We start from the raw sequence: 144,179 nt of genomic DNA on the forward strand, positions 1-144,179 counted from the left end.
GTAGCATCCTCTGTGGTCTGTTTCAATTTTCTCCTCAGGTCCCTGCTTTGACTTCCTTCACTGACAAACTCTCACCTGGAAATATAAGATGATGTAAACTATATTCCCCCCACAACTTGCTTTCAATCGGCATTCATCACAGTAACTGAAATAATAGAACATTATTTTAAAGTAACAGTGGGATATTTTAGTGACACACTAGTGTGTATATGTATGTATATATGTATATGCATGTATAATGTATAATGTATATGTATACATGTGGTTTAGCGTTTATCTCACGAGCAGAAGATTTGGTGCCTAAGCAATTACAACTTACAGCTTCTTGATGAGTCATCATCATCTTCCTATGGCAAGATCTTTCCTAACTCTTCTGAGTAGTTCCCATTTGAAGCCCATTTTAAGAGTCATAAGTGACACTGCCAGCTTGTTTATCACGTCTGTTGCTTTCGTCCATTGCTTTCATCTGTTTTAGGATTTAGTTTGAGATATCTTTCCCAATGAGACGTGTTTCTGCAAAAAAAATGTGATAGTTGGTTCTTGTTTCTATAATCAAGTCAATTAGTTTGCATCATTTAGTTGGTGAGTCGGAGGCATTTTCGTCCAAGTTTGTAATTGACAGGATGTCTTTTCTATTTCCATAGCTTTCTTTGTTGTCTTGGATCTTTGGATCTTTGATAGTTCTTAACTTCCTCCCTGATCTGTATTAAAACTATGTTGTTTTGCTCTGTTGGACAGGAAAGATTCCTTCCTGAGTCTCCTCTATTCATTTATTCTTCTCAGTACATATATTCATTCCCTCCTGTGTTCTGGATGAGACTGTCTTCATGTAGTATTCCTTTCTGTAATTTCTAGTTCTGACTTCTCTCTCTCTCTCTCTCTCTCTCTCTCTCTCTCTCTCTCTCTGTCACAAATTGTTTGTTTGTACTTGTCTTGAATGTTCTGTTTTCTCAACAATATTAAGAAATAACTTTGCTGACTATAGCAATCTTAATAGTTATTTACTTTCAGGTCATGAATTAATTCAATCCACGTTTGTCTATCTTTTGATATTACCTTTTTATTTGTTTGAGATTATGATACATTACATAATTTTCCCACTCTGGTTCCTCCTTCTGACCCCTCTAATATACTCTTCTTTGTTCTCTTCAAATTTTGTGGCTATTTATTCATTGCTGTAACATGCATATTTGTATATGTATATTTGTTGTATATATAGGAATATCTATATATATTATTAAACCTAGTCATTTGGTATCATATTACTATTAAGCATATTTGCAAGGCTGGTTGTATAGGATTGGTTGCTTGTTTATTGTTCCTAATAAGAGATTTAAAATTGTCCTGATGTTTCTAAGTCTGAATGTGAGTAAACCTTTTTCTCTCATAGGTTTTACTATTGTTTCTTTGTTTTCTGATCCTTCATTTGTGTGTTTCATTGTTTCAATATTGACTATTATGGTGTAGAAAGGTCCTATTTGTTATTTGGGATTTTAATTGCTTTTGTGATTTCATGTCTGTTTCTTTCTTTAGGTCTAAGACATTTTTGCTATAATTTCATATTTTTACTTTGGATTTTTTTTATCTAATGGTTCTTATACGTAACTTATTGAATATATTCCAAAAATCCTCTGAAATTTTGGTTGGGTTATTTTTCTTTGTTGTTCTTGTTTTTTTCTTTTGTTTTATGTGTATGCATATTTTCTTGTCCTCAAATTCATTGTTCTGTTTGGTTTTATTTATCGATGATATTTATTCTTTCTTTCTTCTTTTATTTCTTGTGTGTTTTTATTTGATTGGTTGATGAATGAATCCATTCTTTCCCTTCATAGTTTCCTTTTGGTTCTTTTTCAGACTTAATTTTCTCCCTGAATTCCTCCATATTTTAACCTTTCTCTCATATTTTAACCTTTCTGGCTTTCTTGTCTCCTTTGGTAAGTTTGTCGTCTAGCTTCTGCCTTACTTTCTCTACCTCACTTATTGTCATCAGTGTGGTGGTAGACTCCTTTAAAATTTCACTCTGGAATTTTCGTTAACACTTTAGCAACCCCATTTCCTCAGCTTTCTGACATTGAGAATTTGTGAGACCATAGAGGTGTTATAGTCATTTCTTGGCTGATAGTTTGTATGTAGTTACTGTTTTGTATTTGGGAATGGGTGTGTCTTCCAGTTTCATTTTCTCCCTCTCTTTTTGTTTGTTTGTTTTTTATTTTTCTTATATAATCCTGGTGAGTTAACTTCACATGAAATTATACTTTTTACTGCTCTGTAGAGGAAGGTGGCTCCATGTCCTTCTAATAGTTTGCAAACCAGCTTAGTGTTGACTTACAGTGGTACAAACAGTTGCATGCCTCAACTGTGTCCATAAGTCTTTTCAGAGACAGTGTCATTATGTGAGAAAATGCGGTGTATTTTGTAAGAGACAAAAATATCAAAATTTAAGTAGTGAAATGAGGATGGATTGGGAATTTTTGGGAAAAGGGCAAAATCAGAGTGTGAAATAAGGTACACCAGTGTACTGGCTGGTTTTGTGTGTCATCTGAACACAAGTCATCAGAGAGGAAGAAGGTTCACTTGAGAAAATGCCTCCATGCGACCCAGCTGAAAGACATTTTCTCAATTAGTGATCAAGGAGGGAGGGCCAAGCCCATTGTGGGTGATACCATCCCTGGGCTGTGGGTACTGAGTTCTTTAAGATAGCAAGCTGAGCAAGGCAGGGGCAAGCAATCCAGTAAACAGCATTCCTCCATGGCCTCTGCAACAGCCCCTGCCTTCTGATTCCTATCCTGTTTGAATTCCTGTCCTGAGTTCCTTCAGTAGAAGAGTAAGTCAAGCAAATCCCTTTCTCCCCAGTTTGCCTTCAGTCACAATGTTTTTGTCAGCAAGAAAAACCCTGAGTAACACAAAGAGTTACAGATGTGAGAGGTGTTACACAGGCCAATGTACATATAGAAATGAAGGGGAAAGTCATAGATATCTTTTCCAGTGAAATGCAAGTAAAGCCCAATATCTTATCAATTTCAGTACAAAAATTGTGAATAATAATGCAATCTAAATAAAATTTAAAGTAAATATGTAGCAATAAAATAAAGTAGTAATATGAAATAAAAGTTCTTGTGCTCCTTCTGCACCACTCAGATGGGGTGGTCTTTCTTTTCTCTTGAACTGTGAGTCCTAACAATCTCCATAGGTCAGGGCAGAGAGTCTCCTCATCTCAATATCCATGAGTGCTAAGAGCAGTGGGGTTGGTTATTAATGAACACTGACAAGAGACAGCCTTGTGTCTTTCTAACACATCTCACCACTCTCATTCCACATGGGCAGAGAATATGAGGAAAGAAAAGAGAAATGTGAGACTTAAGACTTAAGAGTATTTAGAGTGGACTTAGGAAAGTAGATAGATAGTACACACACACACACACACACACACACACACACACACACACACACACGGAGCTTAGAGCCTTGAGAAGAGTTAGGCAAAGCAAAAGAGAATTTTAATTTGATAGGCGAAATAATTTCCATGGATCTAGTGTGAAAAACACAATTTGCGTGACAACATATTAATTGGCTCAACCTAGGCATTTAATAATCAGCATATATCAAAATAGCATGTTATACACAATTTATGAAAGTAGCTAATTAAACTTTAAAGAGAATGGTCAGGGGTATGTTTGTTTTGTCTAGGCTTAGAGAAACACAGAATATTTGGAGCAATATCAGGATAACTACCTGGAGAATGATAAATATTGCAACCAAGTTGGCAGATGCAGCTCTCCTGTTCGAGGGCTCCTGATCTAAGTATCAGTAGACCTGCCTTGGCATATATTGGCAAAGTTATCCTGCAATATGGGGACTTATGTGATATCAGCAAGTGGTACTTTACTATTATTAGAGATTTCTAAACAGTCAGAAATATTCATATAGTGGTATCACCAAGGTAAAAATAAAGAACCATAGAATATTGTACTCAGAGCAGTGAAGGTCACAGCCCTTCAAGTACTCTCAAACTATTAAAAGATATGTAAGAGAACTTTCTTTTTTTCCATGGTTGCATTATGGCGGAGTGGGTAGGGCTGCAGTAGGTACTGTGGGTTCCGACTGAGAGGCTGGTCCTGGCAGGAACCTAGAGGGTTTTGGGTGGTTCGTGGCATGAAGACAGTATACTGAGCTATGATTGCTTCAGATTAACAGTGGTTCCATATCTTGGCCACACTTTAACACATACCCCAGAGCTTTTCTGTTAATTGATCTTGGGAAAGAGTCTAAGCACCATAGTCTCTAAGAACCAGTAGATGAAAGGGCATAGTTAAACACAATTTCAATGGGAAATCTGAAGCCAAGAGGGATAGGTTGACTCATAATGAGAATCAAGGACTGACAACCACATACAGTCCTCTCTTCAAGGCAAATCTTGTCATTGCTTCTAACTGTCTCCTAACTCTAAAAGGCCTGATATCTGGACCCACAAAAACCAGGAAGAGAAACAGTGGCACAATGTTCCCACCAGTAGAGACCAAACATTTAAGAAGTAAAATTGACAAATGAGTTCTGTGATTAGCAGTAGATGCTGTTACTGGATGCTTAGAGGAGGTCAGTAGAATCACATTGAATGTAGGGAGTGGAGAAAATTAAAGTCGTGTCATATTAGTAATCATTCCCGTTACTGCTTTCCTCTTGTTACACCGCACACCGCAGCCTAAAACTGCAGCCCCTTAAAAATGCGGAAGGTCTTGGAGGGTGAATTATTCAGTTTGAGAACTTGGTTATTCTTCCTCCTGAGGCTATAAACAGCTGTTTCATGCTGTTTATCCTATGAGTGTATAGGAGGGTTTACAATGCTTTACCTACTTCCCATCATTAGGAACCGTTAGCTTTCCTAGGTAGGGCTTCTGCAGGCTGGTATCTAAGGGTAAGCAGAGAGCTTTCATGGCACTTGAGAGTTTGCACAGACAACTGGAGATAGGTCTAGATGCAGTGTATCATGAAGCTTACAGTATGGGATCTCCTGGTATGAGCCAGTGGGTCTTGGTTAAGTATGATATTTGGTTGTTTGTGCTGCCAATGCCTGGTCTTACCTTACACTGAAGTAACAAATGTCAGAACTTGTAACTACTGTGTATGGAAAGGATCTGAGGCAGTCTATGCTGAGTTGTTCACAGAGTAGAAAAGAATCCTCAGCAATGTATATAAGCACTCAAAATAAAGCAGCTAAGAGAGCAACAATGCTGGGCAGGTCTTCTAGACATAAATATGTTCTCATGTCGTTAATGAGACACGGGTAGGCGTCTTTTGTGAATCCAGTGCACAGACTGGCTCCTAGTGGGTTGGCAGCTGCAAATCCAGAATTGCTGTTCCTTCTTCCTAACTGTTTCTGGAATGTTGGCTAAATGCATAACTTACTCCATTGATACATCAGGCACAGTAACAATATCTGAGCTCCTGTGCTTATTTCTCCCATGTGCCCAAATGCATAAAGGTGAGGCACCACTACCCAATCCAGCCCCTGGGTAACAACATTCAGGAGGAGAGCTGGAGGAATTTCCAACTGTTTCTTGGGAAAATATAAGAAAAAAAAACCATACTTTAAAGGTCCTCTTGGGATGGCATTAATAATTTAAGTATTGGGGTGATGTTCAATAACTTTTTTCTCTGTAATTCATATCATGTCAGGAAAAGGAAATAAAAGTTGGAGTGTCACTTGAGTGCCTGATTGATTTGATCATAAACAGAGAGGCAAAAAAGTTTGTTACAGAAAAATAACCACAGTTGAAGCCATGAAAGAATGGGGATAAAAGTGGTAAATACCTTACCTCTGAGACTTCAAAGGTGTTATTGTCCAAATGGCACAGCTGACTTAGAGATCAATGGATGGGCTGAGGTGTGCAAAGACAACATGTCGGGGTGCGGTCTGGGTATGGCACCAATCAAAACATCTCATGGAGAGAGGAGAATGTCACACACCTGCCACAAATGGGACACCAGAGAGCTGTGGATGCTTTATAGTTGATATTTAGGTGTGGGATCTGGGGACAGGGGAGGGCATGGAGACAGCATCAACAGCACAGGTTCACAGGGTAGGGCACACAGGAAGTGCTGCTCGCTAGGAGCAGTCTCGACATCTGGCGTCGAGCATGGTGAGACAGTAGAAAAATGTATGCTCCTCTTTCAGGTCTCCTGATAGAAGAGACAAGCCACTGATGTCATAGGATCCAAAATAACCTCGGAGAGCAGGGCTGTCTCTGAATGCTTAAACGCACAGTAATTTGGGTGTTGGAAAGAAATTCAGCTGTCAGTTCAAAAACCGATACTTCACTTCAGCGTGACTGACTTTTTTTTTTTTTCATGCTGAGAAGCTTTAAATTTATTTTAAGTCAATTAGTAAAAGTTATCACTTATCATATGACAACGAATTCACTCCCCTTCCGTACTGCTAGGAACATCCAGCCGTGGGTGTGCCACAGGAGATGAGATGTGTTGTCCACATGAAGCCGAGCAGCTGGCTCCTGGACGGCCCATTAGCTCCAACACAGTTCTGTGGCCTTCCTCACTCTCCAATTACCATTCCTCTGAGAAGTTATTATCTCTAATGCTACTTTAATTAAAAAAATTTCCCCTAACCCATACAGAAGCCGTCTTGGCATCAATATCCTGACTTTTATCTGTAACCTCTCCTGTATAGTGGGCTGATTACAATGTAAATTATTCATGACGTAGGGTTGTTTACCAGCAACTTCTTTTAACACCCTGATTTCTACAAAGTTACTTTGGCCCTTGAAACTGACAATTTCCCCTTTTAATTAATGCTTGTTCATTTTATGAATTCGATGCTATTATATTCCATGAAGAGGCTTCACTTAGTCACGAATAAAATGTGATGAACAAGAGCCCATCCTGTTCCTAAAACAATCTTCATACAGAAAACAAACAAACAAAACAGAACCAACCAAGTAGAAGACTGAGCTTCTGGAGGCTTTATCGTCAGTTAAATGTATCTTAAGTAAACTGAATCCCTATGGGTGAATAATCCCAAATAAAAAATGCTAAATAATTAAAATGTAAGGGAAAAACATATAGAGAACATTTTTAAATTATAATAATCCCCGACAGAGGTTATCTTTGTAGACTTTAATACATGACTTTTTATCTTGGGTTCTCTCTTCCCTCTTTCTGCATAGGAGTAAAACACCTGGGTCACAGAACTAAGAAAACCTGTGCAATTTTTCCAGTGGGGCTGTTCAGGATGCCTCGTGTATGTATGTGGTGGGAGGATAGGACTTTCCTTTACATGTAGACCTCGAGGGAAGTGGGAATGCAGTGTGTGAGATTCAAGTACAGACCATTTGGGCTCAGGAGATGCACATGTGAATTATGGTTATAAGGACTTAGAGATGACTTACATGGAAAATTTACAATCAGATATCGCCTCACTCAGGGTGTACAAAGTTTAATTTTTGGTGAGACAGTAGAATTGAAGCCTTATCTAAAAAAATACTTTCTTCTGAGCAAGTAATTGTCACCTATAAAGAAGCATTCTTCAAGGAAGAACATTTGTTTTCATTTTCTGTTTACCTAATCAGGCTCTCAAAGTTTGGAGTTTTAGTACAATGAGGAGAGCAATACAGTAACAAAATACGTAAAATATAAATGCAGTTTGGAAACAATTTTGAAAGTAGCATTTCCACAAGACTTCAAAAGAAATAATTCAGAATATTTCTGTAAACATTATCTCTTTATAAATTTGCAAGACTTGTATAAATTAGTGTCATGACTGCTTGGAATCTACACTGTCTATCAACTTCCAAAACTCATCCAACTTTTAGAAAATTTAAATCCAAGAAGATAACTTACAATAAAGCTAAATGGTATAAACATTTATTTTTGTATTACAACAGCTTATATCTTGCAATAATAAATTGTTTTAATCAAGTGTGTAACTGACTATAAATTTGGATTTTCTCCAGTTTGGTTGATTGCTATACATTTATTTTTCAAATTTGTAAGCTCTTGTAAATCTCAGTAGAAAGCTATATGGTTCCACATAACTGTGTAATATTATTGCTAAACTGGGAAAGAGAGTGATGTTACACAAAATGGTCCAGAACTTTTAGATATCACAGTAATGGCTACTAATTAATTTTCAAAATAAATAACTTTAAAATCTGTATCTGCTATTTAGTTCTATTCTTAATTGTTAACTAATCGAGTATCTATTGAATAGATAATATATTGAAAGGAAGCAATCATTTCTGAAGCCTCTCCCAGTGGAAATCTGCCAAAGGCAAATATGACCTTGGGTTTTCTCCATACACTATGCTGCCAGGACTCTATCACTGGAAATGTTCCCTCCACCCACACAGCATCCTCATCCAAGTTCTACAGAGAGATCCAAGTCTAAGGAAAAGCCACCTGCTCCTGTGTGGTGGGAGGCTCCTTCAGGGAAGCCTGGGTGCTCTTGGCATTTGTGTTTCTCACACTCCAGTCGCCATCCACACATCTCTACCAGGGCTCTCTTCATTTTCCTGCAAGTGCTCTTTTCTTTATGACGTCCAACGGACACATGCCAACACCGTTGAAAACTCCGAGTGTTCTTGAAAATGGATGTGTTGTAAATGGAGTCAGAGACAGAAGCAGTAACTGAGTTTTGTTTTTCCCAAGAGAAATGCTTCTCAATTTGTGGTCTTCTGTTGATGCACACCAGAATTCACCAGGAGTGGAACAAGAGTCTTTCTTCTTAACAAAGTCACCTTGTGCACACCAAACTTTGAACATCAGTAGTATAGAACATTCATAAATATTTTAATATGTTTCTTTTGAATTATGCACTTACCCACATATACAAATATTCTACGTGTAGGCATATATCACTGTAGCTAGCCGGAAAAGAACAGAAGGCCTTTGTAGATAACAATATGAGGATTTGCAAATGTGGTAATCGTCACTTAGGCTTTGTAGAGGGTCCTCCTTATGCTCAATGTGGTAATAGGATGATGCCAACAGTCATAAAGTATTACTAGCTTACAGTTTCTTAGACACTGTAGTTCTAACCCTTCTAACCCTGCTAATAATGTTGAATGCTAACCTTATTTCTATAAGTGGCACTAATTAGTTGCTTGACACTTTTTTTTAATAATAGAGATCAGCACATCCTTGTAAAACAGATAGAAATTCCCATTAAATGCCTTGGATCAGTCCTGATACTTCTATGTTCTAACTCTAAACATCAGAAAGGTGGGTGAGTTATGAAATGGGTGTTCCTCATGAAAGCAGATGTGTTGTGAGCTGTCCCTGTGATTCCTGGTAGAATTTCAGTCCTTCCTGGCATCCGTATTTGGCTCATATGCTGCGGTCTATTTTGAAGATTCTGTTCTAATGGTTACTCACTGAGTAAGGATAAATTTGATTAATGTGGCACCATGGAGATTCTTAAATCCTTTCCAATCATCCCACTTAAACTGTGAACTTTAAAAACAACAGGCAAGTATGCACACTGAACCCATGACCTGTGTACCCTACCTTCCCTGGAGACCTCCTATACCATTGTTAACATGACATCAGTAGACAGAGGACAAGGGACCACATGGGTGAGTGTCAACCTGTGCTTAGTGATGGATGATGCCTAATTAATGTGCGCCTTAGGATTCAGGTAAAATCTGTAGAGGTTCATGGTGTCTTTCTTCTGCCTCAGTGGGTAAACTGAGCTCTCTGCACTGTGGATGGTATGTCATGTCAACCTCACTGTTTACAAATCAAAAAAATTAAGGGTGTTAGAGAAGACAGAAAGAAGCTGAAAATTTAGTCAGAATGCCAGAGAGACCTGGAGAGAGAATAGTTGAAATCACTTTAAAAAAAATGGGGGTTGGTGGTTGCAAATTCTTTTTTACTTTCAGCCACTGGAAATTCAGCATCATTTTTAGGTAGCCTAGAGCAATGACCTGACAGACGTTTAAATTAAACATCTGCAACAAGCCTGTACCTATCACACTTTTATACCTGCGTTGCTGTGTGGTTCTTATTTTTAAAAATTAAATGTGTCTCAAGCGTTGTTAAAGTAGGGAGCTATTATTTTTAAAATGAACAAGACAGATGTTTTATTAGTGCTACAAAATTTACTATAAACTCCCTTTGACTGCTGTTTCAAGTACTTTCTAGTTTCCTAGCCAGTGAACAGATTCTAAAACATTATATTCCCAAAGGAATAGTATGAGCAAGTGTGCTTAATTCATTTCTACTTTCATGGTGGCAAAAAAAACCATTCAAGTTACATCAATGGCCAAAGTGAAACACTGGCTATCTGATGACATAAAAAGTATCCATTGTAAAATGCATTGGTAACTCCATAGGAAAATATATACTTCCTTTGTGAATGATAATTTAAAAAGTACAAACCAATATTTTGGTTATAAGCTGTTTAATGATGTAAATTGTGTAATATGTATGCAGAAATTTTCTAGTCTCAAATTGGATGTTTAAAGAACTGGTTACTTTTTTTTCTTTTTACCTTTGATACATCTAATGTTACCATTATAAAATAGATTCTAATTTCTATTCAAAGCAATTTTATGTTAATTATCATTTTTTCATTCTTTCAATATGCATATATTAGCACAGTAAGTGGGTGTATATCTCTAAGCTCTATGTGAAAATATTTTAAAGGTTAGAATATCCAGCCACCATTCTAGCATGAGGGGAAAAGGGCTCCTGAGCCCTCACATACAACCAAAGAGTTAGGGGGCATTGATGCCTTCTGGGAGAGAGTCAGTTTTCTGATAGGTTGTAGACCCTGGGAGGCTAATTATGCTTCAGTGGGTAATCCACACTCAGTCTAGTCACACAAAGAATTGCACTCAGTCAGTTATAAAAAATTTAAAAAAAAGATATAAAATAGGTGTGGGTGGATGTGTAAGCAGCTGGCAGAGGAGTGTAGGGTGAATATGATCAAATGGCATTTTATGTAATTCTCAAATTTACCATAAAATAAATTAAAAACTTAAAAGTTCCTAAGAGTAATACATGTTTAAAATGCCATTTTGGAGGCTGGGGATATAGTTTACCAGTAGACTGTTTGCCTACTATGAAGAAGACCTTAGTCTTCTTCATACGCCCCTACCCTCCCCCCCCCCACACCTACTTCTACAAAATTTTGTTAAATAAATAATGCTTATTCAGCTAGTGGTTCTAGTTTCTTACATATTAGTAATGGTATTTATTAACAATCTGAAGAAGTTGATTCCTTCTGTAAAATGATATACAGAGCTTTCCTTTGTGATTCAGGAAAATGTAAAGTTTATTCCCTTCTGTTTTTAAAAAGACCAAACATTTATTATCTATTTATTATCTATCTAATCTATCTATCTATCTATCTATCTATCTATCTATCTATCTATCTATCTATCTATCTATCTATCTATCTACCTATCTATCTATCATCTTTCGTACTGGAGGCTTTCCATGGAGATCTCTGGCCTGGCCAAGTGTGAGGGTTCAGGTGGAGGGGAGAGAACACAAGTGGCGGGGAGGGTGTGGGAATCGCCTCTGCTGCCTCCGCTGCTGCAGCTGCTCCACCTCCATCTCAGTCGCTGCCACTTCAGTTGCTCCAAGACCTTGGCTGGGCTGAGCTAACAGGAGACTGGATAGCCAGCGAGGGGTACAAGGGAGCTTCTGGCAGCAATTTCGGGAGAGTGGATCTCTTTCCCAATTGGCAGTGTTACAGCTCTTATGACAGAAGCTCTCAGACAAGGGAACAGTTCTCGCATACCTTTAATCCTTCTGGTTAGGATTCTTACATACAGTTTTGGCGTGGTTTAGGGTCTGACAGTAGGTACTTCCTGTTGACTTGGCATGAGAGCTTGGGAAGACCTCATCTACATGTGGGAGGGGTTGGTCAGGGTCTGACAGTAGGTACTTCCTATTGGCTTGGTCTAAGAACTTGGGAATACCTTATTTACATGTGGGAGGGGATGGTCCTGCTTCTAAGTGACTGATGGCTACTAGCCTCTCTACAGGGGGGTGGGGGAGAGGAGGTTGTAGTTATGTGAGAGGGGCCTGTTCTCCTAGGAGTTTAGGGAAATGCCTACTATCCCTTGGGGTCACTAAGGTTTAGACCTTATCTTGCCAAGGAACCAAGATACCTTCCAAAGCCCGCCGCCCTCTATCTATATCTATCTATCTATCTATCTATCTATCTATCTATCTATCTATCTATCTATCATTCTTTATGAGTATGGGAACTTCACTTGCATGTATATTTGTGTATCATGGGCATGCATGATGCATGTGGAGTCTAAAAGAGGATGATAGAATGATGGATATCCTAGAACTGGAATTATAGACAGTTGTGTACCACTAGGTAGGTGCTCGGAATCTAACTTGGATCTTCTAGAGTTTTAAACTACCAGTTCTGCATACCTGTATTTTAAGAGGAATGGAGAGGGAAGAGGGAGGCAAAGTCTAGAACAGACACAGAAGGAACACCCATTCAGAGCCTGCCCCTCATGTGGCCCATACATATACAGCCATCCAATTAGACAAGATGGATGAAGCAAAGAAGTGCAGACCAACAGGAGCCGGATATAGATCGCTCCTGAGAGACACAGCCAGAATACAGCAAATACATAGGTGAATGCCAGCAGCAAACCACTGAACTGAGAATAGGACCCCCATTGAAGGAATCAGAGAAAGAACTGGAAGAGCTTGAAGGGGCTCGAGACCCCATATGTACAACAATGCGAAGCAACCAGAGCTTCTAGGGACTAAGCCACTACCTAAAGATTATACATGGACTAACCCTGGGCTCCAACCACATAGGTAGCAATGAATAGCCTAGTAAGAGCACCCGTGGAAGGGGAAGCCCTTGGTCCTGCCAAGACTGAACCCCCAGTGAACGTGATTGTTGGGGAGAGGGCGGCAATGGGGGGAGGATGGGGAGAGGAACACCCATATAGAAGGGGAGGTGGAGAGGTTAGGGGGATGTTGGCCTGGAAACCGGGAAAGGGAATAACAATCAAAATGTAAATAAGAAATACCCAAGTTAATAAAGATGGAAAAAAAAAGAGGAAGGGAATTTGACCTGGCAGAATACATGAATATCATGGCTTAGAGATACAGAGCTTTGTGTGAAGGTGGCTCTGGTGTGCTTCAGGAATATATGTGCACCGCCATGCCCACTGACTGACATTTCCTACTGAAAGCAATATCCTTACTCTCAAGAGTGTGATTTCAACTCAGGGGCTGCTCATTCTTCTGAGGCAGATAAGCGAGGGCACCTGATAGCTCTAAGAACACAAATTAGGAGCTTGGTGGTGATGGCACCTTTAACCCCAGCTCTTGGGAGGCAGAGGTAGATCTCTGAATGTGAGTCTATCCTAGATTATAGGGCAAATTCCAGGATATCCAGGAATATACAAGGAAATCCTGTCTCCAAAAAAAAAACAAATTAACAAAACAAATTAGAAGCATGAACGGATCCTTATGGAGGTAGAGAAGTCACAGATGTGTTGTGAGAGTATCTGACTACCTATTTCCTTTGTGCGTCTGAGTGAAAGGCTTCTCCATTTAACTGATTATTACTGTATCTTGAGCAAATCCAGATTAGGATGTAGCTGCTTCTGTATCATGCTGGCTGCTCCCAGGAAACTCTCTACAGTAAGAAGGGCCAACCGTTACTTATAGAGCCATGATTATCAGGGTATTGATAGAATAATGATGTCATGATATAATCAATTTTAACAAGCTTTATATTTTAGATTTAGTGTTTTATGTACACTTTATATTGGTGTGCTTTATGTTAATATTACCCAGTTAATAGAAATGCTAGCCTTTTTCAAACCATTGGAGGTTGTGATGGATTATGTAAAGAGAGCTTTGGACATTTATTTCAACATCGAGGATCAATACCAGGTAAGAGAAGGGGACTACTAGGTTTTGATTTGGGACACAGTGCTAGGCACACTACTCTGTGTTTTTCCTTTTTACATCAGTCCTTTAAAGTAGGCTCATTTATCTCCACTATTACAGGCTAGAGGGCAAAAATACCAAAGAACAAGCACAGTAGCTAGAGAGTCTGTGAGCTGCCTGGGGTGGCAGTGCTGGGGTTTGACTTTTACTACAGGGCCTGAAAGATTTCATTATCCCCTTTAATGTACTGCTTAGGAAGTACTTGACACATTCAGAGACAATTTTACTGTATCCCAGTCATTATTTTATGAGATTTTTGTCTTGTTATAAATTTCTAAACCTGCATTTCAGTTGTCAATCTGAATTGAAGGATGCTTTCTACATACTAAAACCTGATTGCTCTTAAATGCTAGGTTGTTCTTGGTTTAGTTATTTGAGGTTCCTTATGTGTATATGTGTATGTGTATATATTCATGCATGTACACATAAATATACACGCACACACACAAACACACACATACACACATTTTATATATATATATAAATGAATATAAAATAAATGTTGGAGACATTGTGAATAACTGCATTTTTATTGTGAAACAGACCAAAAGTATAGAGGGACAAACTGCCACAATCTGACTGAGAGTTATTAGCCCTTGTTTGCTATTGTCCCATGAAGCTTCATTCTGAAATCCAATTAGGGAGGCCATGAGATGACAGACACACAAATAAATGTAGATAAATGAGGGGTCAGGGGAAAGTGTACACTTTGTTGGAGTGGCACCAACTACTGCAGAACAACCCACGTATCAGTGTCCTTATTAACTATAGCACAGAGGGAGGGTTTGTTAGTCTTGGGAGGAGGTGACTGCAGATGAACTGTCTCAGCCTAAACCTTCAAGAAGAGAAAGCTGAAATTACTAGCTTTTGCACACACACACTGGTCAACATTTTTTCACACTTGGACCAAAGGGGGTTTTTATTTTCTGAATCTGACCTTGGGGGAAAGGCTTTGCTAGTTTCCTGTAGGTCTGAGGCACGTGACTGTGGCTGTCAATGATACACACTGTGGTGTTGATCTACTCTTTGCAGAGTCACTAGCTGTCTCTTCTCTCCATACATTCACTTATGGCTTCCTCGGTGCCTCACTTTTGTTCAAGTCTCTCCCGTAACTGATACCTAAGCTGATATTTGTATATCTACCATGGACTGGGCCTCTCTCTCCAGAAGTCTCCCTCCCTTTTTGGTATCAACAAAATCAACAACGAGGTATCAACAAGGAGGCAGTGTAGAAATGTGCCAAGACTATAAATGGAAAATGTTTATGACCAAGGCTTTAATGCTAGACTTCCATTTCTGTATTCCCTACATCTGGATGAGTTTACAGCCTAGAAATGTCCTACCAACAACAAAACCTTTCATAGAAGTAATTGTAAAGAATTTGTTGCCATTTGTAATCTATCATGAAGAATAATAACTGATAATCAATGAATATTTCAATTCCAAAATTACCCAAAAGATGCCATATTTTTGGTGAGGTCCCACAATCTCCCATCACTCTACTATCTACACTTTTTGTTTTAGAATATGAGATTTCATTCAGGTAACTACCAAGAGGACTCAATTAGTATTGAGTGTTTATCTGGAGGCAGACAGGTTCCTATTTTGATGTTGAGAGTAGATGTTTTACTTCTTCCTTTTGTATAAAGAAGGCAAGTGACAGCACTTTTTTTCTGTTCAGCTTGCTACCTGATAAATAAGAAACACATTATTTATTTATATCAATACAAGGCTCATGAATCCTAGCAAGGCTTTGTTTTATGTTATTTTATATTTTGCTTAAACCAGGTAAACGAGTGATGTCTAATTTTAGATGCAGTTCCTGTGTAAACCTCACCATCAAAGAGATTATTACTCCGTATTCAGCACTTAATGCAATATGTGAAGTCTGTAGCAGAGAAGAATGGCACTGAGAAATCAATCTTCTTGCAAAGCAGCTGATCAAAAGCAAAATATTGAATTAGATGACAAAATGCTTCATGGGCACTTTTCTCTGCCCATAGGTTGTCCACACTCCAATGGATGACTGCAAATCTGTGAGTGTATGGGCAGCACAAATTGGGTTTGGAGGGTTATAAAATAAACAAATAAAAATGAAGATACAAAGTTGGAAAGGTGTAAGGGAGTAGGCATGGAATTGGGAGTCGTTGGGGTCTGAATATGATGACAATACATTGTATGAAATTCTCAAAAAGTTAAAACAATATGTTTAAGCATACCAAAGAAATGCTTTAAAGAATACCTAAAATTCTGATCTTTTTAGACAATGATATGTAATATATGGTACTTATAAAGAATATCAAGTTGTGGTTGGTGGAGAAAGTAAAATCATTCAGTCTTTGTCATAACTTGAGAGGGCATCAGGATAGGAGAAAACACTAGACACAATACAGGAAACAAAAGTTTAGTTATAATCAACATTAATTTTCCTAAGGTCTCTGAGCTTCCTGTGTGTAAACTACATGTCATAAAATGCAATTTTTGACAAAGAAGCCCCTTGATGTTAAACCGACGTTGGCAGGTTCTCCCTCTACAGAACTGTCAGTCACAATGACTGGATTCTATAAATTGACCGATACCAGATGACAATTGATCTTTTCTAAAAATAAGACACACTAGAGTTGTGTGTAACAACACCAATAGTTTCCAGGCCTTCAGCTTGAATATCCTCTTCAGCCCTTGCCCCTCCACACCAATGTCTGAAGGTGGGAATAGAAATTGTGAAGTGTGGAGTTTTCCTGAAAGCCCAGAGTTCTGCAGTCAAAGGACAGTCAGTTCATAACTCTACTTCCCCTGAGAAGAATGGATCAGTCATCACTGACTGGGGGTCCTAGTGGTTTGTAGAGTAAGTCAACTTAAATAAAAAGAGCTGAAAATAGGTCTCTGTGCAACTCCTTTATCTCTTAATCATTAAATGTTATTAATGAAATATATTGTTATATTAACATATAGATTAAATTTTACTTGTAAGCGCCAGGCATTTTAATAATTAGACACAAAAAGGAGTAGGAAGTAAAACTACATATTTTACCAAACTAAATAATTCTTCAAAGCAGATTTCAATATCTCAAAAAACACATACATATGCACATATATTATGGATATATACATGGAGAAGAGCAACTAAGCAATTAAAAGTGGATAAATAGAGCCCAGTTGAGGATTTAAAATGGAATAAATAGACCCCAGTTGAGGACTTTAAATTGTTTGCTCCACATGGAAGAACGCACTAAATGAGAACAGTCAAAACACATCCGAAAAGGAAGCTTATAGACATAAACCCCACGAAATGGAGTAATCTTATACAAGGAGCAGGGATTGTGAGACTGAATATAAATCAAAACTGAATGGCATGAATATAAGGGAATCATGCTAGATTCAAAGGTAAAAAATAGGTAATAATTTGAAGGCAGGAGATGTGCCAGGCAGTTTATGACAAGAGCGATGGAAAGCCCGACTAGCATCGATACATGCATTTTCCAGGGTGAAAATCTCACCAGACTATTTGCATTTTTCTCTTACCCCTCCTACTAAGAACAACTAAATGACATAGAATTCGTGTAACACAAAATTAATAACACTACAAAACTGGAGGGAAAATACCTGAATAGGGAGTACAAGAATCAGAAGAAGCACCCTGATAAGTTCCATCTGGCTTCCTGTACATTCCTCTTGGAGGATGTCTTAGTTCCCGTTCCATTGCTGCCAAAGCACCACGGCATAGACAACTTACAACAGGAAGCATTTAACTGGGCTTGCTTACAGTTCTGGGGTGTGGGTGGGGGTGAGTCCAATGTCATCATGGTGGGACACAGGTCATCTGGCTGGCAAGAGCAGCAGCTTAGAGAATACACGTTTAGGTAACAACCACGAGGCTAGGAAAGAGCCAACTAGAATGGCATGAGCTTTGAAATCCTAAAGTCCACTACCAGTGACACAGTTCCTTCTCATGATACTTCCTGATCCTTTCCAAACAGGTCCACCAACAGAGAAATAAGCATTCAAATATATGAGTCTATGGGGGCCATTTTCATTCAGCACCCATGCCTGATGTCTATCAAATGTGGGATACAGGAAGCATGTGCCTTGGAGATTTTAATAGGCATGATTTTAAAAAAAAACACCAAAGCCTCCTCAGGCACTGTCATAAAATAAACTAAGATGATGTGTCATAACTAGGAAGAAATCTAAACAATAGCTGTGCTTCTGTACTGTACTGAAAATGTCCCAGAAAACCTGACAGTTCCTTCTGACCCATATCAACAAATACTCAAGGAAAATCCTTGTCACTGGGTTTATAATCATTCCCTGATGCCTAATAAGGATAATTAATGCCAGGGATATACAGGAAGAATATATATACATATATATATATATATATATAATTTTTGAAGTTTTATTTTATCCAATGAAGTGTCACTGGGTATACCAACCATATTCCGGGGCAAGATCCATACCTAGTAATAGATGCACAACACAAAACAAATTCTGTTTTTTCTTTGGGGCCTTTTATTTCATTCAGTTTTGACATTTTTTCATTTGATTTGGTTTTGGATTTTGTGCAATTGATTTGGAAAGAGAGAGAGAGAGAGAGTAATGAAGTTAGTTAAGTATGGAGATGAGAAAGATCTGGGAGGATCCAGGGGAGGGAAACATAAAATATATTGTATGAAATTTTAAATAAGAGATTTTTTTCATTTTGGGGGATTATGATATAATTATTTTTCCTCTTTCCATCTTTAAAACCCTCTCATGCCCCATTCCTAGTTCTCTTTTATGGCATTTTTCTGTAATTGTTGTTATACATGTATGTGTACCCACACATTGCGCTTGCACGTGCGCACGTGCACACACACACACACACACAAACACACAAACACACATACATACACACACAATTTCTGAATAGATAAATACAACTTTTTTCATCCATCTAATGTTACCCTGTATGCATGTGTTTTCAGGGATGGTCATTGATATTAGATAATCAATTGATGCTCTTTGCCTGGGAAGAGTGTTTCTCCAACTATCAGAATATCTTAGTTGCCTATTGTACTTTGAGGCCCTGGGAGGTTTTTTTCTTTCCTCATTGGCACATATATTGGTCTCTTACCAATGCATGGTTATGTTTAGACAGCCATGTTGACAGACATTGTAGGTGTAACTTCTGACACGAATCAACCTCACAGAAAATTCCCTGATCCTCTGGCTTTTATGATCTTTTCACACCCACTTCCTCAATGATGCTTGTGCATAAGGTCTAGAAGTTGTGTTGTAGAAGTATGAAGGCTCCACGACTCTGAATTTTGTCCTGCTGTGATTTTCTGTAATGGTCTCCATTTGTTGTAATGAGAGGTTTCCTTGATGTGAGTTGAGTCCACTTTTATGTGTGTATAAAAACAAATGTTTGGAATGCAGTTAGAGATTATGCTAGTTTATTAAAGTGAGGGTTGTAGGTGCTCCTTCAATATCTCTGACATCACTACTTAAGTAGTTTGTTAGTTCCCAGCACCAGGCATAATTCCCCTCTTGTTGAATAGGTTTGAAGTCCTGTTAGAGAGCTGTTCATTACTGTGCTATACTTCGTTAGTGTCATGGCTGGTTTGAACTGCTGAGTGCTTCCCTCCCTTGGAAGCTTGCATGGTGCCTTCTGGTACCATAAAAGGTAGTATCCAGGAAGAAAGCTTCCAAATCAGCTACAACTCAGTTGCCTCTGGGCCCTGTAAGAAATGTATTGTGTCTTCAGCCATAGGGAGTCACTACACACCTTTGGGGAGAGACCAAAGACAACAGAAATTGTCTATAATGCTTGGGGACCTCTTTGACAGACTTCATCAACACTCTAAAGAGGGATTGGCATGATTAGTTTTGGGATTTTTGTTAGATGGTTTATAGCCCTTTGTGGTAGCGTCGTCAGACCAGGTGAGACATTTTCATTAAGCCATATATGTATACACAGACTGATGTATATCATGGACATTTTCAGGTATTAATAGTATGAGTCTTTATGACTTTTTGAAAGAGCATTATTATTGTTTTTACCTTCTTGCTGCTTCTTCGTGATTTATCTCTTTCCCCTTCCATAATTAAGAGCCCCTCTACTGTGCTTACTTAACTTTTCGGATCACATGTCCACTGCTATCCACACCTCTACTTCTCATTCGCATTTCTCCACAATTTCTCTTTTTGTTTTTTTTTTTTTTGGATGTGGTACATACATCTGAAGAATTAGAGTTAAGAAAGTCAGATGTAAGACAGCATGCTAGACTCCTCATTCTGTATCTGGTTACTTTACTCGATATGCCCGTTTCTAATTTCATCCACTGCAAAGCTCATGATGTCACATTTTTCTAAAAAACCTTAAATGTTATTTCATAATGTATGAGTATCACATTTTCATTATCCATTTGTATGGTGTAGGATATTTGGGGTTTCTATTTCCTAGCGATTGTTACTAGAGCAGCAGTGAACAGAGCTGAGCAAGTGTCTGTGAAGTAAGGTTACAAGTCCTTTGGGCATCTATTAAGGAGTGGTACAGCTAGCTCATATTGTAGACCTATTTTTTGCCTGTTAAGGATTCTCCACATTCATTTTCAGAGTTTCCAAACCAGTATGCAGTAGCAACAGAAGTGAATGAATGTTTTTATTCTTGATTTAGTGCAGACCCCAAAAGAACATGGACTTGATCTGGCTCTAGCAGTCAGAGTTCTTCTTTTCTCTGTTACTTTGCTCTTAGTGTAGGCAAAGGGAAATCAGAAGACAGTCCTCCAGCAGAGGAAGTCCAAGGGGTGGGAATGGGGGCCCCATGAGCTGCAGGTCCCATTCCCATCCCACCACAGCCGGCAACTTCCCCAAGTCCCTGGGATACATACCATCCAGAGTCTTCTAAATGCTTTTTTCTATCCTCTACCTGCTTTAGAAATGCAGCTTTGTGTGCATTTGCTTGTACCTTTCCAATTCTATTTTCCTCTCGTTGCTGAAAAGAAAATGTCTTACAGGACCTGAGCCTGAGTGCAGGCAGCTATGATGAGGGGTTATTCGACTGCTATTCTTGTCTTTGTATTTAACATTCTGCTTTGAATGCTTTCTTGGTGTTCCTATCTTCTAAGTGCTGGTAGTGTCTTTTATCTTTGTTCCCATCTGTCTCTGTTTATGACTTCTTCCTTCTCTTTCTGCCCCTTCTCTGTGTCTCTGTCCCCTACCTTCCGTCTTTGTCTTTGTTATGGTGTTTACATGTAATCGTTTCCTCCTATTTTACAATACTATTTGACCACCAAGTAGCCTAGGAAGAAAGATAAAATTAACTGTGGGGGAATTGAATTCTTTTCCTTCAGGCTCCATTTCTTTACCTTCTGGCCTACTTAACTGTCTGAAAGAATAAAGTCCCTTTATTCCCATCACTTGGGAGTCCGAGACAGGTGGATTTCTGTTAATTTGAAACCAACCTGTCCCATGACAAGGGACCCATACCCAGCAGTGCTAGGGTTACCAAGAACAAGAGATTAGATAACTCAGAGCCCTGGAGTAAAACTAAATAATGCTAGTATCTTTACATTCTTAAAGTTCATGAGAATAAACTTATAGTATCAATTTCTTGATAAACTCTAGGCTTAGAATTTACATTCAAGCTGTGTAACAAATAAAATTGATAGAAAACAATAAATTTTAATGGACACTGAATCATATTAACTGAAAAAGAAGCAAAGATTATTGTTTTTCCTATGGGGTTGCAAACCACTTCAGCCCCTAACTCCTCCATTGGGATTCCTATGCTCAATCTGATGGTTGGCTGCAAGCATCCACATCTGTATGGTCAGGCTCTGGCAGAGCCTCTCAAGGGATAGCTATATCAGGCTCCTGTCAGCAGACCTCTCCAGAGGGTCCAAGGAGTAAATCACCAACCAAAGAGCACACATGGAGGTGCCCATGGCTCCAGTTGCATATGTATCAGAGGATGACCTTATCTGGCATCGATGTAAGAGGAAGCCCTTGGTCCTCTGAAGGCTCAATGCCCCAGCATAGCAGAATACTAGAGCAGTGAGGCAGGAGTGGGTGGTTGGGTGGAGGAACACCCTTATAGAAGCAAGGGGCTGGGGGTGTGGAATAGGGAGGTTGTGAAGGAGAAATCTGGAAGGGGTATAATATTTGAAATGTAAATAAATAAACTAACCAATAAAAACACAGATTAAACTTTTATTATTGAATCAGATCAATAGTACTAGACACAAATTTCTATAGAAGTCAAAAATTTCAGCTACTTTTTAAAAACCTTTTTTATCCTTTTTAAAACAGATTTTAACCATCTTTTCTACAAAATTTTTTACTTGATAGATGGATTATTCCCTAATTGTTTAAACTCACATAAATGGCAACAATCCTGTTTTGATTTAATATCCAATGAAAATCACAATGTTGTAATTATATAATAAATAGTCTTGATTGGCCAATCAACGTTTATTAAATAATCATGAGAATCCATCAGAACACATTTTTATTTCATAGTTTCTTTTTGGTTGTCCAGATGAATTTCAAGTAATCTTCTGAGGTAGAAGATAGTAACTGGTAAAAAGAGAAGAAATTCTTACAGTGTCACTCATTCTTTATTTTTACATGGCTCTTAAGCAAAACCTATATTTTTCTGTATTGCCTATTAGAAATAGTCTTCTCTGAGGGAGCAGGTGGTGAAGCGGGAGTGTTCCCTTAACGATGTGTTCCATAGAGTTGTCCCATCTTTGGGAAGAGAAAACGGAGAACAGAGGAAACAGATAACACTTACTAAAATGGTACGATGCATTTTTACATTGAAGAACAGTTTTTTGTTTTATTAATCTCTCAAAATCTAGTGTTTTAAAATAATTGTCTTTTATTGAGACAGAGTCTCAATGAGCTCAGGCTCTCTTTAAACCTGTTACTGAGTTAGAGCTTGCTTTAAATCCTTTAGCCTTCTGCCTCAACCTGGAATTACAGGCATGAGCAACCATCCTTGATTTTTGAAGCAGCTTTTAAATCAGATTCCATGTAATTAAACTTTTAAGTATCTTATGATTAAATAAATGTGACATCAACTATGAAGACTGATTATATGATACAGCAAGCATTTTTTATTCACCTCCAACGGTCTGGTTCTAACATGATAGATACCAAAGATGTGTCGACCAACTGAGTTAGATCAAAATGCGTATAGAGAAAGAAATATCTCCACACTGTTCAGATACGCTCAGTCGAGAAAGCAGAAAATGTGCTGGTAAAGTTGGTTATTTAGAGAATACTAAAGATGTAGCTGCCTGCATTTAATTATCACCTCGTGTTTGGAAACAGGACTACGACCACTATTGTTTTTAAGGAAGTTACTGCACTTAAGTCATTACTTGACGGTGAAGCTTCTATCTACAGCCTCTCATACACCTAGTCTTAACACAGTGTCAATGTTTCCATTTTCTTCCACCTGCAGCCTCTCATACACCTAGTCTTTACCCATTGCCAATGTTTCCATTTTCAGAATCCTGGTCTTGGACCCAGCATCTTCCCTTCATTTTTATCTGCCCTGCTTTCTGAACATTCACTTACAGTTATTTTATAAGGTTCAGAGTGTCAAACAAGGTCATGATAGATTAGACAAGGAGATGGACTTTTCTACACTTCTACCTAATATTTCCTACTTTAATTAACCCAAAGGTTTAAGAGTAAATTAAGGTAAATATAATACTTTGTATAAAATATACAATGTATCAAAATTGCTAAGTTCAATAATCTCCTTAACTGTATACAGAAAATCATTTTGTTAACAATTATTATTATTATTATTATTATTATTATTATCATCATCATATGTATATTGCACATATGGATTCACATGTGACTGAATGCATGTTTAAGTCAGAGATTATCTTCATAGAATTAGGTCTCTTCTTCCACCTGTAAATGGGATCTGGATTGAACTCAGATCACAAGGCTTATATGGCAGATAGCTTTATCTACTGAGAAATATTTCTGGTCATATATAAATATAAATGTGAATAACATATCATATATCATATTTATCAATTATCATATATCACATACCATGTATCACATATAATATCACATATGAGTTCAAATATTATACATAATTATATATCTACATCATACATCATTTCATATATCATAAACTATAAGTTACATTTCATATGCTATATGTCATACATCATATAGCATATAGCAATCATATATCAATTATATGTTATTCATTATATATTATATACTATATAATGCATATTAGATATAATTATAATATAGTTATATTGTATCAATATATATTTATAATATTTTACATAAATATAAACTATATTTCATAAAAATAAATTATATATATTATGATATATAATATTCATGTACATATATGCACATACATTCTCAGCAACAATTTTAAGTTTTTTTCTCAGTTTGTATACTTGCTCAAGTGTAGTTATGATCATAAAATAAATAACCATTCTTTAAGGTTGAAACTGCTATCATTTATCTGTTAAATCTATAAAACCACCACTTAATTTAACATATGAGCAGAGGACTCCACGTTCTGCATCAATTTTTTTTTCCTTTTGTATATCCTCTATAAGATATTGACTTTTGTGAATCCATATAACCTATACATCATATCTGACTACAGGTTATAAAATAAAATGAAAAAATCATTCTATAAAGATTTTCATGAAAATTTTCATCCAAACCAGAACATATTTTATTTACTTTGACTTTGCTTGTGTCCTGTTTTACCTGCCCAAACTAGTGCCAAGGGTTACTCATGGTCTTTGTTTAATCTGGAATTCTGATGTGGGTCTGCATCCAGCTGTGGTACGCATCAACCGTGATTGCACTGTGTCCTAGTCCCACATTCTGCCTTGCCATTGAAGTGTGGGAATGCTGCTTAGGTGGGCAAAATGAGAAACACTACACTTCATTTACCACTGAGTGCTGGGCTTCTGGGAAGCACCAGGGCACCACTCGGGGTGAGAGAACACAGCCTTGGATGGTGGGGGGGGGGTCAGCCCTAGTGAGAAACAACAGAGGCTGAGGCTGAAGCTGGTGTTCCTTGACTCCCAGGCATCCAGTTGCCACTGGAAACCTTTTGGAGTCAGTAACAGAGGGGATCCACGGACCTCTGAGTTGGGGCCTGGGCTAGGAGTTCCCAAAGTCCTGGACATCCAGACACTGCTGGAAGTCATGGGGAGTTGGGAACTGAGGGAGCTGAGGACAATGAGCCCTAAGCTGAGGGAATGGTAACACTGGCTTTGTTCAGCAGTGTCTAGTAGGGGAGTGAAGAAGAGCCTTCTGTGAGAGACTTAGGTGTTGTAGCTCTGTAGACAAAGGCTTCTTCCATGATCTCTGCTGCGCTTCTTGATGAAAGAGACAGTCCATGATTTCCATACCGTTTATTGACTGTTCATCATGGAAAGTGGCTACATACCACCTTCTCAGAGATTAAATACCTTTTGCAGGCAGAAATGTCTGGGAAGGGAAACTTACTAAAACCTCAGGGACTCTAGATACCTCCTTAGCATACGTGACTATTTGTCATGTCCCTTTGTAGGGAGTATGGTCACATGTTCCAGGTCAGGAATCTTGTAGGGAACAGGGTCATGATTACCATCCTCAGTTGGACGCCTGGGTGCCGGGGTCTCTGAACCCACTCAACCCTACCAAGTTTCTTGGCACCATCCATTGTTCCACAGTATATGAAACTTTAAAAGAACTAGTAAAAATGTTTAAAATTGTGCAATCAGAATGAAGTGTATTCCCAGGTAGGAAGATCCCTGGAAACCTGAGATAATTAAAACCATAGTCTTTACTTTAGAGGGTCACTGATAGACCAATAGACTTTCTTGGCTGTCGTTCTGTCCGTATTTTGTAAGCAAATATTGAACTCAACAAATATAATTTTCTGAATGAAAATAACCGAACAGTTAATTCAGGGCTAATTAAATAAGCAGACATCTACACTCTCAACAAATTGAACTAGTGATTATTGTCCTTTTATGCCATTAGAACCTTAAAAATTTACGCAGCAATTTTAATAATATAATATATTGCATCGAGCTTTAATCATTATATTATACAATAGATGTATAATCTACTGTGTGAATGTTTGTATCCAGCCATTAACATCTTTTCAGCATTAATCCCCTCCTCAATCCCAGGATTACCATTCTAATTTTCATGATCTAAGTAGGACCATGTAATATTTTTTGTTTGGTTTATGCCACTTAAAGAAAAATTATGTAGGAGCACAACTGCTCTTAAATTCTGGGCCACTTTCCCATCCCCTGAATTATCATCCGTTCAAGATCAAATCTTTCTCTCTATGATAGTTTTGTTATCATTCATCCATTAATTGATTATTAGCTTAATTACCTGTCCTGGCTACTGTGAATAATGGGTCAGTGCACCTATGAGTGCACATATTTCTTTGACACACCAATTTCACTTAAATATGCTACTAGTTGGGTTCCTGTGTCATAGGGTACATTTTTGGAACCTAAGTCAGAGTTTCAGGAATGACTCTATTGTTTTATTTCCCTCACCTGTTCATGAAGTCCTCCTCTTTAAACAAGTTGATTCTTTAATTAATACATGTCACTTTGCACATTTTTTATAAAAGCCATTCTAATAAATATGAAGTCATATGTACTGGGGGATATAATTTGTATTCTCTATGGCAAAGTAGAGTTATTCTGGCAACAGTTGACTTGTTGCTTAAAGCTAAGACATGCAGTGTCTGCGGTTTTGCTCTTTATGCTTAAGATTGCTTCAGCTATATAAAGCCTTAGACATTTTAGATTCAGGTTTTTATATATCCATGAAAATGTCATTGATATTTTCATCAGAATTAATTGAATCCATGAATAAGTGTGAGTAGTATGAATATTTTAAGAATATTAATTTTTCTGAGACTTGCATGATATGCTCTTTATTTGTACTTCCTTAAGTGTTTTCATAAGCATACCTTATTTTTTATTTGTTTGTTGTGGGGGCATGCGTGTATGTGGATACACATGCCTGTGCTCATGTGTGAGGAAGCCAGAGAAGGATGTTAGGTGTCTTCCTCTATCACTCTCCACCTTATTTCTTTGAGGGCGGTTGTTTCATTGCAGTAAAAGCTTGTTCTTTAGGCTAGTCTGACAAGCTATGGATCCCTGAGTTCAAGCTATCTCTGCCACCACCCCCAATACTGTATCATTGTACATGCGGTCAGGGCTCTGTTTTCCTGTGGGTGCTAGAGAGAAAAACTCTCTAGGTCATCACGTTTGCACAGCAATCACAGCCAGCATTTTTCTCAATAGAATTATCTTTTCAACCCCTCAAGAATATTTGAGACACTTCTAATTATTGATCCTTCATTAAATAGACCTCTAAGTATAGATACTATTTTATAGTTATTGAGATTATTTTCTTGATTGTTTTCCTTAGTTAATTGCTAATATATAGAAATGATACAGAATTTTACATGTTGTCTTATACCCTGAGACTGAATTTATTAGTTTTCAAAGACTGTTCTTGAAATCTTTAAGGGTTTCTAAATAAAGTTTGAAGGGGCTTGAGACCACATATGAACAACAATGCCAACCAACCAGAGCTTCCAGGGACTAAGCCACTACCTAAAGACTATACACGGACTGACCCTGGACTCCAACTGCATAAGTAGCAATGAATATCCTAGTAAGGACACCAACAGAAGGGGAAGCCCTTGGTCCTGCCAAGACTGAACCCCCAGTGAACGTGATTGTTGGGGGGAGGGCGGTAATGGGGGGAGGGTGGGGAGGGGAACACCCATATAGAAGGGGAGGGAGAGGGGTTAGGGGGATGTTGGCCTGGAAACCGGGAAAGGTAGTTAACAATTGAAACGTAAATAAGAAATACCTAATTTAATAAAGATGGAGAAAAAAAAAGCAAGAAAACTTGGACAATATTCCCTTTTCTTTTATAATTTGAAAGCACTGATATTGCTTTCCTAACTGTTCAAATAGGATTGCCTATAATATCTTGGGCTTCTTTGTCCTGTCCTTATTCTTAGAGAAGCACATTCCATTTTCACTAAAGTATATGGTGTAAGTTATGAGTCTGTGATTGGGGCCTCTTGAGCTGAAGCATATTTCTTATATGTACGAATTTTTTTTTCTGAAAATTCAACAGAAGGATTTTGGTTTTTCAAAGCTTTTGTGTGATGATGAAATTGTATAGTGATGTGACCCTCCTTATAACTGTATAGTACACTTATAGATTGACATTTTTAAAACTAACCTTGCATCCCTGTGAAAAATCCAACTTGACAACAGTGAACAATTGTTTTGATAGGCTCCTGAAATCAGTTTGCCAGTGTCCTGTTGAAGACTTAAGTATCTATGCTCATCAAAATAACTCATATGTAATATTTTAATTCTATTGTCTCTCTCATGGTAATGCTGCCCTCATAAAATAAAATTAGCAGTACATTTTTCAATTTTGGAATGTATTTGTAAATTATTACTATTGATTCTTGAAGGAATTCAATGCAAAGTATCAGGACCTGAAGCATTTCCTGCTAAGATGAGAAGCTTTATGACTTGCTTGTTTTGAGACTGTGATTTCTGTCTTCCAGGCTTAGGTTGGGTGTATCTTGGAACTTGCTCATTGCTTTTAGATTATCAGTTTGATGACAAGCAGTTGTCCAGGCTGATCTTATCATGATCTTTTCAATGTGTCAACCTTGATGTTTTTCCATCAAGTACACTTGGATTTGAGTTTTATCTCTTTTTATTAGTCTTAATATATATTTATTATTAGAGAGATGTTTTGTGGATTGACATGTTCTATTTTGTAGAATAATGTGAGTTTGAGAAGAATATGCATTTCTCCTTTGTTGGATGGGATGTTGTGTGAATGTATGTTAGTCCATTATAGAGTTTTAGAGTGTTGTTATTGTTGTTCCTGTTAGTTTTCTTTCTGGATGATCAGTGGTATTGAAGACTCATTTTTAACATAATTAATAAAAGACCTGAAGAGCCCAGTGTCCTGTGTTTGAGCTCCATTTTCTATTGCATCACTTTCATTTTGGTTATTTCTTTAGAAAGCATTCTTTCATCAGCACATTCACCCAACTTTCTTTGGAAGTTTTATTACTTTGTGATAAATAAGTTATTAAATAAGTTATTTATCAAATTTGATTGCTTTCAAGGAAAAACTTATCATGTATGTTAAAGGAAACAGATAGTTGTTAACTTACTTTTTAAAGAATCCATAGTGTGGCTAATAATATTTTCCAAGAGTTTTTTCTCTTAAAATGTATGATATTATTATTATTATTATTATTATTATTAATTATTTGTGTGTGTTTTAGTGTGTGTGTGTGTGTGTGTGTGTGTGTGTGTGTGTGTGTTTGATTAACAGGGCAGCTTTCAGAAGTTGAGTCACAAGGTTTAAATGGCAACTGTGAGCCCTTTATTAGCTGAGCCTTCTCTTTGTCCTCAGGTGTTTTTTTTTCCCCTGACATCACCTATTTTCTATTTGTTTCTTTTTTCTTATCTAATCTGTTTTTAATGTTCTTTGAACAGAGTTTCCATCTTCCTTATCACTCTGAATTTCTATTGTATTTCTTGTGTGAAATTTTTATAGTAAAATCCTTAAGTAAAAGGCTTCAACAATTACAGCACCCAGTGCAAATTTGGTGTTTGTCTGTTCTGAGTGAAGCTAAGGCTAGGAATATTACAAGGAAATAAAATCACTTGGTATCTAAATATCTTTTTCACAAAATGAAAGGTATGAACTTCCAGAGGGTCAATTCTAAAGAAGATTGGTTTTTGAAATCAGGAAAGGAATTAAAACCCAGATATGGAATCTCGATTCAGCTCAGAGCCAACCCTCTTAGTAAACATTTCTTATCAATCAGAACTGGGGTGACCATTCTTCAGCTCTCTGTAGATTTTAGATATTCGGAGCACTAGTGTACCATCTGGCTTCAGCACACTGACAAGAAAAATGCAATGTAACATCCCCTAACAAGACTATGAACATTTTAAGAATCATTCTGCTTAGTCTTGCCTCCTTCTCATTCCTTTAGGCAATTAAACATGTTGTCTGTCATGCTACTAAAGTAGTCTCTGGATCAAAAGGGCTTTTTGATGTTTCAGAGTCTCATTTCTCCCTTGAGATTTTTCCATAATGGTTTATGTATGGGTCAGCACTTGAAGGAGAATGCAGGAATACAAAGTACTTCTCATACCCTAGGTACCCATTGCTTGCTCTGCAGAAGAAGCAATTTAGGCAATTCCCAGTCTTATATTGAAATAGGCAAATCTTCAGGGTAACAAAGAAGAGTGCAAACTAAAATCTTCTATGATATATGCAATTCAATTAATTCTATTCAATAGAAATTGCAAAATGACCAAATTCAAGGTTATCTTGGTATCTTAGGTAAGACATATGCTTGCTATGAAAACCTCATGTATAAGGAAACATCCTGAGAAATTTTGAATATGTTACTAACTTTATTCATTTTTTATAGTTTACTGTGTGGAAATTATTTTTATTGTTTATTGTTTCTCTTAATAATGAATGAATGAATTAATTTACATCCCCATTGCAGATTCCTTTCCCTCCTTTCTTCACAGTCCCTTCCTCTCACCTCACCTACCTGTACCCACACCTCCTTTCTGTTCAGAAAAAGAAAGGCCTCCCTTGGATATCAACTCACCTTTGCATATTAAGTTGAAGCAGAACTATGTGCATCTTTTCCTATTGAAACTAGACAAGGCATCCTATTTTGGTGAAAAGGACTGAAAGAGAGGCAATAGAGTAGAGACAGCCCATGCTTCTGCTGTTAGGAATCCCACACGAAGACCAACTTGCACATCCATTACATAGGTGAAGAGCCTAGCTCCTTTCCATGCATGTTCCCTGGTTGGTGGTTCAGTCCCTTGAGATTCCCTTTGGGCACAGGTTAGTTGGTGTCCCTGATCTCTCTTCCATAGGATTCTCTGAACTCCACCTAATAATTCCCAGACTGTGGGTCTCTGCATCTGTTTCTATCATCTGCTGGGTGAAAGTTATGCTTGTCTCCTTTCTTCAAGTACAGCAGAATATCATTAACAGTTAGGGGCAGGCTCCCTCTCGTGGGATGGACTTCAAGTTGGGTATTGGGTTGGATATTCTCTCAATTTTGCCTCCATCTTTAACCCTGCACAGCAGTAGGCAGGGCAAATTTTGAGTAGAAGTTTTTGTGGATATGTTGGTATCCCATCCCTCCATTGCAAGTCTTCCCTAAATAGAGGAGTTGGCCATTTCAGGTTCTATATCTCCCATTACTATGAGTTTTAGCTAGGGTTACCCTCATAGATTCCTGGCAGTTTCCATTGACTTAGGTTTCTAGCTTGTCCCAGAGATGTCCCACCACCAATTCCAGTTCTTTCTCCCTCCATCCTCTCCAAACTTGATCCCTCCTGTTCCCTTCCAAACTTTTCTTCACCCAATTCCCTTCTTCCATCTACCCTTGATGTCTACTATATTTTCCACTCTCAGTGAGATTCAAACAGCCCTCCTTGTTACCTAACTACTTTGGGTCTGTATCTTTTTCTTTATGGCTAATTATTTATAAGTGAGTACGTACCTAATGTTTGTCTTTCTGAGTCTAGGTTACCTCACTCAAGATGATCTTTCTAGCTTCATCCATTTACTTGCAAATTTTATGATGTCATTTTTTAATGACTGAGGAATACTCCATTGTGTAAATGCACCACATTTTATTTATCCATTTTATGACTAAGGAGCATCTAGATTGTTTCCAGTTTTTTGTTATTATGAATGAAGTTGATATGAATATAGTTGAACAAGTATCATTGTGGAACATCTTTTGGGTATATTCCCAAGAATGATAAAGATGGGTCGTAAGGTAGATCTATTTCCAATTTTCTGAGAAACCACCAATTTAACCTCCAAAGTGGTTGCAGAAGATTGTACTCCCACCAGCAATGGAGGAGTGTTCTCCTTGCTCCACATCCTCGCCAGCATGAGCTGTCACTTGATTTTTGATCTTAGCCATCTTTACATGTGTAAGATAGAATCTCAGAGTCACTGTGATTTACATTTTCCTGATGACTAAGGAGATTAAGCATTTCTTTAAGTGTTTCTTTGACATTAGGTATTGTTGAGAATTCTCTGCTTAGATCTGCATTACATTTCTTAATTGAGTTATTTGGTTTGTTGATGTCTAATTTCTTGAGTTCGTATATATTCAGGATATCAGCTCTCTATTGGATGTAAGGTTGGTGGAGGTCTTTTCCCATTCTTTAGGCTGCTTTTTTTGTCCTTTTGATGATGTCCTTTGCCATACAGAAGCTTTTCAGTTTTATGAAGTCCCATTTTTAATTATCTTACAGCTTGAGCTGTGGATGGTTCATGAAGTTGTCTCCTGTGCCAATGTGTTCAAGCTATTCTCCACTTTCTCTTCTATCAGATTTAATATTTCCAATTTTAGGTTGAGGTCTTTGATCCATTTGCCCTTGAGTTTTGTCCAAGGTCATAGATATGGAACTCTTTACATTCTGTTACATGCAGATATCCAATTATATGAGCAACATTTATTGAAGATGCTTTCTTTTTTCCATTTTATACTTTTGGCTTCTTTGTCAAAAATCCAATGCCCATAGGTGTGTGTGTGTGTGTGTGTGTTTACTTCTAGTTCTTTAATTCCATTGATTAACCTGTCTGTTTTTAAGGCAATGACCTGCAATTTTTACTACTATTGCTGTGTAAAATGCAGTTTGAGAACAGAGATGTTTATATCTCCAAAAGTTCTTCTGTTCTACAGGGTTGTTTTAGATAGCATAGGTGGTTTTTTGTTTGATTGTTTTTCCATGTGAAATTGAGTATTGTTCTTTCAAGGTCTATGAAGAATTATGTTGGTATTTTGATGAGAATTTCATTGAATCTGTAGATTGCTTTTGGTTGGATGGTTTTACTATACTAATCCTACTGGCTCAGGAACATTGGTAATTTTTCTGTCTTCTGCTATCTTCTTCAATTTCTTTCTTCCAAGTCATGAAGTTTGTGTCATATAGATCTTTCACTTTCTTGGTTAGAGGTATACCAAGATATTTTATGTTATCTGTGGCTACTATGAAAGGTTTTGGTTCTCTAATTAAATTCTTTCTCATCCCATTTATTATTTGAATAAAGAAAAGCTGTGGATGTAGTGTGTGTGTGTGTGTGTGTGTGTGTGTGTGTGTTAATTTTGTATCCAGCCATTTTCCTGAAAATGTTTATCAACTGGAGGAGTTCTCTGGTAGAATTTTTGGAATAAATTGTCTATACTATAATATCATATTCAAGCACTGTATGGAATAGATATGGAAAGAGTGGTTGGATTTGTCTTTCACTAATATTAGTGAAATTGCTTTAAATTTATCTGTACTTAATTTGATGTTGGCTATTGGCTTGTTGTATATTACCATTATTATTTTTGGTATGTACCTTGTATCTCTGATCTCTCCAAGATTTTTATAATGAAGGGGTATTGAATTTTGACAAGGGCTGTTTTCAACTTCTAATGAGATGATCATGTGTTTTTTTCATCTATTTTTATATGGTGGATTGCATTGATGGATTTTCATATATTGAACTATCCCTGTATTCCTGGAATGAAGCCTAGGTGATCATTGTGGATGGATGGTGCATTTGATGTCTTCTTCAATTTGGTATATTAGTATTTTACTAAGTATTTTTTGCATGAATGATTATAAGAGAAATCGGTTTGAAATTCTCTATCTTTGTTGAGTCTTTGTGTGGTTTAGGTATCAGGCAGAATGTAGCCTCATAAAATGAATTTGACAGTGTCCCTTCTGTTTCTATTATTGATATAATCTCTTCTTTGAAACTTTGGTAGAATTCTGCAGTAAATCATCTGGCTGTGGGCTTTTATTTTGGATTGGAGGACTTTTATTGACTACTTCTATTTTCTAAAGGTTACAAGGGTTTTAAAATTTTTTTTTTACCTGATCTTGATTTAACTTTGGAAAATGGTATCTATCAAGAAAAGAATTTAGATTTTTCCAATTTTGTTCTGTTGAGGTGTTTGAAGTAAGATCTAATGATTCTTTGGGTTTCCTCATTGTTGCTATGTCCCTTCTCAATTCTGATTTTGTTATTTTGACTCTTCCTTTTCTGCCTTTCAGTTAGTTTGGCTAAGGCTTTCTCCATTTCTCAAAGAATCAACTTTTGATTTTGTTGATCTTTGTATTATTCTTTTTCTTTGTAGTTTATTGATTTCAGTCCTGAGTTTGATTATTCCCTGCAGTCCTCTTGGAGGTGTTTGCTTCTTTTTGTTCTAGAGCTCAGGTATACTGTTAAGTCACTAGATGAGATCTCACTAATTTATTTATGAAGGCACTTAGTACTATGAAATTTCATCTAAGCATTGTTTCATTGTTTCTCATAAGTTTTTTTTATGTTGTGTATTCATTCATTGGACTGTCTTTAATTTCTTTCTTTCTTCCTTGACCCTGTGGTCATTGAGGACTGAATTATTCAGTTTCCATAAGTTTGTAAGCTTTCTATTGTTCTTTAAGGCCACCTTTAATCCATGATGATCTGATAAGATACAAGGGGTGAGTTCAATTTTTTTTAATCTGTTTAGACTTGTTTTGTGACCAAGCATATGGAGAAAGTTCTGTGAGGTGCTGAGGATAAGGTCTAGTCTTTTGTGGGGGTGATATATTCTATAGATATCTGTTAGGTCCATTTGATTCATAATAGCTGATAGTTTAATGATTTCTCTGTTTAGTTTCTGTCTCAGTGACCTGTCCATTGGTGAGAGTGGGATGTTGAAGTTTTCCACTATCAATATGTGATGTGTGATTTAAGCTTTGGTAATGTTTCCTTTATGAATATGAGTGACCTTGCATATTGGGCATAGAATTCAGAATTGAGATATCATATGGGTGGGTTTGTTTTAAGGAGTATAAAGTGCCTTTCCACATAGTTTTTGATTATTTGTGGTTGAAAGTTTATTTTATTAGATATGTTAGCTACCATAGATTTTCCTTAGGTCTGTTTGCATGGCAAACTATTTCTACTCCTTATCTCAGAGGTATTTTCTGTCTTTGATGTTGTGGTATGCTTCTTGTATGCACCAGAATGGTGGATCCCTTTCATTCTGTTAGCTTGTGTCTTTTTACTGGGGAGATGGGTCCATTGATTTTGAGAGTTGTGAATAACCACTGATAGTTAATTCACGTTATTTTGGTTGGTGGTAATAGTAGGATTTCTTTTATAATATCTTCCATGCTAGAGATTCTTTCTCTGTTCCATCTCGTGTGTTCTGTTGCTAATGCTTTTGTCTGTAGTCCCTTTCCGTTTGCCTAGTTTATGTTTTCTTTATTGCTTCCATTTCCACTTTCAAGTCTTAAACAGTTTTATTGATTTTCTTCACATGTTTGATTGCATTTTTCTATATTTCTTGAAGGGATTTATTAATTTCCTCTTTATAGGCCTCTGTTATCTATGGCCGTGTTCTTGTCCTTAGGCTGTGTTAAGATGTCCAGGGCTGGCTATAGTAGGGTAAGTAGGCTTGGGGGTGCCATACTTCCATGGCGTGGCTGATTTTGGTTTTCACTGGCCTCACTGGCCTCTGGCCACCTGAATTTTGCTTTTAGTATATGCTTTGGTGCTGATTTCTCAGTTTATATTTATTGACTGATTGTGGTTTTGTTGTTTGTTTGTTTCATTTTTTTGTTTGTTTGGCTTTTTTTTATTATTTTTCCCTGGTTTCTATTTCTTCTTGGTTTCCGACCTGAGTGGCTTGGGCTTCTGGTGACCAACAAGTCTTCATGTCTAGTAGAATGTCTCCAATGCGTGGCCTGTGATGGTTCTTGTGTTTTGTGTGCTAAAATTGCCTCTGAAATCCCCATTACCAGCACAGCCTTGGGTTCTTGGTGACCACACGGTCTCCAGGAAAACAGGTAGATTTGGTGGGCAATGAATGGAGCATAGGGTACGGAGTGTAACTTACAGCTGCTGGGCTGTCAGGTCTGTTCTGGGGAGTGGCAGTGCAAGGGCTTGTAGGAATGGGGTGCCTTACCTGGTGTCACTGTTGAGAGCAGGCCTTCTATTTGCATATGCTTACTTCTTAACTACATGACAAACATGAACACATAAAACAGAAGCCTAGTTCTGTTACTTTTTTCCCATCTGAAATTGAGATTCATGACTTTCACTTAAAAGACTATTGCAGGGCAGGAGTGGGGGGATGAATGGATTGCAAATTAATTAGCTAATTAATTAATTAAAAATAAATTTAATAAATAAAAATAGATACGTGGATTCAAATTAGAAATAAATTGTAAGCAAGGTTTCCCCCTTTTTTGTTTATATATTGTTACATTTATAAATTGTTTATCTTGCAGCAAATAGGCAATCAATCAATACTCTTTGTTGTGGTACTGACTGAAGGATTTCAGTGAAGAACTTAATAAGGCATGTTCAAATGTAATTCCTCATGAAGAAGCAAACTCATGGAAGACTGTTAGGTCCTAAGTGCAGAACTGAACCTTACAAGGGAAGCAAGCCCTCACCATACAATCATCTCATCTTAATCTTGTACTATCCAGGCACCTCTATGAGAAACAGATGTTTGCTGTTTTGTTAGTATCCTGGCTGGAGATCTGGCATCTAATTGGTTTTATTCAATGGGAGGGCACAGAACATTTTGAGAAAGTGGGAGGAAAAGTGAAAGTCAGACCAGCTCTTCTCTTTACTTTTCCTTCTCACAGATACAGTTTACTCTGGACCATAGTTTTAACCCTGTGGATGCTGCAGATATGAAGGATCTCAATAATTTAGTTCCTAAATAAATAAGGATTTCTTATGTCTCTGTTAACACGTGGTATATCTCTGAAAAATTCCTTTCAGTCTGAACAATATAGAATGTGTTACCTAGAATTGACTCAGGAAACTGGCATTCAAAATGGGATTTTAAGATTCTGTTTTTCACATATTTTATAAGCTGGCTGATAGTACCAAGATGGTTGAGGTTTGTTTGAACAGCAACATGGGATTAGTAGAAGAAATACTTCATAAATGATACATTTTGATATAAAGTTGCTATGGATGTCATTAGTTATCAGTTATTACATAAACAATGACCCAAACATTTACTGGCCCATAGCAATTAGCTCAAGTCATCACCTAATTTCTGTGGCATAGGGTTGTCATGGGAGTTAGCTTTGGTTTAATGAGTTTATGGAAGCTGCACTTAAGATAGTCACTGGGATGTAGCTATATAAAGAATTCATTGGGGCCAGTGAAATCTACTGTCATGATGTGTCACAGCAGTAAGTTTTGGAAAGAGACTTGCATGTTTCATTGACTGTTGACAGGCAGACTTACTTCTTCACGAAAGTGCTTCTGAGGCTGCTTTTATGTGTGATGTTAATACTTCAAATTGAGTTCCACCCTCCCAAAATCTGTCCCTGAGAAGTAGGTCACTGCGCCATATATATATATATATATATATATATATATATATATATATATGAATGTCACTGTATCTGACCTTCTAAACACAACATTGGAGAACACATGGGTATATTCTAAACTATGACAGGTAACATTATTGCTTAAGAAGATTGTAGGATTTGTAGGATGTCTGACTGTTTTCTTGAAAGTCTCCTTGTTTTAATTGACAATATTGGATTCCAGTCTCAACACTTGAGTCAAGAGTCTCTATAATGCAATTAATTTGTTTTATATATCAAAAGTCTGACAGAGCTGAGGAGTAAATCTGAGTACTGTTCCCAGGCATCACAGGGTTGGATGTTCCTCCCATTAGGGCTCTGTGGTAATGGGGAATTACTAGCTCTGAAGGGACAGAATCTTCATATGACATTACAGGTATAGGGATCTGGTATGTGCAGTGGACCCTATAGACCTAAGACGAAGTGTGAGAATCAGTGACCCTGGGATAAGAAGCTATGGATCTTTGACCACAGGCCTAGGAGGTGGTACGAGAACCTGTGGGCCCGAGGTGAAATTTGGAATCTAAAGACCTGAAATACAGCAAGAACCCATGAACCTAAAATGTAAAATTGAGCCTGTGTGTCTCAGATATGGGATGGGAGCTCATTGGCCTGCAGTACTAGGTTGTAAACTGTAGATAATGATGAGTATGAGAATTCTAAATATTTCGGTCCTAAAATTGGTCTTGCCTTTTCCCGGAAAGTTCACCTACTTTTTCATGAAGATATTGAAAGTCTATCTAGAGAACTCCTTTCTCAGAGGATGCTAATTCTTCTCTGCATCTCCCACCATTGCTGCTCGTTGCCTACTGAATTATCAGGAGAATTAGATCTGAATATCTTTATCATTCTTTCATACATTCTCTTCTCCAATGACATATTAAATTTTTGGTATTTCAATATGTGTTTTTTTCTTTTTTTAAATATCTAAATTGCACATCATTTTCATCTTTACCATCCCACTCATAGACAAAAACAACCAAAAATGCTTTAGTATTCTTTAATTCTGAATTTACATGTTATTTCCCCATGGTTGCCTATAAAAATTCAGAGAAAGTTTTTGCATGGATAACTAAAGGAGTAAATTAATGGTGTCAGTAAATAATAAATACATATCCCCAGAGACAGAAATGTTCAGTGCATAAATAAGTACAGAAAAGCCAAGAAACTGATGGGATTGGAATCAAAAGATATGCTCAGTATTCATAAACACTTTGATAATAAGAGATGAAATTGACCAGAAGTTTTTTTGACATGAAAGAAGCAACAGAGTAAAGGCAGACACAGAATGAAATGATGTCTTTAATCTAGTGAAAGAAACAGAGACCCGTGAAAACAAAGGGTCCTGGGAATGTACTATCAGGACAGAGCATCCTAGAGACACAGGAGTAAATGCAAAGAGTAACTGAGATGTTGATGGTCCAGGAAATGTCCTTTCTTTGGGAACTAAATTGTTTCTCTTTTGAAATTCTATGCACACTATTTAAATGCATATTTTTAAATAAATGTTTTACATATTTAGTGTTCACAGTAATAAATTTTTATCTACGTATACCTCATGTAGTTATTAGTATAAGAATGAAGTTATTACCTTATCTTTCTTCCTATTTCTTGTTACTGCCAAAGGCAACTTAAGTCATCTTATTAAATATACAGCATATATTAATGTTATTGAGATGAATCACTATTACATATATTAGACTCGAAAAATGCATTCAAATAGACTACATCTTTGCCCAACATCTCCCCATTTTCTCAACTTCCCATTCCTAGCAGTCTCCATTCTATGTATTTAACTCCTTTGAGATTCCATAGATAGGTGATAGATAGATAAATAAAAGTTAGATAAATGCAGAGTGGCTTTCTTTGCTGGCTTATTACACTTAATGTAGTGTTTTCCAGTTCATTCATGTTGTAAAACTGCAAAATCTTCTTTATGAAAACTGTATATAATCCCATATGTGTACACATAGGTATCACTGTGTGAGGCCTATTGCCCTCTCTTATTCAAAACACAGTAGTGCCACCACTCTCAGACAACTGGTTTCCCTTTTTCAACTGACTGCATTCTATTTAATTCTTATTCACTACCATCCCATGCTGACCTCTGATAGATCAAAGTAAGTCATGTGAGCTATGAAATCTCTGTGTTAATAGCTGCACACGTATGTGGAATATATTGGAAAACAATTGTATGTGATATGGGTAGAATATATGGCATGCACATTCTATTTCAAAAAGGACATTGCTTAAATAAATAATGCAGCATAAACCAGCTATTATTAGAAGAGAGGAAAAGTGAACAATATGGCTTTGGCTTTGAGTGAGAAGTGGAGAGGAAAATAAAAGTCCAGAGAGGGTATTCTTCTGGGTTCAAGTTGGTGACTGGCCCAGTAAGTGTATCCAGTGAATAATTGTTGAATGAATCCATGGACAGAAGATGCTGGTTTTAGGTGAGATTAGCATGCATTTATAGCTGGGGGTGGCCATAGCTGGAAGAAAGATGGAGAGGAAGAGAGAAATGGACTTCAGCTTCTCTTCACTTGTAAGAGCAGGAGTTCTTTTGCTTTTGTCTTGGGCATTGAGAGGTCCATGTGGTGGCTCATCTGTAGAGGGGATAGCAGTCTGCAGAAGAAGCTTTCTACCTAGTAACTCCATACCACTCCCCTCATTCTGCAAACCACCCATGCTTGGATGTAGTGCTGTCTGCTTGCCCTGACTTTGTAGTTATAAATGTCTACTTATTTATATTTTTATATTAGGCAACCATAGATGAGGAACTTTTCACAAAAACTTCACCTTTATCTTATACCCCATAAATTACAATGGTTATCTGTAATACAGAGCTATTGCATACCCAGAATTGGCCTTATTTTCTGATATTAAATATAACCATTTGTAAGTCATTAATCTTGAATTTTTACTTATAATTCCTTTCTTATTTGTTCCAAAAAATTTATAGTTTTCATAAAATGATAGGAAATCTTGTACTTTAAAGATTACAGAAAAGAATATGCGAAAGGAAGGTAGAAAATACTGCAGGGAATATTTGGATCATATTTTTCCCTAGAGGGTTAAAGAAAAATGTGATTGACACAGTGATTATATGGAGATAATAAGTCATGCTGTCCAGACTTGTTTATTTTGTATAGAAACCAAATACCAAACCCAATACTAACAAAATGAGCATAATCAGGAGAAATGGTATGGAGCTGAAAATCTGAAGGGATAGAGCATTTGGGAATTACTCGACTGCTGTGTGCTCTCCACATCAAATGTGGGAGGACACAAAAGATGGCTTCAAAATGAATACTTCAGTAGGGAACTAGGATTATTAAATTAAATCATTTGGGGAGCAGAAAAGGACATCGCAGGGGTCCTCCAGAAACAAAACTGCTCCCAGAATGTCGACAGAAGAAAGTTACACATAAGGTGAAAATGTGGAGATGTATGGCAGGAAGAGGCAGGAACAGCAGAGGGGAGGGGGCCATGGCAGTCACAGGAGCCTCAATAGAAACTTATCAGGAACTGATTGTTTTACTCAGATTTGATTAGATAGTGGTATATGTAAACTTCATTGATTCTTACTACAATTCTTTTCCACAAATTCTTTTTAATGTTCTATATCAGAGATCCTATTAGGTTATGAAGAGAATGACAGAATGTAATTCTTTTGACTCTGAAGAAATCACAGACAGAAAGAGACATTGATTCACACATATGCATCCTTACAACACAAGTATTAGTAAGTAACTGGGGGTAAATGTATACAGCATTCTATGGAAATGAAGGCAGCAAATGTGACTTACCTAGAGTGGAAAATATACACAAGTGCCATACAACACTGTTTATCTTTTTCCGGATAATTTGTGAAGGGAGATTTTTTTATTGATATTGATGCTGCAGTTCATCTTTATGTGAGATATATACTTTGCTAGAAATAATGGTGGACTTATATAACACTCAAAGGAAAATGTTTGTGCAGTTTGGAGACATGCTTTCTGCTGGTGAGAGAGGGAGAGGGAGAGAATCTGGGGAAGGGGGGCATTGTTGGAAGCTAAAAGTAACAGAAGGATGGGAAATGGTCAGGATATAGTGTGTGATAGAATGTATTTTCAACACACACACACACACACACACACACATGAAAATAATGAATGACATATCAACTCCTTACTATAAGATATTTATTCACAGCTTAGAAAAGAGTCAATGTTTTCAGATTTTTAGATATTGCATTAAATCTTGCCAATTAGTGTTAAAGTCAAACAATGAAGAAGTTTATAAATCTGCAATGTTTATTGCAATTTTATTCACATGCATATATGCATTTACATATATATGTGTGTGTATATACATATGGTATGGCTAAGGTAGAAATGAATTTAGGGATAATTCAACAAGACTATGATCTAAAGGACCAGCAAATTTTTTTAAATGAAAGATTAGTGCATACAAATTAGGAAAGATTCAAACAAATTCTAAGAGTAGAGGTCTTCAGTCTCACCACTGCCCACTTCACTACTCAGTACTGAATAGCTCAGAGTGCGGCTGTCTGGTGTGTAGACACACCGTAGCTGACTTCTGAGGTCGTATGCTGAGGAAGGGAAGGGTTTGTCGAGAAAAGAGGTGAGTTCAGGTTTGAATATGTGGAACCTGTGTCCCTGTTGACTATCCAGATGGAGTTCCCTGCGTGTGATTTGAGATCCATCATGAGGCTTGGTGGAACGGTCCAAGCTGGTGGCCGAGATGACCCTAAGAGGAATAAGCCTCCATCTTTTTTTTATTATTATTAACTTGAGTATTTCTTATATACATTTCGAGTGTTATTCCCTTTCCCAGTTTCCGGGCAAACATCCCCCTCCCCCCTCCCCTTTCTTATCGGTGTTCCCCTCCCCATCCTCCCCCGATTGCCGCCCTCCCCCCACCAGTCTAGTTCACTGGGGGTTCAGTCTTAGCAGGACCCAGGGCTTCCCCTTCCACTGGTATAAGCCTCCATCTTATATTTACAGCCAGTCCTTTTGTTTTACTTCTTTGGACTTATTTTTTGCCCCTTTATTATTCTAAGCTGGAAACTTCTGTTTGATTTTTCAAGCTTCATTTTATATTAAATATAATTTCACATATTTTATTATAGCCTGCTAATTCAAGGCAGTATTTTCAATGTTATTAATGAAGCTTAATATTATGAACACATGAGTTACTTAGATTATGCTATTACACACACACACACACACATGTACACACACACATGTGCACACATGTGTACACACAGAGACACAGAGCTTATTTTAAATAAGGGGCATTGAGAAAATAATGTAGAGTTTTCCAATATCTCTGACGTATCCCTTTACCCATTTTTAACTTCTTACAGTATTTGTATTATTATTAATCTTGCTCGGAAAGGAGAATTAGAAAGGGTAGCATCAGGTGATAAGGAAGGGCAGAATGGAGGCAAAGGGTTCGTTATTCGTGGAGATATAAAGCTAACTGCTTTATTAACTCTCCCATTCCTTTGTGGTGCATAAGTGCAAACGTATATAATCAATAGGGAAAGTGGGAAACCTGCAGCAGAATCCCAACTGTGTCCTCATGCACTGCGGTGCACAGAGTTTGGTTGGGCAGCACTCATACGAGTGGCTTTCCTAATCTAGCTGAGCGAAATTTTGATTTATGAATTCACTACAGTAAAGCGACTTTTATATCTGAAGAATCTTGCAGGATTGCTGCTCAGTACTAATTAAGTTGGCTCATTATTTGGATCCATTACGTTTTACTCAAGATGCTTTTTCTCTTTCAGAATTCCATCTATGACGCATCACGTGTCCCTCACCCTTTTGTTTGTTTACTACAAACCACAAGATGTGATTTTGTTTAGTCTATATGTGTCTGTCTGTGTATCTCTGCATATGTGTATGTGTGAAGGCCAGAGTTTGACTTTGGGTGTTGTTCCTCAGGAGGTTTCCATCTTGATTTTGAGGACAGGATGTTTTACTGGGACATAAGGCTCACCCATTAACTTAGATTGGCTTGGCAAGGAACTCCAGGTCTCCACCTGTTTCCATAGCTCAGAGCTGAGATTACAAGGGCAAGTCACAGCATCCAACTTTTCTTCATTTATTTATTTTATAATTTTATTACATTACTCAGTACAGTATTTCTTTTTTAGTTTTAACCGTCTATCCCATTTTCCCCAGCTGTTCGTCAGCTGAAGGACATCTAGGTTGTTCTATTTCCTAGATGTTAGAACTTGAAAGTTTTGAGAGGCTCTGGTCAAGAAGACAGTAGAACGTTCTTCTGGAGTTAAACTGACTGAGAAAATAGGAGCTTTGGAGAATGGTTATAAAGCACTGTTTTTGCTCCATCAAGGACATATACTAACATTGTGAGCTGACTAATGATATTGACCTTGATCACTAGCTAAGACTGTGCTGGTGGGTTCTTGACAAGTAATTCCTCTACCACTGCTCCCTACCTGCTCTCCTCACATTGAAATCTCAGCAAAGAGCATCCACCAGAGGAGTGATGAGTCTGTCTTCTCCTTTGAGACAAGAGTGCCTATGCTTGGGTAGATTTATTTCTCCCTTGTCATCAATGTTTCAGTGCTTTATTTATAATAGTGTGAAATTTGGGATATTTATTTTGGACTTCGTGTTATAATAAAAATACTTTTTAAGTCCACCCCCACATTTTGATATCATCTTAAAATTGAATTTGCATAATTTACCATAATCAGACAATCGTTAAGATGATTCATAACAGACCAGTCCATTTGAATTTATTGGTACTTCCTTGAATTCCTAAAATGTATTTCATTTCTGTTCAAATTTCACATATGCTTAAAATTAATATGTATTCTTCAGGTGCAATGTACCATGTCTATGGCTTATGTCAAGCCCATTAATTTTAATTTTCCAAGGTTTTCATTAGGTGCTAATGCCTTTCTCCTCCATAGTCTATAAATTCCTGAAATAGATAAGCCAAAAGAACTTTTGTGCTCGTGAACTTGTCGATGCACACCAGGAAAAGTAACACTAGAAAATCGGTCCTTATTCACTTAGCAGTTGTTCATATAGATTTTGGATAAACACTTTTAATGCCACTTGCTCCATGCAGAAGTCCCTGACAGAAGTCCAGATGGTGGCAGTGAAGACTCTTTGGCTTTTTTTGTGAAGAAGATTCCTAGAGCCAGGTGTATCTGTGTATATATAGACACTATGTTTTGTGAGAGCAACACTTCCTGTTGCTTTCCTGCCTGTAGCTATGGTGACATCATTGGATGTGAGGACTATTTCCTGCTTAGAAGTCAGGAAGCCCAAGCTTACATATTAATCTTTAGACAGATGCTGGACAATGTATGTTGTGCTTCCTAGAAACCTTACTCTTCTTAGTCCCTTGGGAAGATGACTGAAGGAACAGTGATAAACTGCACTTACAAGACATTCACCCTTAGTTTTGCTCTCTAAGAAATCCCATGAAGTACTGAGTTGAGGTGGTAAGAATTTGAGGCCATATGTTTAGCTGAAAGGAAAGCCTTGTCTTTCATGAAGGAGTATGTAGTTGTGAGGTTTTTCAGAGGCATCCTTTGTTAAACAGAGGAAATGACTTTCTATTCCTTTGTTGAGTGTTTCTCTTATAAATGTATGTTAATGAGGTCAAGTGCTTTCTCTGTGTTTTATGAGATGAATATCTTGTGATGTTTAAATCAGTGTGTTGAATTACAGTGATGAAGCCTACTTGGTTGCACTGTAAAGCATTTTAATATGTTAGATATTCAGTTTGTTAGTGTTTGTTGATTTTTATGTAAATATACATCACAAATTGGCCAGCTGTTGACTTCAGATGAATTAGATTTTGACATGAGGTCTCACAAAGGCCATGGTATGCTTTCTTTCAGTCTTTGAGGGTATGTGAGTGCACATGTTCATGTGTATGGAAGCCAGAGGCTGTTGTGAGGTGTCCTCTGAATCACTGTCCACCATATTTTGAGACACCGTCTTCTACTGAACTTGAATATTGTTGATTTGTGCAGCCCGCATGGCCAGTGAGTTGCAGAAACTTTCCTGTCTCTGGTTCCTCGGGCTTGTAATACAGGTATACACCAGAGTGCCTGACTTTCTGTGTGGTAGTAAAGATTGAACTTGGGTCTTCATCCTTCTACAGTAAGCTCTTCGCTGACTGAGTTGCCATCCTCCCTGCCTCTTTATGTTTAATTTCTTTTGATGAGCACTGTCCTTTCTGTTCTTTTATTTTTTATTTTAAAAGTCATGTTCATTAAACTAAACTTTTTGATAGTTTTGCCATCATGTGAAGTATTGTTGATATAACACTAAATTATCCTTTGTGTTTGACTACAATAATTATGGAACTTTCAAAACCTAACTTTATATTTAGCTGCAACATTTTCCTTCTTATTAAAACACTTGATAATTTTTTTTAATTAACTTGAGTATTTCTTATATACATTTCGAGTGTTATTCCCTTTCCAGGTATCCGGGCAAACATCCCCCTCCCCCCTCCCCTTCCTTATGGGTGTTCCCCTCCCGACCCTCCCCCCATTGCAGCCCTCCCCCCACCAGTATAGTTCACTGGGGGTTCAGTCTTAGCAGGACCAAGGGCTTCTCCTTCCACTGGTGCTCTTACTAGGATATTCATTGCTACCTATGAGGTCAGAGTCCAGGGTCAGTCCATGTATAGTCTTTAGGTAGTGGCTTAGTCCCTGGAAGCTCTGGTTGCTTAGCATTGTTGTACATATGGGGTCTCGAGCACCTTCAAGATCTTCTAGTTCTTTCTCTGATTCCTTCAACGGGGGTCCTGTTCTCAGTTCAGTGGTTTGCTGCTGGCATTCGCCTCTGTATTTGCTGTATTCAGGCTGTGTCTCTCAGGAGCGATCTACATCCGGCTCCTGTCGGTCTGCACTTCTTTGCTTCATCCATCTTGTCTAATTGGGTGGCTGTATATGCATGGGCCACATGTGGGGCAGGCTCTGAATGGGTGTTCCTTCAGTCTCTGTTTTAATCTTTGCTTCTCTCTTCCCTGCCAAGGGTATTCTTGTTCCCCTTTTAAAGAAGGAGTGAAGCATTCACATTTTGATCATCCGTCTTGAGTTTCATTTGTTCTAGGCATCTAGGGTAATTCAAGCATTTGGGCTAATAGCCACTTATCAAGGAGTGCATACCATGTACGTCTTTCTGTGATTGGGTTAGCTCACTCAGGATGATGTTTTCCAGTTCCAACCATTTGCCTACGAATTTCATAAAGTCGTTGTTTTTGATAGCTGAGTAATATTCCATTGTGTAGATGTACCACATTTTCTGTATCCATTCCTCTGTTGAAGGGCATCTGGGTTCTTTCCAGCTTCTGGCTATTATAAATAAGGCTGCAATGAACATAGTGGAGCACGTGTCTTTTTTATATGTTGGGGCATCTTTGGGGTATATGCCCAAGAGAGGTATGGCTGGATCCTCAGGCAGTTCAATGTCCAATTTTCTGAGGATCCTCCAGACTGATTTCCAGAATGGTTGTACCAGTTTGCAATCCCACCAACAATGGAGGAGTGTTCCTCTTTCTCCACATCCTCGCCAGCATCTGTTATCCCCTGAGTTTTTGATCATAGCCATTCTCACTGGTGTGAGGTGAAATCTCAGGGTTGTTTTGATTTGCATTTCCCTTATGACTAAAGATGTTGAACATTTCTTTAGGTGTTTCTCAGCCATTTGGCATTCCTCAGCTGTGAATTCTTTGTTTAGCTCTGAACCCCATTTTTAATAGGGTTATTTGTTTCCCTGCGGTCTAACTTCTTGAGTTCTTTGTATATTTTGGATATAAGGCCTCTATCTGTTGTAGGATTGGTAAAGATCTTTTCCCAATCTGTTGGTTGCTGTTTTGTCCTAACCACAGTGTCCTTTGCCTTACAGAAGCTTTGCAGTTTTATGAGATCCCATTTGTTGATTCTTGATCTTAGAGCGTAAGCCATTGGTGTTTTGTTTAGGAAATTTTTTCTAGTGCCCATGTGTTCCAGATGCTTCCCTAGTTTTTCTTCTATTAGTTTGAGTGTGTCGGGTTTGATGTGGAGGTCCTTGATCCACTTGGACTTAAGCTTTGTACAGGGTGATAAGCATGGATCGATCTGCATTCTTCTACCTGTTGACCTCCAGTTGAACCAGCACCATTTGCTGAAAATGCTATCTTTTTTCCATTTGATGGTTTTGCCTCCTTTGTCACAAATCAAGTGACCATAGGTGTGTGGGTTCATTTCTGGGTCTTCAATTCTATTCCATTGGTCTATCTGTCTGTCTCTGTACCAATACCATGCAGTTTTTATCACTATTGCTCTGTAATACTGCTTGAGTTCAGGGATAGTGATTCCCCCTGAAGTCCTTTTATTGTTGTAGATAGCTTTAGCTATCCTGGGTTTTTTGTTATTCCAGATGACTTTGCAAATTGTTCTGTCTAACTCTTTGAAGAATTGGATTGGTATTTTGATGGGGATTGCATTGAATCTGTAGATTGCTTTTGGTAAAATGGCCATTTTTACTATATTAATCCTGCCAATCCATGAGCATGGGCGATCTTTCCATCTTCTGAGGTCTTCTTCAATTTCCTTCTTCAGTGTCTTGAAGTTCTTATTGTACAGATCTTTTACTTGCTTTGTTTTTTTTTTATTTATTTATTTATTTATTTTTTTCCTGGTTCATATCTTTTTTTTTTTATTTACTTGAGTATTTCTTTTTTTTTTTTTTCATCTTTATTAACTTGAGTATTTCTTTTTTTTTTTTCCTTTTTTTTTTTTTAATTAACTTGAGTATTTCTTATATACATTTCGAGTGTTATTCCCTTTCCCGGTTTCCGGGCAAACATCCCCCTCCCCCCTCCCCTTCCTTATGGGTGTTCCCCTCCCAACCCTCCCCCCATTGCCGCCCTCCCCCCATAGACTAGTTCACTGTGGGTTCAGTCTTAGCAGGACCCAGGGCTTCCCCTTCCACTGGTGCTCTTACTAGGATATTCATTGCTACCTATGGGGTCAGAGTCCAGGGTCAGTCCATGTATAGTCTTTAGGTAGTGGCTTAGTCCCTGGAAGCTCTGGTTGCTTGGCATTGTTGTACTTTTGGGGTCTCGAGCCCCTTCAAGCTCTTCCAGTTCTTTCTCTGATTCCTTCAATAGGGGACCTATTCTCAGTTCAGTGGTTTGCTGCTGGCATTCGCCTCTATATTTGCTGTATTCTGGCTGTGTCTCTCAGGAGCGATCTACATCCGGCTCCTGTCGGTCTGCACTTCTTTGCTTCATCCATCTTGTCTAATTGGGTGGCTGTATATGTATGGGCCACATGTGGGGCAGGCTCTGAATGGGTGTTCCTTCAGTCTCTGTTTTAATCTTTGCCTCTCCCTTCCCTGCCAAGGGTATTCTTTTTCCTCATTTAAAGAAGGAGTGAAGCATTCACATTTTGATCATCCGTCTTGAGTTTCGTTTGTTCTAGGGATCTAGGGTAATTCAAGCATTTGGGCTAATAGCCACTTATCAATGAGTGCATACCATGTATGTCTTTCTGTGATTGGGTTAGCTCACTCAGGATGATATTTTCCAGTTCCAACCATTTGCCTACGAATTTCATAAAGTCGTTGTTTTTGATAGCTGAGTAATATTCCATTGTGTAGATGTACCACATTTTCTGTATCCATTCCTCTGTTGAAGGGCATCTGGGTTCTTTCCATTTTCTGGCTATTATAAATAAGGCTGCGATGAACATAGTGGAGCATGTGTCTCTTTTATATGTTGAGGCATCTTTTGGGTATATGCCCAAGAGAGGTATGGCTGGATCCTCAGGCAGTTCAATGTCCAATTTTCTGAGGAACCTCCAGACTGATTTCCAGAATGGTTTTACCAGTCTGCAATCCCACCAACAATGGAGGAGTGTTCCTCTTTCTCCACATCCTCGCCAGCATCTGCTGTCACCTGAGTTTTTGATCTTAGCCAATCGCACTGGTGTGAGGTGAAATCTCAGGGTTGTTTTGATTTGCATTTCCCTTATGACTAAAGATGTTGAACATTTCTTTAGGTGTTTCTCAGCCATTCGGCATTCCTCAGCTGTGAATTCTTTGTTTAGCTCTGAACCCCATTTTTTAATAGGGTTATTTGTTTCCCTGCGGTCTAACTTCTTGAGTTCTTTGTATATTTTGGATATAAGGCCTCTATCTGTTGTAGGATTGGTAAAGATCTTTTCCCAATCTGTTGGTTGCCGTTTTGTCCTAAGCACAGTGTCCTTTGCCTTACAGAAGCTTTGCAGTTTTATGAGATCCCATTTGTCGATTCTTGATCTTAGAGCATAAGCCATTGGTGTTTTGTTCAGGAAATTTTTTCCAGTGCCCATGTGTTCCAGATGCTTCCCTAGTTTTTCTTCTATTAGTTTGAGTGTGTCGGGTTTGATGTGGAGGTCCTTGATCCACTTGGACTTAAGCTTTGTACAGGGTGATAAGCATGGATCGATCTGCATTCTTCTACATGTTGACCTCCAGTTGAACCAGCACCATTTGCTGAAAATGCTATCTTTTTTCCATTTGATGGTTTTGCCTCCTTTGTCACAAATCAAGTGACCATAGGTGTGTGGGTTCATTTCTGGGTCTTCAATTCTATTCCATTGGTCTATCTGTCTGTCTCTGTACCAATACCATGCAGTTTTTATCACTATTGCTCTGTAATACTGCTTGAGTTCAGGGATAGTGATTCCCCCTGAAGTCCTTTTATTGTTGTAGATAGCTTTAGCTATCCTGGGTTTTTTGTTATTCCAGATGACTTTGCAAATTGTTCTGTCTAACTCTTTGAAGAATTGGATTGGTATTTTGATGGGGATTGCATTGAATCTGTAGATTGCTTTTGGTAAAATGGCCATTTTTACTATATTAATCCTGCCAATCCATGAGCATGGGCGATCTTTCCATCTTCTGAGGTCTTCTTCAATTTCCTTCTTCAGTGTCTTGAAGTTCTTATTGTACAGATCTTTTACTTGCTTTGTTAAAGTCACACCGAGGTACTTTATATTATTTGGGTCTATTATGAAGGGTGTCGTTTCCCTAATTTCTTTCTCGGCTTGTTTCTCTTTTGTATAGAGGAAGGCAACTGATTTGAGTTAATTTTATACCCAGCCACTTTGCTGAAGTTGTCTATCAGCTTTAGTAGTTCTCTGGTGGAACTTTTGGGATCACTTAATTATACTATCATATCATCTGCAAATAGTGATATTTTGACTTCTCCTTTTCCGATCTGTATCCCCTTGACCTCCTTTTGTTGTCTGATTGCTCTGGCTAGAACTTCAAGAACTATATTGAATAAGTAGGGAGAGAGTGGGCAGCCTTGTTTAGTCCCTGATTTTAGTGGGATTGCTTCAAGTTTCTCTCCATTTAGTTTAATGTTAGCAACTGGTTTGCTGTATATGGCTTTTACTATGTTCAGGTATGGGCCTTGAATTCCTATTCTTTCCAGGACTTTTATCATGAAGGGGTGTTGAATTTTGTCAAATGCTTTCTCAGCGTCTAATGATATGATCATGTGGTTTTGTTCTTTCAGTTTGTTTATATAATGGATCACGTTGATGGTTTTCCGTATATTAAACCATCCCTGCATGCCTGGGATGAAGCCTACTTGGTCATGGTGGATGATTGTTTTGATGTGCTCTTGGATTCAGTTTGCCAGAATTTTGTTGAGTATTTTTGCGTCGATATTCATAAGGGAAATTGGTCTGAAGTTCTCTTTCTTTGTTGTGTCTTTGTGTGGTTTAGGTATAAGAGTAATTGTGGCTTCGTAGAAGGTATTCGGTAGTGATCCATCTGTTTCAATTTTGTGGAATAGTTTGGATAATATTGGTATGAGGTCTTCTATGAAGGTTTGATAGAATTCTGCACTAAACCCGTCTGGACCTGGGCTCTTTTTGGTTGGGAGACCTTTAATGACTGCTTCTATTTCCTTAGGAGTTATGGGGTTGTTTAACTGGTTTATCTGTTCCTGATTTAACTTCGGTACCTTGTATCTATCTAGGAAATTGTCCATTTCCTGAAGATTTTCAAGTTTTGTTGAATATAGGTTTTTATAGTAAGATCTGATGATTTTTTGAATTTCCTCTGAATCTGTAGTTATGTCTCCCTTTTCATTTCTGATTTTGTTAATTTGGACGCACTCTCTGTGTCCTCTCGTTTGTCTGGCTAAGGGTTTATCTATCTTGTTGATTTTCTCAAAGAACCAACTTTTGGTTCTGTTGATTCTTTCTATGGTCCTTTTTGTTTCTACTTGGTTGATTTCAGCTCTGAGTTTGATTATTTCCTGCCTTCTACTCCTCCTGGGTATATTTGCTTCTTTTTGTTCTAGAGCTTTTAGGTGTGCTGTCAAGCTGCTGACATATGCTCTTTCCTGTTTCTTTCTGCAGGCACTCAGCGCTATGAGTTTTCCTCTTAGCACAGCTTTCATTGTGTCCCATAAGTTTGGGTATGTTGTACCTTTATTTTCATTAAATTCTAAAAAGTTTTTAATTTCTTTCTTTATTTCTTCCTTGACCAGGTTATCATTGAGTAGAGCATTGTTCAATTTCCAAGTATATGTGGGCATTCTTCCTTGATTGTTATTGAAGACCAGTTTTAGGCCGTGGTGGTCCGATAGCACGCATGGAATTATTTCTATCTTTCTGTACCTGTTGAGGCCCGTTTTTTGACCAATTATATGGTCAATTTTGGAGAAAGTACCATGAGGAGCTGAGAAGAAGGTATATCCTTTTGATTTAGGATAGAATGTTCTATAAATATCCGTTAAGTCCATTTGGCTCATGACTTCTCTTAGTCTGTCTACATCTCTGTTTAATTTCTGTTTCCATGATCTGTCCATTGATGAGAGTGGGGTGTTGAAATCTCCCACTATTATTGTGTGAGGTGCAATGTGTGTTTTGAGCTTTAGTAAGGTTTCTTTTACATATGTAGGTGCCCTTGTATTTGGGGCATAGATATTTAGGATTGAAAGTTCATCTTGATGGATTTTTCCTTTGATGAATATGAAGTGTCCTTCCTTATCTTTTTTGATGACTTTTAGTTGAAAATTGATTTTATTTGATATTAGAATGGCTACTCCAGCTTGCTTCTTCTGACCATTTGCTTGGAAAATTGTTTTCCAGCCTTTCACTCTGAGGTAATGACTGTCTTTGTCTCTGAGGTGTGTTTCCTGTAGGCAGCAGAACGCAGGGTCCTCGTTGCGTATCAAGTTTGTTAATCTATGTCTTTTTATTGGGGAGTTGAGGCCATTGATGTTGAGAGATATTAAGGAATAGTGATTATTGGTTCCTGTTATATTCATATTTGGATGTGAGGTTATGTTTGTGTGCTTTCATTCTCTTTGTTTTGTTGCCAAGACGATTAGTTTCTTGCTTCTTCTAGGGTATAGCTTGCCTTCTTATGTTGGGCTTTACCATTTATTATCCTTTGTAGTGCTGGATTTGTAGAAAGATATTGTGTAAATTTGGTTTTGTCATGGAATATCTTCGTTTCTCCATCTATGTTAATTGAGAGTTTTGCAGGATACAGTAACCTGGGCTGGCATTTGTGTTCTCTTAGGGTCTGTATGACATCAGTCCAGGATCTTCTGGCCTTCATAGTTTCTGGCGAGAAGTCTGGTGTGATTCTGATAGGTCTGCCCTTATATGTTACTTGACCTTTTTCCTTTACTGCTTTTAATATTCTTTCTTTATTTTGTGAGTTTGGTGTTTTGACTATTATGTGACGGGATGTGTTTCTTTTCTGGTCCAATCTATTTGGAGTTCTGTAGGCTTCTTGTATGCCTATGGGCATCTCTTTTTTTAGGTTAGTGAAGTTTTCTTCTATGATTTTGTTGAAGATATTTACTGGTCCTTTGAGCTGGGAGTCTTCACTCTCTTCTATACATATTATCCTTAGGTTTGATCTTCTCATTGAGTCCTGGATTTCCTGTATGTTTTGGACCAGTAGCTTTTTCCGCTTTACATTATCTTTGACAGTTGAGTCAATGATTTCTATGGAATCTTCTGCTCCTGAGATTCTCTCTTCCATCTCTTGTATTCTGTTGGTGAAGCTTGTATCTACAGCTCCTTGTCTCTTCTTTTGGTTTTCTATATCCAGGGTTGTTTCCATGTGTTCTTTCTTGATTGCTTCTATTTCCATTTTTAATTCCTTCAACTGTTTGATTGTGCTCTCCTGGAATTCTTTCAGGGATTTTTGCGATTCCTCTCTGTAGGCTTCTACTTGTTCTCTAAGGGAGTTCTTCACTTCTTTCTTGAAGTCCTCCAGCATCATGATCAAATATGATTTTGAAACTAGATCTTGCTTTTCTGGTGTGTTTGGATATTCCATGTTTGTTTTGGTGGGAGAATTGGGCTCCGATGATGCCATGTAGTCTTGGTTTCCTTGGGTTGCTTGGGTTCCTGCGCTTGCCTCTCGCCATCAGCTTATCTCTAGTGTTACTTTGTTCTGCTATTTCTGACAGTGGCTAGATTGTCCTATAAGCCTGTGTGTCAGGAGTGCTGTAGACCTGTTTTCCTCTCTTTCAGTCAGTTATGGGGACAGAGTGTTCTGCTTTTGGGCGTGTAGTTTTTCCTCTCCACAGGTCTTCAGCTGCTCCTGTGGGCCTGTGTCTTGAGTTCACCAGGCAGGTCACTTGCAGCAGAAAAGTTGGTCTTACCTGTGGTCCCGAGGCTCAAGTTCGCTCATGGGGTCCTGCCCACGGGCTCTCTGCAGCGGCAGCAACCAGGAAGACCTGTTCCGCCCCTTCCGGGAGCTTCAGTGCACCAGGGTTCCAGATGGCCTTTGGTGTTTTCCTCTGGCGTCGGAGAGTGTCCACAGAGAGCAGTCTCTTCTGGTTTCCCAGGCTTGTCTGCCTCTCTGAAGGTTCAGCTCTCCCTCCCACGGGATTTGGGTGCAGAGAACTGTTTATCGGTCTGTTTCCCTCAGGTTCCGGTGATGTCTCAGGCAGGGGTCCTGCTGCTCCTGGGCCCTCCCCCACGGGAGTCCAGAGGCCTTATACAGTTTCCTCTTGGGCCAGGGATGTGGGCGGGGGTGGGCAGTGTTGATGGTCTCTTCTGCTCTGCAGCCTCAGGAGTGCCCACCTGACCAGGCGGTGAGGCCTCTTTCCCAAGGGGTCTGGGAGCAGAGAGCTGCTGCGGGCCAGGATCCGCGCGCGTGGGACCTCCCGATCATTTTTTAATAATTAGACATTCCTCGTGCTATGTCATATTAAAAGGGAAAATCTGCATGATAGTTATTTGTTAAAACAACTTCATCTTTTATTTGATAAGCATTAATTACTTATGTCATTAAATTCGCATTTGTATCATTTTCTTTAATTTATGAATAAATGCACACATATGTGCAACTTATTTCATTCTGCATGTATTTTCTGGTCAGTTGAACGGGTTGACACAATAACTAACAAAAGCTAATGCTATTATTTTATTAAGCAGTTATAAGAGAATATCACAATAGAAGCTTAATTTATTTCAGACATCTGTTAAATTTCTGTGAGTCAAGTATTATTGCTGTTAAATTATACTTAAGAGTAAATCTACCCCAAAATGGGTTCACAGCATCACTGCTTCACAATAAATTAAAGGCTTGAATTCAAGCTCTGTGCTGCTAACTGTAGGTGTTTCCCCACCACGCCGCATTATGCAAACAGGTGCAAATCCATCACACAGGTATTGAAGTGAGGACTTACTCCTGCACTGAGGGATGAAATTACTAAGACCAAAAATCACTCATTATAATTCTGTAACCTTTTGTCAAGCACATGAAGTCAGGCTGAGATAGAAACTCCAAGGCATGCACTTTTGATTTTCTTTTTTCCACTTGCTATTATTATTCCCAATTAGTATATATTTTAACTCGATACAGCATTCTTCACTTCCAGTTTCTGGGGCTTTGGAGACACTGACAGTTCATCAGAAGGTGTGAAAAAAATGTAACTTCATTACATTTCTAACATGCATGGGTTTTGCCCAGGCTGTAGCTATTTTTAAAGCACCAGGGACACAAATATATGATTTGTTCTTTTTCCAGCCATGTGATTTAATATAAAGGAATGTGTCTGGCTTAGTTTTATAATGAGTTTGAAATAATAGCTTGTCTGCCATTTATCTCATGACTTGAATAACTGATTGAGTAATAGTCTCAAGACAATTGCACATGATGAGATATTTTATCTTTATGATGACAAGTCAGACTTTTCAATTATATAAATATTAGTATTTTCTTCATTCAGTAACTTGGGCATTTGTTCCCTGTTCCACACTGGGGACAGGCAGAATGTAGCTCTGTCCTTCTTCCTGAAACTCTTTTATTATTTCCACCAGTGTCCCCTGGCTAGTTAAATGTTACCCCAGCACTTTCCTCCACATTGCTGGCGTCTTAGCTACCACTAGTCTAGTTCGTTACTAAGTTGTAGGTCAGTATTAGGAACTTGAGAGGTATTGCATTTCCTTTGAGAAATGGTCAGACTAAATATTTGTGTTGTGGTCTCAGGAAGAGCTGGTTCATAGTTCAGGAGCGTGGACGCACTGCACCTTACATTTCATTAAAGAGTAATTAGCTCATTTGTTTCTGTGGAGCTGAGGATTAGCTTTAGACTCTGCAAATGTCGCATGAGGCTTGTATATCCAAAGGGCTCCAACCGCAACCCTTCGCTTCTTTTTTTTTTTAAAGATAAATATATATATATGTATATGTATATATATATATTTATTAACTTGAGTATTTCTTATTTACATTTCGAGTGTTATTCCCTTTCCCTGTTTCCGGGCAAACATCCCCCTAATCCTTCCCCCTCCCATTCTTTATGGGTGTTCCCCTCCCCACCCTCCCCCCATTGCCGCCCACCCCCCAACAATCACGTTCACTGGGGGTTCAGTCTTAGCAGGACCCAGGGCTTCCCCTTCCACTGGTGATCTTACTAGGACATATACATATACAGCCACCCAATTAGACAAGATGGATGAAGCAAAGAAGTGCAGGCCGACAGGAGCCGGATGTAGATCTCTCCTGAGAGACACACCCAGAATACAGCAAATACAGAGGCGAATGCCAGCAGCAAACCACTGAACTGAGAACAGGACCCCCGTTGAAGGAATCAGAGAAAGAACTGGAAGAGCCCTTCGCTTCTATTTTCTTCTGTCTTAAAGCCTGTCAGTAAGTTAGGGGACAATGCTTGAAAAAGGGGCTAACAAAATAAGAAGACACACTGGAGAGCCTAGTATCAACAGGGGGCCTCTTAGCTGAAGTTCTACCCCGTAAGTGCTGTTGTATTTCTCTCTTTGGAACAGCTAAAATGATTTCTTTTTCAATGTAAAGTATTGGCGTTAAAATATCATTGCTAAAAGAGAAGGCTTAATAAGGAAATAAGTGAATGCCAGGAAGTCGTTGTATAGGGTATACCTTGGGGCTTTTGATTAACTCCTATACCCTGTTGTGACCATAGAAAACTTTTTGCACAAAAATTGCCTGCTTTGTTTGTATGGGTTAAAAAGAAATCTTTTGTAACATTATGCATGATTGTATTTTATTTTGTGCAAATTCGTGAATTTATGCAGCTTTAGTTTTTCTTGCTTTTTTGATTTCTGTAGTGATACATTATAGATTGATCTTGATATGTTATAACATCAGCATCTAAATCTATACTTCCAGGTCTCTTGTAATTTTTTTTGCATATGTTATGGAATGAGAATAATTTTAACCCAAAATATAATTTTAAGGTTTACTTTTATAGTTTTAAGTTCTGACTATGTGCGTTTCTGTTTGCATATGTACATTTAAATGATAGTGCCCATAGAAGCCAGAAATACCAGCTCCCCTAGAAATAGAGATGGAGTTACAGACAGTTGTGAGCTGTCCCAACATGGTTGCTTGAAACTGACCTCAATTGCTGTGCAAAGGCAGTATGTATTCTTAATCACTGAGCTGACCCATCTTCTCAGTTTCCCAAGTTCAGAGGCAGAGACTGGACCCAGGGCTCCCTGTCTTTACTGTATTTTGTATTTTTTTTCAAGTAAGTCTTCTTTCAGAAGAAGTGTTCACATCTTCTGAAGCAATGGTCTAGTCTTGTTATATCTTTAGATACCAATCATGTATACATTCACATTGAAGTTTTACTCAGTTGAACAGGGAAAGTATTTTGTTGTGCTGATTTTGTCTCATTTTACCTAGTGGGATACTTTTTCAGAGATCAAATCCAATCCAACCTGGAAATTCAGGAAATGGTTCATCAAAAAGGTGATCATGGAAGTTAATGTTAATGTAGTTTTCAATAAAAGATAAGGCAGAAAAGCTTTCTGTATTACTTTATATAATGTATCTATATATTCTATGACAGAAATAAGCTAATGACATGGTTAGTAATTATAACGGGGAATTAGAAGTTTCTGGTCATGTCATGTGATGTAGACTCATGTGGTGTTTTGCTGAGGCAAGACTCATGGAGGACACATGATGTTTGGAGAGAGTATAAATAGGACTCAATGGACAGTGACATCATGCTTGCATAGCTATCTCTGAAACTCCTCCTTGGATCATCTCTGCTGATCTTCACTTCATTGAGAGAGACATGACAGAGAACTCCTGATATCAGCTAACCCTGGTCACTACTAGTGACTTGTCCTGCTTCCGCAGAGGCTTGTCAGTTTCTGCTGGATTGAGTTGCCATCGGTGGTTTGTGTGTGGTGACACTTTTAAAGTGGACTGTTGCTATCCTGACACTACTAAATTGAACTGCTAGTATCCTGACAAATAGAGATTGGAATCACCCCCAAAGAACTAATTCTAAACAGGTCTTCATTCCCTTGTCCTATTTATTGCCTTTTAGCCACTACCTATGGACAGTGGGCTAAATGGGGTCAAAGCATTTGAGTACCCTTATTAAAGGAGGTTTAAAAAATCTAAGCCTACACAACTGCCCTAGTGCTGTATTCTTAAATAGTGTCCAATTTCATTGACTTATAAAGTGACCCTGAGCAGGCACCTTGACTGTGTTTGGCTGTGTTTATGTCAACTAACTGTGGTGGGAGGACTTGTAAGCAGGTTGCTTTAGAATATAGTTTTGCAGTACCAGGGAGGGCTGCCCCCACTTCTTTTTTTGATCTGATCTTAAGTTAAATTAGAGAGTTATTGATTACCTCTAAGGCAGTGTGTGCCATTTTTGAACTATTAGGGTCATTGTGCTACACTGCTCGTTGCTGTGGTTCACACGAGTCATAACTGGATTGGACTCTGTTGCTTCTGTCCCTTGCCTGATGATTCCTGGCCCCACAAGAGCTAGTGTGGAGGGAAGGTGTATTTAGGTCAGTTCCCATTGTATCAGAAGGAGTCTGTAGTGATCTTTCCAGATGCATATGTAAAATCATGCCCTGTACTTTTACAAACATAAAATGAGCATCCTTAAATTTTATGTAAAAGAACAGTCATTTTAATAATAAAAGTTATTAAGAACATCCTAATGATTACTTCAGCCCAATCCTGTATTTTTGAGGTCTATGTTTTTAGTTTGCTATATACATCATAAATTGAATGTAATTTAATATTCTTTCTCCATGACTTAAACCCTCCATAGACTCCGTTTTCTAAATATAAACAAATGTTAATTTTATTTATGTATTTATTTTTTATAGGATATCTTGATCCTCCAGTCCAGTAATTCTCAATCTGTGGGATGGGACATATTTGTGGGGCTCATGTCAGATATCTTGTATATCAGATTCTTATGATTCATAACACTAGCTAAATTACAGTTATGGAGTATCAATGAAACACATTTGTGGTAGGGGGCCACCATATTAGTAACTGCATCAAAGGTCACAGTGTTAGGAAGGTTGAGGACATCTAGTTCAGTTTCTTATGCTCATCTTGGCTTGTCAGCCACTGTTTCTGCCTTACCTTCCTTTATTTCCTATTCTAGTACTTTCTATGCCCAACAATTTCTCCATAACTGTTGGGTAATTGGGGCCAGATCATGCACATATTTTTTCATCTTTTTCTTTATTTTCTCAAATAATTTAGTTAGAATACAACTATTACTATTTCACCTTGTGTTCATTTAGTAATCAGTTTAGTAACATATTCTGATAAAACTTGCAAGTAAGGAGAGCCACAAAGGAGGCTGAAACGATATTTCACAGATTAAAAGGAATCGCAGCCATTCCAGAGGAACTGAGCTTGGTTCCCAGCCCCCATTTCCAGCATCGCACAACTGCCTGTACTCCTAGCTTCAGAGAATCTGTTGTCTTCTTCTGACTCACATTCACATGGTCATGGATGTGGCATTCACTCACACAAGCACACAAACATACATGGGAACATGAACATAAGAATTTTTTAAAAAATAAGGAAAAATTCAGCAGGACAGTATATTCAAATATATATGGTAAACAGATAGGCTATCTGTGGTTCAGTTTTAAAAATAAAAAAAATGATATCAGATAAAGATAGAATTTAAAGTAGCTATAATATCTAAGGCCAACCTGAGAAAATTTCCAAAACATGCATAATACATTTATTTATTTATTTAAATCCATTAAATTCCACAAAAAAATTTTTTTATGCTTAGACACAATATCAATGTCAAGTGTTTGAAAAACAGAAGACAATTTTACCTTCACCTTCATCAACTGTATGTTTTAATTATTAATAGGAAAAGAAATGGAAAGTAAAGATTCCTCTGTCATGCTTTCATCAAATCCTCCATTTCTTATGCCATATCTATTCAAGCTTAACCATTGATAGGCGTGGCTTGCTTGTTCACAGTGCAAGTTCACAAGCTTCTTTATGGGGGCACGTGGGGAATGTAGAAAGGACCCATGGTGGGTTTTGTTTGCTTTTCACAATAATTTTTCTTAAATTATTTTATTGATCTACAATCCAAAAGTATCCCCCATTCTCCCCTCCCCCAGCACTTCACCACAACCCCCTACCTCTGAGAGCTTGTACTCCCATGCACCCACCCCCCCTTCAGCATCCCTCTTCCTTGGGACATCAGTTCCCACAGGATTGAGTGCATCTTCTTCCACTGAGGCCACACAAGGCAGTCGACCCTGAGATTTCACCTTACACCAATCAGAATGCCTAAGATAAAAAAATTCAAGAGACAATGCATTCTGGAGAGGATGTGGAGAAAGAGGAACACTCCTCCATAGCTGGTGGAATTGCAAATGGGCACACACATTCTGGAAATCAATCTGGTAGTTCCTCAGAAATCTGGAAATAGTTCTACCTGAAGACCCAGCTATACCACGCCTGAGAATATACCCAAAAGGACCACACACCACAAATATACCCACCACACCACAAGGACACAAACGCCACTGTGCTCATAACAGCCTTATTTGTAATAGCCAGAAACTGGAAGCAATCCAGAGGTCTCTCAACTGAAGAACTGATACAGAAAATGTGGTTCATTTAAACAATGGAATACTACTGAGCTACTAAAAACCAGGACATAATGAATTTTGCAGGCAAATGGATGGAACTAGAAAATATTCTGAGGCAACCTAGACTCAAAATGAGATGCATGGTATGTACTCATTGATAAGTGGATATTAGCCAAAAAGTTCAAAATATTCATGATACAACTCACAACAAATTTTAAGAAGGAGAATCAATGGAAGAGCACTGCATAAACAACAAAGTCAGTCTCCACAGCCCCTCCACTATCTTTTCCCATATGTAGATGAGCTCTGAGAGAGGATTGGGAGCGAGTCAGTAGGGTTCTAAAGCATAGCATGACTATGCCATGCTTTTATGAGTGGAGTTTAGCAAAGGCTATGCCATACTTAAAAGTTGTTTGTTAGACATTTTAACACTTTTTCAGTAACTTTTAAAGTTTGCTGATAGTAATGCTATCTAAAAAATTTCATTGTTTTATGCTTTGTTAATTTATTGGTCTGTTTTTCTTTCTTTGTTTTACTATAGATGTGTATGTACACACACACACACACACACACACACACACACACACACACACACATATATATCAAATGCTGCCCTCTCCTGGTTGCCCTCTAACAGAGCCCACCCCTTCTCTTCTGAGAGGGTAGGGCCTGCCTAGCTATTTCCCAACCCTGACATATCAAGTTTCTGTCAGATAAGGCACATCTTCTCTCACTGAGGCCAGACAAGGCATACCTGTTGGGGAACAGAGTTGTTGGCGACAGCTTTATGGACAGCATCTGCTCCAGTTGTTGGGGGTCCCACAGGGAGACTGAGCTTCGTGTCTGCTACATTTGTGCAGAGGACTTCATTCCAGTTCGTGTGTATTTGTTTTGTCTTTGTTTGTTTGTTCAGGCTCTGAGAGTTCCCATAGGTCCAGGTCAGTTGACACTGTTAGTCTTCCTATGGGGCTCCCATTCCCATCATGGACTTCAGTTCTTCCCCCAACCCTTTCATAAAAGTCGCTGACCTTTGTCCAATGTTTGGTTGTGGCCATCTGTGTCTATTTCAGTCAGCTGCAGGATAGAGTCTCTCAGAGGACAGTTATGCTAGGCTCCTGTCTATATTAATCATACTATGCATTCCTCACATGTAATTATTAGTAATGTCAGGGATTGGTGTTTGCCCGTGGTGTGGGTTTCACGTTGTGCCTGTCACTGGGTGGCCATTCCTTAGTCTCTGCTCCGTCTTTGTCCCTTCTCTTCTTTTAGACAGGATAAATTTGGTTTGGAAGCTTTGTGGGTGGGTTGCTGTCTTTATGGGTCTGTTTTCGTAAAGAAAAAGCATTTTAAGTCCATATAAAGCCCTCCACCATTTCAGAAACTTGAGCATATATCTTCCTCTTTCATTTTGGTATACACTCACAAAGCTCAGCTTTTGTTTGTTTTTTGAAAATTAGTAAAAACAAATGGGCAATGGGAAGGAAGATGTTGTAGAAGCCATGATTTGATCTCACGATACCAATGAGATCATAAACATCACGACCTAGAGACTGAATCACAAGTTTGTAATCAATCTCTCGCTATCTAGTATCTACCAGAGTGTGAATGCTGGCAGGGGAATCTAAATCAGTGTTTATGCAGAAGATCTGACTAATAAATGTAAACCACTCATGAAGCTTTTCGAAGGAAATAAACACTTGCTGGTGAGAACAAATGAACTTGGGGCTGTTGGTGTTACTGGTGTGGATAAACCCATCAGTTCCCTTTAGGAGGACAAAGAAGAACCTCAGAATGGACTCCTGATTTCCTGTCTCAGTGACATAATGCCCACACTTGAAATTCTGTGCAGTTCTACAACTTGTAATCAGTAAATTCTTAAAAGCAGAATTTGAGATCTGGGATTGATTTTATTGTTGTTGACTTGTGAGCTTAAAACACATAATAAATCAATTAAGGTTTGTTTGACAGGGTGATTCAAAACAAGATGATATAATTACATAATGGTTTAAAAATATAAATGACTTTAAATTCTTTCTTTTTCTGAATACAGAAGAACCTCTCATCTCAAAGTAATAAAATAATGGCTAATATTGGGGGCCAGGGAATACAGATTAAGGTTTTACCCAATTACCCTGAATTACTGTACTAGCTGGTTCTGTGTGTCAAGTTGACACAGCTGGAATTATCACAGAGAAAGGAGCCTCCCTTTTAGGAAATATCTCCATGAGATCCAGCTGTAAGGCATTTCCTCAAATAGTGATCAAGGGTGAGAGGGGCCATTTTTGGTGGTGCCATCCCTGGGCTGGAAGTCCTGGGTTCTATAAGAAAGCAAGCTGAACCAGGCAGGGAAAGCAAGCCAGTAAGTAACATTCTTCCATGGCCTCTACATCAGCTCCTGCTTCCTGACCTGCTTGAGTTCCTGTCCTGACTTCCTTTGGTGATGAACAGCAATGTGGAAGTGTAAGCTGAATAAACCCTTTCCTCCCCAACTTGCTTCTTGGTCATGATGTTTTGTGCAGGAATACAAACCCTGACTAAGACAATTACCATGATCATATGTGAAGACAGTTCCATGAAGTTTTTTGGAAACATTTCAAAGAACATTGTAAACTAATACAGTTCCCTGTACACTGGTAAAAACATCAACTAGCCAGGTCATGGGAGATCTGGGAGAAGTGCTGTAGGCCTCTTATGTTATCCAGCAGGTACCTTGGCCAAAATTTTGAGCAGTGGAAACTGGAGGTCTATTTTTACATTGAGTTGATTAACCTCAGCACCCCAGTGATGGCAGGTCACATACCATTGTTAAGAGGGCTACAGACACCCCAAGACAGTTGAACTCTAGACCTGCAACATTCTAATTCTTCAAATTACTGACCAGCCAATCAGCCTTTTCAGTCTCTGCTTCTCTTCAAGGACTCAATTCAACATTACCAAGAAAAAGTGACAAACTCACCACTGGGCTTCCTGGATGCCCTAGTGTGAAAAGGAGCAGCGTGCATTATGGGAGAACATTTGTGCACTTGCCAAGTAAAGGCTAGAGCCACAACTCCACTTCTGTAGCTAGCACCATGCCTGTTGTTGACAGCACCCCATGGCTCAGACTCACTGTGCAATTTTGTTTGAAGGGTTTTACTTGCATATTTATAACTACGAGTATATATAATTTTATAAAATTTTATTTTTAACATTATGCCATAAAGCAACAGGTTTCCATACTGTATTTTTCTACATTTTCCTTTTTTTTATTTTTAGAACAATACAGTATTGACTTCTTTTTAACTTTTAAAACATTTTCTTTATCAGTCATACATGCATGTAACGTGTTTAATCAAACTCATCTCACATTCCTTTCCTTCTGATTCCCCCATCATTCTCTCCACCACGTTTGCTCCTAACTTCATGCTTGCCAGTCAGTAACCACTGAGCACATTTAATGCTCCCTTTATGTGCACGGGTGTGTAGGGCCACCTGCTGTGTTATGATTGCCTCTCAGAGCTCACATTCCTGATGGAAACTATTTCATGTTGCCTGATTCTCCCCCCTCTCCCTCCTTTCGTGCACTGCCCTTCCTATCTAAGCCTGTTCTCCCACAGGATTCCCTTGCCTAATTTCTCCACTCTAACGCAGCTCCCTAAAGACTCTTGTTCTGAAGTCTCATGGGCCTGTTTCTCATTTCCTGGCCTATATTTACATGCACGTGGATACATATATTTAAACATTTAAGGCTCGTTGCCATGTGAGAATATACAGTATTTCTCCATCTGAGGCTTGATCACCTTACTCACTGTGTTTTCAAGCCCCATCCATAGTTTACAACATCGAAATTTCATTTTTAGAATTAAATAAAATTATATTGTTAATATGCAACATATTTTCGGTATCTATTATCTGTCGATAGGCACCTACACTGACAACAAATGCAGACAAGGTACATTTAATCCCTGTTGGTGGCTGTACACATGTACAGTAACTGTAAAAATTAGTGTCGAGAATCCTTACCTACATAAAAATGGAACCGCCGTTTGACTTGGCTATACTGCTCCTTGGCACATATCCAAAATACTCTATATTATTTCAGTTACATGTACATCTTACATGCTTATTGCTGCCATAGTTAACAATCATAAGGAAATCATATAAATGCATTCCTTTAGAAAAGATACAAGATTACTTTGAAAGAAGAAAGTATGTCTCGGGATGTTTGCAAATATTCTCTGACTAAAACTGTGTGCCATTTTTGGTAGAGTAGCATGAGCATGGTTGGTCAGGGACCTACCTACCTCTTATTGTGGAAGAGGACATATGATGTACTTGTACTATTTTATATCCAGAATACTATCCAGAGGAAGAAACTATTATGGAAGGTTCACCCATTTAATGTCTTTCTACCCAATGCAAAATGCTACAAAGCTAGGGTGTCAAGATTTGTCCTTCTAGTGTATAGGACAGTGCCAATTGAGCATTATTCAGTAATGTCATGAAATATGCTCTGTAAAGAACAAATTTTAATAAGTTAAGGGATAGTTCAATGATGGCTGCTGAATAAATTTCTTAAGATGATTTAATATTCTGTTTTAAAGTTTTAGAATTTTCCATGTACTAGAGGAGGACCCAGTGCTCTAACTCACTCTGCCAATCATGAGATGAGCTCATACATCATAGCACTTTATAGGGAAATGAAATGAAGTAGAAATAAATCAGGCAGCTCAGTTATTGCTGTGCAGCTAGATGTTTTCAAACTGTGGTTTAAGTACACTAGGTCCACCTCTAGAAGTCATGCATGCTTCAAATTCTGTACCTCACAAATTAAGATGAATCTTCTTATATACATATTCATAAATCAATGCTCATATACTCAAAACTCTTGATGTACTTTCTATTCATTTATTTAAAAAGATGTACAGTGATAATCCTCTTAAAATATTTTAATTAGTTCCCTGAGAATGCTGTGCAATGAACTTTGATCATTTTCACCCTTCCTCACACAACTCTTTTCCGATCACTCTTTTACCTTTATACAATTTTGTGTCTTTTGTATTCCCCAACAAGATGAATTCATGCTGCCCAAATATCCTTGAATGAATGGCCTTCTCCTGGAGTGCGGTTGACTTATCACCGGCTACATTCATGGAGAGAAATGACCCTTCCTTTGCCAATAGCTAATAATTTCCAGTGTTTCCCTGACCAGGTCGGACCTTGATCCTAAATCCCTTCTTCATGCTGTGGTTTCATTTGGCTTAGTCTGGTAAAGCCCTCTGCATACTTCCACAGTCACTGTGAGTTCATATGTGCAGCTACCCTGCTGTTTCCAGCAGAATTTCTTCCTAGTCATCCACTATCTTTGGCTCTTACTGCCTTTTTGTCCCCTCTTCTAGAAGAACTTCTCAGCTTATAGGGGTGGGGCGCAATGTATGTTCCAGTGAGGCCAGAGCATTTGGCAGCTTCTGGCTCTCTAAACCTTGACCAAGTGTGGATCTTATGTTGATTATCATTTATTACATAAAGAAGTTTCTCACATGAGAATTGAGAGGTACCTTATTCTATGGGTATAATTAATAAATCATTAAATGTTGGTTTAATTCTCTGTCCACTTAACAGAATAATAGCAATAAATTCTCTGCTAGGCCTTTTGACTTGTACAGCCATTGGTTCTTAACCCAATAAAGGCACAAGGTATGTTTTTTATCTTGTGGAGAGGGCTTTAATTCCACTTTAAAAAAGTGATTGTTTACTGCTTTAATTGAACCTGCAGGCATTTCTTGCCAATTTCATTGTAGTTCACAAGATTCACATCTGGATGATTCTTTTCCCTTCTGTTAGCATGCACGGCACTGACCAGCACCATGAAAAGCTAGTTAATAGGATGAAGTTACCAAGTCCTTACCGGTTTGATTACTCTGTGTTCTATGACTTAAGTATATGATGACGTTAGCAATGGGGTCTTATCGTGAAGTTCTGCAGAACACCTCTGAATGTTGACAATAGCCTATACTAGTTAGGATGCTTGCAATGTCACTGTCTGGTGCCTTCAAATGATGTAACTAATTCCTGTCACACGGTGTTTTCCACCTGTTAGTTTCTGTTGTCTAGTGGGAGCACTGTTGCCTTGCTATAAGATCTCTGAATTAAGTCTTTTCATGTATGCATATAGATGTATATAGATGCATTTCAAGAAGTTTCTACAGTAGTAGGTTTCCACATAACTTTTAGTATCTACTGTTATTTTTTTTACTCCAGTGACACATCACCCCCCCCATTTCTAGTAAAATCGACATCTACTATTTTAAGTTATCCTCTCTCTTATGCTTCCAGTTTATCTCTCTAGATTTTCTTATTTTCTCCCCATTTGTTTGTAACTCACAGTGTACAGTTAAGTTACATGTTTTCTTTTGTTAAGTGTATATGAAGATGATCATACACATCTTAAATTTGTTCTTTCGGGGTATATAGAAATTAAAGTGATATTTCTGTGCTGTTTTATGTCCTATAGCATTCTATAACATAACTTCATAAAGTGTTTGAAATTTGTTTCTTACATTCATCAAAATTTCTACAGAGAAAATTATGTTATCTTGAAATTTTATTTTCTTTTTCTAACCTTTATAGATTTATTTCATTTTGTCACCTTTCTGAAGTACTAGAACTTTCGGGTGTATTTAATATGACTGGTAAGAGTAAGCATCTTACCTTGCTTCCAACCTTGTGTGTGTAAAGGAGTCTTCTGTCATGGAGGTGAGCAGCTTGTGGGATATGTGCAATTTCAATGATTGCAATTTTTGAATGCACTTTCCAGGTCTATGTCAGAGGTCTACTGGTTCTCAGCAGTTCTAGGGGTGGGTCTTCTGACCCTGATGCTGCCCTCACCTATGGCTTGGCTGAGTCTTTGTTCATCTCCAGGAGAAATAAGACTTCTTGTTCCACAGTGCTGCTCATTTGAAAGATAGAAAACATGGACTATGGCTTAACTCTCATTTTGAGTTACCTCAAATATCTGCCAATATATTTAGACCTTGTTAGCTGAGGGGGATAATTCATTACGTTAAATTGGGTCTTATTTCTGGTCTTTTAAATATCTTTATCTGTGTTTTACACCCATTTGTTCTTCTACAAAGCTATCCAAGAGGTTAAAAATGCATTTTATCTTCATTATTCTGTGAATTAGAATATTCAAGTTCAGGTGACGTTATCATTAATAATATGATTCAGGTTTAACGATGGCATAATTATAGGCCACTAAAACATTTAACCTAACTGATTGAACAAATATGGTCATTTTTCTCATTTTTATTAGAGTCAAATTATAAATACATTTCATATTTAAAATAACTATTCCCTTTAGGTTTTAACTCAGTTTTATTAGAGAAATAATGACTTTAATCTTCTGGTAAATGTATCTTCTGAGTATAATCTGAAAAATAAGGATTTTTTTTGAGAATTAGGATGAAATATATTATTAATGATCAATATTATGGAGAATAAAACCTCCCACTTCCCTGTTCTGCCCCTCTCAATCATGTCTAGCTCAGCATTCTTTCTCTACCTCTGTAAAATTAGTCAGGGAGTCCTTTAAGAGGAAGCATGCCTTCTCAAATCTCTAATCTCAATTTAATTCAGTCAGATTAATTCTGCAATCTTTATTTTCACAACTCTCAATTAGGAAGGCTTATAGTAGAAAATAGAAAAAAAATGGAAGACTGAAAGTCACTCAGAGAAGAATCAGAAACCTAATTTATTCATGACACTGCCAGCCTTCACTAAAACAGGGAAATGGAAATGGAGAGAGAAGTGCAGGTAGGCAGTGGTCAACAATTTCTTGATGGTCCCACTTTTGAGTAAATAGGTCTTTAACCAAAGGTATTTTAGACTCTTCCTGCCTAGGACAGTGACTCATCCCAGCTACTTGTGCAAAACCTTGTTTAAATTAGCAATTCAATTAAAATTCAGCCAGTCAGAGAATTAAATTATGTAATATCCTGGATTTTCCATGCAAAACTCACAGATATTAATATTTCGTCAGATTTCTCAGGTAACTCACTTATCTTTCATGCCTGCTCTTTATTGTGTGACAAATAATGATTACATATAGTGTAGAAAGCTCTAATTTATTCTTGATACATTCCATCAAACTCCCACATAGGATGAAGGCTGAGAAGATAGGGCCATCATTGGGAGGGGTCAGTATTGAGCGGGTGGCTGTACAAGGGCCCTAGAATATTCAATATCTTCATTTCTATGCTCATTACTTGGCTATTTTACTGATGAACATTTACTGTTTTACCTTTATGTATAACTTATTCTTCAATGAAATCTTTGTGTGGTATCTGTGAATTCCCTTTATGAACACAAAATATTTCACATGAAAGCAGCATATTTTCAACTCTTCACTCGCAATCCTTTTTCACTCAGGAAATTTTTACTTGACCTTGGAAATTTAGGTACATAAAACAGGAATATAAAAATTTACTCGTAACAGATAAATTTACTTTTAAGTAATAATTGGCAATGATATAGGCATACATTTGCAATTTATTAAAAATGAAACCAATGCACCTACTAATAAAATAAATGTACTTGTCTATTATTTATTATTTTATTGTTTATTTCTACATGGAATACAATGTTGGTTGAATATTTGATACGACAATGTTTTCCATAGTTTTTCAATATTGACATTTATTAATTATCAAGGCTAAGAACTCTATACACATAAATACAAATATAGAATAAATATGGTTAAGACCATTTCAAAGACTGATGAAAATTCTACCCTGACGATAAGCCAAAAAGTTCATTTAATTCTTCATGAAACCCAAGTAACAATTTTAATCCAAGCATTCTAATACAGCACAACTCAAATATATAATAGTCGTATGTATGATGAAGAGTGAAGGTAGAAACTTATTAAGTCCCCTTTCTCCATATACAGAGTCATGTTTTTGTAAGAGAAGAATGTGTTGTATGTGGAGTAGAATCACTAGCTTGAATCTGAGCCTAGTGTTTCAGGCAGCATTCACTGGCGCTTGGTGATGTGATGGTAGGTTTTGTGCTCGGAAGCATGGCTGCAGTGAAGTCAACCAATGCAACCTGGGTGATCTCCACAGAAACACCTTGGATTCATGGGTTCTTGGTTATTGATTTTTAGTCTGGTTGTACACAGAAGCACTTTGATAAGCTCCAGATTCAGTTATGTAACTCCACAGTGCTCACCACCCAAATCAAGTAGCTGCGTTAGATGGGGCCAATAAGTACTCATTATTGGTTGATGTGGACAATAAGTACTCGTGATTGGTTAAGGCAGACAATAAGTACTCATGATTGGTTGAGGTGGACAATAACTACTCATGATTGGTTGAGGGGGCAATAAGTACTCATGATTGGTTGAGGGGGCGATAAGTACTCATGATTGGTTGAGGGGGCGATAAGTACTCATGATTGGATGCCAGAGGAAAACATGGAGCAATAGATGAATGTGAGTTTCAAGTAAATAACTGAGTTTATTTTTCATGTATATTTCATTTTCTGGGTCCAGGAAATACGATAGAATTTCCTTAAGTAGGTAAGTATGATCACCACAGATCATCTTAAAACTAAATGCTGCCATTTCATTTCAACAAGCTACGGAGCTTGCCACCTTTTTTTAAATTTATATATATATATTTTTTAAATTTATATATATATATATATATGTGCATTTCTCTGTGTGTGACTTGCAACCGAACCAGAAGGCAATAGGGTTGGTATTGAATCCTACTGAGCTGGAGTGCTGAGCTAACTGACATAGGTGCTGGTATCCAAATTTGGATTCCCTGGAAGAGAAATGCATGCTTTTCACGGCTGAGCCATCTCTGAGCCATTTATCCAGTCCCCCTTTCTGTTTCCAAACACTATTTTTTTTAATAATTGCATTTATCCGTTTGGTGTGCGTGTGTGCTCATGTGCATGTGCGTGTGCATGAGTGCATATGTGCATGTGTGTGTGTGTGCGTGTGTGCATGTGTGCTTGTGGAACTTAGTTGTCTCCTTTTCCGTGTCTGTCCCAGGGATTAAACTCAGGTTAGTCACCTCATCACGCCCATTTACAATCTTTTTAAAAACAGCTTTGACTATCACTGGACTAGGAAAGAAAGATTTATAAATCTAGTTTGCCTAGAAAACGGTAAAGAGATTTTAATTACAAAAGAAGGACAACCAAGCTTAATTTTCAACAATTAACCAGGAGAATTAAGTGGGAGGTAAGAAGAATGTTACATTATTACTATGACAATTACATTAATTTGGTATTGTGAAACTTTCCGGGGACAATCAATTAACATCCCTTTAAATATTTTATAGCTAATGTGCAATTCCTCCAGGTACTGTTTCCTGTCCCCATGCCATTCACTGTGACTTCAGTACATTTAATTTATTTCCCATAGCCTAATATTGGATGCATATTATGATGACAGACAGGCCAATGTCCTTAAAGCCTCTATGTTGAGGCAGAACTTCCCCAGCCACTATCTGATGAAGAATGAAGATGTGATTTGCCCAGGGACTGACAAAGAGTAAAGTGAAACACAGAGGAAGGGCAAATTATAGCAGAAAGAACAGGCACATGACACACAACACCTGACGACAATCAGGAAATGGAAGAATGGACAAAGGATCAGACACACAATGATGCTCAATTTTAAAAACTGAAATTAAAAATCTTTAAACACACTTTCTTAGCAGCTAATTTATAATAGAACAATGTTTAAGGTCTTCCAACTAGCCACAATTTATCTTAATTATTTTAATAAAATCCCCAGGATCCATTTTATCATTGGATTTTTTCCCCAGATAAGATAGTTTTGCCTAATTTCTCAAATTAAAATTAAAATTGTTTAAAATAGAGGTCACAGATATAAGAAGCCTAAGTTTACTGTCCTGCATACAGTAATGTTTTGTTTTATTTTGGACTATAAAGTTTATTGCATATTACAATCCTATCAATAAATCCTTCCCAATTAGAAGTGATGTCATTTCATATGATCAGAAAGTTGCCAGGCAACAGGGAAGAGAGCAATCCCTCTTTAATTCTTCAAAGGGCTAAGATAAACAGACACGAAAACAAAATTAAAATTTGCATTTTATGAAATCTTGTACTAAATGGGTCAGAATAATGTGACACAGAAAACAATGGAAACAGGCAGAAATCTACAAACACTGTTATTCTTCAAGGGTTTGGTAGCTACTTTTCTTGTTTCTGTGGCCAAATACCCAAAAATAAGCCAGGTTAAGTTCAAGAAGAAACACTCTTTCATGGTTGGAAAAGCATGGAAAAGGACTGTGAATTAGCTGTTTGCACATCTTCCAAAACCAGGGAGCAGACAGAAAAGTGGAAGTGGAGCCAGGATGTCAAACTACCTCCCTAAGCTCTTCAACTCTGATAGTTTGAATGAAAATGGCTCTCCTTCACATAGGCTCATACTGGAATGTTTGACTCCCAGTTGGCGTACTAAGTACAGGGATTAGGAGGTGTGGCATTGTTGGAAGAGGTGTGTCACAGATGTGCCAGCCCTGTTCATTCTTGCTCCTTTCTCTGTCTCCTGCCTGAGGATCAGGCTTCAAGCTCTCAACTACTACTTGAGCAGCATACATGACAGCCTGCTGCCAGGCTTTCTACTATGATGGTCACTGACAGAGCCTATGAAACTGAAAGCAAGCCCTGAATTAAATAGTTAAAAAAAAAGTTGCCTTGGTCATGGTCACAGTAATAGAAAAGTAATTAAGAGAGCAAGCTTTCAAAACAGCACCACTATGTGGGGACTAAATGTTTAAACATTTGAGTCTGTGAGGGATATCTTATAGTCAAATGACTATAAATGGGTATGTAGTAAATTTATATTTTCAATATGCTCCAAAAGAATATCAATGGATTCTATTCTCTGAACTAAAAGTGTAATTTTTAGAGGAAATTTACCAAGCCTATTTTGCTTGCAAAGGAACAAAATCTTACATATTCAACAATAATTCCATATCTAGGTTTGAATAGTTATATAAGATAAACTCATATAGGTAGTACAGAAGTATTTACAGCATGTAATATGTTTATGCTGAGTCTATAATTATATTTTCATATGCAAATAAGTTGTTAAATGTTTTTGCATAATTTAGCACAGATCCAAATATATTATGAATACAATTTATTCCATTTTTAATTTTTAGTTATTTTATTTTATGCTTTTACTATCATTATTTGGATAAGACATAGGGTTTGAACCTGTGGCTCTGTGGTACTGTGCAAGTCTTCTACCACTGAAATAAATCCCTAGTACTGTAAACGCATTTTATTTTAGGAGACTTTTCCAGTTGAAATGTATAGTTATTCATATATAAAATACAAAACATAGTACACAGTGGAAAACTTATCTGTTTACTTCAAAAGTCAAAAGGTAGGAATCCCCACTAGATGGGTATGTGGTTAGCTTCTCCCTTGTTCTGCATGCTTCCTCTTGCCTTGTTGTCTGTTGTTAAGATTTTTTAATTTGAGGATATCCTGTTTGTCAGGTCTTCTTGTATTTCCTAACATTCTACAGTTCTTTTTGGAACTATTTTGCTAATGCTTAAACCATGAAATGTTTTGAAATATTTCTTCTGGTAGTCTCCAGATATCAAGTATTATGTTAAACTCAATCCATTTTGAGTTGACTTTTTTTATCCAGGATGGGAGCACATGATCCTGTCTTCTACCTGTAAATACAGTTACATCAGCAAGCTTCTTTAAAGGGGCTGTCTTTCTTACAGCTTATCATTTTAGTACCTTTGTCAACAGCAAGGCTGTAGCTAGGTGTTAAGCATAAAGGATCTTCTCTTTCATTCCTTTGGCCTATGAGTATTAATATCAATGATATTCTTATTACTGGTTTAGAGCATAGTTCGAGACCTGGTATTATGATATCTCTAGTATTATATTTCTTAGGATGTCTTTAACTATTTGAGGTATTTCATGTTTCCTATGAATTTTAGAAATTATTATATTTCTGTGATGAACTTCATTGGAATTTTTGTGCAGAGTACACTAAATTTTTAAATTATTTTTTGTAATATAACGATTTTAACAATATCATGCTAGTATATTTTAATGCTTTCTATATTTTATCTTTATGTACTTTATAATTTTATTATAGACATTTATAACTACTTTTTCATTACTTGTTTCCTCTAAGTTTCTAGGAAAATAACACTAACCAAAAAGAATTTAATAGCTGGATGAAGGAGTAGAATGCTTTATGCTTATTTTTTCTGAATTGAACTATTTTCTTCTGGATGGAGACAATAGACTTATAAGATCAGGGAACAGAAGAAAAAAAAAACCTCAAAAGACTGAGGATATCCTAAAAGGAACACGTTGCTCAAAGCTCCTCCCCAAGGTTAGATAAGTTGTAATGGGGAGCAGAGACTGGCTGGCTTTATGACTTTCCATGCATACTGGGCTGTGTTTCTCAGTGATGCTATGTCTTACCATATGAACTGGGTTATGTTTCTTGCTATGGTGCCTTTGAGTCAATCATGCTCCCATAAAGAAAACATTAATAAACTTACTGGTTCACTACATTAAACTTAATTGGAATCAACGGTTTTGTTTTGTTGCCAGTGCTGTATTGGAGTATGTAGACATTTGTCCAAATCTCCTAAAGAAATGGTTTTCAGGTGGAGCTGAAGACAGTGAGCCTGGCTTATCATTTAATTACTATTTGGGCTAGGGAAATATGTGTGCCTAGCAAACTGCTTTCCTATTTCGGGGTGATCTGTAAAAGATCTACAACAATCCGTGTGAAGCCAGACTTAATCAAGACACTCAGTGCAATCTGGGAAGGCTGCAGACTGAAATACAAGTACTCTACACGGAGATAGACAGTTACCTGACCTGCTCTTATCCCTGAAATAATTTTGCGAGGCAATGCACATGCTAATTAGCTTTAGTCATTACACACTGAACAAGTTTTGAAACATCGTGGTTCCCATGGTAAATAAAACTATGCGTCGATATAAAATTCAAGATTCGGTGTTAAAGAAACATTTATCCATAGATTTATATATAGTATAAACATCCTACTGTGAACACAAGAGTGAATTAAGTGACCCACACTCTGTCAACCTATATCTGAACTAGAATAGGAATTCACAATATAATTTTGCACATAGTACACATGCATACACTACACCCATACATATACTACACTTTCACACACACTCATACACACACACACACACACACACACACACACATACACATACTACACATAGACACAGAAGGGGTATAGATTGGCAAACATACAGATAGGACAATAGAAGATTATATATATATATATATGAATTGATCTTTTATTAGATGTACCAAATTAACTAAACTGTGCATTGACATCCAGAAATGCATTTCTGATAGACTGCTCTCATGAAAATATATTTCAGAATTTATTTCCATTCCAATTGCACCTCAAAACTCAGAGCATATATCATTAATCAAAGTGGTTGAAAACTTCTTTGAACTTCAAAACTTGCCCCAGTATTTAGCAACAGGACCTCTCAGAAATGTTAACACAGATGATTAGGAGGGGAGAAGAGAAGATGTGCACAGAATATTACCTGATTCTGTGTAACTGTTTTCTGTACCATCATCTAGATTATCAGTAGTTAATCTGTACTTTCTTTAAAATAAGCTTCATGATTTGTCTCATATAAAACATTGATTATGCCCTTTAAAAATGTACATCACACACACACACTTTATACACATACAGAAACACACACGCACAGAGAAAGAGGAGAGAGAGGGAGAGGGAGAGGGAGAGGGAGAGGGAGAGGGAGAGGGAGACAGGGAGACAGGGAGACAGGGAGAGAGGGAGAGAGAGAATGGAATTAGAGAGGGGTATTTCTTTTATTAATTTATTTATTTTAATTTTATCTTTTACTTATTCGCTTCACATTCAACTCACAACTTCCTCCCAGTCACCCCTTCCCACAATCCTTTCCTCTCCCTTTCTTCTTCTTTGAGCTGGTGAGGGCCTCTTGGGTATCTCCCCATCCTGTCACTTCAAGTGAGGGGTATTTCTTTTTTGGATAGAAAAAGGAGAGGAGATGGAGGGAAAAACAGAGGATAAGGAAGAGAAATGGGAGTAAATGTGAACAAAGTATAGTGAGTATATTTATAAAAAGACAAAAATGCTATATGTTTATTCTCATTAAAACATTCACATCAGTGAAACATATCCCAGAGGAATCTATTTCAGCACCTTATTTTCTGCCTATCTTTTTTTTTTCTTTTTTTTTTTTTCGGAGCTGGGGACCGAACCCAGGGCCTTGCGCTTCCTAGGCAAGCGCTCTACCACTGAGCTAAATCCCCAACCCCCAGCACCTTATTTTCTGATTTATAGATGTCAGTTGGAGGATATTATTTTAAAGATACATTCAGACAAAGTGAATGAATGAGACTCACCTTAACACCCCATTTATTGACTGAGTTGTTGATACGTTTAAGCTTTGGAAAGTTGAAAAGTAAAATGTTATGTCTTCTATTTCTGTTTTCAGTTCTAGTTTGTGTTATAGAGCCAAGCATAGTCCTTTTGAATGGTGGTGGTGGTGGTGGTGGTGTCACTGAAGTCACAGTATATCTGAACAGTATTTGGCTTATCTTCAAAAGTTCTGTTTTATCCTCTCTTATTTATCACTCTCTTTCTATGACAAATATTAAGAAAATAAATACTTATGTTTTGTTTAAATATCAAGATATAATTTAAAAATTTCATGCTAAATTCCAGAACCTTTGCCAAACCCTTTATGCCTTTTTAAAATTTTCTTTCTTGCAACAGTTGTCTAGGCTCTTCCATATCTACAAACACACACACACACACACACACACACACACACACACGCACCCACGCCCACACACATGCACACACACATATACATACATGCACACACACACACACACACACACATGCACGCACACATGCACGCACACACACAATTGGCACAAACACTCAGGATTAATGTCTGTTACGCTCTGAATGTGGAATATCCACAGTAATCTTTGGGCTGAATATTTGCCACCTAAACTGTAAAATTGGAGTCCATTGTGTCACTAGGAGTATTCATTTGATGAGTAGACCTGCATACTCATCCGGTTCTCTCTCTCTCTCTCTCTCTCTCTCTCTCTCTCTCTCTCTCTCTTCCTCCCTCCCTCCCTCCTTCTACCAGTTCTTCACCTCAATCTTCAATCTCATGTTATATTTATGAGTCACATATATGTTATCCTACATGTCAGATGTTTGCATTACAGTTCCGAACAGTACCAAAATTATAGTTATAAAAGTAGCAACAAAATAATTTTTAGTTGGGGGTCACCACCACATGAGGAACTGTATTAAAGGGTTGCAGAATTACACTATGGATAAACCATGAGAGGCACAGCCTCCTCCACCACAGAATTCTACTCCTGTGATGTTGTACCTTACTCTCAGGTCAAGATCAGTAGCTCCAAGGACTATAGATTGAAAGCTCTTGAAGTATGAGCTAGAATAGACTCCTTCCCTTCTGAATTGGTTTCAGCCAGGTATTTTTGAACTAAGTTAAACCTGGAAGAAGCTGAGGAGGAGGGCAACCCCCTAGAAAGACCAGCAGTCTCAGTATGGGCCCCTGAGTTTTCTCATACACTGGATCACTAACCAGGCAGCATACACCAGCTGATATGAAGACCCCAACACATATACAGCAGAAGACTCCCTGGTCTGGGTTCAGTCAGAGAAGATGCACCTAACCCTCAAGAGACTAGAGGCCTCAGGCAGTTTAGAAGTCTGGTGGGGTGGGAGATTGGGGATCAGGGTGGGGGACATTCTTGTGGAGATAGGGGGCCGAAAGGAGGTATGGAATGTGGAACTGTGGGAGGGTGGACCCCAGGAGGGGAATAAGATATGGAGTGTAAAAAAATCAGATTAAATAAAGTAAAAGAAAAGAAAATAAATAAATTAAACAACTGACATGTCCTTCTAGCTGGTTTTTTAGAATCCTGACCATAGCTTAGTCAGGACTGCATATAACCTACAGGGGGATTGTTTTGGTTCTTTCAGTGACCAAACAATACTTAGGAAGTGACATTTTGCCCCTGGTTATTCTGAAATCCTGTGTGAGGTTCAAATAAAATAGAGGTGTCTACCCCATGTCACCCACAGCTGGAGTTCCTGTTTTGTCTAGAGATTCAGGAGAATTGTGACTTTTCTGCAACACACCTAATGTTTCCCAGTGTGCCTTTCTCCAAGATGTCAACAACTATATGCCATAAGCTTCTGCTTTTCTCTTGAAATTTCAAAGGGACCAAAACATTCAGACCAAAAAATATTACACTAGAGGAAAGTAAATGGCATTTGACAAAATGAGTACATTTGAAATCATTAGGGCCTCTAGTCTTCCCTCAAATGCAAAGACAGTAAGTACACAAATATCTTTATGATGATTATTTTATGAGGGGAATTTATGACAGCATGAGATATTATTTTATTTTTACTATTTTTCCCCCCAGGATAAAGATGATAAAGACAAGACTAAGAAAGCACATGCAAGCGCCTTTCCTTTCAAAGTTGTACATTTTGTCTTGCTGTGATATGAACTTCAGGAAGTTCACCCGTATTGAATTGGTGTGCTTCCTATCCATTAATTAAGCTCTAACCCTCTTCATTGACTATCTAATAAAACAGACATTTGACTATATAGTTTTCATGAAGCTTGTAACATTTTTCTCCCCTATTGAAGTCGAGGACAAATAGATTCATCATGTGTAGTTTTTAAGAATGCGTCTATCTGCAGGGGTATAACTCACATTTAATCTTGTATAAATAAAAATCTAAAACTATGTCTGCAAGCTTTCTTTGGCTTGGATGGTTTTTATTTACCAAGTCAGAAATAATAGCTACACCTCAGACCTGGCATCCTGTGTAGATTAATATGTCATGTCAGCTTACCCAATTTCATCTATGTTGTAATTAACAACAGCTTGGGCGGCTATTATTTCACACTTATGAGAATTAATGTTCTTCATTAAATGAAGAATTTCATGTTATCCTGGGTCTGCTGCAATTCTTCGAGGCATTCATTTGGAGAAACAGTAACTGTGATGATTTGTATATGCTCAGCCTGAGGAGTGACACTATTAGAAAGTGTAGCCTTGTTGGAGTGAGTCATTGGGGTATGGGCTTTAAGACCCTCCTCCTAGCTGCCTAGAAGCCAGTAGTTTCACAGCAGCCTTCAAATGAAGATGTAGAACCCACAGCTACTTCAGCACCATGCCTGCCTGGATGCTGCTATGTTTCCACCTTGATGATAACGAACTGAATAAAACCTTAGGCAATAAAACCCTAAGACAGATCTTCTCCAAGAACCAGCTCCTAGTTTTGTTGATTCTTTGAATAGTTCTCTTTATTTCTAGTTTATTTACTTCTGCCTTGAGTTGGTTTTTTTCCCCGCAGTCTACTACTCTTGGGTGTATTTGCTTCTTTTTGTCCTAATGCTTTTATGTGTGCTGTCAAGCTGCTAGTGCATGCTCTCTCCAGTTTCTTCTTGGAGAAGAGCGTTCATCTTAGCACTGCTTTCATTGTGTCCCATAAGATTGGGTATGCTGTGCCTTGTTCTGCATTAAATTCTACACTTGATCTTAGCCAAAAGGCCGAGAAGCGATCTGCATTAAATTCTAAAAAGACTTTAACTTCTTTTTTTTATTTCTTCCTTGACCAATTTATCATTGAGTAGAGCATTGTTCAATTTCCATGTATATGTGGACTCTCTGTTGTTTTTGTTGTTATTGAAGACTAGCCTTATTCCATCATGATCTGATAGAATGCATGGCATTATTTCAATCTTCTTGTATGTGTTGAGGCCTGTTTTGTGACCAATTATATGGTCAGTTTTGGAGAAGGTACCATTAGGTGCTGAGAAGAAGGTATATTCTTTGGGTTTTGGATGAAATGTTCTATAGGTATCTGTTAAATCCATTTGGTTCTAACTTCTGTTAGTTTCTGTGTGTCTCTGTTTAGTTTCTGTTTCCATGATCTGTCCATTGATGAGAATGTGGTGTTGAAGTCTCCCACTATTATTGTATGAGGTGCAGTGTGTGCTTTTAGTTTAGAATGTAGGCGCCCTTACATTTGCAGCATAGATATTCAAGATTGGGAGTTCATATTGATGAATTTTTTTCCTTTGATGAACATCAAGTATCCTTTCCTATCTATTTTGATAAGTTTTGCTTGAAAGTAGATTTTATTCGATATTTGAATGGCTACTCTGGCTTGTTTCTTGGGAACATTTGCTTTGTTTTCCAGCCTTTTGCTCTGAGGTAGTGTCTGTCTTTGTCTCTCAGTTGTGTTTCCTTTATGCAGCAAAATGCTGTGTCCTCTTTACTTATCAAGTCTATGTCTTTTTATTGAGGAATTGAGTCCATTGATGTTAAGAGACAGCAAGGAATAGTGATTTTGTTTTCTTTTATTTTTGTTGTTAGAGGTAGAATTATGTTTGTGTGTCTCTCTTCTTTTGGGTTTGTTGAAAGAAGATTACTTCTTGCTTTTTCTAGGGTATCGTTCTCCTTGTGTTTGAGTTCTATTATTCTTTGTAGGGCTGGGTCTGTGGAAAGATATTGTGTAAATTTGGTTTTGACATGGGATATCTTGGTTTCTCCAGCTATGTAAACTGAGACTTTTGCTGGATATAGTAGCCTGGGCTGGCATTTGTGTTCTCTTAGGGTCTGTATGACATCTGTCCGGGATCGTCTGGCTTTCCTAGTCTCTGGCGTGATTCTGATAGGTCTGCCTTTATATGTTCCTCAATCTTTTTTCCGCACTGCTTTTAATATTCTTTCTTTGTTTTGTGCATTTGGTGTTTTAAGTATTATGTGATGGGAGGAATTTCTTTTCTGGTCCAATCTATTTGGAGTTCTGTAGGCTTCTTGTATGTTTATGGGCATCTCTTTCTTTAGGTTAGGGAAGTTTTCTTCTATGATTTTGTTGAAGATATTTACTGGTCCTTTAAGTTGGCAGTCTTTGCTCTCTTCCATACCTATTATCCTTAGGCTTGATGTTCTCATTGTGTCCCGGATTTTCTGGATGTTTTGTGTTAGGAGTTTTTTGTGTTTCGCATTTTCTTTGATGGCTGTGTCAATGTTTTCTATGTTATCTTCTGCCCCTGAGGTTCTCTCTTCTATCTCTTGTATTATGTTGGTGATGCTTGCGTCTATGACTCCTGATCTCTTTCCTAGGTTATTTCCAGGATTGTCTCCCTTTGTGATTTCTCTATTGTTTCTCTTTTTATTTTTAGATCCTGGATTGTTTTATTCAATTCTTTCACCTGTTTGTTTGTGTTTTCCTGTAATTCTTTAACGTGTTTTTGTTTCCTTTTTATGGGCTTCTACCTGTGTTGTCCTGTATTTCTTTAAGGGGCTTATTTATGTCATTCTTAAAGTCCTCTAGCATTATCATGAGTTGTGATTTTAAATTAAAATCTTGCTTTTCTCTTGTGTTGGGGTATCCACAGCTTGATGTGGTGGGATAACTGTGTTCGGATGATGCCAAGTGTCCTCATTTTCTGTTGCTTATTTTCTTGCCCTTGCCTCTTAAGTTTTGCTTATCACTGGTGTTAGCTGGTTTTGCTGTCACTGACAGTAGCTTGGCCCTCCTGTAAGCCTGTGTGTCAGCACTCCTGGAGAGGGTCTCTCTCCCAAGGGGATCTAGGTACAGAGAGCTGTGTCAGAGGGTTAGCTCTAGGCCTAGGCAAAAAATAAAAAGGATCCTGTCCCAGATTGCTCCTCAGTTCCTGTATCAAGAGGGCTCCAGGCGGGTTCCTCTTGGGCCAGGAATGTGAATAGAAGTGGTAGTCTCACCTGTCCTCTCAGGATTGTCTACACTTCTGAAAATCCAGCTCTCTCTACATGGTATCTGGGTACAGAGAACTGTGTCTCAAGGTCAGCTCCAGGTGCAGGCCTTGAGTTCTTTTTTAACTGTTAGACACTTAGTTTTTTTTTTAATTCCTCTTTATTTCATACTGTCTAATAAGTAGCATGCATATGATTAGAATATTTTTTGTTTTGAGTTATATGATTTAATAAAATATCCACTATTCTCTCATTTTAAAAAAAGTACTTAATACTTTCTTTGGTCTCAGAATCCCACACTGTGTTTAATTGTCTAGGTCTCAGCAGACTCATCTTGTCTATTATCTTTCTGAAACTTTTCTTCAGTTTTAATGACCTCAGTGATTTTTATAAAAAGTGTGACTCTTTGATTCATAGAGGAATTTTCAATCATATTTTGTCATGAGTCAACAGGGGCAATGGACTTTTGTATGGATAGAAACAGTACAATTTTCACCATACCATATTATATTTTATATTGTAGACCACCAATGTCCTGTCACTGCTCATGTCCTTCTTCACCGGAGTGCTTGCCAGGTTTGACATCATCAGTTTTCTCTTTTTGATCCTTTTTCATTCTGTGGAGGTACACCCTAACTATAGGTCCTATTTTAAAAATGGAGAGCTGAGTATCACCTATTCAGAGTCAAGGATCCACAAAAATTTTGTTTTGTGTCATCAATAACTTCCCAGAATATATAAACACTACAATAAATAGAGAAGCATTGGGTCCAACTGAGAAGGAAATTATCTTAGTTTTAATTAAAACCAAGCAAAGATACTCAAGAGGGCTAGGGCTACTACCTTTTCCATGGACTATAAATTATAATAGTTATAATTATAACTATTATTAGTATTATTATGTAAAACTATAACTTACCTTGCAGTCTAACTTCTTGAGTTCTTTGTATATTTTGGATATAAGCCCTCTATCTGTTGTAGGATTGGTAAAGATCTTTTCCCAATCTGTTGGATGCCGTTTTGTCCTAGCCACAGTGTCCTTTGCCTTACAGAAGCTTTGCAGTTTTATGAGATCCCATTTGTCGATTCTTGATCTTAGAGCATAAGCCATTGGTGTTTTGTTAAGGAAATTTTTTCCATTGCCCTTGTGTTCCAGATGCTGCCCTAGTTTTTCTTCTATTAGTTTGAGTGTATCTGGTTTGATGTGGAGGTCCTTGATCCACTTGGACTTGAGCTTTGTACAGGGTGATAAGCATGGATTGATCTGCATAATTCTACATGTTGACCTCCAGTTGAACCAGCACCATTTGCTGAAAATGCTATCTTTTTTCCATTTCATGGTTTTGGCTCCTTTGTCAAAAATCAAGTGACCATAGGTGTGTGGGTCCATTTCTGGGTCTTCAATTCTATTCCATTGGTCTATCTGTCTGTCTCTGTACCAATACCATGCAGTTTTTATCACTATTGCTCTGTAATACTGCTTGAGTTCAGGGATAGTGATTCCCCCTGAAGTCCTTTTATTGTTGAGGATACTTTTAGCTATCCTGGGTTTTTTGTTATTCCAGATGAATTTGCAAATTGTTCTGTCTAACTCTTTGAAGAATTGGATTGGAATTTTGATGGGGATTGCATTGAATCTGTAGATTGCTTTTGGTAAAATGGCCATTTTTACTATATTAATCCTGCCAATCCATGAGCATGGGAGATCTTTCCATCTTCTGAGGTCTTCTTCAATTTCTTTCTTCAGTGTCTTGAAATTCTTATTGTACAGATCTTTTTCTTGCTTGGTTAAAGTCACACCAACTGCAGGGAGTCAAATAACCCTATTAAAAATGGGGTTCAGAGCTATACAAAGAATTCACAGATGAGGAATGCCGAATGGCTGAGAAACACCTAAAGAAATGTTCAACGTCTTTAGTCATAAGGGAAATGCAAATCAAAACAACCCTGAGATTTCACCTCACACCAGTGAAAATGGCTAAGATCAAAAACTCAGGTGACAGCAAATGCTGGCAAGGATGTGGAGAAAGAGGAACACTCCTCCATTGTTGGTGGGATTGCAGACTGGTACAATCATTCTGGAAATCAGTCTGGAGGTTCCTCAGAAAATTGGACATTGAACTGCCTGAGGATCCAGCTATACCTCTCTTGGGCATATATCCAAAAGATGCCCCAACATTTAAAAAAGGCACATGCTCCACTATGTTCATAGCAGCCTTATTTATAATAGCCAGAAGCTGGAAAGAACCCAGATGCCCTTCAACAGAGGAATGGATACAGAAAATGTGGTACATCTACACAATGGAATATTACTCAGCTATCAAAAACAATGCCTTTATGAAATTCATAGGCAAATTGTTGGAACTGGAAAATATCATCCTGAGTGAGGTAACCCAATCACAGAAAAACACACATGGTATGCACTCATTGATAAGTGGCTATTAGCCCAAATGCTTGAATTACCCTAGATGCATAGAACAAATGAAACTCAAGACGGATGATCAAAATGTGAATGCTTCACTCCTTCTTTAAAAGGGGAACAAGAAAACCCTTGGCAGGGAAGAGAGAGGCAAAGATTAAAACAGACACAGAAGGAACACCCATTCAGAGCCTGCCCCACATGTGGCCCATACATATACATCCACCCAATTAGACAAGATGGATGAAGCAAAGAAGTGCAAGCCGACAGGAGCTGGATGTAGATCTCTCCTGAGAGACACAGCCAGAATATAGCAAATACGGAGGCCAATGCCAGCAGCAAACCACTGAACTGAGAATGGGACCCCCATTGAAGGAATCAGAGAAAGAACTGGAAGACCTTGAAGGGGCTTGAGACCCCCATATGAACAACAATGCCAAGCAACCAGGGCTTCCAGGGACTAAGCCACTACCCAAAGACTATACATGGACTGACCCTGGACTCTGACCTCATAGGTAGCAATGAGTATCCTAGTAAGATCACCAGTGTAAGGGGAAGCCCTTGGTCCTGCTAAGACTGAACCCCCAGTGAACGTGATTGTTGGGGGGAGGGCGGCAATGGGGGGAGGATGGGGAGGGGAACACCCATAAAGAAGGTGAGGGGGAGGGGTTAGGGGGATGTTGGGCCGGAAACCGGGAAAGGGAATAACACTCGAAATGTAAATAAGAAATACTCAAGTTAATAAAAAAAATTGTATATTGTATCAGTGAGGAGTCTCTTTCACTCAATAATTATCAATTAATTACATTACTTTTAGAAATAAATTTGTAGAAATTTATTTCCCTTTTACTTAGTGTTGAATGCATTAATTCTTTCTTAAATAGTTAAGCAAATAGTCATGATGTTAAACAAAATAAGTGCATGAAAATTGTGTAATTAAGTAATGTCAATGATGGCAAGAAATTAGAATTGTGAAAACATTACTTAAGAAATCACTTTAGTAACTCCTTCTACTGGGTTATTATGTATGCCTGCGTTGTCTGCAATGCTAGCTATTTACAGAATGCATAAACCTTGATCAAAAATCATGAAGATTAATAGGCTAAAATAGACATTTTATAAGTTGACATATGTAGTGTAAAACTCCATGTTAAAGTCCAGAAAAATACTCTGATAGCATATGTTTTGATTAAAATATGATAAAATAACTTTTTATATTCATTTAGTTGTATTTTTAATTTTTTGTTGTAGAAACAATGCTCATGGCAGAAATATTAAAAATGTGAATATTTAAAATCACATATTTACCATTTTATTTTCTTCCAGTTCTAGTCATTTCTACCATATAATAATAGTAAGGAAAAATTGTTCTCATAAGAGTAAGGAAGCTGCATGTTTGGCAGAGTGTACGCTGAAGTACAAGGATGAACATCAGTTAGAATAGGAAGCAAGGTGGTTGAGTTATAGCTTGAGGACAAATGACTGGAATGTCTTGAATGGATGTAAGAGCCAATTACCCCAGTGCTTGTGTGATGCCGCAGCACTGTGATATTATGGTCACATTGGTGCTTCACAAAGATCTCAGTAAACAGCGGGAAGAAGAAAATGATCATATTACATGTCACATTTTAATTACCATATTGTTATTTATATGACCAAATGAAATAAAGCTCATGTTCTGTTTCATGAGTATAGAATAGAGTAGGTGGGATAAGGCATGGGATGCAAACTGCAGACAAATGGAGGTAGATCAAGATTTTCACTGCAATATGTGACATCTAGAAATACTACAGACACACATGACCTCTATAGCTACTATACACACACATGTAGAGACACGCATAAGAAAGTATATGCACATATAGACTAAAATCTCACAAAAATGCATATATAATTTTTGAAATAAATATGCCTGTCATTGAAAGGATGAACATCTTGAATTCAATGGTATATTTAAAAAAAACCAGCTGATAAATTACATTTCATTATTGTGCCTAACAAGGATGACTAAAAGAAAGTGTCAGCGTATGATGTCAGCTTTAAGGAACCAGGTAAGTGATGGGCATAGGCCTATTGTGGTACAAATGTCATTGAGAACACTGGCACATACTCTGCCTTCCCTGCCCTTCATTGTCATCGGAATATGTAGAGGTCAAACTAGTGAAGGATATAAGACAGATGAATTGAGACACTAGCCAGTTGACTACATGAAAATGACTCCTGCCTGATGGAGAACAGGAATATAGAATGTTTACAATAGGGAATTTTAGAGGGATTAAAAATCAAGGGAATAGAAAGCTTAGAATGTTAAGGAGAGGAAATAAATTTACTACAGAGCACTGGGCATGATCCCCAGAATAGTGATTCTCAACATGCTTGGGATTCACCTGGAAATTTTGCTGGAGACTAGATTGCTGAGTTCATGCTCAGAGATGGTAATGCAAGTAGGTCTAGGAAATGCCCCTAAGATATTGAACTTCTAACTAATTCTCCAGTAATGTTTGTCACCACATCTTGAAAATCAGTTGGTTAGGAAGATTGCATAGGGTGGTTGGTATGCTTGCCTTTTCAAATACCTTGTATTATTGTTCAGGACTTCAGGACTTCTATTCTCTTTAGCACTGTGCAGTGTTTCTGGTTAAACACTGCTTTGATTTTAGCCAGGAGTGAAAGTGAAAGATAGAAAAGGATGATGGTTTCTTCCATATTATTAAGTTAGAGACACCCCTGTGCCTCAGGCTGCCTTAATCCCACTATGAAATAGAAGCAGGACTTGTATGCTTGCTGTTTCCACCTCCACTTCTCAAGTGCAAGATTACAGGCTGCTTTAGTCCGTGTTCTATTGCTGTGGAGAAACATCATGACCATGCCTATGTTTCTTATAAAGGAAATCATTAAATGGGGTTCACTTATAGTGCAGAGGTTTAATCCATTGTCATCATGGCAGGAAGCATGGTGGCAAGCAGGTAGACATGGTGATGGAGGAGGAGTTTAGAATAGGCAGCAGGGAGAGAGAGAGAGAGAGAGAGAGAGAGAGAGAGAGAGAGAGAGAGAGAGAGAGAGAGAGAGAGACAGAGAGACAGAGAGACAGAGACAGAGAGACAGAGAGACAGAGAGACAGAGAGACAGAGAGACAGAGAGACAGAGAGTCTGGGTCTGGGTTGAGCTTCTGAAACCTCAGAACCAACTTCTAGTGACACACTTTTTCTGAAAAGGTCACACCTACTCCAGCAGCTCTAGAGATCAAGAAGCCCAAAGTCAATATGCTGTGAAATTTAGTATCCATTGAAGTACTATTTCCTGATTCACAGTTCTTGCCACAACTCCATCCCTTGCAAAGTGGAAAGGTATGGCTAGATCGTGGTAATATCTTTTATATAGGTACTAACACTATCCATGAAAGTTCTTCACTCAATCATCATCTCTCATCCTGAGATTAGTTTTTTAGCATAGAAACTTTGAGGAGGGACACAGTAACACCATAGCAGATTTGATGATGAAAATCACAGAATGAGCAAGAAATTCAGACTTGGGAAATGAAAATGAGCAGAGATGTGGCAATAGTTGAAGCTGATGTTATCATCCGACAATACTGCATTGAAATCCCTAACTGATAAAATATGACAACCATAAATGGAAATAACTGTCACTGAATGGTCAATAACTGTCATGGTTTGCAGATGTTATTATCATCTACACACACATTTATAAACAAGATTAATAACTATTGAAAACCCAGCAAGAAAACTGTATCTAGTAAGCAAATAACACTAAATGAAGGATAAACTGTAATAGATAAAAAGTAAATTATTTTCCCCATGTACTACTAATGAATAAGTAGAATAAGAACATGGGAAGGAGTGTAGCTAAATGCTGTCTTCAGGATACAGCATGACTATTGCACACATGAACTCACAATAGCTGTGGGTGGCAGTTACATATGGAGGACCTACACAAGGTCCAGCCAGCCAAAGCTCTAGTACCGATAAGGGAGGAGTTCTGGAGGCTCCACCCCCTACTGAGGAGCTTACAGTTAATAATTACAGGGGGAGAGAGAATTATTAATTTCTGAGTTTATGACCATTGGTTTAGTTACTTCTTTTATTCTGATGACAAATTTACTAATAAAGGCAACTCAATGAAAGGAGGATTTACTTTGGCTTACACTTAGAGAATATATAGCTTATCACGGGGCAGACAGAGTATCTAGCTAGTGGCTGGTCACACTGCAGCAGGGATCAGAAAGCAGAGTGGTGACTACTGCTGTTCACTCAGTGTCTTCTTTGTACTAATCTCTGAGTCCTAGCTTACTTATTAGTGACACCCATACTAAAAAGGTGTCTTCTATCATTACTCAACTCATTGAAGAGACTCTCATAAATTCAAAGTTTATCTCCAAGATGATTCCAACAGTGTCAAGTTGATAATGAATATTGATATCAAAATATCACACTAAATAAATCCCAACAAGTTATAATGTGGTCAGCAAGTAACTTATTCAATAACATTGATTGCCTAAAGACCCACAACACTAATGTAATATTGAAAAAGAAAACAAAGAATGTTGATATCAAAGTATATACTATAATAAAGATTCAACATTTGCAGTATTTAATGATGATAATAAGATAGAAAACTAGTAGATGAAATTAAATTGAGAAGCCAGAAATTGATCCATATTAGCTTAGTCAACTCTTAAGACACAGCAAAAAGCAATGGAAGAAAGGTAGCTCTCCCTGCATCCCCCATCCTCCTGAACCTAGCAGATCACACTGCTACAATAGGGCATGCTCACAGAAAGATAAATCAAGACAGACTTACCCCTTTCATAAAAATTTGTGCGAAATGTATCGTATAATTAAATGTTAAAAACAACTTTGAAACCATAGGAAATAAAGATCACCTAGATGACCTTGTACATGGCGGTTGAATTTTTCAATAGAATACCAAGAATAAGATCCATGAAACAAAAGAATATAAGCAAAAATTTAGACTTCAATAAAATCGAATTATGTTAAAATATTAGAAAGCAGGAAAATAATATTGCCCAGTACACATGTGGTGAAAAAATCATAAACTAAACAGAAAGAGACTAAATCATATATGGAATGAATATTTTATTTCTGACAAAAAATTTATATAAGTGCCTCATAAACATATGGAAAGATGACTTAACTTCCAATGCCGCTTAGGAAATGGGATATAAAGGCAATAGAGATATTGCAATGCTTCTATTGGTGTACTAGGATCTAGAACATAGACAATACCAAATGCTGAAAAAGATGTGGACCACAGGAACAGGCATTTATGGCTACTGGGAATGCAAGCCCTCTGGGGAGCGGTTTATAGATTTATTAGAAAGCTACACCTCCTTTTAAGATAGACCTGCACTATCATGATTTTTAGTATACAATAGAAAAAGGAGGAGGAGCAGGAAGAGGAGAAAAGAAGAAAAGGAGGAAGGTAAAAGAAGAATAACATGAAAAGGAGAAGGAGGAAGAAGAGGAAGGAGGAGGAGAGGAAGAAGGAGAAGAAGAGGAGGAGGAGGAGCAAGAAGAACAAGAACAAAAACAAGAAGAAGAAGAAGAAGAAGAAGAAGAAGAAGAAGAAGAAGAAGAAGAAGAAGAAGAACAACAACAACAACAACAACAACAACAACAACGAGGAGGAGGAGGAGGAGGAGGAGGAGGAGGAGGAGAAGAGAAAGAAGAAGAAGGCGATGATGACAAAAACTTTCTTCCACATGGAGATATTAGAGCAACTTTATTATGTTTATGATAGGTGAAGAAGTAAGGTTTGTTATTTTTGTTCAGATGAATAACGGTTATCTGTAGTGACTTTAGACAGTGAGACATGGCTCAGTGCTAAGATGAAAGGAGTTACTAAGCCATCGTGTAACAGAAACCTTGGGTGAATCTTACTAAATGAAAGAAACAATAAGAAAGGAAAAATTCATCTCTGCATTTGTCAGACTTTGGCAGAACCTCTTAGGAGACAGCTATATCAGGCTCCTGTCAGCAAGCACTTCTTGGCATCAGAGATAGTGTCTGGGTTTGGTGTTTGTATATGGGATAGATCACCAGGTGGGGCAGTCTCTGGACAGCCTTTCCTTCAGTCTCTGTGCCACACTTTGTCTCTCTATGTCCTCCCCTGAGTATTTGTTCCCCCTTCAAAGAAGGACAGAAGCATCCACACTTTGGTTTTCCTTCTTGAGCTTCATGGGGTCTGTGAATTATATTGTGGGTATGCCAAGCATTTAGGCTAATAGCCACTTATCAGTGAGTTCATACCATGTGTGTTTTTTATGACTGGGTTACCTCACTCAGGATGATATTTCTAATTCCATCCATTTGCCTAAGAATTTCATAAAGTCATTGTTTTTAATAGCAGAATAGCACTCCATTGTGCAAAGGTACCACATTTTCTGTATCCATTCCTCTGTTGAAGGACACCTGGGTCGTTTCCTGCATCTAGCTATTATAAATAAGTCTGCTATGAACATAATGGAGCATGTGTCCATGTTAAGAACACATCAAAGCTATCATTCATCATGATCAAGTAGGCTTCATTCCAGGGATACAGGGATGGTGCAATATGAGGAAATCCATCAACGTAAGCCACTATATAAACAAAATTAAAGAAAAAAAACCCACATGATCATCTCATTAGATGCTGAGAAAACATTTGACAAAATTCAACACCCCTTCATGATGAAAGTCCTGGAAAGATCAGGAATTTAAGGCCCATACCTAAACATAGTAAAAAACAATATACAGAAAACCAATAGCAAACATCAAACTAAATGGAGAGCCACTTGGAGCAATCCCACCAAAATCAGGGACTAGGCTGCCCACTCTCTCCCTGCCTATTCAATATAGTACTCAACGTCCTAGTCAGAGCAATTAGTCAACAAAAGAATGTCGAAGGAATACAAATTAGAAAGGAAGAAATCAAAATATCACTATTTTCAGATGATATGATAGTATATTTAAGTGACTAGAAAAATTCCACCAGAGAACTGCTACAACTGATAAACAACTTCAGCAAAGTGGCTGGGTATAAAATTAACTCAAACAAATCAATAGCCTTCCTCTACTCAAAGGATAAACAGGCTGAGAAAGAAGTTAGGGAAAAGACATCCTTCACAATAACCACTTGTCTGACCTCAGAGCTAGTGGATGGGTTTAGTCCTGCTGAGACTTGATGTGGTATGGTGGGATTGGTTCCCATGGCTGTCTTTCCCTTCTCTGAGGAGAAGGTGAGGGGGCTTGTAAGGGTGGGATTGGTAGGAGAGAAGTAAGAAGGGGCTATAATGGGGATGTAAAGAGAACACATAAATAAACTCATGAGGAAAAATAAAAGAAAATGGTACAAAAACAATAACAATAATCAACCAAATTGTAATGTTTTCATTAGTACTATTACAGTATATTAATAATATATAATAGCACATGTGCATTTTATGTATAAATTTGTGACCTTCTCAGGAAACCATCCATTACATTTAGCAAATAAGTAATTAATGGAAATTATTTTAACATGTATTTTGTTCAACCGTCGCATTTAGACTTTTCAGTATAATTACTTTCTAAAGTGAATTTTCTAATGTGCAATTAAGGGATTTAAATTGTTTCTCAGCCTTAACTAAAACAATAACTCCTTACACCTATGGCAATTGTTATTAAATAAAATTCCAAAATCAGACTCTAGTTGGGCTCATATGGCAATACTTAGGTTTCTCTAGGAAGGTATTTGTATTGGTCTTCTTCAAATGATTGACAGATGTGCAGCAAGATGCTGAAACACAGAATTGGGGAAGGAAAGCTATGGTGATTATTTTCTCATCATTTGGGAAATTTTCTGTATTTGTTGTATTGTTTCAAATTCTGCTGTACAGCAGTTTCCTTCAATATTGAAAAATTCCACCTTGCAGGGAAGCTTTACAACCTAGGGTAAACAACTCAAAATAGCTTCAGGAAGTCCCTGAAACTGACTAGATTCTCTAGGCCACTTCTTTCAAAAGAGGAAACAAGCCAAGCTGCTGAAAGTCACTCTCAGATAAGCTGAGATATAAAGAACATATAAAGAAAGTTGGCCAGCTTCCTGGAAGAAGTGTAGATCAGCAGAGTCACCTGGAAGAGACACTGTCAAACTGGTTGAGCTGCCTGCACACTGTATAGTGTCCTCCAGGTTCCTAGGTTTGTGAGATGTTATCCCTGCTGAGGTAGGCTTTGGTGATATAGGCTTCGGTGATATAGCTGTCTTTGAGTCACTTGTGCTCCTGTAAGTAATCCTTTAACTACACCCTGCAATTGACCAATAAAACTCATTGGGGCACTAAGTTGGACTTCGATGATATTTGCACTTTGGTCTATTGTAGGCTCTCTATCTGAGGTGAACGGACATGTTTATCCTGTTTTCCCAGGAAAACTTTGGTCACACAATTAATTCTCCTTCTCCTGTAAATTTTTATTTTTGTAGGTTGTGCTCTGTAAGTAGTATCCAGTCAACATTTTCTAAATTAAGGAATGTTTATGTGACAGAGAAACAGTATTTGAGACCCACGTCTCAGACACTGCTCAATGTTTCCAGGGCTTCTTTGTTTCATTGGGATTCTCCTCTCAGGTACTGGAAAATGTATGCACATGTGCACGTGTGTATGTTTGTATACACACACACACACACACACACACACACAGAGTCATTTGTAAATATTGAAATTGATATTGTTTATCTCATTTCACACGACAGTTAACTCTTTCACTATTTTTATTTTGGCAAAGTTTTGATAGCTATACAATTCTGTTACTGTCCTGGTCACTGACCATCCATTAATTTCCCATCTTAAATCCAAGATCAGAAGTCATAGTCTAAGGAATATTTCTTCTTGATAGAAGAAGTCTTAATAAATAAACTGACAACACCTTTTATTTAAATAAAAGCTACTCTAAATCATGACAGTATAATATTCTTGTTACTTCTTCATTTCTTTAAACTTTGATAGCATCTGGCCCTGGTACAAATCCTAGGCAGCTCTGGGAAAAGGCCTGCCAAAGAGGTTAGAATGTGCATCATGTTGACAGATGGTAGGGAGGACACTTTTTAATTATGGGAAGCATGGAGCTAATGAATAGAAAACGCATAAGTAGAAGCTCACAGGAAGCAAGCCTCTCATTTGGAGACTGGTGGTTGTAATTATGGTATGGGCAAAGCTATCAAATGTGAACAGAATCAAGGGATGATAATAATCCAAGCAAAAGACTCATATATATATATATATATATATATATATATATATATATATATACATATATATGGTGTGATTTCTGAAAGTGACATTCTAGGAACATTAAAATAGTCTTTAAAGTCTTTTTCTCACAAAAGTAACTTGCATTTTATCCTTTCTAGGAAAAAATACTTTCAGCAATTTCTGTGTTGAATTGCTGAGTGCAGAAATGACCTCTTTTTATTATGCAGCAACTCTAATATCACAAATTTCCCACTGATTTGGTGATTTGGCTATTGCTGATTTTTACCAAAAACAGTGATTATTATATTCCATATTGCTTCTTTCTATTATTGGAAACCACACTTCTGTTGCACATAGAAAAGAGCAAAGTCTGGGAGAGACTAACCTTTGAGTTTCGTGCTTAGAAAAGCTGGGAATATTTCAAAGACAAAGGCATAGGGACTTATCTTTCCAATAGTCCCCAAGGTCATGCCCCCCTCCAAGCTACCAACCTTTCCTGTTTCAGAGTCACTCATAGCTTCTCATTTTGCAAAAATAATCCTTTTAAAGATCACAAAAACCCAGGGATTTTCACAGAGGAATTCTCAAAGGAACACAGATCAAGACAGGAGAGAAAGTTGGCATCTGAGCCCCAGGCTTGGACTCTGGTTTCTAGTCCTTATCACGTATGCTCTGGGACAGATGCTGACACCTTTGAGCTGCACACACACTGAATTTCTACCATGGCAATAATAGGCAGCAAGAAAATACGTTTTTAAAAAACATCTATGTAAAGGCAGAACACCAAAATGGTAAACTTACTCTTGTGTGTCAGACTGTTCTTATTGTCTTTTATTTACCCAATTTTTCTTTGTAAAGTTTATTTGATCTCCACTGTACTCATTGGAGTTATGCAGTGCAGTATTTTGACACACATTTTCTTTGTAAAATGACTACCTGAGTCAGGCTACTTTACTCGCCCATCTTTGTCCATAATTTATTCATGGATGCCTATAGCAAGTGCATCTGAAATTTATTCTCACAGATTCCCACACACAGGCAACAGTATTGTGAAGCACATCATGTATACACATTAGTTCATATATGACAACCACCTGTCTTTTAGACTACATCTCCCTGTTGCTCTGTCTGGGTTCTGGTTACAAACGCTGACCTCTGTGTTTATTCAGTTTCTTGTAAGGCACAATTTATGAGTGTTGGTGAATAGGTGACCAATATACTGAGGCTAAATCACTGTTGGTGGTGCTCTGCTCTAAATAGGACATCTGCATCACTCTTTTCTTAGCCCACGGAATACAGAAAAAGAGAGATAGAAAGAATGTAAGAACGGGACGATTGGGGGTGGGGGTGTTCTTTGAAAAACTGTCTTCTGGATATGCAATATCAATTTCAGTAACCATCCTACCCATCTAAGACCTGTGTAACATTCTATCATCGGAGGGGAGGGCTTCGTGAGGCTCTACCTCTCCTTGAGGAGAAGTTAATGTTAGATGTGAAGGAGGTTCTCATTTTATTCAGTGATGTAACTACTGGTAAGTTGCCCATGCTTACATATATAAGCAATCCTAATTATATTAATGGATGCCTTAGGGCTTTACTGCTGTGAATAGACACAATGACCAAGAAAACTCTTTCTTTTATTGAATATTTTACATTTCAAATGTTATCCCCTTTCCTGATTCCACCCTCTTTCACCTCCCCTTCCCCAGCTGCTATGAGGATCCTCAACCTCCCATCTACCCACTCCTACTTCACTACCCTGGCATTCCCCTACACTGGGGAAATGAACCTTCACAGGAATAAGGGCTTCTTCTCCTATTGATGTCAGATAATGCCATCCTCTGTTACATATTTGACTGGAGCCATGGGTCCCTCCATGTGTACTCATTAGTTGATGGTCCAGTCCCTGGGAACTCTGGGGAAATCTGGTTGGTGGATATTGTTGTTCTTCCTATGGGATTGCAAACCCCTTCAGCTCCTTCAGTCCTTTCTCTAACTCCTCCATTGGGGTCTCCATGCTCAGTCCAATGGTTAGCTGCAAGCATCCTCATCTGTGTCAGTAAAGCTCTGGCAGAGCCTCTCAGGAGACATCTATATCAGGCACATGTCAGCAAGTACTTCTGGCATCAGCAATAGTGATTGGGTTTGGTGGCTGTTCCACTCTTTGTCCTTGTATTTCTTCCTTTGAGTATTTTGTTACCCTTTTAAGAAGGACTGAAGCATCCACATTTAAGTTTGAGCGTAATATGGTCTGTGAATTGTATCTTGGGTATTCCAATCTTCTCAGTGAGTGCGTATCATGTGTGTTCTTTTGTGACTGAGTTACCTCACTCAGGATGATATTTTCTATTGGGTCTGGCTTACAGGTTTAGAGGTTCAGTCTAGTATCATCATGGTGGGAACAGGGCAGCGTCCAGGCAGGCATGGTACAGTGGAGTCCAGAGTTCTCCATATTCATCTGAAGGCTGCTAGCAGAATACTGACTTCAGGCAGCTAGGATGAGGGTCTTAAACCCCACACCCACAGTGACACGTCTATTCCGACAAGACCACACCTCCAAATAATGCCACTCCCTGGGCTAAGCATATTTACATCATGACAATGGGTTAGATAAATATGATCACCATAGTCTGTATTAAAAACTAGGGCTGGAGACACATCTCAGTGGTTAGGAAAACTAACTTCTCTTCCTGAGGGCCTGGGTTGGATTCTCTGTACCACAAGGCAGCTCATAACTTTCTACAACTCCATATCCAGGGAATCTGATCCATTCTGGTATCTATGGGCACCAGGTATGCATGTAGTACACGGTCATATACATAGAGAAACTGTCTGTCTGTCTGTCCATCCGTCTATCTATCTATCTATCTATCTATCTATCTATCTATCTATCTATCTATCATCTATCTATCTATCTATCTATCTATCTATCTATCTATCTATCTATCCATCCATCTATCTGTAATATATTTTAAGTTAAATATTAAAAACAGATGTCACTTATAAGAGACAGCATATATTTTCCTTCTGACTAATTTCTCTTACATTGGTGGTTTTTCAGATTCATCCAAATTGATTCAAATGGCTAAATTTCTTTCTTTTTGTTGGAAGATTTTATTAGGCTGTGTATATGCACTGTGTGTTCCTTACCCACTCACCAACTGATGAGCACTTAGGTAGCTCTCCTATTGTGAATAGAGCTACAATGAAGATGGGAGAGCAGAAAGGAGGCGCGATGACAGCTGCTGTCTTACAAGTGGCTGTGGTGACTCTTTGAAAGTAATGGACTGTGAAGCTCTCACCCTAGGCCTGCTGCTAGGGTCACCCCCAGCCAGTTATAGATAGTATACAATAGCATGACCAGTATATTCTTGAGTTACACATCTGTTCCCCATTTGTGTGCTCCACTATTTGATAACAAGTATGGCATGTCACTTAAAAGAATGTGTGAATCCTTTTGTTGCTAAGTAAGCCATTTAAACAGCTAAAGGTAGAGTTTATGCATCCTGGTGTTCTGAGTGAGAGGTCTTCTCTAGGAGAAATCTGTCGATTCTCATCAATGAAGAGAGTATCCAAGCCTCAGGGCAGGGTTCCAAGCACTGTCATCCAAGATGTGCAGTCTTCCTGCCATGCAGGAGAGGAGGACAGCAGGAGGATGGTGCCTGGAGCTTAATTGTTTTATACCCTCATTTAAATGCAAAGTGAGTTTCCAAGGGAGACATCCTTTCCTGTGAACAAAGGGCAGAATTCTCTGACTACGTAAAATGCTGAAATCACTACCCTCTGAACACTGTGCAGCTTGCCAGACTGATTCTGCTCCTTCTGCCTCAGCTGCCTTTTCAAACGCAGAAGAGCCATAAAATACCCCTTGGTCACAGTATCATCAACCGCAGTCTCCTCCAGTGCCTGTGAATGCAGTCAAGTTGTGTTCAGAGCACGGGCACGGGGCAAATAAGCCAGTCTGTGCTTTGAGTCAAGTTTGAAATCTTTTAGTGCTTATATATGTTAGCCTTCTGTCTAAGCTCCACCTCACTGTTACCTGGCAACAGCAAGGTAGCCTCACACTAGAAAAGGGGCTGCTTGCCTCCTCCTTACTCTCTTGCCTCCCCCCCTCTCTTGTGCACGTGACCAGCCTCTACTCCTCTTCTCTACTCCTCTCTCTCTCTCTCTCTCTCTCTCTCTCTCTCTCTCTCTCTCTCTTCCTACTACCCTTCCTACTACCCTCTTAACTCCCCTCCCCATGTCCTGAATAAACTCTGTCCCATACTATACCATCTCATTGTATGGCTGGTCTTTAAGGGGAAGGTATGCCTCAGCATGGGCACACAGAAGCACCCCCTTTCCACTCTTCTTATCTTTTTATAATCACATCAATATACATAAACAATATAATCACAGAATTATGTAGTCTAGCTATAAACCTCTACTGCTATGAAACTAACCTGTGTTAGAAATTCAAAGCTTTGCATTTTGATCTTACCTAATTCTTTTTCTGGTGTGTTCGTGCATATTCATATACACATATGTAAACAAAAACATAGGCATGTTGGTTTTTTTATTTGTTTGCGTTGGGTTTTTTTTTTTTTTTTTTGAGACAGGGTATCATCAAACACAGGCTAGCCTCAAAGATTTTATGTAATTGAGGAAAGCCTTCAAGCCCTGATCTTTCTGCCTCTACCTCCTAAGTATTGTAGATGTGTGCAGCCATTCCCACCTAAGTTGTACAGTGATTTCCTAACATACTTAACTGTCATCTGTGCCATGGATCTAGGTTTCTATGGTGGTGCTCAGAGGAGACAAGGGGATGTGTGAAGATTGTGCACCTCAGATCCCAGCACACATTTGTGTCTTCATTGTTACATAAATTCAGCGTTTTCCTTCAATCCATTCATTCATTCATTCATTCATTCATTCATTAAAAAGGAACTCACTCATTTCTTCATTGTGTTTACTTCTGCAGACATTTGATAGAAAGGCATTTACTTAAGAAGAGAAGGAATAAAGGAAGAATATGTGGAAGCAATTGCTTCAGGAGTAAAATTAGAAAATCACTCAAAGCTGGGAAAGATAATTCAGAATTTTACACACTATACAGTTTTCAGCAAAGGTAATTTTTATGGAAGCCAAAATATAGATGTATCGAGTGATGCATAATTTGTCAAATGCAAGAGTCTGTTTTAGAATGTGGACTTCAGTGTTTCTGTCAGGATGTTTATTTGTTTACTTAGTATCTCACTAAGCACCGGCTGGCCTTATACCATGGCAGATTGATGTGACAGGCTGTTTTAAGTGACATTATGTTTTAAGTTTAGACTACTGTGCTTGAGAGAGCTATAAAACAAAAATGTCTATTCTATAAGCTCCTCTTGCCCAAGGACAGATAACTTCCTGAACTGCTTGGGGATGTTGTTCCTGTAAGAAAACAAGTCACATATTTTCACGTCTGTAATTAAGCTTGGATGCTCCCATTTCACAGGATACAGGCTTGATCACTCATGAGCAGGAAATATATCAGGATGTGTGCTTACCTCTGTTTGCATTGCATGAAGGCAAGAAGTATGTAGCCTTGTGAGGTTTTAAGCCCCTGACTAATATCTGGACTCCATAGTCTTAGCAAGAATGTCTGGTGTGACCCTGGCCATCTGTCTAGTATTTAATAAAGCCTTATATCTGTTAAGAATTGATTAATTGTTAGAATGGAAAATCTCTATGTGTACCTAGACCCATAAAGTCTCAAATGCCAGCTTGGTCACACATAAATACATACAGTTTGCATGCATTGGTTCTTTTTCTTATTGGATTTTTAAATTTACAGTTCAAATGTTATCCCCTTTCTTGGTTTCCTGTCCACAAACCCCGTATCTTATTTCCCTCCCCCTTCTTCTACGAAGGTGTTCCCCCAAACAACCTCCCACCTCTTCCCGCCTCCCTGCCCTGACATTCCCCATCAACTACATTCTTAGTGACAAGCACAGCATTTATGAAGTTTGAATATTGTTTTATAATCATTGACATAAATTTCTTTCCAAATCTGCTTATAGATTTGAAATATAAAATTTCTTTCTTTCTCTAATGTCACTTAAACATTTACTCACTTATTTCCAAAAGATATCTATATCTATATCTATATCTATCTCTATCTCTATCTCTATCTCTCTCTCTCTCTCTCTCTCTCTCTCTATATATATATATATATATATATATATATATATATATATAGGAACAACTAGTTTTCACATACTCTATGATTTTATGTAATATTGCTGTTTCAGCCAGTACCCTAAACCATATCTTTCCCTAAGGTCCACTTAGTGAAAAGCCGGAACAGACACACCGTGTTTCGGTTCTCATTATTCAGAGTCATTATGAAATTCCCTTCCTTGGTAGAACATCAACAGTCAGTGTTCTTGTGGTCCTTCAAGGTTTCTCAAATTGGACACATTTCTACATAACCTGATAGCTGCATTCCAGGGCAGGATAAGCAGGCCAGGCCCCGCCTTTCTATTTCTGCTCTTGCACTATATGTGCAGCGTTAGTGATGTTCGTTCCTTGCTCTGTAGTTTGCACTGTTGTAGGTTTTCATCAGTGGCTCCCCTTAACAGTAACCCTAAGCACTGAGCTGAGTGTTCCCAACTGCGTGGAACCTGTAATGTGCCCTGCGGAGGAACCACTTGTTAGATCAGCTGCTTTCAGACCTGAGTTATTGGGCTGTCAGCCGTGGGTCCCATGTTAATGCATAACAGTACACATTTAAAGCATTTTTGAGTAAAGACACACGTAGAACAGGGCTATGTATTGATTACTTGACAAAAGGAGCCTAACTTGGATTTCCCTTAGGAGAGAGGGCTTTAGTATTTGCTAATTCATTATTTATAGATCATGTCCACTATTTCAAAAGACAGCTTCACTGAATGTAGTAAAGTGATTTTTCTTATAACTTCATTTTATATAAATGTAAATTAATGACCTGTTGATAATGGTCTTGATTTTATTAAGCACAGTCCATGTGTATTTGAATAAATGTTTTCTGAATAACTCTGTGTGTGTACAGTTCACGTACATCCACCTTCATTAAAATCAGTGTAATACTAATTATTTCTTGTGAAGATAATTTGCCAAGAGACGGGGAGGTACTTAGTTTACTGTACACAACAATGTAAGTATTTTCCATATTTTGAAACAATCATGTAAATTCTTATTTTCCTCAATGCACAGAGCATACTGAGAAAAACACAAAAAGAAAGGTTTTAAAATCTCCCCTGACATACTGCCAGTAAAGTCAAACTTAGAATTTTATACTGTTTGCACACACATGCACACACACACACATACACACATACACACACATGTGCACTCGCGTGCACGCACACACACACACACATGCACACAAACATGCATTCTCAACATCAAATGTTTTATCGTACTTATAGTGCAATAATGGGCACATGATAACTTATTGGATAACTTCTCCCTTAGAAGAATAGAGTTCCACTGAAAGAGGATGTTTATTTTCCTTATTTTCTTGTAATTACTTGGTTTTCTAACTTGACTGTAGACACACCGGGGCTGAGTGTGAATGAAATTCATTAGCATTGTAGGTACAGATCTGCACTCAAAGAGTACATAGTTTCTGATACTTGTGTCCTGGGACAAAGGATCCCACCAGGAACATATGGTTAGAAGTTAAAAATAGACACACTTTATTAAGAAATGAGAAAGTACTCCCAGAATGGAAATGAGAACTCCCCAAAAGCCTTGGGACCAGAAGCCCATGATACTTTATAGGTCATTTGCATATAGTGCTCAAGACTCTCACATTTGTGTAGCATAAGCTTTTGCTACTCTGTTTATTACCTGAAACCTAAGTAGGGAAGGGCTTACAGTCTTTCTCTGCAGACTAGTGTGAAGACGTTCCATTTATTGTATGAATTCTAGGTTTGGAAGAACATCCATGCCTCTGACAACTGACTCAATTGGCTTCTTTTTATAAATTCACCATAATGTCTCTAATTTCCATCCTTTCCCCCCCTCCCCCTGTGTGTGCATGTACCAATGTATCTCAAGGTTGGACCCTATTAAACAATCTATCGGTTTTCAGTCCCTTCTCTGGTGGTAACTAAGATCATTAGTGTTGGTGAGCAACTGAACCAGCGTGTATTTTGAGCTATAAAAGGGAAAGAGTACTGCCTTTCCTTTTCCATATCTGTGAGTTATAAACATGAAGTAACATGTACCTGGGGAAAGCAATGTTGGGTACATCGGGCTGTGATCATAAAGCAGTCGCACACCTTAACATCACCAGCAGTTCTGCTATCTTGTCTTTCCTTCTCTCTGAAACATATGATCTCTTTAGAACATAATTATTTTATTTCTTGAAACAGGATTATTAAGTTTTCATGTAATATATTTTGATCCTGTTTTCTCCAACTCCTCCCTGACTTGCATATTTCTCTATTCACACAACTTCATAGTCTTTCTTTTTCTAAACACAAAAATGAAATTCCTGATAATTTCCTTTCTTTAGTGTTTCTCATTAGTTGTTTGAGGATGGTATACAATGTATATTTGTCATGTTTAGCACATCTCCTTAAATCCACTGATATCTGCTTTCTTATTCATATCCTTTAAACACACACACACACACACACACACACACACACACATCAAATACCGTTCTGCTTCTTATATGCTCTTGGATGGGTAGCCTTGACTGGAGGGTGGTAAAGCTTCTAGGGTTCATGCCTCTAAAGAAAACTAACTTTGCATATCCTAGAAGTCACAGGGTTGGACTACTTGCTCTTCTCATATCTTCATGCTGGGGTTTTGCCAAGAGCATATTATCACAGCTGTTATAAATCGTGTTCTCTACTGTGCTTGGGATATTTAGGCTATGTCCACTAGTTCAATAGTGGCACAGATGTCTTTGTAACAACTGAAGTTATTTGAATGACAGTGGCCCCCACAAATTCCTATGTTTGAACACCTTGTGACCAGGGCATAGAACTGTTTGGGAAGGATTAGGAAATGTGGCTTTGTTGGAGGAGCTTTGTTACTGGAAAATGGTGTTGAGATTTAAAAAGTCTACACCAGGCCCATTGTCTCTTTTTCTCTCTGCTTGCTGCTTATGGATCAGATAGAAAGCTCTCAGCTTCTTCCCCAGCTCCATGCTACCCTGCCTACCACCAAACTTTTAGTCGTGATATTAATTAAGTAATCCTCTGAAACTGTAGGCAAGTCCTTAAATAAATTTTTATATGGGTTGCCTTAGACATAGTATCTCTTCACAGTGATAGAACAATAATTAAAATAGTCATTAACCACTTTCTGATGGGATTTAAGGTTTAATCCACAACGTGAAACCCATACCTGGACCATAGGAGGAGAACCTACACTAGTATTACTCTGCCAAAAAAGGTACTAAACCAAGGCTAAATGACTTACTGTCATATCCATAGAATAATGTAGCTTTTACCTCAAATCAGAGAAGCTTCTTGTTGCAATAGAAGATGTTAAAGAGATACTCACATTTGCTCAACCTGACAAACAAGCTTATAAGGGATCCTTCACCTTAAATGAGACATGTATACCACACTCTTCCTCCTAAGACTCAAGGTTCATTGTGGAAGATGGGGTGAAAGACTGTAAGAGCCAGAGTGATGGATATTTCACGTTTTCATAGTTTTTGTCTGAGTTTATATGAGTTGTAATGTAACTGAGATTTGGCCTTACATTTAAACAAATAACTCTAGTAATTCCTAATTTACATGTTTTCAGTGTTTAATATTGACATGTAGTTTTCCTATCATGGTTACTTATTTATTACCCTAGCATACCTTTATTTATTGCTAATTGCCTCTTTGATAAACCATCTCTGCAGCTGCAGAAAGGACTGAACAGTTAAGAGTGCTTGTTACTCTGGTAGAAGACCCAAGTTTGGTTCACAGCATCCAAGTCAAGTGGCTGACAACTTGTAACTCTAACTCAAAGGGATAGCATACCTCCACCTGGCCTCCTTAGGAATCTACAGTGATATTTTCATGCACACAGACACATTCTTGTATACAATTTAAAATAATAATAGGATTTTATACAAGCATTCTCAGAAGTCATTAGGATTTTTGTAGTTAAGGTCTTTCTCCCTACAAGAAGAATGAAGAGCCTTAGACAAGAAAAATAGTGAGATTTCAGGATTATAGAGTCAAATTTGTGGTTAGAACCATGTACTTCTCTTCAAGAGTCCCAGAGTTCAATTTCCAACAGTCACATCAAGTGACTTGTAATTACAGCTTTAGACTTGACATTCTTCTTGGCCTCTGGGACTATGTGCATATACATGTACGCATAACCCCCAACACAGTTATACACACATATCTAAACATATAACTAAAAAAATAAAATGTAGTGATGTTTCACTGTTTCTTACTGAATAAAATTAAAAGTTTAAAAATAATTTCAAAAATTCACCAGAGTAGAATTCATTATTTACCATTTTGGCTTCCTTTCTCCAAAAGGAAGTCTATCTACTCAAATATCCAGTAGGAAAAGTGAGAAGCTACAGTTTAAATTTGGACAATTTATTCCATTTTCATGATGTGATATATTTTCATGTTTGATAGGCTCAATGAGGTAAGAGTCTTTAACAAAACATTTACTCAATATTTATTGATGTGGGCTGATTTACCGCACTGTCTCTGCCAGCTGTTTGTGTTTCAGAGTAATCACAATGGTAACCGTCAAGGGATTTAGTAATAATAATATGTTAGATGCTTGATTTTCCCCACTTGCAAATGTGCATGGCTTGTGACGCACACTCACTCCATTCACTATCCCTTCCCTGCCTCTTGTGTGCTTCTTCACTGGAATTAGATCACTTTCACAGATCTGTGCTTGAAAACATTTCCTGTAGCCCAAAGTCCTTGTCTTTCATTGTGTTCATGGCTAAATTCCACCTCTACAAGGAAACCTAAAAGAGTCAGCTCATAAAATTCTCTGCTGGGTTTTGAAAGAGTTAGTTCCACACAACAGCTACAAAGGCAAAGTCTGAGATATGAGCTCTGATTATTCCTGAGGAGGGCAGTCTTCAGGTTAGAAGGCTTCTCTGAGGAGGGCTTCTCTTCAGCTCTCTGATCATTGAAACAATGGTCACCTCAAAATTAGAGATCTTCACACAGAGCAAGGAAAATGACGAACCAGGGTTCCAGCAAGACAAGGAGCTTGTCCCCAGGAAATAGACATCTCATGGTTCTCATCACTTGCCGCACTACTTCTCAAGAGGAGACTGAAGCCCAGTGGCAATGAGTCACGGATGAGGGGAGACACTACTTAACAAAGCCTGCTTAGTTACATACAGTTTTCACCTCTATCCAGTCTAATTTTCTGTTTGGTAAAGACATGATAGAGTCAGAGACATGGTTCTCGGCCCCTTGGTTTGTCATATTTTTTCTATTATGGCCACATTCAGTAAATTTTCTTTTTCTGTTTTTCACTGATACATGGCAGTCTAATTGGCCTATTTGAGGAGCGGTTGTTGAGGGTCTAAAATCTGCCAGGGACCAGACTCTGACCTCAACAGGTCCAGTAGCTCCGACTGTGAAAGTTGATTCATTTTAGTGTGGTGATAAATTTTGAAACAAAGAAGTAGAGAGCTAGCGGAATATGAAATGACAAGTAGTGGGAGGAAAGTACCAGGCTGCAGAAGTAGGGTTAAAATCTTGCCTGGAGTCTGTGTTTGTTGACTTTTCTTATGGAGTACAGAAACACCTGAAGGAAGAGATTCTTAAGACAAAGCTTTAAAGAGATGAGGGGAAAGGTCAGTTGAAGACTCTGGGCATAACACAAGCAGGAAAATCAGGAGGCAGAGAGACCTGCAGTGTTCAGCAAACACAAGATTGATGTGGCAAAGGGAAAGAAGAAAGAGGTCCAGTGATGTCTCGTCAGTGGCTAGAATTAGGTTATACTTTACAGACAAGGGGAAGCTCTAGAAAGCTTTACTTATAAGAATACGATCTCTAATATCTTATTTAATTTTTAAGACTTTGTTTACATAGCCTAAGCTGGCCTTGAACTTGATGTGCAGTTGAAGTTGACCTTGAGCTGGATTCTCTTTCCACTACCTCCTAAGTGCTGTGTGTCACCACAGATTATAGTATATGTGGTTCTGGGAATAGTAGGCTAGACAAGCATTCTCTATCCCCTTCTTCTTTGTATCAAAGGACGAATTCTTTGACTGCTGGGAAAAAAATAGACTCTGGAGAATGAGACAACTTCAGAGATGAATTAAAGAAATATGGGGGAGATTGTGATGACATGGAGGAAGACGGTAGCTGTGGAAAGTGCTAAAATAGCAGTTATTGATTACCTTTGTGACCTGAGTTTAAAGCAAGCATAACTGACAGGGACCTCTGTTGAAACAAACCGAATAAGCGTTCACACGCATGACTTGGGAGGGTTGTGCAAATATCATCTAAGTTGGCACATCGGGGAAGAGTGGAGTATATCCGAATGTTTTCACATTTTTTTTTTTATTTTGACTTTCTGGTAAAAACTCAAAGTGGGTGAAAGGATTTGTAGGTCAAACAGCGGTATTATATTTGGGGAGAAAATGTGTGTTTAAGACACTTAAGGCTGTAAAATGTAATAGTAGTATAGCAGACAACCTGGAAGTGGAGTAAACACAGCAGAGACAGCTGGGCCAGCAATTGACTTTAACTTCAGGGAGCGGAATCAAAATGGACCAGCTGGAGACTGGGGTGGCCAGAGAAGGAAGGACAGGGGAGCACACATCACAGAACTCCAGGGGTCAGTGATTGTCTGGGATGGCTGAAAAGCAGAATGAAAAGCAGGAGGAGCAATGAGTTTAATGAAGGCAAAAGATAACATTGCTATGTATCAGGAGCAATAAAACTTGCAGAGGGCCTTGAGAATCGGGTTGTCAGTGTATTGTGGTCTCAAGGGTTAACCGTAAAGTTTGTAGAAGAAAAGTAGAAAAAGCAAAAAACATGGACCAGTCAACTGTTTCTTTGAATCTTCTGGGTCTGCTATCAACAGAAACAGAATGAGCGATTTAAAATATTTACTGGATGAGAAACAAGATATTAAGTCACAATTGTCGCCTTATGGGAACCACAGAAGTAGAGGAGAAATTGATTCACAGCAGCCTGCAAAAGGAAAGATACAGTCATGGCCGGAGGAGGCAGAAAGCTCCTCTTTGCTTATTAGACAATTTGAAGTATAAACAAAGTCAAGCCAAGGCTCTGCACCAGACCAAATTAGTAGCAACACACCAAACTTCACTAACGTATTTAACCACACGGACATGGTTAATGCTTTCAGATTTCTTCTTCATGACTTTCAAATTTCTCTTAAAATATACAAAGGCAGTTCAGCAAGCTAGACCATATATGGAAAATAAATTTAAAAAGTAAGAGACAGGTATTTTTTTTTAAATGTTCTTTGTGCTCAAGAAAACGGAACTGGGAAAAAAGAATTTTATCTAGAAAATAATACAAATATTTAAAAAAAATAGTTCAAAATAGAACATGACTCATAAAATTATCAAAAGGGATTTTCTAGAAAACGTATTAAATGGGAGCCATTTAAACCACTCCAATGCTGTGGAAGGCCTGTAAAGAATACAGCGGAATCTATACATAGAGACAGCTGGGTTGGAAAGAAGGTAACCTCAATAACTGGAGTTTCTTCTTCATAATAATTTACTGAAGAAAAGCTTCCTTGGCATGGTGGCTCATGCATTTATCACAGTACTTAATATGCAGAAGCAAGCAGACCTCTGTGAGTTCAGGGCTGGGGATGTCTCCTATCAAGTGTGAGTCCAGCCAAGGTAGCATACTGAGATCCTGTCTCAGAGAAGAGTGACGTGGGAAGTGCAAGGTCAGCACAAGAGAGGAAATGATAGAGAGAGGGCAGAGTGAGCAGAAGCACACGCGGGTAAACTGACCAATGAAGACAAAGCCTGGCTAATGAAAAAAGCAGTGGAACCTGGAAGCTTCTAGATATAGAATATGTGCAAATTACTGACATTAAAGCCAGAAGGAAGAGCATTGTTACTCCTTATGTTATTAATCAAACAATGGAATACTGCAAATGCATTTGACAGCTTGGGTGAACCAAGCACAATCTTGCTTCAACAAATATTTCTGTGACTGAGTTGAGAAAAGTAAACCTAATAATTCAGTATTTGTTAACTATATCCAGCTCCTAATTCAAATTTCCTTCAATGTAAAGTGCCAAGTTAAAGATCTCTCTTGAAATTTTTGCTGCTAACATTTAAGAAAGAAATATCACTACACTAAAACACTTAATGATGTAAGGGGGGTGGGAAAGTTCACACATAAATTCATAGTAAAAGACTTGTGTTTATCTGATTTTTTTAATTTATGTATTTATGTATTTATTCATTTATTTTGGTGTTTCAAGACAAGGTTTCTCTGTGTGGCTCTGTCTGTCATGGAACTGTCTCTGAAGTACAGGCTGGCTTGGCTTGCCTCTGCCTCCTGAGCGCTGAACACCACCACCATGTATGTTTATACTATTATAGATTTTAAAAGGATATTGTTTATTGTATAGAAAGATTCTAGGGCTGGAGAGATGGCTCAATGGTTAAGAGCACTGACTGATTTTCCAGAGGTCTTGAGTTCAATTCCTAGCCACAACTTTACCACAGCTCACGAACATCTTTAATGGGATCTGATGCCCTCTTTTGGTGTGTCTGAAGACAGTGACAGTGTACTCACATGTATAAAATAAACAAATCCTTTAAAAAGAAAAAAGAAAGATTCTAAGCTGAATTCCAAGTTGAATAAACCCTCAATGTGAGTTTTATGCTCTTTTGCCCGGAAGAAAAAAAAAAAAAGGAAGCCTATTGACCAAAATTCATATACATATGAATGACTGAAATAGCTGTCACCTTATTGCCAAACTCTGTTCACTTATAGGTAGATAAGTAGCTGGATACACAGACCGATATTTAGACAGGTAAAGGACAGAGAGGAGGAGGATGTGTATGAGAGATAGGTAGATGACAGAAATGATTGACAGATCATCATAGTCACACAGGCTTTATGTCAGAATGTAAGATATTTGCTTTAACATTAAAAGAGTAAGGCAACTGATCATGCATGTTTAAAAAAAACACTCATGTAAGAAAATTCCATACCTATTCATGATAAAAATCTTACTATGTTCGGGAGATTTTTTCTATTTGGTGACAGGTATCTAAAAAGAGCTAAGGGATGTGTCCCTTCAAGAGTTCAAGAGGGGAACTGGGTACTTTGGGAGTTTTTCTGATTTGGGTTTTGGCACTGGCTGGTTTTGTGTGTCAACTTGACACAATGTAGAGTTATACAGAGAAAGGAACCTCCCTTAAGGGAATGCCTCTATGAAATCCAGTTGTAAGGCATTTTCTCAATTAGTGATCAAGGATGGGAGGGTCCACTGTGGGTGGTGTCATCCCTGTACTGGTAGTCCTGGGTTCTATAAGGAAATAGGCTGAGCAAGGCAGGGGAAGGGAGCCAGTAACATTCTTCCATGGCCTCTGAATCAGCTCCTGCTTCCTGAGCTGCGTGAGTTCCAGTCCTGACTTCCTTCAGTGATGAACAGCAATGTGGAAGTGTAAGCTGAATAAACCCTTTCCTCCTCAGCTTGTTGCTTGGTCATGATGTTTTGTGCAGGAATAGAAACCCTGGACTAAAAGAGGTTTTTATTTTTATAGTTGTTGTTTTCTAGTTCAAGAACAGGACAAGCATATTTGCTTTATTCCCCTCCCACTCAGCACACAAAGAGGCAGAAGTGAGGGGTTAGGAATAGGCCATCTGAAGGCTGTTTATCTCCCCTCTGGAGTCTTCCTGGGGGAGTGTAAGGAAAACACAGAGAAGATGCTGCTCACAGAATAAGGATGCATCACCTATGCCTGAAGTTCCTGAAGTTCAAAGGTGGCGGTGGTTTTTCCTTGTCTGCTTACTCAGTCCATCCCCCATGTGAGCCCTAACTTCTTTCACAGCCAAGCCCAGTCTCCAGGCTTAGCTCAAGGCCTGTGCCGCAGTTTCTCCAGCAATGAGACAGTACAGGTTGTGAAAGTACCCATGCTACGTATTTAGTGTTGGGAAGAAAAGCACATTTTCATTAGCCTGCACTCAAAAAGAGATAGAGGACAACACTGAGCAGAGAGAGAGGCAGACAGGAATCATGCTGAGACCCTGAGAGGTCTTCGCTTTTGTGAGTAAACAGACTGTTATTTCACCATGTCCAAGATACCGTGGAGGTGGAAAAGTCACTGGAACCGTATGTCCAACATCCCTCGTCAGGAATTTTATTGAAGTTTCTTCATGTTTTGTGGCTAAAGGTTCAGGGCGGGCAAAGAAGGAAGAAACCAGGCTATCAAACCAAGCTTACCAGATTATTGGAAGTAAAATGAATCCTAGTGCCAAAAAAATTCACTGAACACACACACACATACACACACACACACACACACACACACACACACACACACACACACACAAGTACATATAAGCACAAACCTGTAGATTCCATTGTGATGAAATTGAGCTAATTTCCTTCTAAGAGAATCAATTTTATTTTGAACTTTTATCTATGATGGGTAATCTATTCCTACCTGACATCCCCAATCACTTTCACACATCCTACTCAAATATCTACCATTCTTAAACATCCCATGATTCAAGGGGACCTTACCTTGCTCACACCTCTCCCACCACTTTGCTTACTCATTTGCAGATTTCTTACTCATCAAATAACACAATTTCTCCAGTAGCCTGTTCCCATCTGACCATCTGGTTCTATGTTAACTGAGCTTGCTTGGAGGGGACCCACAACACTCCTGTTCCACATCTCAGGTAGCAGGGAGACTTGGTGTCCTCACCCCGCCTTCCAGATTCGGTATTGCCAACAGCTCACTCAAGATTCCTGGAGTCCATTTCTCCTGTAAATCCACTTTATTATGTGCACTGGATTAAGGGTGTCCCCACCTTCTGGTGTCAGTTTGGGTCATTTGTCACTAGATATTCCCCTAGACCCTTAACTACTGAAGCATCCTTAAGGATACATTCCTGCACCATCTTATCCTCTTACTTTATTTTGAGGAATACAACATTTAAAAGAAAGAACAATTTTGAAATATTAGAATCTTAAATTCTTACTTCTCCCCTAGTCCTACACCTTTCCTGTGGTTAAGAGAGATCCTGTGAAGGAATGTGAAAGTGAGAAGCTATTCTCCAAATTGAAGAAAATGGGAGATCCCAACATAGCCACTCTCTGAGAGACACGTCCTGGGGGAGAGGGATTTGCCTTCTCAGAAGCACTACTATGGCTGCAGCACGATTGCTCTACAGTTTCTGCTGTGTTCCCTTCCTCTAGCCAGGCAGGTTTCACCGTGGTGGGTATCTACTTACAAAGCGTAGTCAAAATCACATATCAAGCAGTCATAACTGATGTGTGGCCCCTGATCTCAGCAGCATCTGCATCTTCTGGGACCTTATTAGAAATGCAAACACCCTGCAGTCCTGATGGATGTGAAGCTGAGCTCAGCACAAACCCCACCTAAGTGCCTTCTCATGGCCAAGGTCCCTCAGGGTGATTGTGCTGTGAACGAGGCACCAGGAGAGGCAGGAGGTCAAGGCTCTTCAAATCTCCTTGAAATCTGAGATGGCTTAAGGTACATAGATACAAATGCCAAGGAACTCCACAATTTGCTGAGCTTCACCGCACTTCCACTATAGTTCCCTTTCAGTATCTTTGGAATATCACTTCATTACGTCATGGTGTATGGAACCCCTTAAACCTCAGAGAGGAACAGCTTCATCTTGCTTCTGGAGCCGCTGAGACCACTTAGCCTGATTGTATTTGTGCTTGCAGGCAGCTGAGTATCAGAAGTGCTCCTATTTCTGACCCTGAGTTGTATAGCAAGGACAGAATGCATTTCACTTCAGACCTTGTTCTAATCTCTTGGCTTTGTCATTGAAATTTGACTGAGCAGTTTCCAGTAACCAAGAAAACTATTTGTGTGTATAGTTAGGTTTCTAAAACCATGTATAATCAACTTGATAGAACGCAACATGTGCATTAGTGAAACTTGAGTACCTTCTAGAGAGAGTTAAAACAAAATATCGAGAAGTATGTTTTTAATGTGTTGCAGCCAGATTTAGACAAGACCGACTAAGAGATAATACAGTCTTTTTTCATGATATGGAAAAATTTTTTAAAATTGGATAAGGATTTTCTAAATTGACAATGTTTGCATGTGTGTGCTTATATGTGTGCTTGTGTGTGTGTGTCTGTTTGTGTGTGTGTGTGTGTGTGTGTGTGTGTGTGTGTCCGCGAGCACGCGTGCAGCACAGGCATACACATGCATGTAAAACCTGGAGGTTTGAGAATTTTCGAGACAGAATCCATCAGTGTCCTGGAGATCATCAATTTGGCTATGCAATCCTCCTGTCTCCACTCTCTTATGCTACCTCTGAGGTTACAAGCATATGGCATCCACATCTGGCATTTCCTGTGGGTGTTGAGAATCTAGCTGAGGTTGTAATGTTCACATGACAAGCAATTTACCCTCTTAGTTCTATACCCAGCCCCAAAGTAGATTTTTACATAAAAAAGTCAGTTAATAAAATTAGGTATTTTAGAATTTTAGATGAAGTATTATTGGGGTCTTTTGTGTCAGTTGGCTGTCATAACACCTGAAATTAATGAAGTTTAATGAAAACACAAAGGCTTTTCTCGGAAACCTCTGTGCTCATAAGTGCCATGAGATACACAAACAGACAAAAGCAGTTTCTTAACAAAGTACAACTGGTGAAAATGTGTTATTTCTCTTTCATTGTAAACACTAGCCTCTCACCTTTAACATACACAAAATAAATTATAGGGTTTCAGGAAATGATTACTTTCAAATTAAATGCCTGACTTAACCTCTATTAATTACAGAACACAACCAGTAATTCATGGTTACACAGGCAGACCACTATGCAAATATGCTTACGTATGTTGTCGGTCATAAAATTGCAAAAGATCAGAACCTTTCTGATTTACGTAGAAATAGTTAACGTCCCCACGAGACAATTTGTCTAAGCTCAGCTTGTTCCTTTTGTATAATAAAGGGTTTAAAGAGTTAGAGAGAAAGTAAGTGGCTAAGTTAGATGCTTATGCAGTTGGTATAAATAGTGGCAGAGGAACCATCACCTCAGGACTTCTCGGGGTGTGGTAAGTGGCTAAGATCAAGCTGGCATGTGCTTGGGGTCCGAGGTGTGGGCTTTTGCTGTCAGTTTGAAGTTAGGACGTGGCTAGCTCCCTGTCCTCCATGCTTTCTCTCTTTCAGTTGGTCACATTGTTTAGCCTAGGTGCAGACTGTTGTCCCCGTGAGGAGTAAATTGAGACTCGGGCTCATCTTGCCATGGATCATAAACTTGGAAAAGCTGAAGATGGGTTTTTATGTGAGAAGGGAATAAAACTCAGCTTGAGCTTCCAACCTCACTCTGCTCAGCACAGCTGCCAGACACCTTCCTGAGAGGTTAATGCTGGCTGGAAGGTCTGAAAAGAAGCAGCCGCTTTCTCAGGAAAGAAGCGTCTTAGGCAGTCTCTTAGGAGAGAGGGTTATGGCTGTGCTTTGAAAGTCTTCTCAAGGCTAATGCACTTGCAGACTTGGTCCCCCAGCTATCTGTAAAGGCTGTAGACATTTAGGAGGTAGACCTACTCTGAGGAGTGGTTCAGATGGCATGGGCCGTGAGGTTTACAGCCAAGCCTGAATTCCTTTCTGCTCTCCGCAGATGTTGATGTAGCTAGCTGCTTCTTTTTCCTGCTGCCATGCTTTCTGCACCATGATAGACACAGCCACCTTCAACTCTAGGCCAAATTATACCTATCTCCTCTTTGCTGTTTCTTGTCAGGTTGGGTATTTCATCACAGCGATGAGAAAAGTAAATAGTAGGTTGATCTTGAAAACCAGCCACCTGGTATGTGTTTATATGTATGTGAGTCTTTGTATGTGTGTGTGTGTGTGTGTGTGTGTGTGTGTGTGTGTGTATGTGTGTGTGCGTATGTGTGGGCATGTACACACAGGCATGAATGAGCATGTATGTGTGTGTTTGTGTATATATGTGTATGTCTGTGTGCATCTGTGTGTGTGTGCACAGGCATGAATAGGCATAATGAATCTGTATATGTATGTGTCTGTGTGTGTGAATGTCTATGTGTGTATGTGTATATATGTGTGTATCTATGCATGTATACACACAGACTTGAATGGGGATGTGTCTGTGTCTCATGTGTGTGTGTGATTGTGTGTGTGTGTGTGTGTATGTGTGTGTGTGTGTGTGTACTCACAGACATGAGTAGGCACGTGTACAAGTGCCACATGCCATAGTGATGGTGCTGTAGAAGTCTGAGGTGTTGGCCTCTCTACCTAATGGCTGGTCAGTCCTAGACTGATGGAAGAGTATCTTTTGGACACAGATGATACAGGGTTGGGTACCCGAGATTTATGTAAAATTAGTTTCTCTGCTGAGATTTTCCATTTTAACAGTTTTCAAGAGCATTCATGATTCTGAAGGGTTTTTGATGAAAGTGACTTTAAGTGTTCTAGTTCATGCATCCATGAATGGTCTTTCTTACTCTTGTTGTGATTTCTTTGCTGATATAATTTATATCAATAATTGTATTCAAATATAAACAATATATATTACTTTATGTGTATATGTATATGTGTGCATGTATTCATGTGCATGTATGAGCATAAAGGTGGAGACCAAAGGTTGACCTGTGTGTCTGAAATTTTCTCTTCCTTATTTTCTGAAATAGTATCTCTGTCTGAAACTGCCATTTGTTGATTTGACCGTACTGGCTGTCAAGAGAATTCCAGAACTTTTCTTGCCTTCATCTGTCTAGCACTAGGATTAGAGATGTGTGCGGCCATGCTTACCTTTTACAGGTATGCTGGGGTTTTAAACTTACACTTACAAAGCAAGTGCTTTCCAGACTCAGTCATCTCCTCAGTTTCCTTTCCAGTTCTTATAGTGACTTTTTCGTACTTGTTTTGTTTTCTTTGCCATTTGAACACAGGACATTTTGAGAGTCATATCAGAGACCCTTGGTGCTATTTAAAATCACTTTAATGGGAAGTAAATCCATTATGTCTAGCTTATAGTTCTTAGCATACTTAGCAGAATAGAACAGCAGGAAGAATCTTGTGGACCTGAGCGGGGAGAGAATGCCATCATACTAGGACCCAGCTAAGATCTCTGATCAGCAGTGAAGAGCTTCAGCAAACTTAACAGCTGCTTAAGTTCTTTCTATTTCCCACCTTTTCTGGGAACCTCACCACCACCACCACCAGCCTCATTTATAAGGAAAGGATATGTACAAAGCCCTTTCCCACCCATGATAGCTTCTGATTTTGCCTTATCAGGTTGCAACTTATTTTAGGGCATCTCCAGAGCTACCCCTAATCCCACTGATCACACGGGAGAGGGGAGGAGGTAGAGAGAGAAAGTGTCTGAGCATCCTTTTGAGATGTAACTTGAGAGCCACCAAAATGAATATATGGCTAATGCTAAGAGAGTTTCCGTGCTGAGATGCATCTGACTTCTGTGGTATGCTGGGTGAAGCCCATACCCATACTCCTGTGTGGCTTAGGTGCCTCTAAGTGTTTCTTTTTCTCTTAATTCTCACACTTAAGACTATCTTAAAATCTCTCAAATAAAATCTCCAACTTTGCCTCATTCTCAAGTTTGTCCTGAAATTCTTTTCATCATCTAAACCAGAAAGTCTTACTTGAACTTAGCAAGGTCCCTGAAATTCTATGGTAACTACTTAAGCTGCGGAGGGTGGTGGTGGGGATCTGTATCGCTCTTCTCTCTCTGATGACTTCTTCATAACTTTATACACAGTCACAATTTACTTGTTATATCACTTGTAACATGATTCCAGTATGCTTTATTTTGCTATGCTTTTCTTCCTGTCCTAGTCAGCTTTAACTGCCAGTTTGACCCAGCTTGGAGTAACCTGAGAAGAAAGTGCCAATTAGGGGATTGCACAGATCAGATTTTCTTGAGGGGGATTCTCTTGGTGTTTAACAGGAGGGTATCATCCACTCTGGGAGGTGTTATTCCCTAGGCAGATGGCAATGACTAGAGCATAATCTGAGAACAAGCCAGAGAGCACCATTTCTCGATGGTTTCTACTTCAAGTTCCTGCTTGAGTTCCTGCCCTGACTTCTCTCACTATTGGTTGTGACCTGGAAGAAGAAGCCTAACTGACATTTTTCCTTCCTTAAGTTGCTTTTCTGTCAGTGTTTTATCACAGTAACAGAATGAAACTAAAATTGCCATCTGAGGCCAGGATCACATGAAAGATATGCTGGCATGGGTTATGTTCTGCTGCTGGGTAGAAGGCTTTGACATTGGGACAGTGGGTGCTAAGGTGCTCTTAGAGGGACCATCTATGCTTCCAGGTGGGAGGAAGGCAATGGAAGTGGCAGACAATGAACATCACGTGGGTTCTAATGTAGCTGATATGACTCCTCAAGGAGCCTTTGCCCAATGGTGTTCTGCTGTGAACCTGCAAGGTTTCTGCTTGTCCTGAGAGAGGCCTATTTTTTTTTTCTTTTCGCCTATTGGTTCTAAATTTATACATCTCTAGTTCCTAATCTGACTGTATAAGAAAGGGAAGGTTTATAACAAGTGACCTGTGTGTCATCAAGTCCCAGGGTGTCCCAGTCTGATTTCTCCTTCTGTCTACATTCCTTTCTTACCTGTTGAGCTACTTGGAGCCCCAAGGCTGCCTTAATGTTCTCCCCAGCTTGGATTCCTGCTGCAAGCCCTCACCCTAGTCTCCATCTTTCAGCTTTTACAGAATCCAGGGCCCTTATTAAGGCAGGTCACTCCATTCCTTTCCCTGTAATTTTAAAGGTCCCTTCCCGGTTTTTACTGCAAGACTGTCATTTTGAATCCCTATGAGTCATGCCTTTGAAATGGAGTTAAGGAGAATAATGTCCCATCTCTTGTTCCTATGTAAGATAGAAACACTGCCTTTTACTTCTTAATGTGAAAGATATCAGGGAGCCTTTTTTTCCTCTTGCTGAGGAAGTCAGTAAGCAAATTGATCTAAAGTGCCTGTATCCCAGAGGTAGGTCGACTCCAGGAAGAATCGTGGTCTTCTTTTGCCTTTGTGATAACCTGGGATACTGTTTTCATTGTCTCTTTGTAGCAGTCCACAATGACAATTGCATTAAACTTTCATTATTGTATATTCATTATGTAAAGCAATGGGTTTCACGTGGCAATTTTCCTACATATCATGAGTTTAGACCATGCTCACTTCTCATTACATTGTCCCCTCATCATCATGTTTCCTAGTCTCTTTCCTCTTCTCAAATAGTGTGCGAATCTGTGTGTGTGTGTGTGTGTGTGTGTGTGTGTGTGCGTGTGCGTGTGCGTGCGTGTGCCATGACTGTATACAGTAAGTTTGGAGGATCAGGATCAAAATTATAATTTCCCCCATAAATTTACAAATTTGTGAACATTAAAGGCTCAACTCATGAAATCATGTATCAAACATTTTTATTATTAGTAATGTTGACCAGAAAACATGGATTTAGATTTTGGGGCAGGTTAGTGGCTATATCTACCTCCTTAACAATCTCATACCTCTCCTCTGGGTGATTGGTGAACTTTTATTCTGCAGTGCACAGCAGAAAGTGGAGCGAAATCAGAAGTCAGTTTTATTTCTCCCAGACCTCTGATGGGGCCTGAGTGATATGAACAAAAGAGGCCAGATGTGCTCCCTCATGTAGCCAAGAGTATTCATCACTGTGGTGGAAATAGTTCTACCTGTGCAACCCTGACCCTGTGACATAGACGATTCCTCTACAGTATTGCTTCATTGAAACAATCTGGTTCTAACATGTCTTCTTTCCTCCAAACTCCAGCAGGCTTCTTGCTTGCATGCCTTTGATCCCCATTTTTCCCTAAATGCAATTTCCCATTTGTCTTCTGCTGACAGTCTCCTAATGATCCTCATCAGATTGTCTTTACCACAATGTAGTTATGGGAATTGTACATGTAGCATCGGATAAACTAATGATTGATGATTGGCAATATTTTCAGGGTACCATTGAGAATATGTGCAAGAAACCTTCCACTTCACCATCTGTACAGTCATCTTCCTCTTGCTCCCTCCATGCAACAGTCTCCACCAACTAGTCTCTGTAATGTAGAGCCCTTTGTCAGGAGCCTCAAGACACACCTTATCACTTCTGCACTGAACCAAGAACCAACACATAATCGCACATAAGCATTTGGAAAACTTGGTTAGTTCCCTTGCTCAAACGCAGAAGGCCTGCATCAGACCTCCCTTCACAGCTTTGTTGGTTTAACTTCCCCTTGCCTCTTTCAACCCTTCTCAATCTCTCTTCTGTTTCCATCCTTCTTCTCTCTCATTTTAGCTGCATATAACAGGAGGGAAATAGAATGCAAATGTGAAGTTGATAAGAGAAATCAATTCAGTGCTTCCACAGCCCAGCTGCATTTCTAAAGTGCTAGATGCTTAAAGAAGTCCTGGTTGAAGTTTCAGAACTAGCCGTGTACAGCTGGATCCTCCCTCCTCCTTCCAGCTGATCCTGTCCTGTTTTGGCAGCAACTCCTGCAAGGTCAAGGAAGAGGACACTGAAGAAGAGCTGAGCATGGCAGGTTCTACCACTATGAACTTTTCATTATATTAAAGCAATAATTCTCATTTAAAAGATAGAGGGTAAGAGAAGGAGAACTTAGATATATTAATGAGATAGTAGGAAGCAAATAAATCTTGCCAACATTTTACAGTACAGCAACAGCAAATTGTTTTGAGCTATTTTAATGGGAAGTTTATAATTGAGAAAACAAAGGCATCCCATAGTTAAAAGTTAGATGGTTTAAGTCTTCTAAATAGTTATTGGCTATTGTCTACGTAGAGTTGTTTCAGCAAGATGTCTCCTGAAGAACGGTGACCAGAGTTAGACTTTTCTAAGCAGATCAGAACTCAAAATGTCCTGACGATTATCATTAGCTACTTCTAAGTGTATGAATATACCAGGTCTATTGTACAGTAGACTTGGGTGATTGAGGGAATGAAGCTGGGATCCCTCTCTACTGAATAGTCTAGTCTCAGAATACATTGGTGACACAAAAAGATTCTAGACTATGACCTAAGGGTTCTGACTGAGTATCCTATTGGTTAAACTTAGCAGGGCTGTCCAAGAATACAGAATTCCTCAAAGAAATGAAACTGTGGAGAGAGAGAGTGTGTGTGTGTGTGTGTGTGTGTGTCTTTGACATAAATCTTTGACAAAAAACTAACAAATATTTACGTTAGTGTCTTTGTTAAAAAAAACCTTAAAATGACTTTTAAATTTTAACTTGTTTATTAAATAGGAAATCTAATTCTGTTCATCCAGTTTATTATATATTGTGGAAAAATTTGGAAAGTATAAACCGGAATGATTTGGGGTTAATCTATTACCTCTAGTATTCGCAGGACACAAATCAAAAGTTGGGGCTTGAGATGGGGTACAAAGTTTCCATGTTACTCTGTGTCACAGGGACTGGGTCAGGGTCAGAGACAAGGACACCCTGTCTGTCTGCATTCCAGTTTATTGTTTACAGCACATAGCTCATGTCAGCAGTCCTGTTAAAGTCTCCCATGCCAGGAGCCTCCCCCTTGGCCATTTTCTAGCCCTGGTGTGTTCTACACAGCGGGGAGTTAGCTTTCTTTACAGAAGGAGATGAACTGAAAGAAGAAAAAAATTGACATCATGAGTCTTGGGCTTTGTGCTTTCTAGGATGTGATGAGGGAAAAAATACCTCTTCAAGGAGTGTGGGGTTGATAGAACTGCTCACCTCCAGGCAATCAGGAAGGACAAAGGTAGGCAAGAAATGATTGTTAGAGATCTATTTTCCAAATAAGGCTTTCCTAGTCTTTCCACCTCTAAATAATGTCATCAGATTATAAATCAATTAATAGAATTGACAGATTGATTAGCTCAGAGTACCCGAAAGACCTCTAGATGATTGAATCCAACAGCAAGAGGCTAAGACTTTAATCTATGAGTCATGTGGGAAAAACAAGCCACCCTGGGGCACAGTACACAGTACAGAGAATATAGAGGCATTCATTGCTTCTCCCTTTCTGAAGATTTTGCATGGCTGTCCTCTGTCCCCTAGACTGTCCATAGGGCTCACGACACATTCTCTGTATAGGTTCTGATAACTGAATTCTTCACTTGTTAAAATCTTCTTGCAGGAACATGATATCTTTTATAATACATAATTTTCCTAGTGAGTTAATGAATATTGCTAAGTCTGTGGATGGAGGCCACAAATTTACAAGAAAAATTAAGGAAAAATAAGCAAGCACGTTTTCTTCTGAAATTTGTCCACCACATTTAAACTATCAGTAAACTTTAAATCATAATCCACCAGACACCCTCCAGTAATTTTTCTGTAGAACGTATATCTAAAACAGATAAAAAGTGAGCCACACCGAATGGCTTGTGTACATATTCATAGTGCACATGTTCATATAAGAAAGCAAAAAAAAACTGTAGTTATAATTTATTGGAACATTATTTTGCAGTAAAAATGAATACACAGCTAGTGTATAATCAATGATTTTCAATTTCAAACAAAATGAGGGAAGACACATATACCTAATGAATTTCTCAAAATAAAAAGATTAATTTCTAGTATGGGAAGTCAGAACATTTTTTTTTTCATGAGGTGATGCTGGCTGGTAAATGGAGGATTGACTAAACAGTGGCATAGAGGACTTTCTGGAATGACAGGGATCCTTTCCTTTATTGAGAAGGTAGTTTCAATTTTCAATACTCAAGGATATACACCCCAAACAATATATGCTATTTATTAAATAGTACTGGGTAGCAATTTAAAACACCAGCATGTTCTACATTATTACCAAGAGTCAGGGTTTTAGTGGCTTACTAAATGGTTTACTAATTGATAAATGATTCTTACTAAATAAATAACTTGGCTGTTCAGACTTCTTTGTTGGGAATCTAGTGTGAATCCTGCCAAGGAGGCCAACCAACTTGAAGGGTAACCCAGAGCACATTCAGTAGACCATAAGCTAGTCCAAGTTTCGTGTAGAAGGAGCAGTGACAAGAATCACAATGGGGACAAACACTTTCATGGCATCTCACTGGAAAGTTGCCTGGATGTTTGAGAAGGTGTGAAATGACGCAAGCAAGTTTTGATTGCCCCCTAGGTTGTGGTTTGATAGCTATCTTAGGTTCTTTTCCTGTTGCTATGTTAAACTCCTTTGATAAAAGCACCTGAAGGGAGAAAGGCTTTATTTGGTTCACAATTCCATATTATAGTTCATCTTTCCTGAGAAATCCAGGTGATAGCACAAGTCAAGAGCAGAGAGCACTGGAGTATGCGTGCCAACGTTTAACTCCTTGTCTGCACTTCTGAGCAGTCTAGGACATTAAGCCTCCGAAATGGGACAGCCCACTTGAATTCTGAGATTTCCCTTCTCAATTAACCCAATTAAGATAATTCCTCCTAGGCAAGGGCAAAAGTATGCCTCCCAGGTGATTCTAACATCTGTCTACATTAACCTTCACCATAGGTTGGGTGATGGGCTTTGGTTACAGCCAGAACCAGACTGAGATGAAATGGATATAAGTGAGAAGGGGGCATCAAACACTCCATTCTGGAGAAGAAGACAGGATCAAGAAGGGCGTGTTCAGGCAAGAAGATCATGGAAATAGTTTGGGAAATATTTTCCTGTTTGAAGGATTAAGCTCAGAGAAAGGAGGAATTTGGTTTTGAATTTTGAGCAGCCTCTGAGTATTATGGAAATAAGTTAAGATGAAGCGATTCAGAGAACAGCTAGCTTTACCAACAGAGCTTGGTTGACATTATATCTGACACTTTTCTTCAGAAATGCTTTGCAACTCTTTGGCTCAACGGGTACAAATTTTAGCAGAAACAAAGTAAAGGAGAAAGGATGGCACTAAAATGGCTACCTTTTCTTGGTGAATTAGAAACAAGGTCCTTGGAAAGTGAAAGAAAGAAAATCAGTCAGCAAGCAAATGGAAGTGGACAAGATTTAAAATTCTGCTTCAGAGAATCCAGCCTGTATAAGACGATGAAAGAGATGGGTGACTACCACTAAGGTCACTGGTTCCAAAAGCCAAACACTTAACAAAATGCTTTTGTGTCACAGAACAATTAAATACATACATACATACATAAATACATACATACATACATACATACATACACACATACACACATACACACGCATATTCTCTGTATGACACCATTTAAATAAACAATCCAATAACTTGATTTGTTTCTTTCAGTTATATCATTTAACTCTGAAGTTTGAACCTGTAGGATACTGATAAATCCAAAGAATATCTTTAAGTATAGTTTAGTATTTCCAAAAATGTTTGACATTAAAAATCCTTAAACCCAAACACTATACATGAACTGACCCTGGGCTCCAACTGCATAGGCAGCAATGAATAGCCTAGTAAGGGCACCAGTGGAAGGGGAAGCCCTTGGTCCTGCCAAGACTGAACCCCCAGTGAACGGGATTGTTGGGGGGAGGGCGGTAATGGGCGGACGATGGGGAGGGGAACTCACATATAGAAGGGGAGGGGGAGGAGTTAGGGGGATATTTGCCCAGAAACCAGGAAAGGTAATAACAATTGAAATGTAAATAAGAAATACCCAATTTAATAAAGATGGAGATAAATAATCCTTAAACCCTCGAGAAAGCAAACAATTTCCTTGAACTAACACTTCAGCAATCACACAAGTTTCATCAATAAAAGCCAGAAATGTTAGGGATTTAAGCTGAAAGTAAGTACATGTGGAACCAGCGAGAATGTTGGAACAATGGCACCATAAGCCGTATTTCAAATAGGAGAGTGCATTACCATCAGAGTTGAGAGCTACAGCTAACTAGGAGGCAGATAAAGGTATCAGCAGGAAGGGGATGGAGAATCACAAGTCAGAGAGCTTCATAAGAAGGAAGGAGAAAAGCTTTGCTTGGTTTAGGCACTCCATTACCTGAAGTAAAACATGAAGCAAGTAAATAAACTCTTATTATTTTACTTATGCCTTTATGTGTGTGTCTGTGTGCATGTGTGTGTGTGTGTGTGTGTGTGTGTGTGTGTGTGTGTCTTTGCTTGATTATCCCATGTCATGGATGTCAGATGATCATTTGTGGTAGTTGGTTCTCTTCTGCTCTAGAGCGTTCCTGGGAATGAACTCAGGTTGCTAGGCTTGGCTTCCAGTCCCTTTGACCTGCTGGACCATGTAACTGTTCCGGGACTCTGATTTTGTCAGATCCATGTGGGCTTCCACTAATTTAAAGTATCAATATTAGTTCCCAGTGGATTTGTTGAAAATCTTGAAAATGTTCCCAACAATGTCTTGTGAATATGAACTTTCTACATGAGTTTTTAACAAAATGCATTTATGAAACATAAACTCAGGTTCTGATTACATAGGAACATTACATTATTAAAAATGTTATGTACAGAGGATAATGTCAAAATATTTTCTTAACTAGTAAATAGTGACATCATTGATCTTTCACATTTTCACAATTAAAATATCATTATGCAATACATATGCATAAGATGTCTCAGGGATAATATAATAGATTAGAGGTACAGCAAGCAATTTGATAAGCAATCTATTAGAGGGGGAAAAAAACCTACCCACTATCTTGACATAATTCTTAATAGGAAAAATGTGGAATATGACCAAAATAATGTTGACAAGGATGTAGAGCCCCAGACACTTTAATTTAACACAGATATTAATGAGAGGAGGGATGGTCAAGTTGGAAACTGGATTGACAGCTCCTTATGAAACTACACATATATTGCTATACTGAAATTATCCTTATGAGCTAGTTACTGACAACCATGCTGACAAACCATGGACTAACCAATTAGAAGGTTTTGAGTCCTTTTTATTGTTGGCTAGGCCTGGAGCAGGCTCATGCTTCTGAAAAGTCTTTTGGTGCCCAATCTCAGGGATACAATGATTGTAAAGATAAAACCAAAATTACATCAGCATTCAAAGGGTTGGGTTTACATTACTGGGGGATTTGGAGTGGCCTAGTAACATCTACTTTGTTTGTAAGGCTCAGCATATATTGCAGATACAACTTTATACATTTGGGAACAGTCAAGGTCATGGGTAGTCCACAAAGCATTCTAAGGCAACTGAGGAGAAGGGTTGGGAAGCCTAGAAATATGTAGGCAGACAAACAATTGGAACAGGCATCACCTTAGTCATTTTCATGTGCACCAATATCTTTCTCTTTGGAGAGTTTGAAAGCTATTTCTATACCAATCATATATGATTGTAGGAGCTTTTTTTAATGATTGCCCTAAACCTACGAGCAATCAGTAGATGAACTGAAAAATTATTTGTGATTCATGCAAACCATAGAAGATAATTAATGAGCTATCAAGCTATTGAAAATGGGAGACATTCAGTTCATAGTTGTAAGTGGGCAGTGTAATGTGTTTTACTCCAATTACCTGTCATTTTAGAAAAGGCAAACAGAGAGAGATCATAAAAAAAAGATAGTAATTGCAAAAGTTGAGGATGGGGCAGAAGTGAAATAGGCAGATTATAGGAGATTTTTTGGAAAGAAAAAGTGTTTGTTTGTATAACAGGTATGAAAGAACCCCTGCAGTTTACCACCAATAGTAATGGCCTCAAGCAAAAATCAAATAACCCATTTAAATGAGCAAATGACAAAAGGAGACCTTGCTACAAGAATGGTATTCATAGGGTCAATACAGAAATGGAAAGATGCTCTAGTCCCTGACTATCAACCGAAATGCAAAGGGAACCACAGTGATTTACTACTCCACATCCATTATATCACAAAGACCATACCAACCCCTTCAAGGACATTTAAAAAGAGGCCATGATTTTGAAGATTTTGAAAGGGAGCTAGAGGATGTATATGGGAAAGCTTGGAATAAGGAAGAGCTAGGGGCAGATGATATAATCATATTTTAATCTCAAACATAATAAAAACACAAACAAAAAGCAACCTCACATATCAAGGATTTCAGAGAAGTTAAAGAGAACTCTGGGGGTACTGTTGACAGGATTTTTATATGAAAATTGCAGGCAAATTAATTGAACTGGAAATATCATTCATCCTGAGTGAGTTAACCCAGACCCAGAAAGACAGACATGGCATGAACTCACTTAGAAGTGGATATTAGCCATAACATAAAGAATAACCATGCTACAAAACAACAACAACAACACAACAACAACAACAACAGCAACAAAACTATGAACAGACACAAAGAAGCTAAGTCACAAGGTGGGCTCAAGTGGGGACATTTGACTCTCACTGAGAAGGAGAAACAAAATTGATATCATGGGTGGACGGAGGGAGGGGACTAAACAGGAGTGGGTGAGGATGGGAACAGCAGGAATCGAGTCAGGATGGAGGGAGGCAGTACTAGGAGTGACAACTGCAGAGGAGGAGGGGGAGGGGACAGGGATCACCTCTGAGACAAGCTAGAAACCCAGGGCAGTGTAAACTCCCAGGACCTTATGAGGGTGTTTCTAGCTAAGACTTCTAGCATGTGGGATATAGGACCTGCCATCTTCTGTAGTCAGGCAAGACTTCAAATGGAGGAATTGAGACACCAGCCCAGCCACGACTGCTCTCTGCTTCTTGACTATAGACAGAATGTGAGTAGCCTCCTCCTGCCACCATACCATAATGGACCAAATCCTCTGGAACTATAAATCAAAATAAATAGTTTTCCCCTAAATTGCTTTCACCAGGTATTTGATCTAACAATCAGGAAAGTACTCAGAGTCAGGACAAGACTTGCAAATGCCCCTTTGTGGGAACATTTTCCTCCTTAGAAGGCACATCATGTGACTTTTCTACTAGGCGTGACCTTTCCTATTTGTCTCAGTATATATTCTTATCATTTCACTGTAATTCCCTTTTCTCATTCGCTGTGCTGTTTGTGATATGTAAATCACTATCTTTTAGAGAGGAAAGTTAACATTAGATTGGAATTAGATAATGACAATAGAGAAATAGGATTATCTGTGATATTTTCTTGTTTTATAGTCATAATTGCTGGCTTAGTGTCTTTATTTGTAGATTACAATTTTCAGCATGGTAGTTACTTAGTGATGCTTGATTCCAATGAATATATTATTAAATAAGAATTTTATTTTTTGAAATCACACACACATACACATATGGGATATATATATATATATGTACATGTATGTATATGTATTTACATTTGTCATAAAACAATTGTTAAGTAATCTACAGTAATTTTCCACTCTCAGAAGTTCCCAGATATGCTAATTTAAAAATTGATATTGTGGGTATCTCAGGATATGATATATAAAAACAACAGTGGCAGTATATCAAGGAAACATGAGCATGTTTTTACTACAGAAATTTAAAAATCCTCTAAATTAACTCTGTTTGATGTGATGTGAACCCAGATGTCAAAAGCTGACACATTGTTCCCCCTTTAACAGCCTGCATCTAGAATCTGTCCAAGATGTGAGTAAACACTTGAATGGAGTCAATCATTTGGTGAAAGTGTCATTTAGTGAACTGTGTTTGCAATTTCCTAATGGCAGCCATGAGGCCCTACAGTAATTGCAGTTCCTCCCTAACTGCTGGGAAAAATATCTACTAATCAGGGCTAGAAGCTTTTATGTATTAACACCATTTATAAGGGAAAAAATAACTTTAATTAAAAGTTAAATGTGTTTGAGGATAGAACGATCATTCCTGAATCCATCTGTTTGCTAGTCTGTATAACCTTCTTTCTTTACATTAAATGGCAAAGACTGATGGGCTTGGAGCCGTGAATTGCATTAACATTATGCTGCAGTAAACGGAGCAAAGCAGATGCTTCCAGTTCCATGTGCTCCAAAAACATTCTTGCAACAATTACAGAGAGAGGCAGCACTATCACCCTGATGGAGACCCACCGCTCAACCTGCTGTACAGCAGAGCATCCCAAGATAAACTAAATCCGTATCAATGATCATTCTTTTTTTTTTTTTTTTGTCGGAGCTGGGGACTGAACCCAGGGCCTTGTGCTTGCTAGGCAAGTGCTCTACCACTGAGCTAAATCCCCAACCCCCAATGATCATTCTTGATGGCCGCTTGAAGGAACTTACTATTCTATTCCCAGATATGTAAGCTGTGGCATATTACATACGCATCAAGTATGAACGCATGAATCCTGCCACAACTTTCCTCTAGTCATTTACAACCTTACTTGTTACATCAAACCCAGTAAAATACAGCATGGCTTACCTATTTTCTTCCAAGCCTGGAAAGTCAACATTGTCTTCTGGTTGAACCAAGAGGTAGACACTTCTGTCCTTAAATGGCATGCCTTTGACAGAACTTCAGCCCAGAAGAGGTTCTATGCCCCCCCCATCACATACTTTTATTGGGGTAGTTTTCTTGGTATTATTTTAACTTCTATAATGGTTTCTTAACAAATTGTCACCATATTAATGACACTAGTGTTTAACATTATGTTAAGACTCCTCGTAGCCATTTTTAATTGGATGGTGTAATATATAATTATGAGGATGGAGAAGGCTGGCATATTTGCTGGACTTTAACATACCTTCTATTATTTATTCTTGAGGAGGACAGTTAATCATAATCTAATGGTATCTAAAATCTTAAAATTCATACTAGAGATAACTAGGGCCAGCCCTGTTTGCTCTTCTTTTGTTGACTAATAACTCTTGCTGTCTGACACACATGATAAACTGCAGAGCTATCTGTAGGTACACGTAGTAACTGGACCTCCTGGCGTATGCGGACCTGACTCAGATTGTAAGGCTTGCTTTCATACTTGGTGGGTCGCATGAGGTGAGTTAGCTGAGATTAGATCACAGATTTGTTTGAATAAATAGAGCATCATTTTCAGTTTATGCTCCACCACATCAGAAGAGTGTGTGTGTGAATGATATTTAAGTTACTAAAAAAAGTAAAAAAATTTATGCACAAAAGTGAGTGTTGAGAGCATAGTCTCTCATATTCGGTAGAATTTATGTTTTAACTCAAAAGGCAATCTATGTCCTATGAAACAATATTATATATTTTTAAATCTGAAATACCAAATTTATAATTAAAAGCAGACATTTTTGAGAAAACAACTATTAATAAAAAACTAAACTTGGGATTGAAAACATAATAACTGGTGAAAAATTTAAAAAACAGAAACATAAAGATATAATATCTATAGCATAAAGATCATTTCAAAGTGAAAGCTTAATGATGACTTAATTGATCTGTAGTTTATATTAGAAAATATAGTCAATAAAAGGGGGGATTTTGAACCATTAAGCAAACTTTGAGTAGGCTAAGAACGAAATATATTGCTGCTATTTTGTGATAGAGACTTAAGCTCTCACTTCGTGGTTGCCGTATGGCTTATGTAGCTAAGCATCTTGGGGTATGCTCATGATCTCACAAGAACTGGGACATATGGCTAATAACAATTCCTTGTTTGCTAGGAGACTTAGAAATTTGGTGTAAAAAATATTTAAGTTTGTAACTGCCCTCCAAAGACCGTACTGCAGACATTCTGTACTGTTAGCGATGCCTCTAGGCACCTCTGAGTAAGAAAAGTGTTTCGTACCTCGAGGATGAATCTGTTGGAGGTACTGTAGGCAAAGTTGGATGGGCCGAAATACAATCACTGAACCAGGTACCTTTGTGCATTGTAAAGAATGCAGTACAGAAGGCAAGATGTTTCTCACGTTATAAACAATAAAAACACACCCACACCAGTGGCATTCTGAGTGAAGAATATGTGGAACTCAAAATAATTTGAAGCAATTCATATAGACCTACAAGATGTGAACATGAAACAGATCCAATTCAAATGGTGCAAGACCTAAACAGATCAGCCACCGGGCAGGGGGGAGAACATTCTAAAATGGAGATTTCTGCTAAAGGGCTTAAGTTTTAGATGTCTCTCTGGGCATTGTCTGATGAATCATCTCACCAATTTCCTAGGTGTGAAGACATGGATGTTTAAGGAGAACAACACCACTTCCTTTTGAACTTTGTTAATGTAAAGTTGTGACTCAATTTCTTACAAGTTGCACATTATTCTAAAATACTCATTCTGTGCTGCTACACGTTTTCAGGACACAGGCTCAGGAGAAGGTAAGTGACCAATATGAACACACTTAACTGATGTTAATGTTTGTTTCTCAAACCAATACTTTAGAATCTCAGTGAAATGCAGTCAAATTTGATTACAGCTCATATTACAACTTTTTCCATTTCTAGGTCATTGAATTATTCATGTGTTTAAAATTCTATAACTTTCTCAGTGTTGGGCATAATTCAGAGCTCATATGAGGTTTATTGTAAAGACTTATTTAAGCAAATATTAGAATTTCTCAGATGCAAATTAGTATAAGAACAATTATAAGATTATTTGAATTGCTTCTCGGCCTTTTGGATAAGATCAAGTGAAGATTATTTGACATCCATGGAAGGAGACAGTTTATGTTTATAAACCACATTCATAGATAGTGATTGCATACTATCTGCTTCATAATAAATTACATAGAGATTCATGGATTACATATATTATAATATATATACAACATTCATCTGAGAGTTTTAATAAACTTGTCATGTTGGTTTGAGTTTCAGAACAGCTGATGGAGATAAGTAGACTTAGCACACTGGCTAACACTGGCATTAGCTCTCAGGTGGTGGAACTGACAGGAACGGTCCTGTTTGTGATCCCTCTAGAAAAACGCCTTCTCAGCGAAGCAGCTTGAGGAGAAATCTCTTTTTTTTTTTTTTTATTAACTTGAGTGTTTCTTATTTACATTTCGAGTGTTATTCCCTTTCCCGGTTTCCAGGCAAACATCCCCCTAATCCCTCCCCCTCCCCTTCTTTATGGGTGTTCCTCTCCCCACCCTCCCCCCATTGCCGCCCTCCCCCCAACAATCACGTTCACTGGGGGTTCAGTCTTAGCAGGACCAAGGGCTTCCCCTTCCACTGGTGATCTTACTAGAATATTCATTGCTACCTATGAGGTCAGAGTCCAGGGTCAGTCCATGTATAGTCTTTAGGTAGTGGCTTAGTCCCTGGAAGCTCTGGTTGCTTGGCATTGTTGTTCATAAGGGGTATCGAGCTCCTTCAAGCTCTTCGAGTTCTTTCTCTGATTCCTTCAACAGGGGTCCCGTTCTCAGTTCAGTGGTTTGCTGCTGGCATTCGCCCCTGTATTTGCTGTATTCTGGCTGTGTCTCTCAGGAGCGATATACATCCGGCTCCTGTCGGCCTGCACTTCTTTGCTGCATTCATCTTGTCTAATTGGATGGCTGTATATGTATGGGCCACATGTGGGGCAGGCTCTGAATGGTGTTCCTTCTGTGTCTATTTTAATCTTTGCCTCTCTATTCCCTGCCAAGGGTATTCTTGTTCCCCTTTTAGAGAAGGAGTGAAGCATTCACATTTTGATCATCTGTCTTGAGTTTCATTTGTTCTAGGCATCTAGGGTAATTCAAGCATTTGGGCTAATAGCCACTTATCAGTGAGTGCATACCATGTATGTCTTTCTGTGTTTGGGTTAGCTCGCTCAGGATGATATTTTCCAGTTCCAACCATTTGCCTACGAATTTCATAAAGTCGTTGTTTTTGATAGCTGAGTAAGAAATCTCTTTAGGGGAAAATAGTTGCAGTTGCTCAGAATTTTATGTGGATCATAAATACCTTGAGTGAGCTAATCACCTCACCATCATAAGCCTTTTTTTTTTTTTTTTTTTACTTAGTTGCCAAAATCTTAAAGCTAGATACCATTTCTTAAATACTAAATTTAGGCGACTTTGTCAAATCATGTGTTAACCCACTATACACACGCAGCTGAAACTGGTGCTGATTTCCAAAGGTGCAGTACTGATGGGTTCTAGCCCTATACCTCGCCTTTATGCTATAACAGTTTCATTGTCAAGAATGACAATTTACAAGTAGTCTCAGGTTCCATGGGATTTTCAGTTTGTGTCCTGAGATATGGAGCAGGATGCTAGGATCAAGTATACATACAAGAACCATCATATCCCAGTCCTGATCTAAAGTAATATGTGCTTGTGCTTATTTTTATTAAAAAATATCATCCCTGTCATGATCCTCATTCCATTTCTAAAACTTACAAGAAGTTATTTATTTTTTATTAATCATTCCATTCATTTACATTTCAAATGATATCCCACTTCCTGGTTACCCCTCCACAAGACCTTCATCTGCAACTTCCCTCTCCTCCCTCCCTTTGCCTCTATGAGAGTGCTACCCCACCCCCTCCCTCTCCTGCCCTACCCCTCCAACATACCCCCATGCTGGGACCTCAAACCTCCACAGGACCAAGTGCCTCCCCTCCCACAGTGTCAGACAAGGCCACCCACTGCTATCTATGTATCTGGAGCCATGGATCCCTCCCTGTACATTCCTTGGTTTGTGGTCTAGTCCCTGAGAGCAGAGTCTGCTGGTTTTCTTCCTATGGGGTTGCAATTCTTCTCAGCTCCTCTAGTTCTTCCAGCTCCCCACCAGGGTCCCTGATCTCAGTCTAATGGTTGGCTCCAAGCATTCACGTCTGCATTGGTCAGTTGCTGGCTGAACCTCCCAAGGAGCAAGCCACACCAGGCTCCTGTCAGTAAGTGCCTCTTGACCACAGCAATAATGTCAAGTTTGGCATCTGCAGACATGATGGGCCCCAGGTGGGGCAGTCCCTAATGGCCCTTCTTTCAGCATCTCCTCCATTTTGTGTCCCTGTTCTTCCTTTAGATATGAACATTTATGGGCTAAAAATTTAAAAATGGGCCCGTGGCCCCATCCCTCTATTGGGGGCCCTGCCTATCTACGGGAGGTGGTCTCTACAGGTTCTATCTCCTCTCCTCTGCTAAAATCATCCCCGTTGGATCCTGAGAGCCTCACATTTCCCCAGTGTTTGGGACCCTCCAGTGGCTATCCCCAGTTCCTCATCCTTCCACCCCCTGCTACATATTTTTGTTCAATTTCCTGATGGATAAGGTTAGATATTGAGCACTGGGTGATAGGAGGAATCTCCAAGCATAAAGTAGGCTAAGAAACTGGAAAAGAAATGGCTCAGACTCAGCTACTGAATTAAAAACCTCCATATTTTTGACAGGTCTAAGATAGTTTTCAGCTAACTGCCATAGATCACTTTTTTTCTATGAGTTGTGTATAGCTCAGTGTGTACATTTTCAGAATTCCTGAGAAGGATGCAGCTTCATGTGAGAAAGGAACAGGAAGACTTTTAATATACAGTAGGGATGTAACTGCAGGACCTAGATATCAGGGAACAAGAAGGTGATGACAGACAAGTTGGGATATCAAAAGCTTTGGCATGGTCCTTAAAAGAGATATTGCTATTCTACTCAACTATTAAAATCAATGACTTCATGAAATTTGCAAGCAAATGGACAGAACTAGAAAATATCATCCTGGGTGAGGTAACCCAGTCACAAAAGAACACACATGGTATGCACTTACTGACAAGTGGATATGAAAGGCAAAGAGAGAGATAACTTATCTAAAAAATATCCCCACCTTCCTATCTCTAACATGTCACACACTCATGAGGAAATAAAGGGGGCAGTTAAGAAAGGGAATGTTTGATAGAAGACACCAGTTAAAGGCTTTTAGGGTATACTGAATTTGTATGAGCACTATTTTTTCCTGAGAGAATTAGAACAATATTTAAAGGACTCTCATTTCATGTCAATGGGGCAATGAAGAGTTCAAATGAACACGAGTTTGGACAATTTGTTTTCATTGATTTTCCCCCTAAATTCCTAGGACACTGTTAGACAGTGGGTATAGGCCTGAGTGCCATGCAGGCTTTCCTGGCAGCATTTGTTGTAAGAATTTGGAATGTATACCTGCATTAACAAACTTCTACTAATGGGATATAGAGTCCAAATCTACACACAGAGACATTCCCTCAGTATTTTGTACAAAGGTTACCCAGAAACAATTACCGTCCTCAAATAAAGAAGAGATATGTTAAAGAAAGAAGAAATTGCTTCTAAAGAGTCATAGTTGTATTCTAGGTAGGTTAGATAATATGGATGTAAATTGAATGGACTTTGTTAAGAGAAATCAGGCATCCAAGACTAGACTTTCAGATAGTAGCTTTGAAATATAATTGATTTTTAAATAGGGTGTGTGTGTGTGTGTGTGTGTGTGTGTGTGTGTTTGTGTGTGTGTGTGTTTGTGTGTGTGTGTGTGTGTGTGTTTGTGTGTGTGTGTGTTTGTTTGTGTGTGTGTGTGTGTGGGGGTGGGTGTGGGTGTGTGATTGTATATAGTTCCAACTTTATTTGTATATATGCAGGTTTCTGAACTCCATGTGTGATATATATACTGAACTCCATGTGGTATATATTATATATTATATATATACTGCATATATATGCAGCTTTCTGAACTCCATGTGATATATATATATATATATACTTCATATATACAAATAAGGTTGAAATATTTACAATCACACACACACACACACACACACACACACACACACACCCCTAGGTAATCATGTAGCAGTGCTGGATATGTTGTAATAAAAAGCAGACATCCTTTTTAAATAGGTGCATACTTTATTGCTATCCCTCTCCACTTCCTACCATTTCTGCATATACATGATTGCAAATTTTCTTTAGCAGAAAACTTACAAAGATAGTACCTTAGGTTATGTTAATATGTAGCAACGATATTGTCTTTGATGTTTATTTTATTAGTTTGAATTTGAAATTTTTATACAATGTATTTTCACTGTCACCCCCAGATAAATCTTCACTTACCCACCCGACCAACCTTATATCCTCTTTTAAAAACCCAAGTTCAGTTTGTGCTTCATATATACGCTTGGATGTATGGCTGTCCATTTAAATATGGTTGATCCGTCAGTGACCAAACACAAAAGGATGGATTCTGCCAGTCTGTCTTTAATTTCTGTTCCTGTGATGAAGCACTGATTACAGCTTTGGAAGAAGTGTTACTCTATCATACACTTCCATATACATCACAGAGGGAAGCTCAGGCACAAACTTGTGAGAGGAACCTGACAGTAAAACTGAAACCCAGAGGATGGCAGAGAGCTGCTTGGTGACTTTCTTTGCAGGCTGGCCCAGCTTGCTTTCCTATAAAATCTAGGAATATCTGCCAGAGGTAGCTCTGCCCACAGTGGTTGTCATATGTCAATCATTAACCAAGAAAACGCCACATAGATATGTACAGGGGAGAATCAGACACAGACAAGACCTCAGGGGAGACTTGCTTTTCTTAAGTGGCCAGAATGACTCTAGCTTGTGCCAAGTTAACAGAAACCAACCGCACACACTCTCCTAGCACTTTTCAACTACCAATAACTCCTTAGCTAAGAGTGGGACATCTCATCTACCTCTGTTCCGCACTGCTGTCATCTGACTTGAGCTCCTGTAGACCTTCTGCATGGTGTCATAACTGATGTGATTTCACAGCTGCAAATGCCCCATTGTGTGCAGAAAAAAATCCCCAAAAACCCTGTTTTCCTATAGTCATCACATGCTCTGACTCTATTTATGCCACCCACTTAACTCTCCTTTATGCTACCCATTTGTTATGTTATTTTTTGCTGGGCAACTATCACAAGTTGACATCAAAAAGTGACCACAACACATTGGCCAATACATAAAAATAAAATTTCCTTCTTTCATTTATCTTTTCTATTTTCTCTACTCACTTTCCCTTCCTTCACCCAATTCTTGCATTTCAGTCTGGTCTCAAAATCCCTGAGTACCTGAGAATGACCTTTGTTTTTGATACTTCTGAATATACTACCACAACAGATTTATACAGTGTAATCCCTCTCTGTGTCTCTCTCTGTCTCTGTCTCTCTGTCTCTCTGTCTCTGTCTCTCTCTTTCTCTCTCTGACACACAAATCCAAGTAAATATTATCTAGTCAGCAAATAATAACATGCATTATTTTCATTTCCTATTTATGTTTTTTCAGTAATTTACAGAATGTGATCTGAATACATGTTGAGACTTGAATTTTATTTTGTCTATTTTCTTTTTAGTAATCCCCAAAGATATTTAACAATCTATGTGGTGACACAGAAGATATAGGGCTGCTTACTGGTGATACAGACTTCTTGTCACAGTGGGATGGATGCTCAGGCCCCATTAATATATGAAGTGAATATGAATATGAACAAATAAAAATAATTATCTTTAAATTTATAGACAATATTTGCTTTAAAAATAAGTATATCACAAAATAACAAAGATCAATTTTAATGTACTATTTTAATACATTTATATTATTAAAATTTTTATTCATTATGTGAGAAATGCAATACAAATCAGTTATGATAACTGCATCTGAAAGGGTTGAAATGCCTCTCAGGACTTAACCACTGATTATCCTAGAAAGAGACTGCATTGACACTGCACACATTGGCACTTTTCCTCACATCCCCTATGTTCATGAATTTGATTCTTTAATAATCATAACTCCTTTCAAAGTATGGTTAAAACATTACTATCCATTTTTCAAAGAAGTACTGACTATACTATTTAAGGAAGATTAGTAAGTACTAAAGGAGCACAAAATGCCACTTCATGTTACCTTCATTGTGTATTACTCTTAGAGAATGGGTGTAATGCTTCCTGCTGAGTTTTCTATTTTAACTTCAAGTAAGTGTTCATTTCCTTAGAAGACTCATTATCATATCTTCTTGTCATAAAAAGGATAACATTCATACAGGTTATATAGATTGTGAAAGCTATAAACATTTCTTCTCACAGACTTTTATTTTGAAATAAACTTTGAACCAAGAGTGTTGATAAACTATATTCAACAGTGTTTGATCAACACTCTTCAATTAATGAATCAACAATGTTCATGCTCACATACAGCAGGAGCACTATTGGAAATGATATTTGAGCAGGGAAGAAAAGATTCAGAGGCAGGTAACTAGCAATGGCTTCAAGATTTTTTTGGGGGGGTGTGCATTTGTGTGGAGCACAGAGAATTATCAAGGGTTGATTCTTTTTCTAGCATGTTGGTCTCAGTGATTCAATTCATGTTCTGAATTTTGGCTCTCACACATTTATGTGCTGAGTTATCTTACTACTTTGTGTTTTCATATTTTGTTTTATTTTTAAGAGAATCTCTGTATTTTTTTTAGCACATTAGTATTACCTTGATTCTACCAGTATGAAAGTTTCAGACGAGAGGACTTATTTGGTGGTGAAAAATGGGTACTGTACTTTCAGAAGAGAGAAATTTTTTTCCTAGGACCCATATTTGGTGGTTTGTAACAACCTCGAACTTCAGCTTTACACACACACACACACACACACACACACACACACACACACACACACACACACATATATATATATATATATATATATATATATATACAGTTAAATGATCAAGATGCTCTTCAAACAACTATTCTAACCCTAACACATCCTTTTTTGTAGAAAGCCATTATGATCATATTGAGCTATAACCATCTAAGCTCTGCAGATTCTCTTCATATAAATGCCTAAATTTTGTTGGACTTCATAGTCTGCCTTATGTGTTCATTTTATGTATTTATAATTAACCCTGGTAATTGTACATATTATCTTAATTTAAGATAATTTTTGTAGTCTTTCCCATTTGATTATATAAAATAAATTATTTTAGGTGTTTTTGTCTTATTTAGATAATATATATTATCTAAATATCTATATCTATATCTATATCTATATCTATCTATCTATATCTATATCTCTATATCTATATCTCTATATCTATATCTATATCTATATCTATATCTATATATATATATATCTATATATATAACTATGTATGGCCAATTCATGTTTTTTTTACTCCTCTGTAAAGATATACAATGTACATTTTCTTCATTTGTATAAATAGCTTTTGTCCAAATAGGTATAGAAATTTGGGATTTGGGAGAATTTTGCTTGAAATATAAATAAGGTTGGCTTTAGATCCTTATGTTTTCCTACAATAAAAATGTTTTTTCTAAAATAATTATGGCATCTTTTTAAAAATTTCAAAGGTTTATTTTTATTCATACCTATGTGAATGTCAGACGTGTGTGAACATTGAATTCTCTGGAACTGTAGGTACAGGGAGTTGGGCTCCATCAGACAACAGGTATGGGGATTGAACCTATGTCCTTTTGAAGAGAAATGAGTGCTCTTGAACACTGACCATCTCTCTAGCTCCCTCACAGATTTATTTTTAATTTGCAGTTTAACATTTTTTTCTTTTTAGTGTTTTGCTTTTGTTTTTCATTTGCTTGTTTGTTTTTAGAGGAAGAATCTCAGTATATAGCCTGTGTGGGCCTGAAACTTAGAGAGATCTGTGTCTCTGCTTCCAAAGTGCTGGGATTAAAGTCATGTGCCACTATACCTCGGTTTTACTTTTAAAAAGGTTTATATTATTTATCATCACTGTTTAACAAATTTTGAATATGAGCCCTCTCTTTATGCCCTCATAGGGAGGCTGAGAAAAGCTGTGAGTCATTATTGACTTCATTTCACTCTTTCTGAGAAGGCAATGGTTTCCCAGAGTTCTTGGTCATGTGTATGGAGTCAGTCATTCATGTCCTTTGCTTCTGTCTTCAATCCTGTGGCTGTGCACAAAGATATATAGGATATTAAAATAGCCTGCATATGAATTCCGTTATTTACATGGAAATGACCTCTCTCCATCCATTTGAATTTTAAATTTATGTTTTTATAGGACAATATAAAGTAGGAAGTAATAATCTGTATTAGTGTTTCCGGTTATGGATTTTTGTATTTGTGTTTTGTTTATGAAATCCTGTTTAGTTTATATTTTAAATGTGTCTATAGTTTCTTCATACAGTTTCACAAGGTTTGGTTTAGGACCTCTTAAATCATTCTAAGATGCTGATAATAACTATGCATATAGACAATTACGTAAGTGTCAGCCTGTCACTGACTTGACTGTACACATTACCAAATTTGTTTAAGAACTGGTGCACTGCTCAATGCCTTCTCTCTTCCTTTGCTGTGGGTATAAGGAATTTATACAACCACTTATGCATTAACTTGGGAGTGATTTATATAATTTCCCTGCTTATTCCAGAATATTATAAAAATGTAGAACCTGAGCATTTGGCAACATGTTTCATAACATAGGTGTTAAGTGACAGTTTGACAGCTGAAGGAGGGAAAGTTTGATTTAGAATCCATATCTCCATTTACTAATGTCTTTAATATTTGTAAATTTCTAGGATTACCTTTTATGCTCTGCTTATAGTTTCCAGCTGAGCAAAGAAGCCACAATGATAAGAGATGCAAATAACATGGATTAATATTTGTTAAAAATAACCAACCACTTATTTTTTATATGATAAGGACATTCCTTGTTGAAAGGTGTTATTTATACATGTGGTCTTTGAATTTGTGACTTTACCTGGGATTATAGTTTGAAGCATAATCAATCAATTATTTTGATGAGATTAACAATTTATATTCAAATATATGATATAGTATATAATGTCATATAATAATATATGATATTGATATAAGTATAACATATTTGTAATAATAATTGTTTTACTTTTAAAGAGAATGTCTTTGAAGAATTCAGGTAAATACCTTGGCAAAAAAGGTACAATTATAGTCCATGTTATAGTATCACACACATTGTATTATGATTCTACTTATTTTCTATAAATGCTTGTAAATAGTCACAAATAAAGGGTTTGCTATTTCCTTAAAAGGCACTCATATGCCTTCTGAAAAATACCAAGGACAAACACATTTGCAACTGGATAAAGAATACATTTATATTTCTACTGATCAAACTTTTCTAAACAGCACCATTAGCATATTCTCTGTAGCAGTAAATATTAAAAATATAATGCGGGCACCAAGCACCATGTCATGCTACCCCCTGTTACTCTCTGTCTCTTGTGGCCTCTGAATCTCCATGGTAGCCCCACATTGGGGCCAGCTACTCTCTGGCCCAAGCAGCTACCCTCTTGGGACTCTCAGCTATGAATTCTGTTCACAATCCCAGTATTTGCCCTCTATAGTTATTGTCACAACTCCCAGTAACCTATTAAAATAAAAACTCAATAAGCTTGTAATTTATCAATCAGATTTATATCAGTAAATTCTCACTCTATAAAATGTCCACACAATAAACTCACAGACAATTGATATTGATATAAACTGCCCACCTAGATAAGACAACTTGTCCTATAAAAATCCATCCCTTACAAAATATTCATAGCTACCTGTGGCCACTTAAAGCCACACAGATCTGGGTCATCTTTCTTTGCCTCTATCTTGGTTCTTCCTCCACCTTCTCATCTCCCCGCCTTACAAAAACTGCCCCCACCTTTTCACTGCCAATCACAGGCCTTGCCTTATCTTGTACCTGCCCTCACCTACATATAGACATATTTAAGTCCTGAAAGGTTACATTTTGTATGATAGTATATCATGGTCATAGTTTCTATGATGTTACAAAATATTCATGTTTTCAGAATAAATGATGCCCATTAAGTTAGTCATAAGGGAATTTTATGTATATACACATATATACTTATACATACATATACACATACACATATGCATGTTTTTCTCATAAAGTACACTTTCTAAGTTTGCCTAACGCATGTGCTCATGCATATATGTATTCAATGTATATACATATACACACACACACAGTCACGCAATCTGTGAGCAAAAAGCGCCTTAGCACAGAGTTTTGAATTAAATATATTGTCAAGGCCATGATCTTGCTTTCCACACTTGATTAATAATTTACTTCAATTAACTCCTAATGGCAATCAATAAAACTGCATTTATGTATGATACTGAAATTATGTAAATAAAAGAAGATACACTTGTTTTTAAGTATTTGTATATTGGCTAATAATTTATAAATGCTATTAGTGTTAAAAGTGTACAAATTTATGTACAAATGTACATTAGCAGCACACACACAGCTATAATAAGTGTGATGTATAGCATGTGAGTAACAGGAAGCAATTGTCAACAAATTTGTTTAAAGGTCTTTAAAGTACGCCAGTGGAAATGCTGATGTTCTGATATTTTAAACTTCATAAGTTAGCAGTAGTCCTTTTCAAATGCAATGACTTAGACTTTATCAGAAATATTTTTCTTTTCTTTTCTTTTCTTTTATTCTTTTTTTTTTTCGGAGCTGGGGACCGAACCCAGGGCCTTGCGCTTGCTAAAGCGCTCTACCACTGAGCTAAATCCCCAACCCCTTTTCTTTTATTTTTATGATGCAGATTTTTTTATTCTTTAATCTTTTCTTGCAGTCCAGTCTTTGTCCACTTCTCAGTCTGCCCTCTGACTGTTCCTTATCGAATCCCCCCTGTATCTCCTAAAGGATGACCCCCCACCAGACCTCCCAGCTCCCTGGGGTCTCAAGACTCTGCAGGGTTAGGTGCATCTCTCTGAGAGGCCAGACCAGGTAGTTCTCTGCTGTTCAACTGCCTGCTGTTGGCTCAGTGCCTTTTCTTTTTTTTCAATTATTTGAACCATATCAATATCTGTATATACCTACCCAAACAAAACCACTAATAAAACAAAACAAAAATCTACTGGATATATTAATCTTTTGTAATCACTATGTAACCAATGTATAATCACTATGTAACCAATGTATAATACTATGTAACATATGTGTAAACACTATGTAACTTATGTGTAATCAATATGTAACCTATGTGTAATCAGTATGTAACCTATGCATAATCAGTATGTAACCTATGTGTAATCACTATGTAACCTATGTATAATCACTATGAAACCCATATATAAATTAAAATAAAGGAACCAAGTAATTTGAGCATTTTAATCACATAAAACTGCTTTAAAACAACCATTATTGAACTGAGCAAATGGTCTGAAGTACAGATGATCTTTTATTGACTGTCACATGTTGCTGCTTATGGGGTTGTCTTGGTTTTCTTACATGACCTTGAAATCACTCTGTGGTATCATAATAGGAACATGGAAAAGATGCTTCTGGGAGTTACACGCCAGGAAGGACACAAGTCTTATTATTTTTACAGTTTATGGGGGTGACAAATGTAGATGGTATAGTAATATGTTTGATTACATGGTCAGTCTCAGGCTCTATCCAAACTGATTATAGCGTCCTGCCATGTGGTACTTACCATCATTGCTGCTAGCTTTTAATGTCAGAAATAAGTGGTTCTCCGGAGGCAGGCTGCGTGCTCTGGAGATAAAAGTCAACCTTGTCTTAGTTAGCTTCCTGCGCACCCCATCCCACTGACTGACTCCATGTTGGGATTCAAACTGAAATTTCTGAATGCACTACCAGTGCATCACTATAGTAGGCTTAGAAAAAGAGATGTTGGAGTGAGCCAAAGCTGCGGAAGGATGCAGAGAAGGAGGATCAAGCAGTTTCTGTGGGTTTTAGACTTGAAAAATCTAATGGATACATGAAGCAATCCTTTATTCTTGTCAATTTTCTGTATTCTGAAATCTAGTGTTTGTTTATGTTTTTAATTAATTTGTTTTTCCAGCATCTATTTTCATTTACTTTAGTTGAGTTCTATGTTTATTTTTTATTTTCTATTTTTTATTTTTACTTTTTAACTGGTCATGTTTGGGCATTAGTGTTCTTAAAGCAATTTCCTATTTAAGAATATATCCACTTTAATATCTTAATTTATATGTAGTCCCCCAGTCTAGCAAACATGTTTGCTATTGTAATATTGAATTGTGTATAAGTGCCATACAAATATTTTAAAAAGACATCTTCTTAACATTGGATACATCCAGTAAGAGTGTGAGGGTTGGACTCCAAGGTGCTCAGAGGTGAGACATCAAAGTCCAGATCCTCTGGCTTACCCCACGTGCATCACGTGTATCATGGACAGAACAGGAGGGACCTAGAAGGAGGAAGGGGCTTCCTCCATTTCCTGATTTCCTTTGGAGCAGGAAACTGTGTTTCCGACTTCCATGTTGTAGTCTGTGTTTTTCTGTTACTTTTTAAATCAGCCACCTCATCATAATCTCCCAACTACCGCACCTGACTTATTTCCTCAGTCTCAGGTAACATTGAACTTGCACACCCAACGAAAAAATTTTGTTAGTGATCATCAAGTATTCGATTGCTATGATCAGACCTGACCCAGTGGTTGTGTGATTTGATGACCTAAGACAATAGAAGAGCTGAACATAAGAAATAGAGTTAATTTTCACTCGGAATCCACATTATTTGAACAGTAGAGTTGAGGTATCCATGCACTAAGTTCTTTTCATCTTAATGGCACTTGATGTCAGGGAGATTTAAAACTACACAGGAGAAAGAATGGGAACTGTTTAAATTATTAAATTAATTAAATTAAACTTTCTTAAATCTCCTTTGTAAAGCCAAAGTTATTTTATTAATCTCCACACACCCAGACTTGTATTCAGTCATGCATTCTTTCCCATATTTTGTAATTTCATTCCTTATATCCAGGAAAGTTTGGCTAAGCAAGTGTTCATTGTCAACCTGACTTTTTATTACCAGAGACTGGAACTCTTGAAAGAGGAATATGTAGATACAGGGTCATAATGTGGTGAGTCAGAAGTAAATACTTGGCTTCTTTATCATGAGATTTCACCTCACACCAGTCAGAATGGCTAAGATCAAAAACTCAGGTGACAGCGGATGCTGGTGAGGATGTGGAAAAAGAGGAACACTCCTCCATTGCTGTTGGGATTGCAAGCTGATACAACTACCCTGAAATCAGTCTTTTGGTTCCTCAGAAAATTGGAAATAGTTCTTCTTGAGGACCCAGCCATACCACTCCTGGGCCTATGCCCAAAAGATGTGTGAACATGTAACAAGGACACATGCTCTACTATGTTCATAGCCTGATTTATAATAGTCAGAAGCTGGGAAGAAGCCAGATGTCCTTCAACAGGGGAATGGATACAGAAAACATGGTACATTTCCACAATGGAGTATTACTCAGCTATTAAAAACAAAGACTTCATGAAATTCTTAGGCAAATAGATGGAACTAGAAATTATCATCCTGAGTGAAGTAACCCAGTTGCAAAAGAACACACATAGTATGCACTCACTGATAAGTTGATATTAGCCCAAAAGCTTGGTACATCCAAGATATAATTCACAAACCATATGAAACTCAAGAAGAAAGAAGAATAAAATGTAGATGCTTCAGTCCTTTTCAGAAGGGGGAACAAAAATATCATGGGAAGAAATACAGGGACAAAAAATTGAGCAGAGACTGAAGGAAAGGCCAGCCAGAGACTGCCCAATCTGGGGATTCAGCCCACATACAGCCATCAGACCCAGTCACTATTGCTTATACCAAGAAATGCTTGCTGACAGGAGCCTGACATGGATATCTCCTGAGGGGCTTTGCCAGAGCCTTACTGATTAGGATTCTTGCAGCTAACCATCGGACTGAGCACGAGGAATTAGGGGAGGAGGGACTGAGGAGGTGAAGGGATTTGCAACCACATAGGAAGAAAAATAATATCAACCAACCAGAACCCTTAGCACTCCCAGGGACTAAACTACCAACCAAAGAGTACACATGGAGGAATCCATGTTCTATCAGCATATGTAGCAGAGGATGGCATTGTCTGGCATCAATAGAAGGAGAAGTCCTTGGTCCTATGAAGGCTAGTTTCCTTGGTGTAGGGGAATGCCAGGATGTTGAGGTGGAAGTGGGTGGGTGAGAGGGGGAGCATCCTCATAGAAGCAGGGGGAGGGGTGTGTGTGGGAACTAGGAAAGGGGATAACATCTGAAATATAAGTACATAAAATATCCAATAACAAAGAAAATAAAATAATAAGAAATAAAAATAAATCTTTAAATAAAGAGAACTGAAATCCAATTTTAAAAACTGCACAAAGGTCAGGTCCCCAAACTGGTCACTAACGTAATGATCGTAGAAGGATTTCTAGAAGATGAAGCAGTATGTGACATTATTCTCCTACTTTAATCAAGAGGAAATGCAGAAGTAGCAACATTTGGGAAGAGATTGACATTAGACACTCCAATTCTGAATTTCTTTGTATTTGATTTAGACAAACTTTCTCCATGTAGCTCATGGTTTCCACAAATTCATGATCCTTGATTGCTGGGATCACAGGAGGCCCCATTATGCTCCACACGTGTTTTACATTCCTCCATGAGCTAAGAGCAACTTTATCTTGCTATTTCAATGCAAGAGTCCCCAAGTAAAGAGTCCTGCCTCCTGAGTGAGGAAAACAGGACTTGGGAATCTCTCTGTTTTGCTTCTCCATTCTGGTCACTGGGTGTTGGTATCCAGTCCAGGCTGTAGCAAGCATCAGGAGCTTCTGTTAGCCAGAGGACAAGAGAAACCCCATTCAAGAAAACAGTCACTGCCCATTGCAGCAGATGTCTGTGAAGATGTGAAACAGGACATGATGCTTCTAAAAGTATATGGACACTAAATATGAGGTTTTTGACTTAGAGAGATTTCTCAACCATTCAAGCCCAACCATTTGAATTTGATTGCCAGAACCCACATAAAACAGCAGTAAGAACTAAATACAATGCCAAGTGCCTGTCATCT

The sequence above is a fragment of the Rattus norvegicus genome, chromosome 18 (assembly GCF_021556685.1).
Source record: "Rattus norvegicus strain SHRSP/BbbUtx chromosome 18, alternate assembly SHRSP_T2T, whole genome shotgun sequence".
Taxonomy (NCBI): domain Eukaryota; kingdom Metazoa; phylum Chordata; class Mammalia; order Rodentia; family Muridae; genus Rattus; species Rattus norvegicus.